The sequence below is a fragment of the Eucyclogobius newberryi genome, unplaced genomic scaffold (genome assembly GCF_026437365.1).
Source record: "Eucyclogobius newberryi isolate DKJ021-1_F unplaced genomic scaffold, fEucNew1.0.hap1 SCAF_4, whole genome shotgun sequence".
In the NCBI taxonomy this organism is placed as follows: Eukaryota; Metazoa; Chordata; class Actinopteri; order Gobiiformes; family Gobiidae; genus Eucyclogobius; species Eucyclogobius newberryi.
In genome coordinates, this window is record NW_027316056.1 from 26800519 (window position 1) to 26943018 (window position 142500).

A 142500-nucleotide genomic window follows, 5' to 3' on the forward strand; every position below is an offset into this window, starting at 1 on the left:
TCTAAGTGTCTTGGTATTAAGAGAGATTTGTTATAAAAGGATCTGACATTTAGCACAGCAAGTTTCAGACTAGTTTCAGTGGGACTGGGCTTTATCTTTTCACAGGGAATGTGAATCACATTTCTCAGATTGGGCCTGACTCGCATTTTGTTTTTCCATCTGTGTGATGATGTGACTACAGAAATAGCACTAGGGGGGGCTCTTTTTACATAGGGCCCCGGGTTGGTTTGATTTTTGATATGACAATAAGTCCCGGCAACGCTGAGACCCAGTGCATCCTAGCTATGGGAGATACCAGGTGAGAGGCGAGGGGGGATGGGTGGTGGGGCTTTTGTTGGTGTAGTCGGCTTGTGCAGGGAAGAGTTGATAAGTATTGACATAGCCCTTGCTATATTGGGCGTGAGTGGAGCCATCTTAATGCCTGATTTGATCAGACTTTCAAAATGGCTGGGAAGGCCCATGGGTGAGAGTGGAGATGAAAAGGAGAATGATGAATCTTTAGTGGGAGTAGATGTTGCAGGGGGAACCCAGGGCTGGTGTGAAGGCAGGGGCGATGACAGGGATGTTGTTGGGCTTGTCACAGATGAGTCCAAGGCCTTTGAAGATTGTTCCTTTGCTGGAGGCGGTGGAGGTGAATGTGGAGCAGCTGGAGCTGAATCCTTTGCTGGTGGTGGTGGAGCAGCTGCTGATGAATCCTTTGGTGGAGGCTGAGGTTGTGGTGCTTTTGATGTTGAAACATTGGCTTGGTCTCTGGCTGATGGAGCAGGAATTCTTCTCTCATTCCTCTCTTCTCTAACTATCTGCTCAGGACCCTGTCCAGGCCCAGTCCAATGCCTCAGAGTGTGGAGCAGGTTCTCTGTCAGCACCCTCACTCCACCTCTGCATAGGTGGGGGCCATTTCTCTTAAACAGGTCCTCTCGTTTCCAGAATAGATAGAAGTTCTCAATGTAGTGTAGTCCTCTCGGGGCACACTCTGTGGACAGCCATGTGTTCAACTGAAGAAGCCGGCTAAATTTTTTTATCCTCCTGTCGACGTTTGGAAGAGGTCCACTTATGAATGTTTTGATTTCCATTTTATCAAGCATGTCGAATAACTTCAAGAAGTCTTTTTTCAAAACTTCAGTCTGTTCCCGCCGCATGTCCACTGCACCCACGTGCACAATCAGCTGTTTAGCTCCTCCATGCTTAGCCATAATATTTGGAAGGAGTCACGTTATCTCAGAAACAGTGGCGCTTGGAAAAGAATGTGTGTTTATCTTTTCATGCGTCACGTGACTTATGGCGCCGTCTCCAACCAAAACAATCTGCGTGACCTTGGCTCTTGGCACAGACCCTCCTCGCTGTATTTTGGCCACGTCATCTTTCCTTTTTTCATTTAATTCCATCTCTGAAAGTGGTAAAAATCTGTTTGTGAGCTGTATTTTAGGTGACTTCACGTTATCTTTGTATCGTGTAGGCTTTGCTCCAAGTTTGTTCCAAGAAACAGCCTGGTCTTTCTGGTTTTTAGACAGTTTTGGAAACGACACAGAGTCACTGCGGTTTAGGTTGAAAGTAGCAGTTTTTCTTGTAAAAAGTGTGCTCTTCTTACCATCGGTTGACACAGGAATGGTATCGTGAAAAACTTTTTCAGATTCCAAAACAAATATCCGTGTTTTCAGCTCATTAATTTCTTGTTGATATTTCCGACAGCGTTCACAGTCTTTCTCCCTTCTTCTCCCGGACATGTCGCTGGCGTCAGATATGTCGTTAAAACTGGAAAATGTTCTTAAAATCCTTGGTTTACTTGAAAAAGTCTAGAGCAAAAATGTTTGGAAGACAAAAACTGATTAAAAAGCAAAATAAGTAAGGAAAGCAGCGATAGCAAGCGGAGCGAGCAAAAAAACATGTGCACTCTTCGGAAGCAGGTGGGTGCTATATAATATATAATATACATTTATCAAAGAAAACACACGTCCATAAATACGTGGAGCGGACTCAGCCACCGCACCTGTGGCTGAAGAAACTGTCCAGGAGACCATCCTGTTCAGCCTGTTTCTCTACTTGCTGCCTTGACATGTTGCATGTTTTAAAGTCTGTGCTTAGTAGTGTGTTAGCTAAAATAGTTAACATAAACATGTCATTTAAAGCTGGAAAATTCCCAACTGGAATTGACTTCACCAGGTTGAGACAGCCCCCCACCCCGGCAGTATTTAAATCTAGGCTAAATACTTTTTTATTTGACTGTTCATATGACTGAGATACTTTTATCTGTTTTTTACTGTGTTTTTATTTTTTTTGTGATTTAATACTGTATAGTGATTATGTGTTTAATGTTGTAAAGCACTTTTAATTGCATTTTTGTAGGACTTGTGCTCTACAAAAAACATTATGTTGATTGAATATTTTTTAATTATGGGATTTTTTTTATCTTTGAAAAAAAAAATCGGTGTATTACATGGTGCATGTATGTACTACAAGTGACATGGAAAATAAAATTCAGTTGACAAACGGGAAAAAACATAAGCAAACAAGAATAGATTTTTATTAGATTTATTAGCGGTTTTCACTGTATAGACAATGCCCGATGGTGAGCAGAGGCCAGTTGTAGGTTATATGTTGGACCCTTACCGCTATGCAAAAGAAAAAAAGGACGCAAAAAGTACTTTCATACTTCATACTCATTATTACATTTCCTTTATTTTAATGATAAGAAGACAGTGTACATTTTATCTGGTGATTCTGTGCTAAATTTGATAACTTGTGATCCATGATAAAACTGACCTAAGAATCTTGGGGTTGTTTTTGACAACACTTTTAAATTTGACAAACAAATTGACAGTGTGGTTAGAGCAAGTTTTTATCAAATACCTTTACATCTTAAGTAAAGCCTTTTTAAATTGCATCGACCTTTAAAGGACTATTCATGTTGCTCAAGAATAGACTATTGCAATGCACTTTATGTTGGTGTCTCCCAGTCGCCCTCAGCCACCTTCAACTCGTACAGAACGCTGCGGCGAGTTTTCTAACCAACACACCCAGACGTCAGCACATCACCCCAGTTCTTTTTGGACTCCATGATTTAAAAATGTACTTTTACTTAAATAGTTTTTAAAGCTAAATGGCCGGGCACCTCCTTATTTGGCCGAGCTTCTGTCTCCTCCAAACCCAAGCAGGGCTCTAAGGTCGACAAATCAGCTTCTGCTGGACGTCCCCAGAGCCATGACTCAAACACTGGGGTGATCGAGCCTTCTGTCGCTGGTCCCAGACTCTGGAACAAACTGCCCCCCGACATACGCCCCCCGACATGCGCACAGTCACAGATTTTAGCCTTTTTAAAACTAGGCTTTAAACTTATTTATTCAGACTGGCTTTTAACACTGTAATTTAGCGATACTTTGTTTTATACAGTTTGTTTTGACTTAGTTTTATGTTTCGTATTGCCTTGATTTTTATTGTGAAGCACTTTGGTCACTTTGAGTGTTGTAAAGGGCTGTATCAATAAAGGTTGCTTGATTGATTATGAAAGTAAAATTGGGGTCACCAAAAAAAACCTGAAAAAACAGCAGAATATTTTTGTTTGCTTGGTCTGTTAATTTTGGTCAAAGTCTATAGCAATAAATAACTTAAAAACTTAGATAACCTGTTCAAGTATACATTCAATGGAACTGTGGTAAAACAAACGAGGAAAAAAAGAATAAAAGACAAAGTATATAACAGTTTGAGGAAAATCTGTTTGTCTTTTTTATATTGATATTTTTCTTAGCCTAAGAGATCCTTCCTGGACTGACATGTTAAGAATGCATATAGCCATCATACTAATACAAATGTGGCAAGACGAGTGTTTTCGTATTGTTTTGATTAAATAAAAAAAAACAACGCCACTGGAGATTAATCCAGGAAAAAGAATTAAAGTAAAAGGACACAGGTAAATTCATTGAAAGAGGCAGTGCTGAATGAAGTTACATAATGTATTGTTGGTTCGCAGAGGTTTAACTGGTGGATTCACAGACTTTTCAGCCATTAGGTTCCTGCCCGACCCGCCCGGTACCAGCTACACAGAACTCCAGCTGGGGACATGACAACCTTGCAGCCGGCTCCACGGAGGACTCCGGTACCGTCAACCGGACAACACTAGAAATGAGGCGCAATGGAGGGTGGCAACATGCGACGTAGATGGATCAGATTATAAAAAATACATTTACTTGGCCCTTACGAGACAACAACCCACGCAACCTGACCGAACTTGACGGATATTATAATAGATCCATGGACGACAGCCGCAACGAACAGGAAGGCGGAAGTAGCAGACAAGGAGCGTAGGAGATACAACTGAGAATTTATAGCAGACATGTGCGCTATCTGCCGGCATGATGGGCACACTGCTACACTGAATACATTAAATAGTTGTGATTAAATGGTTGTTGTATTATTCTACAATACAAAAAGTTTTATTTGATCAGTTGAGGCCTTATGAAGTATCAATATCAATAATTTGTTAGTAAATTTCTCTTTATTGTCACACAGAAAAATCCAAATATTTGATGCAATATTATAGTATAGATATTTTCAGAACATTACAAAAATAATAGTGAAAGGTCGACAGCTTAAACATATCTTCTATGTACGCATTTTTTGTTATCCAGATAACAAATAATATTAATACTAATAACAATAGTGAGCTGTCAATATTTTATAATATATAGATCTATTGTTGAATTAAAGTGCAAAAGGTTGGATTATTTATTTTACTAAGACTTTATAAACAATTAAATGTAAAATTTTGCACACATAAAAAGAAAAAAAACAAAACAGAAGAAAGCAGTTTGGCACCATTTATCATTTAAACTATGAAAAATGTTTACCCCAGATTATTCCACCAAAGTCAAAGTTTAGATAAAAAACATGTCATTTGCATTTTAAGAAAAACAACAAGTAATAGAAGTAAAAGGTGTGTACATTTGGTCATAACAAAAAGCTATTCCTTCTCTGATTTGTGTCAATAATACATTTGGTTCCATGATAATTTATTTTACGTTACCTTTCAAAAAGTTTTTACATTCTAATTATCAACATATGGACAAAAATGTTAAACAATTTTGACAAAGCATTTGAAAGCACTTCTTTTACCATGTCACAGTGACAGTAAATTTCATTGTGCTCATTCTTTTTCCTTTGATGCCTGTGTTGATGCCTGAATCTGTGTGATAGCGAGAAGTATCAACGTCAGGATTGACATGGAGATCACTGTGGGTTGCGAACTGCCGGCTGATGATTCTGCAATAGTTGTAAAATCAAATGTTATTTCCAACAATAGCTTTTGATGCTGAACAATTAAAATACACTACTTACGTGCTGAGACACTGCCTGCTATAACATTCAAATTGGGGGAATTGGACAATGCACTGCTCAGTTGTGAAGTCGCATCGGTCGATGATGGAATAGAAGTTTTATTTTTCTACACAAGAGTCATATCAACAGCTACAGATCCACTCCTGTAATTATAATGCAGAGATTTATTTATTAAATTGATACATTCAAGTACATTCAGTTGAGAAAAAAAGTATGACTTACGCAAATGAATTTATAATTGCTCGTAAGAAACTTGAACCATAAAGCTTCTTACATGCTGAATTGACCTGCAAAAGTTAGATTTGTAAACAACATATTCAGATTCTGCACAAGGAATATATACTTGAAAAGACTGGATAATTATTGGATAGTGGCTTTTCTGCTTGTAATTTTCACATAAAATTGTTATGCTAAGTTTCTCAAGGAATGTTTACATCATTCAACACGGTGCTTGCTAAGGTCTTATATGCTGTCGATGAGGAGTCCAAGAGATCAGATGTAAAGGTTTGGTCAAGTTTGAAATTCAGGCTCTGTGTTCCTTCACTGGATGATGGAGAATCTGTCCCTACAGTTGTAGTGGAAGTAGCAGCGATGGTTGTGGTAGTTGTCGTAGTCGCTGCGGCAGTTGTAGTAGTCGCTGCGGCAGTTGTGGTAGTCGCTGCGGCAGTTGTGGTAGTCGCTGCGGCAGTCGTGGAAGTCGCTGCGGCAGTTGTGGTAGTCGCTGCGGCAGTTGTGGTAGTCGCTGCGGCAGTTGTGGTATTCGCTGCGGCAGTTGTTTCAGCAGTTGTGGTAGTCGCTGCGGCAGTTGTTTCAGCAGTTGTGGTAGTCGCTGGGGCAGTTGTCGCTGCGGCAGTTGTTGCAGCAGTTGTGGTAGTCGCTGGGGCAGTTGTCGCTGCGGCAGTTGTTGCAGCAGTTGCGGTTGTCGCTGCGGCAGTTGTTGCAGCAGTTGTGGTAGTCGCTGCAGCAGTTGTGGTAGTTGCTGCGGCAGTTGTGGTAGTCGCTGCGGCAGTTGTGGTAGTCGCTGCGGCAGTTGTGGTAGTTGCTGCGGCAGTTGTGGTAGTCGCTGTAGCAGTAGTTGATGTACTTGTTGATTCTAAAATATATTAGAACAGTCCAGAATTTGTAAATTTGAGCGTCTATGTATTTCTGCTAATCAGATAAATTCAAATGTTTTTTTAACTTACGTGCTGAGATGCTTCCTGAAACTACATTGATTTTGGTGGAACTACTCAGTTCTGTGCTTAGATCGGAAGTTGCAGTTCTTGCTATTGGAACAGAGCTTTGATTCGTGTACACAAGAGTCATATCAACAGCTACTGATCCCTTTCTGTAAGAGCAATGCAAAGTAATAAACAAAGCAAACTAACAAAGAAACAAAACAAAGATGCAAACAAAATATTTCAAAGCATCTTACGAGAAGGAATTGATAATGGATCTGTAAGTTGAGCCATACAACTTGCTGCATGCCGTATTCACCTGCAAGTTCAAAACTAAGGGTGTTAATAATGGGATTAGAATTGCAAATGTAACTACAGTAAGTACGTCAAATTGTCATACCTCATTAATTATAGTTGAAGCTAATGTCTGATATGTAGCAGAAGAAGCGTTAAGAAGATCTGATGAAAATGTTTCATTAAGTTTAAAGGTTAGGCCAAGTGTCCCTTCACTGGATGTTGCAGGATTGGTGGATGCAGTTACACTGGAAGATGTAGCCATTGCAGTGGTTGCATTTATTGGTGCTGGAGTAGTTGCGTTTGTTGAAGTTGGAGTAGTTGCGTTTGTTGGTGTTTGAGTAGTTTGTTGGCGTTGGAGTAGTTGCGTTTGTTGGCATTGGAATAGTTGCGTTTGTTGGCGTTGGAGTAGTTGCGTTTGTTGGCGTTGGAGTAGTTGCGTTTGTTTGGGTTGGTGTAGTTGTGTTTGTTGGTGTTGGAGTAGTTGCATTTGTTGGCGTTGGAGTAGTTGCGTTTGTTAAAGTTGGAGTAGTTGCGTTTATTGGCGTTGGAGTAGTTGCGTTTGTTGGCGTTGGAGTAGTTGCGTTTGTTGGGGTTGGTGTAGTTGCGTTTGTTGGCGTTGGAGTAGTTGCGTTTGTTGGGGTTGGTGTAGTTGTGTTTGTTGGTGTTGGAGTGGTTGCGTTTGTTGGCATTGGAGTAGTTGCGTTTGTTTCATTAAGTTTAAAGGTTAGGCCAAGTGTCCCTTCACTGGATGTTGCAGGATTGGTGGATGCAGTTACACTGGAAGATGTAGCCATTGCAGTGGTTGCATTTATTGGTGCTGGAGTAGTTGCGTTTGTTGAAGTTGGAGTAGTTGCGTTTGTTGGTGTTGGAGTAGTTGCGTTTGTTGAAGTTGGAGTAGTTGCGTTTGTTGGTGTTGGAGTAGTTTGTTGGCGTTGGAGTAGTTGCATTTGTTGAAGTTGGAGTAGTTGCGTTTGTTGAAGTTGGAGTAGTTGCGTTTTTTGGTGTTGGAGTAGTTTGTTGGCGTTGGAGTAGTTGCATTTGTTGGCGTTGGAGTAGTTGCGTTTGTTGGCGGAGGTGACGTCATGTTGGTTGGGGGAGGTGAAGTCAGGTTGGTTGGAGGAGGTGAAGTCATGTTGGTTGGGGGAGGTGACGTCATGTTGGTTGGGGGAGGTGACGTCATGCTGGTTGGAGGAGGTGACGTCATGTTGGTTGGGGGAGGTGACGTCATGTTGGTTGGAGGAGGTGATGTCATGTTGGTTGAAGGAGGTGACGTTATGTTGGTTGGGGGAGGTGACGTCATGTTGGTTGGAGGAGGTGTTGTCATGTTGGTTGGAGGAGGTGACGTCATGTTGGTTGGAGGAGGTGATGTCGTGTTGGTTGGAGGAGGTGACGTCATGTTGGTTGGGGGAGGTGAAGTCATGTTGGTTGGAGGAGGTGACGTCATGTTGGTTGGGGGAGGTGACGTCATGTTGGTTGGGGGAGGTGACGTCATGTTGGTTGGGGGAGGTGACGTCATGTTGGTTGGGGGAGGTGACGTCATGTTGGTTGGGGGAGGTGACGTCATGTTGGTTGGGGGAGGTGACGTCATGCTGGTTGGAGGAGGTGACGTCATGTTGGTTGGGGGAGGTGACGTCATGTTGGTTGGAGGAGGTGATGTCATGTTGGTTGAAGGAGGTGACGTTATGTTGGTTGGGGGAGGTGACGTCATGTTGGTTGGAGGAGGTGTTGTCATGTTGGTTGGAGGAAGTGACGTCATGTTGGTTGGGGGAGGTGAAGTCATGTTGGTTGGAGGAGGTGATGTCATGTTGGTTGGAAGAGTTGATGTCATGTTGGTTGTTGGAGGTGATGTCATGTTGGTTGGAGGAAGTGACGTCATGTTGGTTGGGGGAGGTGACGTCATGTTGGTTGGAGGAGGTGACGTCATGTTGGTTGGAGGTGATGTCATATTGGTTGGAGGTGATGTCATATTGGTTGGAAGAGGGGAGGTCATGTTGGTTGGAGGCAGTGATGTCATGTTGGTTGGAGGTGGTGATGTCATGTTGGTTGGAGGTGGTGATGTCATGTTGGTTGGAAGAGGGGAGGTCATGTTGGTTGGAGGAGGTGAGGTCATGTTAGTTGGAGGTGACGTCATATTGGTTGGAAGAGGGGAGGTCATGTTGGTTGGAGGAGGTGACGTCATGTTGGTTAGAGGAGATGAAGTCATGTTTTTTAAAAGTGGTGATGTAATGTTTGCTGATTGCGTTGTAGTAGCATTGGAGACTGGTGTTTGAGCTAAAAGAAGAGAGAATAAAAGAATAAAGTCTAAGATTTTCAAGTACAGTAGGTGGCACTACAGGCATTTTCCTTTCGTCTTCATCTTTAATTTCGGTTAAGTCCACTCTCTTAACAAACTACCATATAATCTTTCATCTTATAAACAATTGAATTAACATATATACAAGTAAAGGTGTTTTATTATTTGACAAACTCCAATGATATGTAACTTTAGAGGAAACTACATTTGCACCCTCTAAGATAACTATAACGGGTTTATGTCAATTATCTTTGGCAATTTTTACACGTACAATTTTGTATTTTCATACGACAACAAATAAAGAAAGGTATTTAAACATGAATCAACTACAACTTCAAGAGTGATTTAATAATATCTATAACTTTGAGTGAGTTACTGATGAGATATACCATTATAACATAGTTAAAAGCTCAAGTATATTTTACACGATTTCTCTCCTTTAAACGTTATCTAATTGATACCGCTTAATGTTTTCAAGTTGTTTCACTTGCAGTGTATCATCTTAACTGTGTGTCATTTTACCTGTTGTTGTTGTATTGTTTGCTGATGCCCCTATTATACCTGCATGGTACAAGAAATACATAAATAAATACATCTATAAAAAAAAGAAAAATATCTATATGGTGTTGTACATTACCTGCCAGCAGGACAATAAGTGCTAACGGTTTCATCTGCAAATAAAAGGGAATACATATTTTTCACAGGAAAAAAATATATATTTGAGCTATCTCAGACCACCTATATTTCAGTAGCATAAAAACAATTGCTTTATGGTTTTATGTACACTTTATTGTCCCCAGAAATGCGTCGGTCAATGCTGCTGCAACCTTTAGGAGCAGTGGGCACCTCAGTTCTGGTAGCAATCAGACTTTAGGGTTTGGTTGAAGTTAAGGTTAAGATTAAGATAATATACTTAATTATTCCCGTAGAGAATTTTGTCCTCTGCACCTGTCTTTCAATGTTGCTTAAGCAACCTGTCAGGAGCAGTGATCACTGCAGTACAGCAGAAAACTGAGTTCCAGGAGGAAACCCACCCAGCCACGGGAAGAAACATGCAAACTTCCTCCAGAAAGGCCCGCCGCCCCAACAACCTTCTTGCAGTGGGGACAGGGTGATAGCTCTGCCACAGTAGTAGTATCAATTTTTTGATCTGGTTTTACTTAGAATTACAAGCCTTTTATCAGGTGGTATTAGAGTGAAAAGTTTGAGAACCAAAGTATTCAAACACTTCAAGGCGAGGCCTCCCTTAGCTTCAAACTAAGTACATAGTTCGGATTCTCTAAGTAAGCAAGAAATTCTTTATGTCTAACTGAAAAGACTCACACACTCAATCATCTTGTATTAATTATCCCAAATTTAAAAAAAATTAAATACTTTATGAGGGGTTTCTTAAATTATATCTAAATTGCATTTAGGAAACTCTTGAAAACGTTTTCCATCAGTTTTGATTCTCTAATAATCGTAATAAAGTTAATAATAGTTGTAATACAAATATGAATAATGAATACAGTTAAATAGTTTTATTTACGACGGAGTATAAGGGCCAAATACAAATAAAAAAATTGCGTGACACTACGAGAATATATTAAAAAAATGTTTACATTAAAGTCATAATTTAAATAAAAGTCCTACATTTATGACTCTGTGGTGGCATCGGCCCTCCTGTATGGTGTGGCCTGCTGGAGCAGCAGCATCACAGAGAGGGAGAGGAAGAGGCTAGACAGAGTCATCAAGAAATCCAGCTCCGTCCTGGGCTGTGCTCTGGACTCGGTGCAGGAGGTAGGGGACAGGAGGGTCCTGGCTAGATTCACATCTATGCTGGACCATGAGTGTCACCCCCTGCAGGACACTCTCTCCGCTCTGGAGAGCAGCTTCAGTGAGAGACTGATCCACCCTCACTGTGTGAAGGAAAGGTTCCGTAGGTCTTTCCTTCCTGCTGCTGTCAGACTTTATAACAAAAACTGTTAGTACTGAACACTCGCAATACTGACCTAACCTAATACTGATGTGCAATTTTGTCATATGTGCAATTACTGTGAAATTCATGTGCAATCTATGTGCTGTCGTGACACATATTCATGTGCAATTACTGTCGGGATCACATGCAATGGTATTTATTTATTTATTTATTTGTCTATGGGAGTTTTTATTTATTTATAGGAGATCTTCTACTGAAAGTGTTTTTCAGACTTCCTATAAGTGATCTGTTCTTCTGTATCTACCTCTGTATCTACCTGCGTTGCACCAATGACATTTCCCCATGTGGGAGAATAAAGGAATATCTTATCTTATGAGAATAAAGTCGTAGTTTAGGGGCTGGGGTCAATTTCCCGATTCAAAGTGACGTGAGAAATTAACTTTGGCCCCCACGGCCAGGACACAAAACAATGGGCTTGGAACAAGCGATAGAAAATGAATGAATGAATAATAAGAATGCATTAGATTTATTTAGATTTTCATAGACACATTTCTTCTTTAAAGCAGCACCTGCATTACTCTACGGATACAGACAGTTAAAACCAAACTTTAGAACATTCTACATGGCAGATCCTCCACCTGAAACGTTACAAGTAAAGTTGGAGGAGAAATAAGCCCCTTCACAGCAAGAATGTTTTCTTTTCAAGCTTTTCTGGTAAACCACCTGTAATTAAGTAATTGCATTTATTGAAGTCTTTTTTTGGTCTGAAATCTTACACGGAGGGGCTTTTAGTAAACCGTTGAAGCATAAATAAAAGGCCTGTTTTATTTGAAAGTTTTGTTTATTTTCTTTGAAATTCCTGTTTAGTTTGAAATGATCAGCAAATTGTAACAAAAAACAAACATTTGTTAAAAACACACATATATATTAAGAATTGCACATGTATGTATAATCATATTCAATAATGTTTCTTTTTTGAGGCCATGTTACAGGATAACATTGATGTATATGTATATACATACATATATATATATATATATATATATATATATATATATATATATATATATATATATATATATATATGGGTAGATTATTGCAGATGACAATTGTCAACTCCTAGTATTATATTATTATTTTTCCATTACAAAAAGGTCCCATGAAATCTACAAAATTATTGGGGTCCTTACCTTCAGTTCAGAGTCCTAAAATGTATTTTCTCCGTATGTCAAAGATCCAGCACCTAATGTTTGAGAGCAAAATGAGAGTACTCCTCTGGTGAAAGGTTTTTGTAGTGTGGACCAGAAAATCTGGCTTTTCTAAAATGTACAGCCTTACTTGAACAACTTGTTTCCAAATTTGGAATGGGAACAACAGCACACAAGGGGTAGAAGCCAACCTATAGAAAGTATTTTTAAAATTTCAGATATGTAATCTTCTCTCTTAAGGTTACATGGTATGAGTATATCTTGATTTTAAACCACTACAACTGCTGTAACAGACTGATCCACCCACTTTCTGGAAAGAAGAGGTTTTGCAGGTCTTTCTTTCCTGCTGCTGTCAGACTTTACGATGAACATCGTTAGCCCTGAACATGTGTCATGCAGCTTGTGTTATGTTTGGGAGTGTCTACAGAGCCGCGGAACGCAGCCGAAACTGCATGGTTTTTTTTGTGCCGCGGCTCCTGAAACTGCTGGGCTATTTGACCGTGCCGGGTTAGACCGCGCCGGGTTAGGGTTAAGGTTAGGGTCAGTGTTAGGGTTAAGGTTAGGGTCAGGGTTAGGGTTAAGGTTAGGGTCAGGGTTAGGGTTAAGGTTAGGGTTAGGGTTAGGGTTAAGGTTAGGGTTAGCCATGAGGCTATATGGCCGTGCCGCGGCTACTGAAACTGCTGGGCTATTTGACCGCGCCGCGGCTCTGCAGCTACGGCCTTTATGTTTATGTGCAATACCGTGACATAATTTTCAGATATCCCTGGTCGGATAGTTTCTGTCCATATAACAGCCACTTACTGTAAATAAGTGTGGAATTTTATTTATATTTTTTGCTCTCAAGTATATTTTTGTAGGGGAATGGAGATGGACATTCCACGGCCAGATAACAGAAAATCTCTTTGAACATTGGGGGGTTTTCTTTCTCCCTCTCTCCCTCACCGCAGGGAGCCGCTGTGACTTTCGTGATAACAGACCTTTTCCCCATAGTCTTACAGGAGGACGCCCTGATGAAAACTATGTTTTATGTGATTATGCCATGAATGTTTGCCTGAATCAACTCCATACACCGCATGTTTCACCTTGTGTTACGTATTTTTCCACTGTTTAAGGTTTTATATTCCCAATGCTTTAACTCAAGTGCCCATCACAGGTGAAAGAAGATGTAAAATGTATCTACCTCAAGAAATAATGTGCACAAACTGACAAAAGTGTTTAATGTGTAAATGTTAAAACAGGGTTCAATGTTTTTGCCATTATTATTCACGTTACTCCAGTTTTATTTTCTCGGCCAGGAAAATGTTAAACAGGAAGTCGTCGCAGTAGCGCCCGCCCCTTTCGCTCCCAGCATGCACTGCGGGCTAGGTAACAAAAGGACGCTCCGAGCTAGGAACGTTCTCTTCTCTTCTCTTCTTGCTCTTTTTTTCCTTTTTGGTTAAGCTTTTGTCTCTCTTTGAAGCCGTCTCCACGGACGAGCCTTTTTACTTTTCCTTTCTCTCAACAAAGCGTCCGCCACGTGGGTCAACAAGGCTAGGCCAGCCTCTTCGCCCCCCTGAACTCTGAAAACACCTGGAAACACCTGGAACTAAGCTTAAGCGCTAAACCGGACAGAGACTTTCTTTTCTACTTCGCTTCTCCTATTTTTTAAGTAATCTACGCCGTTTACGTGGATCAGCGCTACGTTCTCATCTGACTAAAGGCCGCGTGAGGAGCTAACACGCCGCTAAAGCGTTCTACCGCTAAGGAACTCCCGGACATCGCCACCGCTACCGCCCCGCGTCACGGACATCGCGGCACGCCACTGCCTTCGCCCGCCACACCGCTCCACGCGACGCCTCGCGCCGCCGCCCCGCGTCACGGACATCGCGGCACGCCACTGCCTTCGCCCGCCACACCGCTCCACGCGACGCCTCGCGCCGCCGCCCCGCGTCACGGACATCGCGGCATGCCACTGCCTTCGCCCACCACACCGCTCTACGCCGCTGCCTCGCCACGGATCTCGTCCGCGGACAAGGACCAGGCGGACCGAGTTTCTACAAAATCGTAAGCCGAGTTCAGTGTGCGGTTCTTTTCTGGCGTGATTTGGGTAGAGCTCAGCTGTTCCTACTCCCCTCAGCTTCTCACTTTCCCTCTTTTTGATATAGATTAGCATATACATTTTTCATTATCACAGGCAAAACCCTGGTTTAACATTATCTGCATGAAATCTGCTGTTAAATCTGATATAACATTACCTGTGATTTACCTGTGTGCAATTTCTGCTCCGGTGCCCTTTTTGATTGCCCTTTTGATAAATAAACTACACGAAAGAGTTATTGACTATTGTTTGTTTGATTAGACTATGTGTAAGTCCCTGAATCGTGAAACACCCTTCAGACCTTTTAACGAGCGCGATTAAGGACCGTATCTTAGCTCTTTGGGTTTTACCTTGGTGCCCCGTCTTGTCTCGTTTCTGCTAAGAAATCTTCCTTAATCATAAACTGAATACCTGTAGTTTGAGACCCTACATTTTCCTTATCTGTTTTTTCTGTTCCTAGTCTGCGTTGCAACTCAGGGATTCACTGGGAGTTGCTATAAAATATATATCCAAGTGATGTTTATTTTAACAAAATACAGTGTGTATATATATATATATATATATATATATATATATATATATATATATATATATATATATATACACAATATCAATATATATATATATATATATATATATGATGGCTCTGAGAGAGGACCTGTTGTGGAAAAATATAATCTGGCCCTTTGCTTTCTTAATTAATTTGATGTAGTTCTACACACAAAGACACAGCTTGACACAACCCCTCCCCTCCTGGAGATTTACATGTCCCAGGCCAGGCCCCGTTTGGTTTCAAACTAGGACAAAGAGCAAGACATGTGAATTGAATCAATGCAAATGTTATCCACTGTCTCCCGAAACCCCTGGTTCTTTGGTCACTTTGTACCCGCGCTACCTGTCTGACCGATAACTTTCCGTGTGTGGGGTCATGTGACTGAGGTGTATAAATAAGGAGGACATGGGACAAAGGGGAGATTCTGATCATGCAATGTACCAGAGAGAGAGAAACGCCTCATTAAATCAGCTTGACATTGAGACAAAGCAACTCGCTTCCTGCCTTATTTTTGCCATTAGCACCACAGCAGTTACCATCACTGCGGCAGACATACAGGAAAGAGTCTCAGGTAGGAAAAACTGGACAGCACCGGGCCCTGACATGATACATTCATACTGGCTCAAGAAACTCACCTCACTCCACGAGCACCTAGCAGCCCAAATAAACACACTGCTAAGAGACGGGACGCACCCTGAATGGCTAACCGAAGGGCGTACGATCCAGATCGAGAAGGATCCGTCAAAGGGTACAGTCCCGTCCAACTATCGGCCAATAACCTGTCTCTCCACATGGAAGCTTCTGTCGGGCATAATGGCAGCTAAGATAAGTGGGCATATGGATCAATACATGAGCAGTGCTCAGAAGGGTATTGGCAAACATACCAGAGGTGCTGTCTGGTAAACAGAACAGTTGCACGGGACTGTAGAACCCGACACACCAACCTGAGCACTGCCTGGACTGATTACAAGAAAGCCTACGACTCAATGCCACATACTTGGATCATGGAATGCTTGGAATTGTACAACATCAATGGGGCTTTAAGCCTTCAAAGGGAACTCGATGAAGCTGTGGAAAACCACCCTTGAGGCCAAGTGGCAAGCAACTTGCACAAGTGACCATCAAATGTGGCATATACCAAGGTGATGCGCTTTCCCCACTGCTGTTCTGCATAGGTCTTAACCCCCTCAGCCAACAAGACTGGCTATGGATACCGACTCAGGAATGGGGCTACCATCAGTCACATCAAGCTGTATGCTAGAAGTGAGCGGGACATTGACTCCCTGATTCACACCACCAGGATCTACAGCTCAGATATCGGAATGTCATTTGGACTAGAGAAGTGTGGGCGGATGGTGACTAAGAGAGGGAAGGTAATCCACACAGAGGGGGTCTCACTCCCAGAAGGAACGATAGCAGACATTGAGGACAGTTACAAGTACCTGGGAATCCCACAGGCAAATGGCAACCTCAAAGAGGTAACAAGGAAAGCGGCTACGGCCAAATACCTACAACGAGTGAGGCAAGTCCTCAGAAGCCAGCTCAATTGCAAGAACAAATCCCGGGCAATAAAAAGCTACGCCCTGCCAGTGATCAGATACCCTGCAGGAATAATCAGTTGGCCAAAGGAGGAGATACAGACCACAGATGTTAAGACACGAAAGCTCCTGACCATGCATGGAGGGTTACATCCCAAATCTAGCACCCTGAGACTGTACAATAGCCATAAGGAAGGAGGCCGGGGAATAGTGAGCGTAAGAGCCACCATCCAGGACGAAACGTCCAGAATCAGAATCAGAATAAAGTTTATTGCCATTTGTCAATGAACAGGATTCATGGACATAGGAACTTGTCCTGGTGGTTTGGTGCAACACAAACATCAAACACTGAACAATGAATACAAAAACCAATGGACAATAAATAACTACCGGTAGGGATGCATACCTAAACCCACGTTCAGGTTCAAGTCCGGATTCGAATCCAGAGGTTTAGGTTCAGGTCCGGACCTAATGAGTCCGGCTGAACTCATGCCATTTTTGCATAATGTTATAACAGCATAACACAAGCTACTTGGCTCAATTAAGTTGAAGACACATGAACAAGGACGACTATCAAACACAAGGCTTAACTGCAGACTGAAATAAACTCAATTTATCTGGTTTATTCACTGTTTATTAACAGAAGTTACAACTTACAAATCACAAGCTGCTAGCTAACACACATTCATGTGTTTTACTTGAGGAACAACTTCCGAACAAGAGCAAGTTGAGTATTGGTATTGGAGCAGCTGTTTCAGCTGATACTATGTTTGTCAAGTGTATTACTGGTTTGACTGGGCTGTTCCCACACTTGAAGTTTAATGCCTTTAGATACATTTCCACTCTTTAATTTTGCAGATCCATTGGCATCAAAGTCATGTAAAAACCTTCAGAAACTAGCATAACAGTCAACTAGAACCACTATAAATCAATCGACCATATTTAACAACTGTAGAATACAAATACTATTACAAAATATAAGCTCCAATTAATGAATCCAGCAATTAAACAATATTACTTTGACTTAGTATTTACTTAGATGTATAAATATGTATCTGGCACATTAACCCACTGAAATAAACGCTACATCACACCACAACATAATACAGTTATTTTATTCATATTGTAGCAACCCTAGTCTCTAGTGCGCGTGCGTGCGGTCTCTGGGGCGGAGCTAAGAGCGGGCTCAGGAGACGAGGTGGTTTTTGATTTTCTCGTTCCATCGCCATGGTTACGGCCAACAATAACCAACTCTGTTCAAGAAATAAAGGTGACAACTTCGGTCTCTCGCGTCTTTAAACTCATTGCGCCGGCTTCAACTTCTGCCGCGGGGAAGACGCGTGCGGCGCTGATGGCTCCGGGCCCGCCATTGACAGCGATGTCAGTGTTTACGTCTTTTCTAGCGCAAATTTGCGATCTATGGAAGGTTTAAGATGGTTTAGATTCTAGAACGTAAAGGATATAGAATGTGAGAGGTAGATTTTTAATGAGTCCAGAACCGAATCACCGGGGTTTCGTTTTTTTGGACCTGAACCCGAAACGTTTTTTCAAGTCCGGATCCGGTCCTGCGGAGCGGTACGCATCCCTAACTACCGGGTATTAAAAATAGGTAAGTAGAGTTAAAAATAGACATGATATTTACATAAAATAAAGTATGTAGTGCAATAAAAAGTGAACAGTGAGTGCAGAATGCTTAGGAAGTGTTCATGAGTCCAACGGCAGAGGGAAAGACCTCCCATCACAACCTCCCTTGTGATGGGAGGTTCTGGTCCGGATGGACCGTAGCCTCCTGCCTGAGGGGAGTGGTTCGAATAGTCCGTGTGCCGGGTGAGAAAGGTCGGCTGTGATCCGACCTGCACGTCCCAGAGCCCTGGATAGGTGGGTGGTGAGGGTGGTGTCGTCCGCAAACTTGACTAGTTTTGGCATGCCTGGAGGTACAGCAGTTTGTGTACAGTGATCCCTCGTTTATCGCGGGGGTTACGTTCCAAGAAGAACCCGCGGGAGTCGAAATCCGCGAAGTAGAAACCTTTATTTTTTTACAGTTATTATACAATGAAATACTCCATAAAACATTGAAGCTCACACGCGCGCTGTCACCGGCCTCTCACACGCAGCGCCGCTCTAACCGGCGTGTCCCGCAGCTCACACACGCGCTCTCACCGGCCTCTCACACGCGCCGCTCTCACCTGCGTGTCCCGCAGCTCACACGCGCGCTCTCACCGGCCTCGCAAACTTCAATTTGGCAATCGGTTTTACGTACGTGTACAAATTATTGACACACAGGTAGAGAAGACGCGGAGAGACTGTTAAGCCAATCAAGTCAATCACCTATTGTTTTGTTTTGCTCTTTGGTCATTGCAGGTAAATGGTACAACGGAGTATAAGGGCCAATCCAAAATGTTTTTTAAATGTGGGACACTACGAGAATAAACTAATTTTGACATTAAAGTCCTAATTTTCAAGTCAAAGCCAGAAAAAAGTCCTACATTCACGAGAATAAACTCGTAATTTAACGAGAATAAACTCATAATTTAACAAGAACAAACTCATACATTAATGAGAATAAAGTTGTAGTTTAGGGGCCGGTGTCAATTTTCCCATTCAAAGTGACGTGAGAAGTTCATTTTCAGCACCATGGCCAGGACGCAAATGGCACTTGACTTGGATAAGTTAAAAGTTACTACAAATGCCCACAATAGATGTCGATCTATATAATGCGGGCCTTTTAGACATCACAAACAATCATTTCCCCGGTGCAGTGTCCCCATGTCCTTCCTGTGAAGCCGTGCGCACTGTGCAGCCAGTGCCTCACAGTTGGGAAATAATGACGTACTCCGGTGTTGGTGCACGTGTGTTGTTGGAGCTGCGCTCATGCCATGGCTATGAGCGCCATGGCATGGAAATTTAGGGGTAATAATGTGCTCTGATCAATAACATCAATTCAATAACAGGAAGTATGATTACATTAGTTATGCGCTCAAGTCTCTACACGGGCTTCCTGTGGTTCAGAGATTAGACTTTAAATCAGCTCTACTTATGTATAAGTCTCCATGGCCTAGCAGCGTAGACATCTCGAACATATTAGTGCCACCTCGGACTCTGAGGACCTCAGGGACTAGCCTCCTGCTGATGCCTAGTGTCAAGACCGGATGCAGGGAATCTGCATTCCAGAACTATGGGGCAAAAGTCTGGAATTGACTTCCCCAGGTTGAGACAGCCCCCCACCCCGGCGGTATTTAAATCTAGGCTAAATACTTTTTTATTTGGCTGTGCATATGACTGAGATACTTTTATCTGTTTTTTACTGTGTTTTTATTTATTTATTGTGATTTTATACTGTATAGTGATTATGTGTTTAATGTTGTAAAGCACTTTTAATTGCATTTTTGTAGGACTTGTGCTCTACAAAAAAACATTTAATTGATTGGTTGAATATTTTTTAATTGTGGGATTTTTTTTATCTTTAAAAAAAAAAAATCTGTGTACTACATGGTGCATGTATGTACTACAAGTGACATGGGAAATAATTCAGTTGACAAACGGGAATAAACATCAACAAAAACGAATAGATTTTGATTTATTAGCGGTTTTCACTGTATAGACAATGCCCGATGGTGAGCAGAGGCCAGTTGTAGGTTATATGTTGGACCCTTACCGCTATGCAAAAGAAAAAAAGGACGCAAAAAGTACTTTCATACTTCATACTCATTACTACATTTCCTTTATTTGAATTATAAGAAGACAGTGTACATTTTATTTGGTGATTCTGTGCTAAATTTGATAACTTGTCATGCAGATAAAACTGGCCGAAGAATCTTGGGGTTGTTTTTGACAACACTTTTAAATTTGACAAACAAATTGACAGTGTGGTTAGAGCAAGTTTTTATCAAATACCTTTACATCTTAAGTAAAGCCTTTTTAAATTGCATCGACCTTTAAAGGACTATTCATGTTGCTCAAGAATAGACTATTGCAATGCACTTTATGTTGGTGTCTCCCAGTCGCCCTCAGCCACCTTCAACTCGCACAGAACGCTGCGGCGAGTTTTCTAACCAACACACCCAGACGTCAGCACATCACCCCAGTTCTTTTTGGACTCCATGATTTAAAAATGTACTTTTACTTAAATAGTTTTTAAAGCTAAATGGCCGGGCACCTCCTTATTTGGCCGAGCTTCTGTCTCCTCCAAACCCAAGCAGGGCTCTAAGGTCGACAAATCAGCTTCTGCTGGACGTCCCCAGAGCCATGACTCAAACACTGGGGTGATCGAGCCTTCTGTCGCTGGTCCCAGACTCTGGAACAAACTGCCCCCCGACATACGCCCCCCGACATGCGCACAGTCACAGATTTTAGCCTTTTTAAAACTAGGCTTTAAACTTATTTATTCAGACTGGCTTTTAACACTCTGTAATTTAGTGATACTTTGTTTTATACAGTTTGTTTTGACTTAGTTTTATGTTTCGTATTGCCTTGATTTTTATTGTGAAGCACTTTGGTCACTTTGAGTGTTGTAAAGGGCTGTATCAATAAAGGTTGCTTGATTGATTATGAAAGTAAAATTGGGGTCACCAAAAAAAACCTGAAAAAACAGCAGAATATTTTTGTTTGCTTGGTCTGTTAATTTTGGTCAAAGTCTATAGCAATAAATAACTTAAAAACTTAGATAACCTGTTCAAGTGTACATTCAATGGAACTGTGGTAAAACAAACGAGGAAAAAAAGAATAAAAGACAAAGTATATAACAGTTTGAGGAAAATCTGTTTGTCTTTTTTATATTGATATTTTTCTTAGCCTAAGAGATCCTTCCTGGACTGACATGTTAAGAATGCATATAGCCATCATACTAATACAAATGTGGCAAGACGAGTGTTTTCGTATTGTTTTGATTAAATAAAAAAAAAACAACGCCACTGGAGATTAATCCAGGAAAAAGAATTAAAGTAAAAGGACACAGGTAAATTCATTGAAAGAGGCAGTGCTGAATGAAGTTACATAATGTATTGTTGGTTCGCAGAGGTTTAACTGGTGGATTCACAGACTTTTCAGCCATTAGGTTCCTGCCCGACCCGCCCGGTACCAGCTACACAGAACTCCAGCTGGGGACATGACAACCTTGCAGCCGGCTCCACGGAGGACTCCGGTACCGTCAACCGGACAACACTAGAAATGAGGCGCAATGGAGGGTGGCAACATGCGACGTAGATGGATCAGATTATAAAAAATACATTTACTTGGCCCTTACGAGACAACAACCCACGCAACCTGACCGAACTTGACGGATATTATAATAGATCCATGGACGACAGCCGCAACGAACAGGAAGTCGGAAGTAGCAGACAAGGAGCGTAGGAGATACAACTGAGAATTTATAGCAGACATGTGCGCTATCTGCCGGCATGATGGGCACACTGCTACACTGAATACATTAAATAGTTGTGATTAAATGGTTGTTGTATTATTCTACAATACAAAAAGTTTTATTTGATCAGTTGAGGCCTTATGAAGTATCAATATCAATAATTTGTTAGTAAATTTCTCTTTATTGTCACACAGAAAAATCCAAATATTTGATGCAATATTATAGTATAGATATTTTCAGAACATTACAAAAATAATAGTGAAAGGTCGACAGCTTAAACATATCTTCTATGTACACATTTTTTGTTATCCAGATAACAAATAATATTAATACTAATAACAATAGTGAGCTGTCAATATTTTATAATATATAGACCTATTGTTGAATTAAAGTGCAAAAGGTTGGATTATTTCTTTTACTAAGACTTTATAAACAATTAAATGTAAAATTTTGCACACATAAAAAGAAAAAGACAAAACAGAAGAAAGCAGTTTGGCACCATTAATCATTTGAACTATGAAAAATGTTTACCCCAGATTATTCCACCAAAGTCAAAGTAAGATTAAAAACATGTCATTTGCAGTTAAAAAAAAAACAACAAGTAAAAGAAGTAAAAGGTGTGTACATTTGGTCATAACAAAAAGCTATTCCTTCTCTGATTTGTGTCAATAATACATTTGGTTCCATGATAATTTATTTTACGTTACCATTCAAAAAGGTTTTACATTCTAATTATCAAAATATGGACAAAAAATGTTAAACAATTTTGACAAAGCATTTGAAAGCACTTCTTTTACCATGTCACAGTGACAGTAAATTTCATTGTGCTCATTCTTTTTCCTTTGATGCCAGACACTTGATTTAGGTCAGAATCTGTGTGATAGCGAGAAGTATCAACGTCAGGATTGACATGGAGATCACTGTGGGTTGCGAACTGCCGGCTGATGATTCTGCAATAGTTGTAAAATAAATTGTTATTTCCAACAATAGCTTTTAATGCTGAACAATTAAAATACACTACTTACGTGCTGAGACACTGCCTGCTATAACATTCAAATTGGGGGAATTGGACAATGCACTGCTCAGTTGTGAAGTCGCATCGGTTGATGATGGAATAGAAGTTTTATTTTTGTACACAAGAGTCATATCAACAGCTACAGATCCACTCCTGTAATTATAATGCAGAGATTTACTTATTAAATTGATACATTCAAGTACATTCAGTTGAGAAAAAAAGTATGACTTACGCAAATGAATTTATAATTGCTCGTAAGAAACTTGAACCATAAAGCTTCTTACATGCTGAATTGACCTGCAAAAGTTAGATTTGTAAACAACATATTCAGATTCTGCACAAGGAATATATATTTGAAAAGACTGGATAATTATTGGATAGTGGCTTTTCAGCTTATAATTTTCACACAAAATTGTTATGCTAAGTTTCTCAAGGAATGTTTACCTCATTCAACACGGTGCTTGCTAAGGTCTTATATGCTGTCGATGAGGAGTCCAAGAGATCAGATGTAAAGGTTTGGTCAAGTTTGAACTTCAGGCTCTGTGTTCCTTCACTGGATGATGGAGAATCTGTCCCTACAGTTGTAGTGGAAGTAGCAGCGGTGGTTGTGGTAGTTGTTGCAGCAGTTGTGGTAGTCGCTGCGGCAGTTGTGGTAGTCGCTGCGGCTGTTGTGGTAGTCGCTGCGGCAGTTGTGGTAGTCGCTGCGGCAGTTGTGGTAGTCGCTGCGGCAGTTGTGGTAGTCGCTGCGGCAGTTGTTGCAGCAGTTGTGGTAGTCGCTGGGGCAGTTGTGGTAGTCGCTGCGGCAGTTGTGGTAGTCGCTGCGGCAGTTGTGATAGTCGCTGGGGCAGTTGTCGCTGCGGCAGTTGTTGCAGCAGTTGTGGTAGTCGCTGCGGCAGTTGTGGTAGTCGCTGCGGCAGTTGTTTCAGCAGTTGTGGTAGTCGCTGGGGCAGTTGTGGTTGTCACTGCGGCAGTTGTGGTAGTCGCTGCAGCAGTTGTGGTAGTCGCTGCGGCAGTTGTGGTAGTCGCTGCGGCAGTTGTGGTAGTTGCTGCGGCAGTTGTGGTAGTCGCTGTAGCAGTAGTTGATGTACTTGTTGATTCTAAAATATATTCAGAAACATAAAGGTTTATTATTCAAACAGTCCAGAATTTGTAAATTTGAGCGTCTATGTATTTCTGCTAATCAGATAAATTCAAATGTTTTTTTAACTTACGTGCTGAGATGCTTCCTGAAACTACATTGATTTTGGTGGAACTACTCAGTTCTGTGCTTAGATCGGAAGTTGCAGTGCTTGCTATTGGAACAGAGCTTTGATCGGTGTACACAAGAGTCATATCAACAGCTACTGATCCCTTTCTGTAAGAGCAATGCAAAGTAATAAACAAAGCAAAATAACAAAGAAACAAAACAAAGATGCAAACAAAATATTTCAAAGCATCTTACGAGAAGGAATTGATAATGGATCGACTGTAAGTTAAGCCATACAACTTGCTGCATGCCGTATTCACCTGCAAATTCAAAACTAAGGGTGTTAATAATGGGATTAGAATTGCAAATTTAACTACAGTAAGTACGTCAAATTGTCATACCTCATTAATTACAGTTGAAGCTAATGTCTGATATGTAGCAGAAGAAGCGTTAAGAAGATCTGATGAAAATGTTTCATTAAGTTTAAAGGTTAGGCCAAGTGTCCCTTCACTGGATGTTGCAGGATTGGTGGATGCAATTACACTGGAAGATGTAGCCATTGCAGTGGTTGCATTTATTGGTGCTGGAGTAGTTGCGTTTGTTGGTGTTGGAGTAGTTGCGTTTGTTGGGGTTGGTGTAGTTGTGTTTGTTGGTGTTGGAGTAGTTGCGTTTGTTGGCGTTGGAGTAGTTGCGTTTGTTGGGGTTGGTATAGTTGTGTTTGTTGGCGTTGGAGTAGTTGCGTTTGTTGGGGTTGGTGTAGTTGCGTTTGTTGGTGTTGGAGTGGTTGCGTTTGTTGGCGTTGGAGTAGTTTCATTTGTTAAAGTTGGAGTAGTTGAGTTTGTTGGCGTTGGAGTAGTTGCATTTGTTAAAGTTGGAGTAGTTGCGTTTGTTAAAGTTGGAGTAGTTGCGTTTGTTGGTGTTGGAGTAGTTGCGTTTGTTGGTGTTGGAGTAGTTGCGTTTGTTGGCATTGGAGTAGTTGCGTTTGTTGGTGTTGGAGTAGTTGCGTTTGTTGGCGTTGGAGTAGTTGCGTTTGTTGGCGGAGGTGACGTCATGTTGGTTGGAGGAGGTGATGTCATGTTGGTTGGAGGAGGTGACGTCATGTTGGTTGGAGGAGGTGATGTCATGTTGGTTGGAGGAGGTGACGTCATGTTGGTTGGGGGAGGTGACGTCATTTTGGTTGGAGGAGGTGATGTCATGTTGGTTGGAGGAGGTGACGTCATGTTGGTTGGGGGAGGTGACGTCATTTTGGTTGGAGGAGGTGATGTCATGTTGGTTGGAGGAGGTGACGTAATGTTGGTTGGGGGAGGTGACGTCATGTTGGTTGGAGGAGGTGAAGTCATGTTGGTTGGAGGAGGTGACGTCATGTTGGTTGGAGGAGGTGACGTCATGTTGGTTGAAGGAGGTGACGTCATGTTGGTTGGAGGAGGTGACGTCATGTTGGTTGGAGGAGGTGACGTCATGTTGGTTGGAAGAGGTGACGTCATGTTGGTTGGAGGAGGTGACGTCATGTTGGTTGGAAGAGGTGATGTCATGTTGGTTGGTGAAGGTGATGTCATGTTGGTTGGAGGAGGTGACGTCATGTTGGTTGGAAGAGGTGATGTCATGTTGGTTGGTGAAGGTGATGTCATGTTGGTTGGAGGAGGTGACGTCATGTTGGTTGGGGGAGGTGACGTCATGTTGGTTGGAGGAGGTGACGTCATGTTGGTTGGAGGAGGTGACGTCATGTTGGTTGGAGGAGGTGACGTCATGTTGGTTGGAGGAGGTGACGTCATGTTGGGTGAAGGAGGTGACGTCATGTTGGTTGGGGGAGGTGACGTCATGTTGGTTGGAGGAGGTGACGTCATGTTGGTTGGAGGAGGTGACGTCATGTTGGTTGGAGGAGGTGACGTCATGCTGGTTGGAAGAGGTGATGTCATGTTGATTGGAGGAGGTGACGTCATGTTGGTTGGGGGAGGTGACGTCATGTTGGTTGGTGGAGGTGTTGTCATGTTGGTTGGGGGAGGTGTTGTCATGTTGGTTGGAGGAGGTGACGTCATGTTGGTTGGAAGAGGTGATGTCATGTTGGTTGGTGAAGGTGATGTCATGTTGGTTGGAGGAGGTGACGTCATGTTGGTTGGGGGAGGTGACGTCATGTTGGTTGGAGGAGGTGACGTCATGTTGGTTGGGGGAGGTGACGTCATGTTGGTTGGAGGAGGTGACGTCATGTTGGTTGGAGGAGGTGACGTCATGTTGGTTGGAGAAGGTGACGTCATGTTGGTTGGTGGAGGTGATGTCATGTTGGTTGGTGAAGGTGATGTCATGTTGGTTGGAGGAGGTGACGTCATGTTGGTTGGAGGAGGTGACGTCATGTTGGTTGGAGAAGGTGACGTCATGTTGGTTGGAGGAGGTGACGTCATGTTGGTTGGGGGAGGTGACGTCATGTTGGTTGGAGGAGGTGACGTCATGTTGGTTGGAGGAGGTGATGTCATGTTGGTTGGTGGAGGTGATGTCATCTTGGTTGGAAGAGGTGATGTCATGTTGGTTGGTGAAGGTGATGTCATGTTGGTTGGAGGAGGTGACGTCATGTTGGTTGGAGGAGGTGACGTCATGTTGGTTGGAGAAGGTGACGTCATGTTGGTTGGAGGAGGTGACGTCATGTTGGTTGGGGGAGGTGACGTCATGTTGGTTGGAGGAGGTGACGTCATGTTGGTTGGAGGAGGTGATGTCATGTTGGTTGGTGGAGGTGATGTCATGTTGGTTGGGGGAGGTGACGTCATGTTGGTTGGAGGAGGTGACGTCATGTTGGTTGGAGGAGGTGACGTCATGTTGGTTGAAATTGGTGTTGTAAAATTTACTGCTGTAAAAAAAAATTACAAACTTTTTATGAACTTTTTCCAATTGAAAAAATATTATTTGCTGGCTTTCTTACTGGTTGTCATAGAAGAAGTAACAGTAGTCGGGGCAGCTGTTGGCGTCTCCACAACTAAAAAATATACACTTGATTAAAATGTCACTTATAATCAAAAGACACCAGCCGAACAGGTACTCACCATTTGCAGAAATGCTCGAGGTATTCACGCTTAGGGAGAAGTTTGAATCTAACGTAGCTTTCACCAAAGTGTCGGAAACAGAGGTCACATTGGGAAATGTTTTCTTTTCATTAAAAATCAATTCAGTGTCTGCTTTCACTGATCCTTTACTGCAAATTAACATAAAATAAGACTTAATAGTGGAATATCTCTAATCATACAAATGTACTACAAATATACAAGTGGTCAAACATACCTGAAACCTTTAATAATTGTCCGATTAAAAGCAGAACCAAATTTTACTGAAAAAATGGCATCAAGCTGTAAATAAAAAGCTTATTAAAAATGACTGCGCATATAAAGAGTAAATTGCTAAATTTCCTTTCTTAAGTGCATGAAACAACAATACAATTTACATATGAGTCCTTACCGCCTTTGTGACTTTTTCTTCCAATGCCTTAAACTCAGGAGAGGATGTGTTTTCAAGGCTGGGGGTGAAGGTTTCCTGCATCTTGAATTCAAGTTTTATTGTTGGCTCCAGTTTAGGAGCTGCTGTTGTACTGGCTGATGTAGTTGTGGTGCTTTGGGTGGAAATGTTTGTTGGGGTAGGTGAGGTCATGTTGGTTGGTGGAGGTGAGGTCATGTTGGTTGGAGGTGGTGATGTCATGTTGGTTGGAGGTGGTGATGTCATGTTGGTTGGAGGAGGTGACGTCATGTTGGTTGGAGGAGGTGATGTCATGTTGGTTGGAGGAGGTGACGTCATATTGGTTGGAAGAGGGGAGGTCATGTTGGTTGGGGGAGGTGACGTCATGTTGGTTGGGGGAGGTGACGTCATGTTGGTTGGAGGAGGTGACGTCATGTTGGTTGGAGTTGGTGAGGTCATGTTGGTTGGAGGAGGTGAGGTCATGTTGGTTGGAGGAGGTGAAGTCATGTTGGTTGGGGGAGGTGACGTCATGTTGGTTGGAGGAGGTGACGTCATGTTGGTTGGGGGAGGTGACGTCATGTTGGTTGGAGGAGGTGACGTCATGTTGGTTGGGGGAGGTGACGTCATGTTGGTTGGAGGAGGTGACGTCATGTTGGGTGAAGGAGGTGACGTCATGTTGGTTGGGGGAGGTGACGTCATGTTGGTTGGAGGAGGTGACGTCATGTTGGTTGGAGGAGGTGACGTCATGTTGGTTGGAGGAGGTGACGTCATGCTGGTTGGAAGAGGTGATGTCATGTTGGTTGGAGGAGGTGACGTCATGTTGGTTGGGGGAGGTGACGTCATGTTGGTTGGTGGAGGTGTTGTCATGTTGGTTGGGGGAGGTGTTGTCATGTTGGTTGGGGGAGGTGAAGTCATGTTGGTTAGGGGAGGTGACGTCATGTTGGTTGGAGGAGGTGACGTCATGTTGGTTGGAGGAGGTGACGTCATGTTGGTTGGAAGAGGTGATGTCATGTTGGTTGGTGAAGGTGATGTCATGTTGGTTGGAGGAGGTGACGTCATGTTGGTTGGGGGAGGTGACGTCATGTTGGTTGGAGGAGGTGACGTCACGTTGGTTGGGGGAGGTGACGTCACGTTGGTTGGAGGAGGTGACGTCATGTTGGTTGGGGGAGGTGACGTCATGTTGGTTGGAGGAGGTGACGTCATGTTGGTTGGAGGAGGTGATGTCATGTTGGTTGGTGGAGGTAATGTCATGTTGGTTGGAGGAGGTGACGTCATGTTGGTTGGGGGAGGTGACGTCATGTTGGTTGGAGGAGGTGACGTCACGTTGGTTGGGGGAGGTGACGTCACGTTGGTTGGAGGAGGTGACGTCATGTTGGTTGGGGGAGGTGACGTCATGTTGGTTGGTGGAGGTGATGTCATGTTGGTTGGGGGAGGTGACGTCATGTTGGTTGGAGGAGGTGACGTCATGTTGGTTGGAGGAGGTGACGTAATGTTGGTTGGAGAAGGTGACGTCATGTTGGTTGGTGGAGGTGATGTCATGTTGGTTGGGGGAGGTGACGTCATGTTGGTTGGAGGAGGTGACGTCATGTTGGTTGGAGGAGGTGACGTCATGTTGGGTGAAGGAGGTGACGTCATGTTGGTTGGGGGAGGTGACGTCATGTTGGTTGGAGGAGGTGACGTCATGTTGGTTGGAGGAGGTGACGTCATGTTGGTTGGAGGAGGTGACGTCATGCTGGTTGGAAGAGGTGATGTCATGTTGGTTGGAGGAGGTGACGTCATGTTGGTTGGGGGAGGTGACGTCATGTTGGTTGGTGGAGGTGTTGTCATGTTGGTTGGGGGAGGTGTTGTCATGTTGGTTGGGGGAGGTGAAGTCATGTTGGTTGGAGGAGGTGACGTCATGTTGGTTGGGGGAGGTGACGTCATGTTGGTTGGTGGAGGTGTTGTCATGTTGGTTGGGGGAGGTGTTGTCATGTTGGTTGGGGGAGGTGAAGTCATGTTGGTTAGGGGAGGTGACGTCATGTTGGTTGGAGGAGGTGACGTCATGTTGGTTGGAGGAGGTGACGTCATGTTGGTTGGAAGAGGTGATGTCATGTTGGTTGGTGAAGGTGATGTCATGTTGGTTGGAGGAGGTGACGTCATGTTGGTTGGGGGAGGTGACGTCATGTTGGTTGGAGGAGGTGACGTCACGTTGGTTGGGGGAGGTGACGTCACGTTGGTTGGAGGAGGTGACGTCATGTTGGTTGGGGGAGGTGACGTCATGTTGGTTGGAGGAGGTGACGTCATGTTGGTTGGAGGAGGTGATGTCATGTTGGTTGGTGGAGGTAATGTCATGTTGGTTGGAGGAGGTGACGTCATGTTGGTTGGGGGAGGTGACGTCATGTTGGTTGGAGGAGGTGACGTCACGTTGGTTGGGGGAGGTGACGTCACGTTGGTTGGAGGAGGTGACGTCATGTTGGTTGGGGGAGGTGACGTCATGTTGGTTGGTGGAGGTGATGTCATGTTGGTTGGGGGAGGTGACGTCATGTTGGTTGGAGGAGGTGACGTCATGTTGGTTGGAGGAGGTGACGTAATGTTGGTTGGAGAAGGTGACGTCATGTTGGTTGGTGGAGGTGATGTCATGTTGGTTGGGGGAGGTGACGTCATGTTGGTTGGAGGAGGTGACGTCATGTTGGTTGGAGGAGGTGATGTCATGTTGGTTGGTGGAGGTGATGTCATGTTGGTTGGGGGAGGTGACGTCATGTTGGTTGGAGGAGGTGACGTCATGTTGGTTGGAGTTGGTGAGGTCATGTTGGTTGGAGGAGGTGAGGTCATGTTGGTTGGAGGAGGTGAAGTCATGTTGGTTGGAGGAGGTGACGTCATGTTGGTTGGAGGAGGTGACGTCATGCTGGTTGGAAGAGGTGATGTCATGTTGGTTGGGGGAGGTGACGTCATGTTGGTTGGAGGAGGTGACGTCATGTTGGTTGGAGGAGGTGACGTAATGTTGGTTGGAGAAGGTGACGTCATGTTGGTTGGTGGAGGTGATGTCATGTTGGTTGGGGGAGGTGACGTCATGTTGGTTGGAGGAGGTGACGTCATGTTGGTTGGAGGAGGTGACGTCATGTTGGGTGAAGGAGGTGACGTCATGTTGGTTGGGGGAGGTGACGTCATGTTGGTTGGAGGAGGTGACGTCATGTTGGTTGGAGGAGGTGACGTCATGTTGGTTGGAGGAGGTGACGTCATGCTGGTTGGAAGAGGTGATGTCATGTTGGTTGGAGGAGGTGACGTCATGTTGGTTGGGGGAGGTGACGTCATGTTGGTTGGTGGAGGTGTTGTCATGTTGGTTGGGGGAGGTGTTGTCATGTTGGTTGGGGGAGGTGAAGTCATGTTGGTTGGAGGAGGTGACGTCATGTTGGTTGGGGGAGGTGACGTCATGTTGGTTGGTGGAGGTGTTGTCATGTTGGTTGGGGGAGGTGTTGTCATGTTGGTTGGGGGAGGTGAAGTCATGTTGGTTAGGGGAGGTGACGTCATGTTGGTTGGAGGAGGTGACGTCATGTTGGTTGGAGGAGGTGACGTCATGTTGGTTGGAAGAGGTGATGTCATGTTGGTTGGTGAAGGTGATGTCATGTTGGTTGGAGGAGGTGACGTCATGTTGGTTGGGGGAGGTGACGTCATGTTGGTTGGAGGAGGTGACGTCACGTTGGTTGGGGGAGGTGACGTCACGTTGGTTGGAGGAGGTGACGTCATGTTGGTTGGGGGAGGTGACGTCATGTTGGTTGGAGGAGGTGACGTCATGTTGGTTGGAGGAGGTGATGTCATGTTGGTTGGTGGAGGTAATGTCATGTTGGTTGGAGGAGGTGACGTCATGTTGGTTGGGGGAGGTGACGTCATGTTGGTTGGAGGAGGTGACGTCATGTTGGTTGGAGGAGGTGACGTCATGTTGGTTGGAGGAGGTGACGTCATGCTGGTTGGAAGAGGTGATGTCATGTTGGTTGGAGGAGGTGACGTCATGTTGGTTGGGGGAGGTGACGTCATGTTGGTTGGTGGAGGTGTTGTCATGTTGGTTGGGGGAGGTGTTGTCATGTTGGTTGGGGGAGGTGAAGTCATGTTGGTTGGAGGAGGTGACGTCATGTTGGTTGGGGGAGGTGACGTCATGTTGGTTGGTGGAGGTGTTGTCATGTTGGTTGGGGGAGGTGTTGTCATGTTGGTTGGGGGAGGTGAAGTCATGTTGGTTAGGGGAGGTGACGTCATGTTGGTTGGAGGAGGTGACGTCATGTTGGTTGGAGGAGGTGACGTCATGTTGGTTGGAAGAGGTGATGTCATGTTGGTTGGTGAAGGTGATGTCATGTTGGTTGGAGGAGGTGACGTCATGTTGGTTGGGGGAGGTGACGTCATGTTGGTTGGAGGAGGTGACGTCACGTTGGTTGGGGGAGGTGACGTCACGTTGGTTGGAGGAGGTGACGTCATGTTGGTTGGGGGAGGTGACGTCATGTTGGTTGGAGGAGGTGATGTCATGTTGGTTGGTGGAGGTAATGTCATGTTGGTTGGAGGAGGTGACGTCATGTTGGTTGGGGGAGGTGACGTCATGTTGGTTGGAGGAGGTGACGTCACGTTGGTTGGGGGAGGTGACGTCACGTTGGTTGGAGGAGGTGACGTCATGTTGGTTGGGGGAGGTGACGTCATGTTGGTTGGTGGAGGTGATGTCATGTTGGTTGGGGGAGGTGACGTCATGTTGGTTGGAGGAGGTGACGTCATGTTGGTTGGAGGAGGTGACGTAATGTTGGTTGGAGAAGGTGACGTCATGTTGGTTGGTGGAGGTGATGTCATGTTGGTTGGGGGAGGTGACGTCATGTTGGTTGGAGGAGGTGACGTCATGTTGGTTGGAGGAGGTGATGTCATATTGGTTGGTGGAGGTGATGTCATGTTGGTTGGGGGAGGTGACGTCATGTTGGTTGGAGGAGGTGACGTCATGTTGGTTGGAGTTGGTGAGGTCATGTTGGTTGGAGGAGGTGACGTCATATTGGTTGGAAGAGGGGAGGTCATGTTGGTTGGAGGAGGTGAAGTCATGTTGGTTGGGGGAGGTGACGTCATGTTGGTTGGAGGAGGTGACGTCATGTTGGTTGGAGGAGGTGACGTCATGTCGGTTGGGGGAGGTGACGTCATGTTGGTTGGAGTTGGTGAGGTCACGTTGGTTGGAGGAGGTGAAGTCATGTTGTTTGGAGGAGGTGAAGTCATGTTGGTTGGGGGAGGTGACGTCATGTTGGTTGGAGGAGGTGACGTAATGTTGGTTGGGGGAGGTGACGTCATGTTTGTTGGAGGAGGTGACGTCATGTTGGTTGGAGGAGGTGATGTCATGTTGGTTGGTGGATGTGTTGTCATGTTGGTTGGAGGAGGTGACGTCATGTTGGTTGGGGGAGGTGACGTCATGTTGGTTGGAGGAGGTGACGTCATGTTGGTTGGAGGAGGTGACGTCATGTTGGTTGGAAGAGGTGACGTCATGTTGGTTGGTGGAGGTGATGTCATGTTGGTTGGAGGAGGTGACGTCATGTTGGTTGGAGGAGGTGACGTCATGTTGGTTGGTGGAGGTGATGTCATGCTGGTTGGAGGAGGTGACGACATGTTGGTTGGGGGAGGTGATGTCAGGTTGGTTGGAGGAGGTGACGTCATGTTGGTTGGAGGAGGTGACGTCATGTTGGTTGGGGGAGGTGACGTCATGTTGGTTGGAGGAGGTGACATCATGTTTGTTGGAGGAGGTGACGTCATGTTGGTTGGAGGAGGTGACGTCATGTTGGTTGGTGGAGGTGATGTCATGTTGGTTGGAGGAGGTGACGTCATGTTGGTTGGAGGAGGTGACGTCATGTTGGTTGGTGGAGGTGATGTCATGCTGGTTGGAGGAGGTGACGTCATGTTGGTTGGGGGAGGTGATGTCAGGTTGGTTGGAGGAGGTGACGTCATGTTGGTTGGAGGAGGTGATGTCAGGTTGGTTGGAGGAGGTGACGTCATGTTGGTTGGAGGAGGTGACGTCATGTTGGTTGGAGGAGGTGACGTTATGTTGGTTGGTGGAGGTGATGTCATGTTGGTAGGAGGTGGTGATGTCATGTTGGTTGGAGGTGATGTCATATTGGTTGGAAGAGGGGAGGTCATGTTGGTTGGAGGAGGTGACGTCATGTCGGTTGGGGGAGGTGACGTCATGTTGGTTGGAGTTGGTGATGTCATGTTGGTTGGAGGTGATGTCATATTGGTTGGAAGAGGCGAGGTCATGTTGGTTGGAGGAGGTGATGTCATATTGGTTGGAGGAGGTGACGTCATGTTGGTTGGAAGAGGGGAGGTCATGTTGGTTGGAGGAGGTGACGTCATATTAGTTGGAAGAGGGGAGGTCATGTTGTTTGGAGGAGGTGACGTCATATTGGTTGGAAGAGGGGAGGTCATGTTGGTTGGAGGAGGTGAAGTCATGTTGGTTGGGGGAGGTGACGTCATGTTGGTTGGAGGAGGTGACGTCATGTTGGTTGGAGGAGGTGACGTCATGTTGGTTGGAGGAGGTGACGTCATGTTGGTTGGAGGAGGTGATGTCATGTTGGTTGGTGGATGTGACGTCATGTTGGTTGGAGGCAGTGATGTCATGTTGGTTGGAGGTGGTGATGTCATGTTGGTTGGAGGTGGTGATGTCATGTTGGTTGGAGGTGGTGATGTCATGTCGGTTGGGGGAGGTGACGTCATGTTGGTTGGAGGAGGTGACGTCATGTTGGTTGGAGGAGGTGATGTCATGTTGGTTGGTGGATGTGTTGTCATGTTGGTTGGAGGAGGTGACGTCATGTTGGTTGGGGGAGGTGACGTCATGTTGGTTGGAGGAGGTGACGTCATGTTGGTTGGGGGAGGTGATGTCAGGTTGGTTGGAGGAGGTGACGTCATGTTGGTTGGAGGAGGTGATGTCAGGTTGGTTGGAGGAGGTGACGTCATGTTGGTTGGAGGCAGTGATGTCATGTTGGTTGGAGGTGGTGATGTCATGTTGGTTGGAGGTGGTGATGTCATGTTGGTTGGAGGTGGTGATGTCATGTTGGTTGGAGGAGGTGAGGTCATGTTAGTTGGAGGTGACGTCATATTGGTTGGAAGAGGGGAGGTCATGTTGGTTGGAGGAGGTGACGTCATGTTGGTTAGAGGAGATGAAGTCATGTTTTTTAAAAGTGGTGATGTAATGTTTGCTGATTGCGTTGTAGTAGCATTGGAGACTGGTGTTTGAGCTAAAAGAAGAGAGAATAAAAGAATAAAGTCTAAGATTTTCAAGTACAGTAGGTGGCACTACAGGCATTTTCTTTTCGTCTTCATCTTTAACTTCGGTTAAGTCCACTCTCTTAACAAACTACCATATAATCTTTCATCTTATAAACAATTGAATTAACATATATACAAGTAAAGGTGTTTTATTATTTGACAAACTCCAATGATATGTAACTTTAGAGGAAACTACATTTGCACCCTCTAAGATAACTATAACGGGTTTATGTCAATTATCTTTGGCAATTTTTACACGTACAATTTTGTATTTTCATACGACAACAAATAAAGAAAAGTATTTAAACATGAATCAACTACAACTTCAAGAGTGATTTAATAATATCTATAACTTTGAGTGAGTTACTGATGAGATATACCATTATAACATAGTTAAAAGCTCAAGTATATTTTACACGATTTCTCTCCTTTAAACGTTATCTAATTGATACCGCTTAATGTTTTCAAGTTGTTTCACTTGCAGTGTATCATCTTAACTGTGTGTCATTTTACCTGTTGTTGTTGTATTGTTTGCTGATGCCCCTATTATACCTGCATGGTACAAGAAATACATAAATAAATACATCTATAAAAAAAAGAAAAATATCTATATGGTGTTGTACATTACCTGCCAGCAGGACAATAAGTGCTAACGGTTTCATCTGCAAATAAAAGGGAATACATATTTTTCACAAGAAAAATATATATATTTGAGCTATCTCAGACCACCTATATTTCAGTAGCATAAAAACAATTGCTTTATGGTTTTATGTACACTTTATTGTCCCCAGAAATGCGTCGGTCAATGCTGCTGCAACCTTTAGGAGCAGTGGGCACCTCAGTTCTGGTAGCAATCAGACTTTAGGGTTTGGTTGAAGTTAAGGTTAAGATTAAGATAATATACTTAATTATTCCCGTAGAGAATTTTGTCCTCTGCACCTATCTTTCAATGTTGCTTAAGCAACCTGTCAGGAGCAGTGATCACTGCAGTACAGCAGAAAACTGAGTTCCAGGAGGAAACCCACCCAGCCACGGGAAGAAACATGCAAACTTCCTCCAGAAAGGCCCGCCGCCCCAACAACCTTCTTGCAGTGGGGACAGGGTGATAGCTCTGCCACAGTAAGGCAAGGCAAGTTTATTTGTAGAGCACATTTCATATACAAGGCAATTCAAAGTGCTTCACAGCAGGAAACATGCATTCAAATCACAAAGAAATTACAGAAACAGAAATACAATAAAATTAACTAAATTAAAAATTATCAATCCAACTGATTTTCTAAACTAATAAAATCACAAACAAAAGAGAAGAGTGCAAAGAAAAATCCTTTCAGTCATATGCGCAGCTAAACAAAACTTTTTTTAGCTTAGATTTGAACATTGTCAGAGTAGAAGCCTGTCTCACATCTTCAGGAAGAATGTTCCAGATTTTAGCAGCATGAAACTGAAACGCAGATTCCCCATGTTTTGTCCTGACTCTGGCACCAGCAGGAGGCCGGTCCCTGAGGTCCTCAGAGTCCGAGATGGTTCATATGGCACTAACATATCCAAGATGTACTTTGGTGCTAGGCCATGGAGAGACTTGTACACAAGCAGAGCTGCTTTAAAGTCTATTCTCTGAGCCACAGGGAGCCAGTGCAGAGACCTGAGAACAGGACTAATGTGCTCATACTTCCTGGTTCTGGTCAGGACCCGAGCAGCAGCGTTCTGGATGTACTGCAGCTGTTTTACAACTCGTTTGGAGAGGCCAGTGAGCAGGCCGTTACAGTAGTCTAATCTACTGGAGACAAACGCATGGATAAGTCTCTCTAAATCTGGTTTTGACACTATATTTTAGATTTTGGCAATGTTTTTTAGATGGTAAAAAGCTGCTGATGTTATTGATTTGACGTGGCTATTAAAGTTCAGTAGTAGTATCAATTTTTTGATCTGGTTTTACTTAGAATTACAAGCCTTTTATCAGGTGGTATTAGAGTGAAAAGTTTGAGAACCAAAGTATTCAAACACTTCAAGGCGAGGCCTGTGCAGAAGTTCTCCCTTAGCTTCAAACTAAGTACATAGTTCGGCTTCTCTAAGTAAGCAAGAAATTCTTTATGTCTAACTGAAAAGACTCACACACTCAGTCATCATGTATTAATTATTCCAAATTAAAAAAATGCAATACTTCAAGGCGTAATGGACGATTTTTCGGCGATCTGAGAACTCAGGCGGAAGTGCACTCCCCGTGCGGACTGATACAACACACACGTGCGTTTGTTTATTAGCACGACGGATCGCATCTCTCGTCTCCCGTAGATTTCCGTCTTCTTCTGAGTCATTGAACAGTCTTTCTCTGTCTTCATTTTTCCCCGTACACTGAGGGAACTATATTATGATAGATCAATGCGCTTAGACACGCGGAAACGTGCTGTTCTCCTGGGGACGAGCCGCACGCGGCTGCAGGTGAGCGCTAGGTGCGTTTTATGATTGATACGTGGCAGGACTAATTGGCAGTCCACGCCACGAGGAAGTAAGACTCAGATTTGGGCCAAAAAAATCGTTCATTCAACCTTTAATGAGGAGTTCCTTGTCTAATTGTCAATAAAATAAATTACGTCTAAATTGCATTCAGGAAACCCTCGAAAACTTTTTCCATCAGTTTTGATTGTCAAATCATAAAAATCATAATATAGTTAATAATAATACAACATCTGAATAATGAATATATAAATAATATATTATATGAATAGTATGATAACATAATATACAAGAATAATATCAATTATCAATTATAGCATTAAATTTGTTTAGATTTTCATAGACACATTTCTTCTTTAAAGCAGCACCTGCATTACTCTACGGATACAGACAGTTAAAACCAAACTTTAGAACATTCTACATGGCAGATCCTCCACCTGAAACGTTACAAGTAAAGTTGGAGGAGAAATAAGCCCCTTCACAGCAAGAATGTTCTCATTTATTGAAGTCTTTTTTTTGGTCTGAAATCTTACACGGAGGGGCTTTTAGTAAACCGTTGAAGCATAAATAAAAGCCCTGCATTATTTGAAAGTTTTGTTTATTTTCTTTGAAATTCCTGTTTAGTTTGAAATGATCAGCAAATTGTAACAAAAAACAAACATTTGTTAAAAACACACATATATATTAAAAATTGCACATATATGTGTAATCATATTCAATAATATTTCTGTTTTGAGGCCATGTTACAGGATAACATTGATGTATGATTGGGGGCAGATGAAAGGGGTCATTACCTTTGTCGAGTTCAGAGTCCTAAAATGTTCTTTTCAGTGCATGAGTATTTTCTCCGTATGTCAAAGATCCAGCACCTAATGTTTGAGAGCAAAATGAGAGTACTCCTCTGGTGAAAGGTTTTTGTAGTGTGGACCAGAAAATCTGGCTTTTTATAAAATGTACAGCCTTACTTGAATAACTGGTTTCCACATACGGAATAGGAATAACAGCACACAAAGGGTAGAAGCCAACCTAAAGAAAGTATTTCAGAAATTTCAGATAGGTATTCTTCTCTCTTAAGGTTGCGTACATGGTATGTTTCCATCAGACTGATCCACCCACTCTCTGTGAAGAAGAGGTTTTGCAGGTCTTTCTTTCCTGCTGCTGTCAGACTTTACAATGAACATGTCAGTATGTGTCATGCAGCTTTTATAATCATGTGTTATACAGTGACATAATTTACAGTCATCCCTGGTGTGATATTTTCTGTCCATATATCAGCCACTTACTGTAAATAAGTGTGTAATTTTATTTGTATTTTTTAGGTTTAAGTATAATTTTTTTCACAAATATAGTTTAAGTCAGAGTTGTTAAAACATATAACCGAGTGATGTACACTTGACGCGCCGGACTCATGTCCGTAGAATACACTCTGCAGCAGACGTGCGTCCGAGTCGTCCTGCACATGCTCAGTGGAAGAGTTGTGTTGTGCTGCTTTTATCGTGGTGTAAATGGATTTAAATGTTGAACCATGGCTTTGGTTTATTAACTTTACAAAGTCAGCGGCTATAGGCGCCAGCCGAGGCAACCTGCCGGGGGCCCGCGTGAGCAGGTCCTGCAGGTCCCGACGGGGGCCCGCGTAAGCAGGTCCCGACGGGCGCCGTAGTTGGGGAGATCCGCAAGAAGGGCCCGGCGCGCGTCTTTATTCCCAGTTTTAGGAATCTACAAACTTTTCTGGTTCTTTTCAACGCCCTGGCAGTGGCAATAAGCTTTAGTTTTGTGTTTGATAATTGTTTGTTTAAATAATTGTTTAAGTTAAAATGTACACAATGTATTTAGTTGTATTTAACTGATTAAGTGTTTGTTTGCACAACTAATGTTATGGCGCTTTAGTGTCAAGTTCTAAGAATGTACAAACTGTACTGAAGTGTTTTCTGGTTCAGGGACATTTAGTACTAGACCGAGCCAAGGTCCTCTGGGACTTCCAGATACAGACAGACAGAATGGTACTGGCGAACCAACCTGGAACGTGAAGGTATCGGTGGGGCCCGTAGTGATCGGAGCACTTGGGGCAGTGACCCCCAAACTGGAGGGATGGCTTGGGCAGATCCAAGGAAAAGCATCAGACATCAGAAAAGTGCAGTGCAGGAACAGCAAAGATACTGCGCAGAACTCTCAAGCTCCCAGGCCTCTGGTAGAGGACCCGAGCTTGAAGGGGGATAAATAGAGACCACCCGTGGAGGTTTTTTTGAAATTATATATACATAAAGTACAGAGGTACATGGTAACATCCGGAAAAAGGAACATGCGAAACTAGAGGAATACATGTAGAAATAAAAGGGAGGGGCCTTGTTGTGATTAAATATTTGTTAAAAATTATAACGTGATTAAAATAATTTAACATCTATATTCATTATTATTTATTAATGTGATTATGTAGTCACATGTTAGTAAGTTAAATATTTAGTTTTTTCTATTTCTTTGATCAGATGTTGTGATATAAACATAATAGTTATGAATCACAACCATATATGGGCTATGTGTGTAATTAATAGGGGGGATTAATATGTTTTTCTTCTACCCACTCGATTTGAGAAATGTGCTTTTCTGTCATTTAGTGTATATAAGATTATGTAAATTATGTAATATTTTCCTTCGCACAAATCTAAAATGAACCAAATCCAACAATCAATCAAAAAAAGGTAGTAACCCTCCGACCCTTGGTTGCCCCAGAAATTCTGTCCATAAAAACAATGAACAGAAACAGTGACAGCTCTGGACTTTTAGTTCATAGAAGACATGGGATATAAAGGAAAAAGTTAAATTCAGTTTCATCATAAAATCTTGTCAAGATGTCAATTGGCCAGTCGGAAGGTGCCAACTTCACATATGAAGTTTTCTTTATTGTTCAGAAGCCCCTTGGAATACACACATTCTATTACACCTCTCATCAGTTACTATTTACTGTTGTAGAACATAGGTAAAGCAGGTAAAGCAAAAAATGTCCATGGAGACAAGCTGGCCGACCCTCTATCGTAAAATGTATACAGTGAACCTTTGTTATGCTCAAAATAAATTATGAAAACAAAATATTGGATTCATCTTTGGAATTAAAGGCATATTTTTTACAGCTACAAGTTGAAACAGACAATGCTTATTTGATTGCCTAAATTAAACAAGAATTACACAAAACAAACACATTGTGTGGTAAATAGATTATACAAGGCATTTCTTTCTCCTCTTGGAAAGCTGGTCGAACAGTTAGAGGAGGTTGAAAGCCACAGGGACCATGTGTGTCTTGTTCCTCTCAATGCTCTGAAAGGTAAAACGGTGTTGCAAAGACTCTCCTCTGTACAGCCCTTTGTGCTAGTGTTTACTGCTCTCTATTTTACTGCAAAAGTGAACTGAGACACCCCCTCATCCATTCACTCACATCCATGCATTCAGGCACATAAGTATGTGCACTTCATTGTACAAATTGTGTAGATTTAATGGAAATTTTGATCTTGTTGAGTTAGGATGTTTTTCAATACAAATATGATTCATATAACTTAATACTAAATTTGATTACTGAAATTGAATTGTTATAGAATATAACAAATTGTCAAAATTGAGTTATATTCTTGTTTCGGGTAGGTAACTTATATATAGCTATAGAGTTTGACGCAAGTTTGGAAGATTGTACGAGGAAAAATATTTTTCTATTTCACTTGGTGTGCTTTCTGCCTAAACCAATCAGAACATGGGATGGTTCAAATTGGCCAATCACATTAAATAAGTCTGCATTCTTAAGTCTTAAGTCTTGTCCCCCTCCCCTGATCTGCTGTGTGTGTTTGTCTCCACCTGCCTGGGTGTGTTTTGCAGAGCTGGCTACCATCAGGAATCACTAAAAGTACAACAGGCTTGTCATTGCAGCTGCTTCTTGACAGTTTATTTGTTGCTTCTTGTAAAAGTTAGCAACATGTTTGACTCCAGATATTGAAATTTTTTTTGAATTTCAACTCATACCTAACTTTAATCCAGAACCCACCTGTTTACCTGTCTACTCACAACTTGCCTGCCTGTTACTTACAAGCTCATCTATGTCCGTCCATTCCGTAACTCTATTCAACTTCTTTCGGAAACCCATCTGGGCTCCGCCATATGACGTAATCCTTCTTCTGATAGTATTTGCAAACATAGGGCTGCCGACCTCGAGAGAAAATAAATACAGACCAAAAAAACATTTTCAGGCCGCCTAGGCAATCGGTGCATTGTTGACTTGTTGGTGAACATTGTATATTTTACACAAATTAATCTACTTTATAGCATATTAGTGGCAAGACTTTGTTCCCCATTTAAGCCAATAGTGTTCCCGCTCGACAGGAAGTGCAATTACATTGTGGGTGGGGTGGAATAAGTCCATCTTCAATAAATCCACTTGAATCTTTTGATTTTATTGTCTGCTTTTTCGATCCTATAACTACATCATGACTGCGTTGGAAATCATGACAATTGCTTTGGAATGTGGACATTCCATCTTTTAAAAAGGGCATTTCAGACTTAATATCAGATAAATCTTTCTGTTAGGAAATGTGCCATTATGCATGACAAACAAATTAAAGTGTAAGTTTTAATCTAACTTTTCGTACATTTTGTGCACGTAAAATGCAGTTCAAGCGTTTAAATACAAGCTATTTGTTTCCAAGATTTAAGAGTTTTTTTCTGGAAAACATAACAAATGTTTGGTACACTTTTGAAAATATAAAAATTGAAATATAAATTGCCAATATTAAAAAAAAAAAAACAGCTTTTATAAGGCTAATCTAAAAATGTTAAAATTCCAGGTTTTGTGATGTAAAACATTAGACTAAATAGAAGATAAACAATTTCAGAACTTTTTCCACCTTTTAAAATTATCTATAATCTGTATGATTCAATTGGTTTTCTTTTAAAATCCTTTGGGGGGATGGGAGTAAAAATGTAAAAACTAAAATTATGTGTGATAAAATGTGAATATATGATTATATTTCTGTGATGTATTTTATCTGCATAATAGTGATATTTTATCTGCATCATTAGTCTAAGAGAAGAACGGGTGTGTGACAAACTGCATTTGTTTGTGAAGGTATCATAAAGATGGGCCAAAGAATGTTGCCCCAGGGGAGGAGTTGCACCCCCCCTTGCAGGCTTTATCTCTACGGAAAAATACCAAGTGCCTTGATGTGAGGCTGACCAATGAGAAATGTGACCCGCCTATTCCAGAATATCTAATAAAACCAACCAGCATGGGAAAAGACGAGGTGAGACGCGGGGGTGAGACGCAGGAGGGTCACGTAAGCTGCTTACCACAGCTTGCGTGATCAGTCCCCGCGTTTTCTCTCATGCATGCCATACAAATGTCTGATGTTTCTGTGTCGTTTCATATTCTAGGTTGAATTGTGTTCTCGATGTGTTACGGAATAGCATCGGTGTATGTCTAATTCCATGACATTATGTGATTGCATACGTGTGCACACCCTCTTATAATTGGGAATGTGATTGGTTGTATCTGAACACAATCACATTCAAACTCATGTTAATTAGGAGTCATACACACCTTCCAATATTTAAGTTGCCTCTGATTAACCCTGAATAAAGTTCAGCTTTTCTAGTAGGCTTTTCCTGACATTCTCTCAGTCACATCTGGAACGAGATGTTTTTCTTGGCATTTGCTCAAGCCAGTTTGGGGGTCACTGCCCCAAGTGCTTCGATCACTACGGGCACCACCAATACCTTCACGTTCCAGGCCTTCTTCAGCTCCTCTCTGATATGGCCTTGGTATTTCTCTAGTTTCTCGTGTTCCATGGCACTGCAATGTCCACTACCACGGCTTTCCTCTGCCCCTTGTCGACCACCACTATGTCCGGTTGGTTCGTCATTACCATTTTAAAGTTTCTGTACTCTATGCCAGCCACTTGGTCATTGCGCTCCATGTATGCTGTCCCTGCCAGCATCTTGCACCCTGCAGTTATGTGCGGGATTGTCTCAGGGCCCCCTTTGCACAGCCTACACCTTGGGTCTTGTCTGGTGTGTTAGATCTGGGCTTTTATTGATCTTGTGTTCAGGGCCTGCTTCTGTGCTGCCATGATCAGGGCCTCTGTGCTGTCCCTCAGACCGGCTCTTTCAAGCCATTGGTAGGATTTTATGATATCAGCTAAATCAGTTATGATCCGGTGGTACATCCCATGAAGGGGCTTGTTCTCCCACGATGGTCCCTCCAGCATCTCATCATCCTCTGTTCCCCAGTGTCTGAGACATTCACTGAGCACGTCATATGTAGGAGCCTTGTCCTTGATGTACTTATGGATCTTGGAGGTTTCGTCCTGGATAGTGTCTCTCACGCTCACTAGTTCCGCTCCTCCTTCCTTACGGTTAGTGTACAGTCTCAGGGTTCTGGATTTGGGATGTAACCCTCCATGCATGGTTAGGAGCTTTTGTGTCTTAACATCTGTGATCTGGATATCCTACTTTGGCCAACTGATTATTCCTGCAGGGTATTGGTATCACTGACAGGGTGTAGCTATTTATTGCCCGGAACTTGTTCTTACCATTGAGAGTTGGCTTATGAGGACTTGCCTCACTCGTTGTAGGTATTTGGCCGTAGCCGCTTTCCTTGTTACCTCTTAGGGTTAGGGTTAGAGATTCCCAGGTTCTTGTAACTGTTCTCAATGTCCCCCCTCTGTGTGTGGACTACCTTCCGAACACACTTCTCTAGTCCGAATGACATTCTGATATATGCGCTGTAGATCTTGGTGATCTTAGCATACAGCTTGATGTCATCCATGTAGAGGAGGTGACTGATGGTAGCCGTGTTCCTGAGTCGGTATCCATAGCCAGTCTTGTTGATTATTTGGCTGAGGGGGTTTAGACCTATGCAGAACAGCAGTGGGGACAGCGCATCACCTTGGTATATGCCACATCTGACTTGCGCAAGTGGCTTGCCATTGGCCTCAAGGGATTGTAATCTGGATTGTAATCAATCCTGGCAGTGCTCAGGCTGGTGTGTCGGGTTGTACAGTCCTTTTCTGTCTACTAGGAGCTGATGTTTTGCACCTCTGGTATTTTAGCTGATGCCTTTCTGAGCAGTGCTCATGTATTGATCCATGTGCCCACTTATCTTAGCAGCCATTATTCTTGGTGGGTTCCGTCCCTTAGCAGTGTGTTAATTTGGGTTGCCAGCCGCTCATGGAGTGAGGTGAGTTTCTTAAGCCAGTATGCATGTATCATGTCAGGGCCCGGTGCAGTCCAGTTATTCATGCCTGAGAGTCTTTCCTGTATGTCTGCCACAGTGATGTTGACTGGTTTCTGCTCAGGGATGTTGCTGTTGTCCTTTCTCAGAGCCATCAACAACTATGCATCTCGGTTGTGGGATGCTTCCATCTCCCATATGCCTTTCCAGTACTGTTCAGTTTCCAGCCTTGGTGGGTCAGCTCTGTTGTTATTACCCTGCCATTGAGCATACACTTTTGCCGGTTGAGACGAGAACAACCTGTTTATTCGCCTGGCTCCATTCTCTCCCGTGTACCTCTTTAGGTGGCTGGCCAAGGCTTGGAGCCTTTATTTGGCATTTTCGAGTGCTTCAGGTTGTAACTCTTGGGTACTTGCTTTCGCATTGCACCTTTCTGCTTCAGATAGTTGGCTCACCTCTCACCTTGTTCGGCCGGGCGACGTCTGAGCCGTCATGTCTTTCATTTACTTTGCTCTCATCACAGCGCGAAGGCTCTCATTACTAAATCTCAGGGCTGCATTCAACACTGTTGATCACGGGATCCTTCTACAGAGATTAGATGACTGGTACGGCCTTAAATTGGTTGAATTCCTACCTTGAAAACAGAAACTACTTTGTTGAGATTGGTGACTGGGTCAAACCTTGGACTCTTTTTTTTCAATCTTTACATGCTGCTGTTGGGACAGTTAATACAAAACAATGGTGTGTCCTATCACAATTATTCAGATGACGATCTATGTCTCACTGGTGGCATGTGAATTTGGACCAGTTTATTAACTCTGTCACTGCATTCAACATATCAGCAAGTGGATGCAAAACAACTTTCTCCAGCTGAAGTCAGACAAGAAAGTGTGTAATTGTGTTTGGCCCACAGAAACAAAAAAAAGTGTTAGCAATCACCAATTTTCCATTTGAAACATTGCCAAAAAATTTAAACTATGGTGTCTAAACCAGACATGAAGAGACTTTTCCATGCATCTGTCTCCAATAGACTACACTACTGTAACGGCCTGCTCACTGGCCTCTCCAAATGCGCTGTAAAACCTGTTAATCCAGAACGCTAATTCTCAGGTCTTGAATAGACCCAGGAAGTATGAGCACATTAGTCCTGCACTCAAGTCTCTTCATGGGCTTCCTGTGGCTCATAGAATAGACTTTAAAGCAACTCTACTTATGTATAAGGTTCCATGGCCTAGCAGCATAGTACATCTTGGACATGTTAGTGCCATACGAGCCACCTCGGACTCAGAGGACCTCAGGGACTAGTCTTCTGCTAATGCCTAGTGTCAAGACTATGGGGCAAAAGTCTGGAATAGATTTCCTGAATTTTCTGTTTTTTATTGTGTTTTATTTATTTATTTACTGTGATTTTATACAGAATAGTGTAATTTATGTTTTTAATGTTGTAAAGCACTTTGAATAGCATTTTTGTAGGAATTGTTCACTACAAATAATATTGTATTGATTGGTTGATTGAATAGTTCCGTTCCAGTACAAATCTGCCATTTTTATCTGTTTGTTCAAAACGCTGCTATTCTGCTTAAGGTCAATATGGCCACTGCCCCCCTATGTTTGCCCCTGTATGAGGAATAGTATAGTCTGGTTCAGATGCCATTGTATAAACAATGTTGAAATTATTCTTGCAAATCTGCTTTTGTTAGACAGCTCTCAGAATCAGAATTTAGAAAAGGTTTATTGCCATTGTCAATGAACAGAATTCACATAGGAACTTGCTTTGGCGATTCGGTGCAACATAAAACAATAAACAGTGATAAAACAACCTATATAAGTCAAAAAGAGAAACAATTAAAATGTGCTATAGGATTAAAATAAAAAGGCTATAATATTAAAACAATTTAAATAGGCATAGGTACACAAAATGTACAGTTGAATTTACATGTAGTGCAAGTGAACAGTACATTGGGTGATTACGGTAAATTATGGTTAAAGTGACAGTGTTTAAGAAGTGTTCATAAGTCCAACGGCAGAGGGAAAGAAACTGTTCTTGTGGCAGGAGGTTTTGGTCCGGATGGACCGTAGCCTCCTGCCTGGGTTGGTGGCATGATTTTTTAGAAGGCCTTGAAACTATGTCTGATGGCTAAAAGTAGAAAATAAAGCATAGGGTCATAAACCCACTCCTCATTCTTAAATATATAATTGCCATGAATTATTAATTGTATTCTTTATTTATTTGGGAGAAAAAAAGAGTCTTATTTTTAAGTGTAAAATATGTATTTATTTTATATTTATTTTACATCAGACTCACAAGTCATTGATTGGTACAGGTTAATTTAATTGTGTATAGCCTGTGCTGTAGTAAAATTATACTACATCCAATAAAAGAAGTGCCAATGATTTAATATGGAAAAAACTGCAAAACTGTAACAGCACATATTTTACCTCATTATATTGATAAACATCATCATGCTGTTATGCTGTTAACACAATAATAACACATCAGACCTGGAGCTAAACATCTGCCAAGAGATGTGTAAGATGCAGAAAAATGAATGTCAAAATAGTCATGGGAAGTACTGTGTGATGGAGACTTATTCCAGAGGATTCTGAAATTAGAAGAAATGTTGTTAAATTATTAACAACTTGGAAGTTGTAGAATTGTGTAAAATATGTTTGAATTTTTTTTTTGTACATACGTGCATCAACACTGCCTGGAAGGACATCCAAAACAGAGGAATTGTTCAGTTCTGTTTCCAACTGTTCAATAACTGTTGCTATTGGTGGTTTTGCAGCTGCATTTTGGAACACAAGGGTAGAATTGGCCACCACAGAGCCACTCCTGCAATCATGATAGAAAATAATTACCATAATTATATTATATTTAATTTCTCTGTCAAGAGAGACCTAAGTCAAACCCCAAAATGTTAATTAAATTAGTTTACCTAAATGAATTTACAAGGGAGCGACTGAAGCCATTTCCAAAATTCTTTTTGCCAATTCTGTTGAGCTAGAATATAAGAATGTAAAAAAATATCAATGCACACATGATGCAAGGAATGCAGTCATTTAATTTCTATAGGACAAATAGTAGATTTCTTTTTACCTCGCCCCTGCATTTACTGGCCAAAGCTTGATGCTCCCCTGTAGTTGGATCTGATAAGGCTGGAGTGAAATCCTGGTTCAGAGAAAACTGCACAAAGATGATTGATTCGCTGTCAACTGGAGGATTGGTGGATGCAGTTGAACTTGTTTGAGGGCTCATTGTGGTGGTTGTTGGTCCAGTTGTTGTAGTGGTTGTTGGTCCAGTTATTGTAGTGGTTGTTGTTCCAGTTGTTGTAGTGGTTGGAGGTCCAGTTGTTGTGGTAGTTGGAGGTCCAGTTGTTGTGGTGGTTGGAGGTCCAATTGTTGTGGTGGTTGGAGGTCCTGTTGTTGTGGTGGTTGGAGGTCCAGTTGTTGTGGTGGTTGGAGGTCCTTTTGTTGTGGTGGTCGTTGGTCCAGTTGCTGTGGTGATTGGAGGTCCAGTTGCTGTAGTGGTTGGAGGTCCAGTTGTTGTGGTGGTTGGAGGTCCAGTTGTTGTGGTGGTTGGAGGTCCAGTTGTTGTGGTGGTTGGAGGTCCAGTTGTTGTAGTGGTTGGGGGTCCTGTTGTTGTAGTGGTTGGAGGTCCTGTTGGTGTGGTGGTTGGAGGTCCAGTTGTTGTGGTGGTTGGAGGTCCTGTTGTTGTAGTGGTTGGGGGTCCTGCTGTTGTGGTGGTTGGAGGTCCAGTTGTTTTAGTGGTTGGGGGTCCTGTTGTTGTGGTGGTTGAAGGTCCTGTTGTTGTGGTGGTTGGAGGTCCAGTTGTTGTGGTGGTTGGAGGTCCTTTTGTTGTGGTGGTCGTTGGTCCAGTTGCTGTGGTGATTGGAGGTCCAGTTGCTGTAGTGGTTGGAGGTCCAGTTGTTGTGGTGGTTGGAGGTCCAGTTGTTGTGGTGGTTGGAGGTCCAGTTGTTGTGGTGGTTGGAGGTCCAGTTGTTGTAGTGGTTGGGGGTCCTGTTGTTGTAGTGGTTGGAGGTCCTGTTGGTGTGGTGGTTGGAGGTCCAGTTGTTGTGGTGGTTGGAGGTCCTGTTGTTGTAGTGGTTGGGGGTCCTGCTGTTGTGGTGGTTGGAGGTCCAGTTGTTTTAGTGGTTGGGGGTCCTGTTGTTGTAGTGGTTGGAGGTCCTGTTGGTGTGGTGGTTGGAGGTCCAGTTGTTGTGGTGGTTGGAGGTCCAGTTGTTGTAGTGGTTGGGAGTCCTGTTGTTGTAGTGGTTGGAGGTCCTGTTGGTGTGGTGGTTGGAGGTCCAGTTGTTGTGGTGGTTGGAGGTCCTGTTGTTGTAGTGGTTGGGGGTCCTGCTGTTGTGGTGGTTGGAGGTCCAGTTGTTTTAGTGGTTGGGGGTCCTGTTGTTGTAGTGGTTGGAGGTCCTGTTGGTGTGGTGGTTGGAGGTCCAGTTGTTGTGGTGGTTGGAGGTCCTGTTGTTGTAGTGGTTGGGGGTCCTGTTGTTGTAGTGGTTGGAGGTCCTGTTGTTGTGGTGGTTGGAGGTCCAGTTGTTGTGGTGCTTGGAGGTCCTGTTGTTGTAGTGCTTGGAGGTCCTTTTGTTGTGGTGGTTGTTGGTCCAGTTGTTGTAGCGGTTGGGGGTCCTGTTGTAGTAATTATTGGTCTAGTTGTGGTGGTTGTAGGTTGCATTGTTGTAGTTGGAGGTCCTGTTGTAGTGGGTGGAAGGACTGCTAGAAAAAGAAAGAGGGCACAGTTAGTGTCTTTTTCCCTATTAATTACCTTTTCCTAATTAAAATTACATTATTCACCCCTTTTTTATGTCTATAAACGTAAAGGGCCACAATAATAATCCAGACGTTAGGCACAAAGCCTTTTGTTCTTTTTTGAATTTTTTTTATGTCATTATTTCTGCAACTCATCTTTATACTTCCTTTTATTATTCTATACTTTTCTATTTTTCATTTCTTTATGTTTTCTTTTTAATTAAATTTAGTTTACTTATTCTTATTCTTTATTTTCCTACTTGTCATTCTTTTCTTTTTTTTAATTAAACTTAGTTTTCTTTTTAATCTTTATTATTACCTTTCATTCTTTTATGTTTTTCTTAAATTGTTGTTTTGTTATTTTTTTTTTTTTTATTATTGTGATTACCTTTTTATCATCCCCATATTTCTCGTGTTTTGTTTAATTTTTTGATCATTTCATTTTTCATATTTTATTTTGATTAGTATTATGTTTATTTTTAAATTTTTTGTTGCTACATTTTTGTCTCGAGCCTTCCAGAATGGAATGGCCGAGACATTGTTCTTGCCATGGTTTCTTATTATTATTGTTTTGCATGGTAAAATTTTGCCACAGCTCGGGGATTTTTGACCCCCTGAATATTGTATTATCCCACATGGGGTCATAGGTCACACATGGGGACATAGACGCGATCGGCTCGGCCCGAACTCCAATAAAATGGAGGTTGCGAGAACGCCCGTCGCAACAGTGTCGACTAGTTAAAAAAAGAAAAATCATGAAACGCTTAATCTTTGGCCTAGGCACATGAAACTAGTGACAGTGACCTTTGACCTCTGACCTTTGAGGAGTAAGACGCACCTGGAAGCATCGCTCTATGATAAACAGGAAGTCAGCCATGTTGAATCAAAGTGGCACCGCCACGCTTGACTTTTGTTTTTCAAAATCGTACTTGTCCTAGGTTTTTTGTCCGATCAAGCTCAAAACAACACCTTTTGCATCTAGAGACATTGAAATTTAATAAAAATCCAAAAGAATGTCGATATTCTTTACGGTCTCTGCGTAACACGCCCCCAAAGAGGCTTCATTTTCACTCACTAATGCGTTTTTATGGTCTGATTGGAAATAAATACCCATGTAAAGAATTTACTCTATAGCGCCCCCTACCCATTGTGTGAAAATCTCAACATTGTCTGATTTGTTTGAAAGTCATGGTTTAGATTCTCCTCGAGACGCAATGAAAAGAGTGCATTGCAGACAATGAAATTTCCCCATGTGGGACAATAAAGGAATATCTTATCTTATATTGTGTATTTTCACAATTGGCCAGCAGAGGCGCAATGAATGCTTTCACTTCCTCTTCTGCTTTTATTTTGATGGGACATTTCCTCTCGTGTCGCATTAGAATTATTATTCGTTAGACTTTATTCTTTAGACTTAATTCTTTTGACTTTATTCTTTAGACTTTATTCTTTCTGCCACAACTCGAGAGGGAGGGAGAGAGAGGGGGGGGAGGGAGATTGTAGGATTTTTGACGCATTTCCACTCTGTAGCCCGGGTCATTTTGTAGTCTCACTCCATTTTTGTAGTTCCTCCTCTTTATTTTCCTGCCTCTGGACAGGCGGGAAGGCGGTCGCACGGGAAGGCGGTCGCGCAGGAGGTGAGAGCCATCATCGCCGCTGCCGCGGCTTTAATTATGTTTTGTTTTTGTTTCATTTTATTTTGTTTTGTTCAATTCATCATTTCATCTTTATTTTCATATTTATATCAGTATTATAATTATTTTTTAATTGCTACATTTTTATCTTTTGCTTTTGTTTCATTTCATTTGTTTTGTTTAATTTTGTTATCATTTCTTTATTGACCCTACACCTGAGCACCGACTGTAAGATGGACTTAAACAAATTTATTTTTGTTCTTCAGAACATTAGTCTGATGATGGTTTATTGATGTATTGACACCCTACTCTGTATTTCCTTTTTAATGCATGATTAATTAAGTAAACTGAGTTACTTGTAATCATGAGAGGGGTCTGTTGAGGGAGAAAATACCAGGCTCGACAGTTATATGTAAACTGGCCTTTTTTGCTCTCGATGTGCTGACACCCTGTTGTGCCCTGATCAAAGACCCTCTCACTAATCGAGAGAATGAGCCCGGGAGTCCAGGACGAGATCTAGCGATTTAAACACCTAGCCTTTTGGACATTTCACCGTCCTCTGTCTACTCGTCAGATTGCCAGGATGGGTATGCAATCAGCTACCACGGTTCTTTTGTCTTTGAGTCTGTAATTTTCCATTTGAGTTAGAAACTACGGGTATCCAGGATAGGCCATTGTCCTCTTAAGTTGTCAGGCGGTCAGAATGTAAATGTAACCAATAACCTTTGTTTATTCTTGTACCTAGCATTTGTCTCTGTAACTTTTCGTGCTATGTGGGTCATGTGACCACCTGGCTGACCTGTAAACTATATAATGAACGCTAGTCCCTGGGTGGGGACACACTCAAGTCTAGGAAGGGAAAGTGATGCTGGGATCAGGGACATATTAATTCAGATTGTGCACTGAATTAAACCATTCACGATTGAGATAAGACAACTCTGTTCTATTGTTTTACTTTATTCTTGATAACCATTGCAAGAGATTTTTTTTCATAACAAGGACATGGTTTATTCTTTTCAAATAGTTTTCATTAAAATGGTCCTTTATATTATATTAAAAATATTGTATGTAATAACTATGTATAGTATATTAAATATGTAAAGAATAAATTTGATAGATACAATCCAAACACATACATACCTTTTGCCGATATGCTGGTTGTATTAACAGAAAAGTTAAAGCCGTTGGTGTTTACTGCTTCAACCAATGCTGATGACACTTCAGAGACATTTGGCTGTGTAGTGGTATTCTCATTGAATATTACATCAAAATCTACCACAGTGGACCCTCGTCTGAAAAAGAGACATTTTCCACATTATTTACAGTATCATTTGAATAAAAATGTAAAATGTACCAACATACCTGACATCTTTAAGTTTGGTCTTTTTAAAACGTGGACCAAACTTATTCTTATAAACCTTATCAAGCTTGAAAAAAAAAAAAAAACATATTGTACAAACAGGTAATTGAATGGATGTATTTATTTGGAGTGTGTCAATAATCGAGCATGGCTTACCTCTCTTGTTATTTTTTCTTCAAATTTCTTAAAAGCTGCTGATGTTTTGTTTTTAAATTCTTCGTCAAAGGGTTCCTCAATTTTCATCACCACTTCAACAGTTGGTTCGACCGGTGGGATAACTGTTGCTTTGGTTGGTGTAGTTGTGGGATGTTCTGTTGTAGTAGTTTTTGGAGGTGTTGTTGTAGTAGTTGTTGGGGGTCCCGTTGTAGTGGTTGTTGGTCCAGTGGTTATAGTGGTTGGGGGTCCCGTTGTAGTGGTTGTTGGCCCAGTTGTTGTAGTGGTTGTTGGCCCAGTTGTTGTAGTGGTTGGGGGTCCCGTTGTAGTGGTTGTTGGTCCAGTTGTTGTGGTGGTTGGTGGTCCAGTAGTTGTAGTGGTTGGGGGTTCCGTTGTAGTGGTTGTTGGTCCAGTTGTTGTAGTGGTTGTTGGCCCAGATGTTGTACTGGTTGGGGGTCCCGTTGTAGTGTTTTTTGGTCCAGTTGTTGTGGTGGTTGGTGGTCCAGTAGTTGTTGTGGTTGGGGGTCCCGTTGTAGTGGTTGTTGGTCCAGATGTTGTAGTGGTTGGGGGTCCTGTTGTGGTGGTTGTTGGTCCAGTTGTTGTAGTGGTTGGGGGTCCTGTTGTCGTGGTTGTTGGTCCAGTTGTAGTGGTTGTGGGTCCAGTTGTTGTAGTTGTTGGGGGTCCCGTTGTAGTGGTTGTTGGTCTAGTTGTTGTAGTGGTTGGGGGTCCCGTAGTGGTGGTCGTTGGTCCAGTTGTTGTAGTGGTTGGGGGTGCCGTTGTAGTGGTTGTTGGTCCAGTTGTTGTAGTGGGTGTTGGTCCAGTTGTTGTAGTGGTTGGGGGTCCCATTGTGGTTGTTGGTCCAGTTGTTGTAGTGGTTGGCGGTCCCGTTGTAGTGGTTGTTGGTCCAGTTGTTGTAGTGGTTGTTGGTCCAGTTGTTGTAGTGGTTGTTGGTCCAGTTGTTGTAGTGGTTGTTGGTCCAGTTGTTGTAGTGGTTGGGGGTCCCATTGTGGTTGTTGGTCCAGTTGTTGTAGTGGTTGGCGGTCCCGTTGTAGTGGTTGTTGGTCCAGTTGTTGTAGTGGTTGTTGGTCCAGTTGTTGTAGTGGTTGTTGGTCCAGTTGTTGTAGTGGTTGGGGGTGCCGTTGTAGTGGTTGTTGGTCCAGTTGTTGTAGTGGTTGGGGGAACCGTTGTAGTGGTTGTTGGTCCAGTTGTTGTGGTGGTTGGTGGTCCAGTAGTTGTAGAGGTTGGGGGTTCCGTTGTAGTGGTTGTTTGTCCAGTAGTCGTTGTGGTTGGGGGTCCCGTTGTAGTGGTTGTTGGTCCAGATGTTGTAGTGGTTGGGGGTCCTGTTGTGGTGGTTGTTGGTCCAGTTGTTGTAGTGGTTGGAGGTCCCGTTGTTGTGGTTGTTGGTCCAGATGTTGTAGTGGTTGGGGGTCCTGTTGTGGTGGTTGTTGGTCCAGTTGTTGTAGTGGTTGGGGGTCCTGTTGTCGTGGTTGTTGGTCCAGTTATAGTGGTTGTGGGTCCAGTTGTTGTAGTTGTTGGGGGTCCTGTTTTGGTGGTTGTTTGTCCAGTTATAGTGGTTGTTGGTCGAGTTGTTGTGGTGGTTGGTGGTCCAGATGTTGTAGTGGTTGTTGGTCCAGTTGTTGTAGTGGTTTGAGTTCCCGTTGTAGTAGTTGTTTGTCCAGTTGTTGTATTGGTTGGGGGTCCTGTTGTCGTGGTTGTTGGTCCAGTTGTTGTAGTGGTTGGGGGTCCCGTTGTAGTGGTTGTTGGTCCAGTTGTTGAAGTGGTTGTTGGTCCAGATGTTGTAGTGGTTGGGGGTCCTGTTGTGGTGGTTGTTGGTCCAGTTGTTGTAGTGGTTGGGGGTCCCGTTGTAGTGGTTGTTGGTCCAGTTGTTGTGGTGGTTGGTGGTCCAGATGTTGTAGTGGTTTGGGGTCCCGTTGTAGTGGTTGTTGGTCCAGTTGTTGTAGTGGTTGTTGGTCCAGATGTTGTAGTGGTTGGGGGTCCTGTTGTGGTGGTTGTTTGTCCAGTTGTTGTAGTGGTTGTTGGTCCAGTTGATGTAGTTGTTGGGGGTCCCGTTGAAGTGGTTGTTGGTTCAGTTGTAGTAGTGGTTTGGGGTCCTGATGTAGTGGTTGTTGGTCCAGATGTTGTAGTGGTTTGGGGCCCTGTTGTCGTGGTTGTTGGTCCAGTTGTTGTAGTGGTTGTTGGTCCAGTTGTTGTAGTGGTTGTTGGTCTACTTGTTTTAGTGGTTGTTGGTCCAGTTGTTGTAGTGGTTGTTGGTCCAGTTGTTGTAGTGGTTGTTGGTCCAGTTGTTGTAGTGGTTGTTGGTCCAGATGTTGTAGTGGTTGTTGGTCCATTTGTAGTAGTGGTTGGGGGTCCCGTTGTAGTAGTTGTTGGCCCAGTTGTTGTGGTGGTTGGTGGTCCAGTAGTTGTAGTGGTTGGGGGTTCCGTTGTAGTGGTTGTTGGTCCAGTTGTTGTAGTGGTTGGTGGTCCAGTTGTTTTTGTGGTTGGGGTTCCCGTTGTTGTGGTTGTTGGTCCAGTTGTAGTGGTTCTTGGTCCAGTTGTTGTGGTGGTTGGTGGTCCAGTAGTTGTAGTGGTTGGGGGTTCCGTTGTAGTGGTTGTTGGTCCAGTTGTTGTAGTGGTTGGTCGTCCAGTTGTTTTTGTGGTTGGGGTTCCCGTTGTTGTGGTTGTTGGTCCAGATGTTGTAGTGGTTGGGGGTCCTGTTGTGGTGGTTGTTAGTCCTGTTGTTGTAGTGGTTGGGGGTCCTGTTGTCGTGGTTGTTGGTCCAGTTGTAGTGGTTGTTGGTCCAGTTGTTGTTGTTGTTGGGGGTCCCGTTGTAGTGGTTGTTGGTCCAGTTGTTGTGATGGTTGGGGGTCCTGTTGTGGTGGTTGTTGGTCCTGTTGTAGTGGTTGTTGGTCCAGTTGTTGTGGTGTTTGGTGGTCCAGATCTTGTAGTGGTTGGGGGTCCCGTTGTAGTGGTTGTTGGCCCAGTTGTTGTAGTGGTTGGGGGTCCCGTTGTAGTGGTTTTTGGTCCAGTTGTTGTGGTGGTTGGTGGTCCAGTAGTTGTTGTGGTTGGGGGTCCCGTTGTAGTGGTTGTTGGTCCAGATGTTGTATTGGTTGGGGGTCCTGTTGTGGTGGTTGTTGGTCCAGTTGTTGTAGTGGTTGGGGGTCCTGTTGTCGTGGTTGTTGGTCCAGTTGTAGTGGTTGTGGGTCCAGTTTTTGTAGTTGTTGGGGGTCCCGTTGTAGTGGTTGTTGGTCCAGTTGTTGTAGTGGTTTGGGGTGCCGTTGTAGTGGTTGTTGGTCCAGTTGTTGTAGCGCTTGGGGGTCCCGTAGTGGTGGTTGTTGGTCCAGATGTTGTAGTGGTTGGGGGTCCCGTTGTAGTAGTTGTTGGTCCAGTTGTTGTGGTGGTTGGTGGTCCAGTAGTTGTAGTGGTTTGGGGTTCCGTTGTAGTGGTTGTTGGTCCAGTTGTTGTAGTGGTTGGGGGTCCCGTTGTAGTGGTTGTTGGTTCAGTTGTAGTGGTTGTTGGTCCAGTTGTTGTAGTTGTTGGGGGTCCCGTTGTAGTGGTTGTTGGTCCTTTTGTTGTGGTGGTTGGTGGTCCAGTAGTTTTAGTGGGTGGGGTTCCTGTTGTTGTGGTTGTTTGTCCAGATGTTGTAGTGGTTGGGGGTCCTGTTGTGGTGGTTGTTGGTCCAGTTGTTGTAGTGGTTGGGGGTCCTGTTGTCGTGGTTGTTGGTCCAGTTGTAGTGGTTGTTGGTCGAGTTGTTGTAGTTGTTGGGTGTCCCGTTGTAGTGGTTGTTGGTCCAGTTGTTGTAATGGTTTGGGGTCCTGTTTTGGTGGTTGTTGGTCCCGTTGTAGTGGTTGTTGGTCCAGCTGTTGTGGTGGTTGGTGGTCCAGATGTTGTAGTGGTTGGGGGTCCCGTTGTAGTGGTTGTTGGCCCAGTTGTTGTAGTGGTTGGGGGTTCCGTTGTAGTGGTTGTTGGTCCAGTTGTTGTAGTGGTTGGGGGTCCCGTAGTGGTGGTTGTTGGTCCAGTTGTTGTAGTGGTTGGGGGTGCCGTTATAGTGGTTGTTGGTCCAGTTGTTGTAGTGGGTGTTGGTCCAGTTGTTGTAGTGGTTGGGGGTCCCGTTGTGGTTGTTGGTCCAGTTGTTGTAGTGGTTGGCGGCCCCGTTGTAGTGGTTGTTGGTCCAGTTGTTGTAGTGGTTGTTGGTCCAGTTGTTGTAGTGGTTGTTGGTCCAGTTGTTGTAGTGGTTGTTGGTCCAGTTGTTGTAGTGGTTGGGGGTGCCGTTGTAGTGGTTGTTGGTCCAGTTGTTGTAGTGGTTGGGGGTGCCGTTGTAGTGGTTGTTGGTCCAGTTGTTGTGGTGGTTGGTGGTCCAGTAGTTGTAGTGGTTGGTGGTTCCGTTGTAGTGGTTGTTTGTCCAGTTGTTGTAGTGGTTGGGGGTCCCGTTGTAGTGGTTGTTGGTCCAGTTGTTGTGGTGGTTGGTGGTCCAGTAGTTGTTGTGGTTGGGGTTCCCGTTGTAGTGGTTGTTGGTCCAGATGTTGTAGTAGTTGGGGGTCCTGTTGTGAGTGTTTTTGGTCCAGTTGTTGTAGTGGTTGGGAGTCCTGTTGTAGTGGTTGTTGGTCCAGTTGTAGTGGTTGTGGGTCCAGTTGTTGTAGTTGTTGGGGGTCCCGTTGTAGTAGTTGTTGGTCCAGTTTTTGTAGTGGTTTGGGGTGCCGTTGTAGTGGTTGTTGGTCCAGTTGTTGTAGTGGTTGGGGGTCCCGTAGTGGTGGTTGTTGGTCCAGATGTTGTAGTGGTTGGGGGTCCCGTTGTAGTAGTTGTTGGTCCAGTTGTTGTGGTGGTGGTTGGTGGTCCAGTAGTTGTAGTGGTTGTGGGTTCCGTTGTAGTGGTTGTTGGTCCAGTTGTTGTAGTGGTTGGGGGTCCCGTTGTAGGTGTTGGGGGTCCAGTTGTAGTGGTTGTTGGTCCAGTTGTTGTAGTTTTTGGGGGTCCCGTTGTAGTAGTTGTTGGTCCAGTTGTTGTGGTGGTTGGTGGTCCAGTAGTTGTAGTCGTTGGGGGTTCCGTTCTAGTGGTTGTTGGTCCAGTTGTTGTAGTTTTTGGGGGTCCTGTTGTGGTGATTGTTGGTCCAGTTGTAGTGGTTGTGGGTCCAGTTGTTGTGGTGGTGGGTGGTCCAGTAGTTGTAGTGGTTGGGGGTTCCGTTGTAGTGGTTGTTGGTCCAGTTGTTGTAGTGGTTGGGGGTCCCGTTGTAGTGGTTGTTGGTCCAGTTGTTGTGATGGTTGGTGGTCCAGTTGTTTTTGTGGTTGGGGTTCCCGTTGTTGTGGTTTTTGGTCCAGATGTTGTAGTGGTTGGGGGTCCTGTTGTGGTGGTTGTTGGTCCAGTTGTTGTAGTGGTTGGGGGTCCTGTTGTGGTGGTTGTTGGTCCAGTTGTAGTGGTTGTTGGTCGAGTTGTTGTAGTTGTTGGGGGTCCATTTGTAGTGGTTGTTGGTCCAGTTGTTGTAGTGGTTGGGGGTCCTGTTGTGGTGGTTGTTGGTCCTGTTGTAGTGGTTGTTGGTCCAGTTGTTGTGGTGGTTGGTGGTCCAGATGTTGTAGTTGTTGGGGGTCCCGTTGTAGTGGTTTTTGGTCCAGTTGTTGTGGTGGTTGGTGGTCCAGTAGTTGTAGTGGTTGGGGGTTCCGTTGTAGTGGTTGTTGGTCCAGTTGTTGTAGTGGTTGGGGGTCTTGTTGTAGTGGTTGTTGGTTCAGTTGTAGTGGTTGTTGGTCCAGTTGTTGTAGTTGTTGGGGGTCCCGTTGTAGTGGTTGTTGGTCCAGCTGTTGTTGTGGTTGTTGGTCCAGATGTTGTAGTTGTTGGGAGTCCTGTTGTGGTGGTTGTTGGTCCAGTTGTTGTAGTGGTTGGGGGTCCTGTTGTCGTGGTTGTTGGTCCAGTTGTAGTGGTTGTTGGTCGAGTTGTTGTAGTTGTTGGGGGTCCCGTTGTAGTGGTTGTTGGTCCAGTTGTTGTGGTGGTTGGTGGTCCAGATGTTTTAGTGGTTGGGGGTCCCGTTGTAGTGGTTGTTGGCCCAGTTGTTGTAGTGGTTGGGGGTCCCGCTGTAGTGGTTTTTGGTCCAGTTGTTGTTGTGGTTGGTGGTCCAGTAGTTGTTGTGGATGGGGGTCCCGTTGTAGTGGTTGTTGGTCCAGATGTTGTAGTGGTTGGGGGTCCTGTTGTGGTGGTTGTTGGTCCAGTTGTTGTAGTGGTTGGGGGTCCTGTTGTCGTGGTTGTTGGTCCAGTTGTAGTGGTTGTGGGTCCAGTTGTTGTAGTTGTTGGGGGTCCCGTTGTAGTGGTTGTTGGTCCAGTTGTTGTAGTGGTTGGGGGTGCCGTTGTAGTGGTTGTTGGTCCAGTTGTTGTAGTGGTTGGGGGTCCCGTAGTGGTGGTTGTTGGTCCAGTTGTTGTAGTGGTTGGGGGTGCCGTTGTAGTCGTTGTTGGTCCAGTTGTTGTAGTGGTTGTTGGTCCAGTTGTTGTAGTGGTTGTTGGTCCAGTTGTTGTAGTGGTTGTTGGTCCAGTTGTTGTAGTGGTTGGGGGTGTCGTTGTAGTGGTTGTTGGTCCAGTTGTTGTAGTTGCTGGGGGAACCGTTGTAGTGGTTTTTGGTCCAGTTGTTGTGGTGGTTGGTGGTCCAGTAGTTGTAGTGGTTGGGGGTTCCGTTGTAGTGGTTGTTTGTCCAGTTGTTGTAGTGGTTGGGGGTCCCGTTGTAGTGGTTGTTGGTCCAGTTGTTGTGGTGGTTGGTGGTCCAGTAGTTGTTGTGGTTGGGGTTCCCGTTGTAGTGGTTGTCGGTCCAGATGTTGTAGTGGTTGGGGTTCCTGTTGTGGTGGTTGTTGGTCCAGTTGTTGTAGTGGTTGGGGGTCCCGTTGTTGTGGTTGTTGGTCCAGATGTTGTAGTGGTTGGGGGTTCTGTTGTGGTGGTTGTTGGTCCAGTTGTTGTAGTGGTTGGGGGTCCTGTTGTCGTGGTTGTTGGTCCAGTTGTAGTGGTTGTGGGTCCAGTTGTTGTAGTTGTTGGGGGTCCAGATGTTGTAGTGGTTGGGGGTCCCGTTGTAGTGGTTGTTTGCCCAGTTGTTGTAGTGGTTGTTGGTCCAGTTGTTGTAGTGGTTTGAGGTCCCGTTGTAGTAGTTGTTTGTCCAGTTGTTGTAGTGGTTGGGGGTCCCGTTGTAGTGGTTGTTGGTCCAGTTGTTGCAGTGTTTTTTGGTCCAGATGTTGTAGTGGTTGGGGGTCCTGTTGTGGTGGTTGTTGGTCCAGTTGTTGTAGTGGTTGGGGGTCCTGTTGTGGTGGTTGTTGGTCCAGTTGTAGTGGTTTTTGGTCCAGTTGTAGTTGTTGGGGTTCCCGTTGTAGTGGTTGTTGGTCCAATTGTTGTAGTGGTTGGGGGTTCTGTTGTGGTGGTTGTTGGTCCAGTTGTAGTGGTTATTGGTCCAGTTGTTGTAGTTGTTGGGGTTCCCGTTGTAGTGGTTGTTGGTCTAGATGTTGTAGTGGTTGGGGGTCCCGTTGTTGTGGTTGTTGGCCCAGTTGTAGTAGTGGTTGGGGTTCCCGTTGTAGTGGTTGGGGGTCCAGATGTTGTAGGTGTTGGGGGTCCTGTTGTGTTGGTTGTTTGTGGCTCTGTGGTAGTAGTTGTGGAAGGGTCTATCGTTGTCGCTGTTGTTGTGGATCAGAATAAAAAAGGGGTTTATTGCTATTATCAATGAACTGGATTCAAAAACTAGGAATTTGCTTTAGCATTAAAGGTTGAATGGACGATTTTTTTGGCCAAAATCTGAGTCTCATTTCCTCGTGGCGTGGACTGCCAATTAGTCCTGCCACGTATCAATCATAAAACGCACCTACCGCTCACCTGCAGCCGCGTGCGGCTCGTCCCCAGGAGAGCAGCACTTTCCGCGTGTCGAAGCGCATTGATAATCATGATCATAATATAGTTCCCTCAGTGTACGGGACAAAATGAAGACGGAGAAAGACAGTTTGAGCTGACTCAGAAGAAGACGGAAATTTACGGGAGACGAGAGATGTGATGCGATCCGTTGTGCTAATAAACAAACACACGTGTGTGTTATATCAGTCCGCACGGGGGAGTGCGCATGCGCACTTCCTGAGTTCTCAAATCGCCGAAAAATCGTCCATTACACCTTTAAGGTGCAACATACAACAATGAAAAATAATAGTAGCAAAATATATCAAGAAGGGCATGCATAAACATTTTGAATTTACAAATATAATAAGATTGAATTGGTCTGAATATATACACAATTTACAGAATACTGCAAAAAGAAAAAAAATATTGGCTTGAATAATATTTAAAGTGGCATGGTGGGTGGGGGCTCCGTTGTATTTGTTGGCATACCATGACTTCCTGATACCATCAGTCCTGTGACACAATAACACACAAAAAAGTCAAATCACCAACCCAGCACAAACTTTAAACTATATTACCTCAGTAATTTGAAAACATATTTACCTATCAGAAGCAGGAAAATAGGTGGTTTCATCTTGCCTCTCCTAAAAACAGTCATAAAAACATAATTACATTTACAGTTTTACTTACTTCTACTTACTTTAGATTAGTCATGACCCTTAAGGGATTTACAACCCTTTGGCATTTACAAAAGAGCTTAAGTTTACAAAAATGTAAAGTAGCAGTGTATAATTATGTGGCATGGCGAGCGGTTTGTAGGCTGAAATAAAACAATTCATAATTAATACATTTACAAATTGCTACATCGCCACCACAGAAATTTAACCTATATATATATATATATATATATATATATATATATATGGGATTCTGACGAGGCTGCATATTATGTGTTTCAGGGGTGTCCAATCTTTTTTCACCGATGGCCGCATTTTGAAATTTTGCATTTGACATTTCGATGAGCCTCCACCTCTTTATTAAGACTTGGAGCATTAATATTAGGTTGATATAACATCAAAAACATTACAATTTTACAGTAAAATATAAATCCAACGGATTTGACAGACCCGACTAAGCTTAGCCAACATCTGGGAACTCTGCAAACCAAAGATTAACAGGACAGGCTATTGTCAGCAGGATCTGCCCAATGGGCAAGGCTTATGCAGCACAGATTAGGATAAATATTTAAATGATCAGACTAGATTTGTAGATTGAGAATGACTTTTGTATGAGAGTAGAAATATCTTGTTTTCCAAAAACAGTGTCCAGATGACTACAACTGAATCTTTTTCTACGAAGGAACTGTAAGAGTGACTGTCTGGACGTAACATCTGAGTGGTGCAGAATTTCGACATAAAGCTTTTGTCACTTACAGTGGGAAGAGTAACCAAAACTTTTACTCAAGTAAGACTACTGTTTCTTCAATGAAAATAGTACACAAGTAGAGCTTAAAGTAAACGCTCAAAAAGTTACTCAATATGTATAATTTCTTGAAAACGTTTCTTAAGTAACTGAGTTCATGTAAGTGAGTACTACCAACCACTGTAAATATGACAAACACACAACTAATGTCACAATTGTCTTAATCAGTCTTGGGAATCCACCTGGGATGCTGCAAGGGGACAGCAAGTGTTTATCTGGTGAACCTGGTGGCACATTGTGAATTCAGATTGCTGATAAATAGCTAATTGTTACGGTATGTTGTACCTCTCTATAGGTGGGTTTATAGCTACAAAAAATACAAAGCCCAAATCTATATACATGATGACAAAAAACAACAATTCCCCTCCGAATTTGGCCCCTGAAGCAATGTACTCTACAACCTCCAATTATTGCAAAAGAATAATAAACACATATCTCAGTGAAATGTTTTGTATATGTTGTATATTCTATATTTTTATAATTTATTCCAGGCTGATGTATTTTATTATTTTAATTTGTTGGGCAACAACCTTTTTGGTTAGGGTTTATTCACAGCAAACCAGCCACAGTCATTTGGCAGATTATTTAATTTGTTGTTATTCCATCCGTCACAATCAGCAGTAGGCACAATTTCATAATTTCAGTGGGCACAAAAGCCAATTATTCTTATAAAATCAGTATGAATTAATGACATGTTTAAGCTCATCTAGAGATATTCCATGGATACTAGAGATATCCATATTATAGTTAAATAGTAGGTTAAGATTGGGAATCTATATTTATTTAAAAAGAAAAAAAAAAAATCCTTCCAAGCTTTGGTCCTCTAGAGGCCTGAGCTTCTGTGCAGTGTTTGTGCTGTTCCTGCACTGTTTTTCATGGGGTCTGCCTCTAAACCTAATAGATTCTTGCTGACATATGTTATAAATTAATGCAGACAAAATAACTATGATCACTATTTCATGTAATAAAAGTCTGATAATTGACTTACCAATCGTACGTTGGCTTATGGTGTAATTTACTTCAGTTGTTAGTCCTTTGCGAGATGACCGCATACACTCTTGAAGTTTAATGACTGGCATCAGCTTATCACTTCAGTTTTGTGACGAGGGATCAGATATTCATAAAACACATAAAACATGCATAACAGGCAGAACTTGATTCAAGTACCAAATAAGAGCCTCCCAGGTTAGATTCTCTGTTTGAGCCAATGAAGTAATCGTGGAGAGATGTGGGCTGACCATGAAAAAGGAAGCTAAACATATTTATGACAAGCCTTGATCTGTCAAAACGGATTAAGATGTTTGATTAGTACAAATATAAATAAATAAAGATACAATACAGTGACAAGATTTACTAGTATCAATACGCAAAATCTTCCCAAATGAAGATATTTCCCCCACATCTAGATGTGTCTCTAAATGCATGTTTCCGTTGAGCAGCCCAGTGTCACACACATTTCCTGACCCCTACAACCATCCAAACTGAGGATTTTATTACAAATTCAATCTCTTCTTTGTCATTGGGGCTTGTAATCTTAATATGTAGGGAATTCAGATTTTTTTTTGGTGTGATCATTAATTAATACATTTTCTACCGCTTGTTCCCGTTAGGGGTCGCGGGTGACTTTGGGCCTTAGGTGGGGCACTCCCTGGATAGGAGCCAGCTCGGCACAGGGTTTTTTTGTGTGAAAATTGTGTAAATCGTCGTATATGGGTAAAAACATAAAATGTATAGCTTAGTTTCAGAATAAATGCTTATCTTCATGGTTTTCTGCTCAAGGAACCGGAACCAAACATATAGATTGAATTGCTTTCTTCTATACATTTTCTGTTTTAACATAGGGATTTGGAGCCTGTGAATTGAAACACTTTTTTCACTATTCAAACAGATTCCTAATTTTTAGTCCTGACTCCAGGACTGAGGCCGGTGAGGTTGTTAGTTCAACAAGTAAATGTGCCAGAGTCAGTCAGGCAAGCTCATTTTCATCTGTAGTCCCATTGATAATGACCGTTAGTTCAAAATAATACAAACTCCCATACGTTCTATTTTTGTTCTTTTATTGTTTGGCTGTATTTTGTATTCATTTTTATTATACAGGTTTTTAAATGTATCATTTATAAAATAATGTTTGAGGGGAACATAGGGGGAACGGGGGGGGGGGGGGGGGGGGGGGGGGACATGGGGGTGGGCTGGTGCCACTTAATTAGTATTCATAACATTAATTTGTTCATGTAAATGCAAGAGTGATCTGATCTTCATCCACGCAGGGGGCGTATTTTATTTTTTTATCAAATAGATATTTATATTGTATAAAATGTACATTTTTATTTATATTTGAGAATTTAAGTCTAAAACACACCTTCCTCTGTCAATGTTACAATAAGGATTTCACACCATTTCTTTGCACATTGTGTCCATTACGATAAAAATGCAGTATAATCAAAATCTCCCAAATTTAACATTTCTGCCGTTTGCGCAGATAAAGTCCGAATTGTGTCAAATTAGAATCAGTTGTTAAACTCTTTGCCCTAAACCTACTTGAAGTGAAATAAATTAATTTGGAGCCACAGCGCCCCCTACAGATTTTATATGGAGGTTAAATATTTAGTTTTGCGAAATTATATGAAATTTGACACACAACTCAATTTTGGCATCCCCATCAAAAAAGTCAATGCGACCCATGTCATAATTGTTATGGCTTTGCCGTAACGATGACCGAAACCTTCCATGTTATTCCAATGGGGAAATCGCCAGAACATGTTTACACTTTAGACTTTCACAAACTCCTCTTAGGGCGTTAGCCCTATTAACCTGAAATTTGGTGAGACTCATCTTCAGGGGTGGACCATCAAAAGTTATCCACATTTTTATTCCAAGAGTCACGGTGTCTGTGCGGCAAAGCCGCATATTTTGCCAAGAATTCAAAATAAAATTGCTTTTTGATGGTAAAACAAAGGGGAGAAGATGTGACAGCGTCACAGATTCAGCAGTAGGCGTAATAAAAGGACAATTGGGGCGCGTTAGCGCCCCCTCCTCTCGCGGCGTGGCGGCGGCGTGGCGAGGGCCGATCATTGCCGCTTGTGGCTATATTTAGGCCCGAGCCCCAGCAGGGCGGAGGGCCTATTGCTCCCGCAACGCTGCCGAAGGCAGCGTTGCAACTGTCCGCATGTTTGGTACTGCCCGCATGTTTGGTACCCCGTCGCCCCTGGCAAGTACAGTGAACTAGCCCATGCCGAAGGCATGGATCATGCATACTTACTCCTGCTATGACAGAAATAGTCAAGAATGAGTGAATGGGCTACGCCCATTCACTCATTCGTGACAACAGCAGCGCGAAGCGCTGCATTCCTCCAAAAACCCTCCTGGCATCGTCCCGTACGCGAAAATCCATGCCGCAGGCTTGGGCCATACTTGTATCTGCTCAAATCAATGGAAGTCTATGGGGAGTGAGCGGGGCATCCCGACGGAATAGGGAGTGACGAGCGCGTAAGCGCTCGTAATGATGATTCCACCCCATGACAGCATGGGGAAGGCTTAGAGCTTTAAAACGATGTATAATTTGTTGTTTTAGTGGAAACGGCTATATTGTTTTTGCTAAAAATATTATTATTATTATTATTATTTTTCTCGTTCTTCATCGCTTTGAACTCTAATTTGCCCCCCTGAACATGCTCAAAAACTCACCAAACTTTGCCCAAAATTCAGAATCGGCGAAAAATTTGATATTTTCTGGGCCATTTTTTTTTTCCTTAAAAAATGGCGCGACAGCGCCACCGACAAAAGTCAAAATACATTGCGCCTATGGGAGACGCCCCGGCGTAAAGCTACGAAATTCGGGACACGCATTCCTCTCGTGAGGACAAAAAAAAAATATTATTGTGGCCACGCCCCCAGACTTACCCTATGGCCGCCATCTTCCTTTGAAAATGAAAGAAAGCTGAGTTAGCCATTTTGTTCACGTCAAACTTTGACGAACTCCTCCTAGGGCGTTTGGCCCACCGACTTCAAAATCGGTGTACGTCCTCTGGACAAGTGGGGCATCTAAAGTTATCCAATTTTTTGAGATACCTTTTACGGTCTGTGTGCGGCGCAGCCGCAAAGTTGGACAACTTATTTTGGAATATTGCAGATCTAAAAATTGCTCCCATTTGATAAAAAACAAGTCCGATTAGGACCAAATTTGAATCAGTTGTTAAACTTTCTAGTTTGGACCAGTTTAGGCTGACAAAATTGAAATGGCCACGATAGCGCCCCCTACAGAGTGACCTTTAAATTAACATTGAAGGTCAAAAATTAGTTTTATCAAAATTTTCTAAACTTTACCCAAAATTCTATTTTGGCGTCGCGATCAAAAAAGCCAATCAGACAAATGCCTTAATTTTTACGGCGTAGTCGTAGCGATGACAGAAAGCTCCCATGTTATCCCTATGGGAAAACCGCTAAATCTCTCGAATATCCACATTTTTCTGTTTCACACTTTAACGAACTCCTCCTAGTGCGTTTTGCCCACCGACCTCAAAATCGGTGTACGTCCTCTAGACAAGTGGGGCATCTAAAGTTATCCAAATTTTAAGGATAGCTTTTACGGTCTCTGTGCGACGGAGCCGCAAACGTTTCCCAGAATTCTGACTATTTGGCCTTCAGAGTGGCCTATAAACAATAGAGTTTTTCCAAATGACATGATATTTTGAACAAAATTCTAATTTGCCATCCTGATCATAAAAGTATGAGAGCCAAAGTCATATTTTGTACGTCGTAACCGTAGCGATGACAGAAACATCCCATGTTATCCTCATGGGAAAATCGTAGAATCGCTCAAATCACCACATTTTTACGCTTCACACTTTAACGAACTCCTCCTAGGGCGATTGTCCGATCAAGTTCATATTTGGAGAATATCATCTACACAAGCGGGGCATCAAAACTTATCCAGATTTTGATTCTAAGTGCTACGGTCTCTGTGTGGCGGACCCGCAAATATATGTCAGAAATGGGAAAACAGCGAAATCTCTGAAATGTTCACATTTACGCTTCACACTTTAACAAACTCCTCTGTGGGCAATAGCTCGATCAAGCTCATATTTGGGGAAAATCATCTAACCAAGCGGGGCATCAAAAATTATCCATATTTTTATTCCAAGTGTCACGGTCTTTGTGCGGCGGACCCGCACATTTGACCGAAACTTGTGTTCATTTGCACTGGATTGGCCATGTCCAACGTGTCCCCGTCTGTCAAGTTCTTTTTTAATTCAACACAATAAGGGCTCCATCTTTATCAAGTCGAAAGCGCAGAGTCGGAAGGCCGGCGGCCCGCGAGGGCCGTTGGATGCCGCTTGCGGCTTTAATTTTTTATTGTTCTTCTTCAGCGCTTTGATCTCTAATTTGACCCCCTGAACATGCTCAAAAACTCACCAAACTTTGCCCAAAATTCAGAATCGGCGAAAAATTTTATTTTTTCTGGGCCATTTTTTTTTTCGTTAAAAAATGGCGCGACAGCGCCACCGACAAAAGTCAAAATACATTGCGCCTATGGGAGACGCCCCGAGGTCAACTTTGGCGTAAAGCTACGAAATTCGGGACACGCATTCCTCTCTTGAGGACAAAAAAAAAAAATCATTGTGGCCACGCCACCAGACTTACCCTATGGCCGCCATCTTCCTTTGAAAATGAAAACACGCTGTGTTAGCCATTTTGTTCACGTCAAACTTTGACGAACTCCTCCTAGGGCGTTTTGCCCACCGACTTCAAAATCGGCGTACGTCCTCTGGACAAGTGGGGCATCTAAAGTTATCCAATTTTTTTAGATACCTTTTACGGTCTGTGTGCGGCGCAGCCGCAAAGTTGGACAACTTATTTTGGGATATTGCAGATCTAAAAATTGCTCCCATTTGATCAAAACAAGTCCGATTAGGACCAAATTTGAATCAGTTGTTCAACTTTCTAGTTTGGACCAGTTTATGATGAAAAAATTTAAATGGGCGCGATAGCGCCCCCTACAGAGTGACCTTTAAATTAACATTGAAGGTCAAAAATTAGTTTTACCAAAATTTTCTAAACTTTACCCAAAATTCTATTTTGGCTTCCCGATCAAAAAAGCCAATCAGACAAATGCCTTAATTTTTACGGCGTAGTCGTAGCGATGACAGAAACCTCCCATGTTATCCCTATGGGAAAACCGCAAAATCTCTCAAATTACCACATTTTTCTGTTTTACACTTTAACAAACTCCTCCTAGTGCGTTTTGCCCACCAACTTCTAAATCGGTGTACGTCCTCTAGACAAGTGGGGCATCTAAAGTTATCCAAATTTTAAGGATAACTTTTACGGTTTCTGTGCGACGGAGCCGCAAACGTTTCCCAGAATTCTGAATATTTGGCCTTCAGAGTGGCCTATAAACAAAAAGAGTTTTTCCAAATGACATGATATTTTGCACCAAATTCTAATTTGCCATCCTGATCATACAAGTATGAGAGCCAAAGTCATATTTTGTACGGGGTAACCGTAGCGATGACAGAAACATCCCATGTTATCCTTATGGGAAAATCGCGAAATCGCTCAAATCACCACATTTTTACGCTTCACACTTTAACAAACTCCTCCTAGGGCGATTGCCCGATCAAGTTCATATTTGGGGGAAATCATCTACACAAGGGAAGCATCAAAAGTTAGTCATATTTTGATTTTTAAGTGGTACGGTCTCTGTGTGGCGGACCCGCAAATATATGTCAGAAATGGGAAAACAGCGAAATCTCTAAAATGACCACATTTTTACGCTTCACACTTTAACAAACTCCTCCTAGGGCGATTGTCTGATCAAGTTCATATTTGGGGAGAATCATCTACACAAGCGGGGCATCAAAAGTTAGTCATATTTTGATTTTAAGTGGTACGGTCTCTGTGCCGTGGAGCTGCAAATACATGTCACAAATGGGAAAAACGCCAAATCCTTGAAATGTTCACATTTACGCTTCACACTTTAACAAACTCCTCTGTGGGCAATAGCTCGATCAAGCTTTACTTTGGGAAATATCATCTACTCAAGCGCGGCATCAAAAGTTATCCATATTTATATTCTAAGTGCTACGGTCTCTGTGCGGCGGCGCAGCAAATTTGACTGACACTTGTGTTGATTTGCACTGGATTGGCCATGTCCAATGTGTCGCCGTCTGTCAAGTTCTTTTTTAATTCAACACACAATAAGGGCGCCATCTTTATCAAGTCGAAAGCGCAGAGTCGGAAGGCCGGCGGCCCGCGAGGGCCGTTGGATGCCGCTTGCGGCTTTAATTCTTATTTACTTTTCTTATTTAGAGCAGGGGTTCCCAAACATTTCACGCCAGGACCCTCATAATTTCAATTTTGATTCAATTTCAATTCAATTTATTTTTGTAACGCCCAAAATCGCAACAACATCCGTGAAAAACGGATTAAACAATGTCCGTGGGAAAATTATCATGAAACTTGTTTTTCTACTCAGGACCTCAAACTTAAATTAAATCGATGTCTGTAATAGTTTCAAGTTTTAAAACATTTATTTGTATTTATTTTTGTAGTTTATTGTCTTATATTTTGAAATCATCTCGCGACCCCCACTTTGGGAACCACTGAGTCAGAGCACTACAAATGCAGGTTTGTCACATAGTCAACAGTATGTTTGAAATATACAATTGCTGCTGTTGCCCTTTCCCGTCTTTTATTGGCAGAGGTTTTGCTTGTATTTCAGATGTTAAAACAGAACTGTGAAACGGCAGAACAAAACGGGTAAACAAAGACATTTGCCATGATTACTGGTAAAAAAATAAATGTTTACACTAATCAGCTAAATTGAGTACCTTTACATTGTTTTCATACCGTATTGGCTAGCAGTCATCTGGACAGTGTTTTAAAAATCAAGACGTTTAAATCACTGTCAAATGTCAGCTTTTATCTATGCCTCATGATGATACAAAACAGTGTGCAGTGTTAATCCTTTATTTGGGGCAACCTGCACTTGGCATATGTCAGATACAGACACATTAGGGTTGAACCACGCTGCTGTAACAGTCGTTTCATGTAGTACAACAAAGACGCTGACGACACTCAGATCTATGTTTCACTGTCGCCAGGTGAATATGGACCAGTGGATTCACTCTGTCACTGCATCCGACAGAACAGTGTGTGGATGCAAAACAACTTTCTCCAGCTGAACTCAGACAAGACTGAAATAATCGTTTTTGGCCCACAGAAACAAAGAGAAAGTGTTAGCGGTCACCTCCAGAGTCTCGCTTTAAAACCTACAAACCAAGTTAGAAATCTGGGGGTAATAATGGACTCAGACTTGAATTTTAATAGCCACTTTTAACAGCCACATCAAATCAATAACATCAGCAGCTTTTTACCATCTAATAAACATTGCCAAAATCAAAAATTATACTTATTAGACTACTGTAACGGCCTGCTCACGAGCCTCTCTAAACGAGCTGTAAAACAGCTGTAGTACATCCAGAACGCTGCTGCTCGGGTCCTGACTAGAACCAGGAAGTATGATCACATTAGTCCTGTTCTCAGGTCTCTGCACTGGCTCCTGTGGCTCAGAGAATAGACTTTAAAGCAGCTCTGCTTGTGTACAAGTCTCTCCATGGCCTAGCACCAAAGTACATCTTGGGCATGTTAGTGCCATATGAACCAACTCTGACTCTGAGGACCTCAGGGACCGGCCTCCTGCTGGTGTCAGAGTCAGGACAAAACATGGGGAATCTGCGTTTCAGTTTTATGCAGCTACAATTTGGAACAATCTTCCTGAAGATGTGAGACAGGCTTCTACTCTGACAATGTTCAAATCTAAGTTAAAAACAGTTTTGTTTAGCTGTGCATATGACTGAAAGGATTTTTCTTTGCACTCTTCTCTTTTGTTTGCGATTTCATTAGTTTAGACAATCAGTTGGATTGATTTATAAGGGAGTTGGACTCCGAAACACGTTGGACGTGTAATAGTACGTACCATCAGTTGGACTGATTTAAAAAGGATTTAAAAAGGAGTTGGACTCCGAAAACACGTTACCCTTTGTGGCTAGGTGTTTTTTTATTTAATTTTTTATTTAGTTAATTTTATTGTATTTCTGTTTCTGTGATTTCTTTGTGATTTTAATGCATTTTTCCTGCTGTGTGAAGCACTTTGAATTGCCTTGTGTATGAAATGTGCTCTACAAATAAACTTGCCTTGCCTTGCCTCTACTTATGTATAAGTTTCCATGGCCTAGCAGCATAGTACATCTTGGACATGTTAATATCATACGAGCCACCTCAGACTCTGAGGACCTCAGGGACTGGCCTCCTGCTGATGCCTAGTGTCAAGACCAGTTGCAGGGAATCTGCAGTTTTCTGGTTTTTAATGTGTTTTATTTATTTATTGTAATTTTATACGGAATAGTGTATTTTATGTTTTTAACGTTGTAAAGCACTTTGAATAGCATTTTTGTAGGAATTGTGCTCTAAAAATAAAATTATTTTGATTGGTTGATTGAATAGTTCCGTTGATTGAATAGTTCCGTTCCAGTACAAATCTACCATTTTAATCTGTTTGTTCAAAACGCTGCTATTCTACTTAAGGTCAATATGGCCACTGCCCCCCTATGTTTGCCCCTGTATGAGGAATAGTATAGTCTGGTTCAGATGCCATTGTATAAACAATGTTGAAATTATTCTTGCAAATCTGCTTTTGTTAGACAGCTCTCAGATTCAGAATTTAGAAAAGGTTTATTGCCATTGTCAATGAACAGAATTCACAAAGGAACTTGCTTTGGCGATTCGGTGCAACATAAAACAATAAACAATGATAAAACAACCTATATAAGTCAAAAAGAGAAACAATTAAAATGTGCTATAGGATTAAAATAAAAAGGCTATAATATTAAAACAATTTAAATAGGCATAGGTACACAAAATGTACAGTTGAATTTACATGTAGTGCAAGTGAACAGTACATTGGGTGATTACGGTAAATTATGGTTAAAGTGACAGTGTTTAAGAAGTGTTCATAAGTCCAACGGCAGAGGGAAAGAAACTGTTCTTGTGGCAGGAGGTTTTGGTCCGGATGGACCGTAGCCTCCTGCCTGGGTTGGTGGCTCGAATAGTCCATGTCCAGGATGAGAAGGGTCGGCTGTGATGATATCAAGTCTCCCCAGGTAATAAAGACAAATAAACCGCAGCCCAAGCCAGACACACCCAAGCTAGGTGGCCATCATCCTGGAAGTCCCGGCATAAATAATTGTCTTTTTTTTGGTTTGATGACATGATTTTTTAGAAGGCCTTGAAACTATGTCTGATGGCTAAAAGTAGAAAATAAAGCATGGGGTCATAAACTCACTCCTCATTCTTAAATATATAATTGCCATGAATTAGGTGAATAATTGTATTCTTTATTTATTTGGGAGAAAAAAAAGAGTTTTATTTTTAAGTGTAAAATATGTATTTATTTTATATTTATTTTACATCAAACTCACAAGTCATTGATTGGTACAGGTCAATTTAATTGTGTATAGCCTGTGCTATAGTAAAATTTAGAGAACACTACTGCCAATTAAAGAAGTGCCAATGATTTATGTGAAAAAAAACTGCAAAACTGTAACAGCACATATTTTACCTCATTATATTGATAAACATCATCATGCTGTTATAACACAATAATAACACATCAGACCTGGAGCTAAACATCTGTCAAGAGATGTGTAAGATGCAGAAAAATGAATGTCAAAATAGTCATGGGAAGTACTGTGTGATGGAGACTTATTCCAGAGGATTCTGAAATTAGAAGAAATGTTGTTAAATTATTAACAACTTGGCAGTTGTACAATTGTGTAAAATATGTTTAGTACGTACGTGCATCAACACTGCCTGGAAGGACATCCAAAACAGAGGAATTGTTCAGTTCTGCTTCCAACTGTTCAATAGCTGTTGCTATTGGTGGTCTTGCAGCTGCATTTTGGAACACAAGGGTAGAATTGGCCACCACAGAGCCACTCCTGCAATCATGATAGAAAATAATTACCATAATTATATTATATTTAATTTCCCTGTCAAGAGAGAACTAAGTCAAACCCCAAAATGTTAATTAAATTAGTTTACCTAAATGAATTTACAAGGGAGCGACTGAAGCCATTTCCAAAATTCTTTTTGCCAATTCTGTTGAGCTAGAATATAAGAATGTAAAAAAATATCAATGCACACATGATGCAAGGAATGCAGTCATTTAATTTCTATAGGACAAATAGTAGATTTCTTTTTACCTCGCCCCTGCATTTACTGGCCAAAGCTTGATGCTCCCCTGTAGTTGAATCTGATAAGGCTGGAGTGAAATCCTGGTTCAGAGAAAACTGCACAAAGATGATAGATTCGCTGTCAGCTGGAGGATTGGTGGATGCAGTTGAACTTGTTTGAGGGCTCATTGTGGTGGTTGTTGGTCCAGTTGTTGTAGTGGTTGTTGTTCCAGTTGTTGTAGTGGTTGGGGGTCCAGTTGTTGTGGTGGTTTGAGGTCCTGTTGTTGTGGTGGTTGGAGGTCCTTTTGTTGTGGTGGTTGGAGGTCCTGTTGTTGTGGTGGTTGGAGGTCCTGTTGTTGTGGTGGTTGGAGGTCCAGTTGTTGTAGCGGTTGATGGTCCTGTTGTTGTGGTGGTTGGAGGTCCTGTTGTTGTGGTGGTTGGAGGTCCAGTTGTTGTAGCGGTTGATGGTCCTGTTGTTGTGGTGGTTAATGGTCCTGTTGTTGTGGTGGTTGGAGGTCCTGTTGTTGTGGTGGTTGGAGGTCCTGTTGTTGTGGTGGTTGGAGGTCCTGTTGTTGTGGTGGTTGGAGGTCCTGTTGTTGTGGTGGTTGGAGGTCCTGTTGTTGTGGTGGTTTGAGGTCCTGTTGTTGTGGTGGTTGGAGGTCCTTTTGTTGTGGTGGTTGGAGGTCCTGTTGTTGTGGTGGTTGGAGGTCCTGTTGTTGTGGTGGTTGGAGGTCCAGTTGTTGTAGCGGTTGATGGTCCTGTTGTTGTGGTGGTTGGAGGTCCTGTTGTTGTGGTGGTTGGAGGTCCAGTTGTTGTAGCGGTTGATGGTCCTGTTGTTGTGGTGGTTAATGGTCCTGTTGTTGTGGTGGTTGGAGGTCCTGTTGTTGTGGTGGTTGGAGGTCCTGTTGTTGTGGTGGTTAATGGTCCTGTTGTTGTGGTGGTTGGAGGTCCTGTTGGTGTGGTGGTTGGAGGTCCTGTTGTTGTGGTGGTTGGAGGTCCTGTTGTTGTGGTGGTTGGAGGTCCTGTTGTTGTGGTGGTTGGAGGTCCAGTTGTTGTAGCGGTTGATGGTCCTGTTGTTGTGGTGCTTGGAGGTCCTGTTGTTGTGGTGCTTGGAGGTCCTTTTGTTGTGGTGGTTGGGGGTCCTGTTGTAGTAATTATTGGTCTAGTTGTGGTGGTTGTAGGTTGCATTGTTGTAGTTGGAGGTCCTGTTGTAGTGGGTGGAAGGACTGCTAGAAAAAGAAAGAGGGCACAGTTAGTGTCTTTTTCCCTATTAATTACCTTTTCCTAATTAAAATTACATTATTCAACCCTTTTTATGTCTATAAACGTAAAGGGCCACAATAATAATCCAGACGTTAGGCACAAAGCCTTTTGTTCTTTTTTGAATTTTTTTTATGTCATTATTTCTGCAACTCATCTTTATACTTCCTTTTATTATTCTATACTTTTCTATTTTTCATTTCTTTATGTTTTCTTTTTAATTAAATTTAGTTTACTTCTTCTTATTCTTTATTTTCCTACTTGTCATTCTTTCTTTTTTTTTAATTAAACTTAGTAGTCTTTTTTAATCTTTATTATTACCTTTCATTCTTTTATGTTTTTCTTAAATTGTTGTTTTGTTATTTCATTTTTTTATTATTGTGATTACCTTTTTATCATCCATTATTTCTCGTGTTTTTTTTTTTATTTTTTGATCATTTCATTTTTCATATTTTTATTTTGATTAGTATTATGTTTATTTTTAAATTTTTTGTTGCTACATTTTTGTCTCGAGCCTTCCAGAATGGAATGGCCGAGACATTGTTCTTGCCATGGTTTCTTATTATTATTGTTTTGCATGGTAAAATTTTGCCACAGCTCGGGGATTTTTGACCCCCTGAATATTGTATTATCCCACATGGGGTCATAGGTCACACATGGGGACATAGACGCGATCAGCTCGGCCCGAACTCCAATAAAATGGAGGTTGCGAGAACGCCCGTCGCAACAGTGCGGACTAGTTAAAAAAAGAAAAATCATGAAACGCTTAATCTTTGGCCTAGGCACATGAAACTAGTGACAGTGACCTTTGACCTCTGACCTTTGAGGAGTAAGACGCACCTGGAAGCATCGCTCTATGATAAACAGGAAGTCAGCCATGTCGAATCAAAGTGGCACCGCCATGCTTGACTTTTGTTTTTCAAAATCGTACTTGTCCTAGGTTTTTTGTCCGATCAAGCTCAAAACAACACCTTTTGCATCTAGAGACATTGAAATTTAATAAAAATCCAAAAGAATGTTGATATTCTTTACGGTCTCTGCGTAACACGCCCCCAAAAAGGCTTCATTTTCACTCACTAATGCGTTTTTATGGTCTGATTGGAAATAAATACCCATGTAAAGAATTTACTCTATAGCGCCCCCTACCCATTGTGTGAAAATCTCAACATTGTCTGATTTGTTTGAAACTCATGGTTTATATTCTCCTCGAGACGCAATGAAAAGAGTGCATTGCAGACAATGAAATTTCCCCATGTGGGACAATAAAGGAATATCTTATCTTATATTGTGTATTTTCACAATTGGCCAGCAGAGGCGCAATGAATGCTTTCACTTCCTCTTCTGCTTTTATTTTGATGGGACATTTCCTCTCGTGTCGCATTAGAATTATTATTCGTTAGACTTTATTCTTTAGACTTAATTCTTTTGACTTTATTCTTAAGACTTTATTATTTCTGCCACAACTCGAGAGGGAGGGAGAGAGAGGGGGGGAGGGAGATTGTAGGACCTCCTCATCCCCCACCGCCCCTCCCGAGCTCTCCGATCCTCCTCCTCTCTCACCCTGACTGCACCAACATCCCGACTCAAAACTTTTGGCGACAGAGCATTCTCCCGAACAGCACCCCGACTCTGGAACTCCCTCTCCCAACCTGTCCGCCACTCTCCCTCACTCACAACATTCAAATCCCGCCTAAAAACATACCTCTTCACCCAAGCCTATGACCTCCCCTACCCCTAGCCTCCTCTACCCCATTGCCTACTCTTCTACCCCCTGTTACATCCCCATCTTTTTCTCTCTACTTCTTCTGTCTTGTTCATTTTATCTGTATATTAATGTGTATTGTACGTGTTGTCCCCCCCTGTCTGTAAATACCCCCCCCCCTTTTTTATTATGTTCAGCGTCTTTGGGTCACTGAAAAGCGCTATATAAATAAAAGTTATTATTATTATTATTATTATTATTATTATTATTATTATTATTTTTGATGCATTTCCACTCTGTAGCCCGGGTCATTTTGTAGTCTCACTCCATTTTTGTAGTTCCTCCTCTTTATTTTCCTGCCTCTGGACAGGCGGGAAGGCGGTCGCACGGGAAGGCGGTCGCGCAGGAGGTGAGAGCCATCATCGCCGCTACCGCGGCTTTAATTATGTTTTGTTTTTGTTTCATTTTATTTGTTTTGTTCAATTTATCATTTCATCTTTAGTTTCATATTTATATCAGTATTATAATTATTTTTTAATTGCTACATTTTTATCTTTTGCTTTTGTTTCATTTCATTTGTTTTGTTTAATTTTGTTATCATTTCTTTATTGACCCTACACCTGAGCACCGACTGTAAGATGGACTTAAACAAATTTATTTTTGTTCTTCAGAACATTAGTCTGATGATGGTTTATTGATGTATTGACACCCTACTCTGTATTTCCTTTTTAATGCATGATTAATTAAGTAAACTGAGTTACTTGTAATCATGAGAGGGGTCTGTTGAGGGAGAAAATACCAGGCTCGACAGTTATATGTAAACTGGCCTTTTTTGCTCTCGATGTGCTGACACCCTGTTGTGCCCTGATCAAAGACCCTCTCACTAATCGAGAGAATGAGCCCGGGAGTCCAGGACGAGATCTTGCGATTTAAACACGTGGCCTTTTGGACATTTCACCGTCCTCTGTCTACTCGTCAGATTGCCAGGATGGGTATGCAATCAGCTACCACGGTTCTTTTGTCTTTGAGTCTGTAATTTTCCATTTGAGTTAGAAACTACGGGTATCCAGGATAGGCCATTGTCCTCTTAAGTTGTCAGGCGGTCAGAATGTAAATGTAACCAATAACCTTTGTTTATTCTTGTACCTAGCATTTGTCTCTGTAACTTTTCGTGCTATGTGGGTCATGTGACCACCTGGCTGACCTGTAAACTATATAATGAACGCTAGTCCCTGGGTGGGGACACACTCAAGACTAGGAAGGGAAAGTGATGCTGGGATCAGGGACATATTAATTCAGATTGTGCACTGAATTAAACCATTCACGATTGAGATAAGAAAACTCTGTTCTATTGTTTTACTTTATTCTTGATAACCCTTGCAAGAGATTTTTTTCATAACAAGGACATGGTTTATTCTTTTCAAATAGTTTTCATTAAAATGGTCCTTTATATTATATTAAAAAATATTGTATGTAATAACTATTTATAGTATAATAAATATGTAAAGAATAAATTTGATAGATACAATCCAAACACATACATACCTTTTGCCGATATGCTGGTTGTATTAACAGAAAAGTTAAAGCCGTTGGTGTTTACTGCTTCAACCAATGCTGATGACACTTCAGAGACATTTGGCTGTGTAGTGGTATTCTCATTGAATATTACATCAAAATCTACCACAGTGGACCCTCGTCTGAAAAAGAGACATTTTCCACATTATTTACAGTATCATTTGAATAAAAATGTAAAATGTACCAACATACCTGACATCTTTAAGTTTGGTCTTTTTAAAACGTGGACCAAACTTATTCTTATAAACCTTATCAAGCTTGAAAAAAAAAAAAAAAAACATATTGTACAAACAGGTAATTGAATGGATGTATTTATTTGGAGTGTGTCAATAATCGAGCATGGCTTACCTCTCTTGTTATTTTTTCTTCAAATTTCTTAAAAGCTGCTGATGTTTTGTTTTTAAATTCTTCGTCAAAGGGTTCCTCAATTTTCATCACCACTTCAACAGTTGGTTCGACCGGTGGGATAACTGTTGCTTTGGTTGGTGTAGTTGTGGGATGTTCTGTTGTAGTAGTTTTTGGAGGTGTTGTAGTAGTAGTTGTTGGGGGTCCCGTTGTAGTGGTTGTTGGTCCAGTTGTTGTAGTGGTTGGGGGTCCAGTTGTTGTAGTGGTTGTTGGTCCAGTTGTTGTGGTAGTTGGTGGTCCAGTAGTTGTAGTGGTTGTGGGTCCAGATGTTGTAGTGGTTGTTGGTCCAGATGTTGTAGTGGTTGTTGGTCCAGTTGTTGTAGTGGTTGGAGGTCCCGTTGTAGTGGTTGTTGGTCCAGTTGTTATAGTGGTTGGAGGTCCCGTTGTAGTGGTTGGGGGTCCAGTTGTAGTGGTTGTTGGTCCAGTTGATGTAGTTGTTGGGGGTCCCGTTGTAGTGGTTGTTGGTTCAGTTGTAGTAGTGGTTGGGGGTCCTGTTGTAGTGGTTGTTGGTCCAGATGTTGTAGTGGTTTGGGGTCCTGTTGTCGTGGTTGTTGGTCCAGTTGTTGTAGTGGTTGTTGGTCCAGTTGTTGTAGTGGTTGGGGGTCCAGTTGTTGTAGTGGTTGTTGGTCCAGATGTTGCAGTGGTTGGGGGTCCCCTTGTAGTGGTTGTTGGTCTAGATGTTGTAGTGGTTGTTGGTCCAGTTGTTGTAGTGGTTGTTGGTCCAGTTGTTGTAGCGGTTGTTGGTCCAGTTGTTGTAGTGGTTGTTGGTCCAGTTATTGTAGTGGTTGTTGGTCCAGTTGTTGTAGTGGTTGTTGGTCCAGATGTTGTAGTGGTTGTTGGTCCAGTTGTAGTAGTGGTTGGGGGTCCAGTTGTAGTGGTTGTTGGTCCAGTTGTTGCAGTGGTTGGGGGTCCCGTTGCAGTGGTTGTTGGTCCAGTTGTAGTGGTTGTTGGTCCAGTCGTTGTAGTTGTTGGGGGTCCCGTTGTAGTGGTTGTTGGTCCAGTTGTTGTAGTGGTTGGGGGTCCTGTTGTGGTGGTTGTTGGTCCAGTTGTAGTGGTTGTTGGTCTAGTTGTTGTGGTGGTTGGTGGTCCAGTAGTTGTAGTGGTTGGGGGTTCCGTTGTAGTGGTTGTTGGTCCAGTTGTTGTAGTGGTTGGGGGTCCCGTTGTAGTGGTTGTTGGTCCAGTTGTTGCAGTGGTTGGGGGTCCCGTTGCAGTGGTTGTTGGTCCAGTTGTAGTGGTTGTTGGTCCAGTCATTGTAGTTGTTGGGGGTCCCGTTGTAGTGGTTGTTGGTCCAGTTGTTGTAGTGGTTGGGGGTCCTGTTGTGGTGGTTGTTGGTCCAGTATTAGTGGTTGTTGGTCTAGTTGTTGTGGTGGTTGGTGGTCCAGTAGTTGTAGTGGTTGGGGGTTCCGTTGTAGTGGTTGTTGGTCCAGTTGTTGTAGTGGTTGGGGGTCCTGTTGTGGTGGTTGTTGGTCCAGTTGTAGTGGTTGTTGGTCTAGTTGTTGTGGTGGTTGGTGGTCCAGTAGTTGTAGTGGTTGGGGGTTCCGTTGTAGTGGTTGTTGGTCCAGTTGTTGTAGTGGTTGGAGGTCCTGTTGTCGTGGTTGTTGGTCCAGTTGTAGTGGTTGTTGGTCGAGTTGTTGTAGTTGTTGGGGGTCCCGTTGTAGTGGTTGTTGGTCCAGTGGTTGTATTGGTTGGGGGTCCTGTTGTGGTGGTTGTTGGTCCAGTTGTAGTGGTTGTTGGTCCAGTTATTGTGGTGGTTGTTGGTCCAGATGTTGTAGTGGTTGGAGGTCCCGTTGTAGTGGTTGTTGGTCCAGTTGTTATAGTGGTTGGGGGTCGCGTTGTAGTGGTTGTTGGTCCAGTTGTTGTGGTGGTTGGTGGTCCAGATGTTGTAGTGGTTGGGGGTCCCGTTGTAGTGGTTGTTGGCCCAGTTGTTGCAGTGGTTGTTGGTCCAGTTGTTGTAGTGGTTGGAGGTCCCGTTGTAGTGGTTGTTGGTCCAGTTGTTGTAGTGGTTGGGGGTCGCGTTGTAGTGGTTGTTGGTCCAGTTGTTGTGATGGTTGGTGGTCCAGATGTTGTAGTGGTTGGGGGTCCCGTTGTAGTGGTTGTTGACCCAGTTGTTGCAGTGGTTGTTGGTCCAGATGTTGTAGTGGTTGGGGGTCCTGTTGTGGTGGTTGTTGGTCCAGTTGTTGTAGTGGTTGGGGGTCCCGTTGTTGTGGTTGTTGGTCCAGGTGTTGTAGTGGTTGGGGGTCCCGTTGTGGTGGCTGTTGGTCCAGTTTTAATGGTTGTTGGTCCAGTTGTAGTGGTTATTGGTCCAGTTGTTGTGGTGGTTGGTGGTCCAGTAGTTGTAGTGTTTGGGGGTTCTGTTGTGGTGGTTGTTGGTCCAGTTGTTGTAGTGGTTGGGGGTCCTGTTGTGGTGGTTGTTGGTCCAGTTGTTGTAGTGGTTGGGGGTCCCGTTGTTGTGGTTGTTGGTCCAGGTGTTGTAGTGGTTGGGGGTCCCGTTGTGGTGGCTGTTGGTCCAGTTTTAGTGGTTGTTGGTCCAGTTGTAGTGGTTGTTGGTCCAGTTGTTGTGGTGGTTGGTGGTCCAGTAGTTGTAGTGGTAGGGGGTTCTGTTGTAGTGGTTGTTGGTCCAGTTGTTGTAGTGGTTGGGGTTCCCGTCGTTGTGGTTGTTGGTCCAGTTGTTGTAGTGGTTTGGGGTCCTGTTGTCGTGGTTGTTGGTCCAGTTGTAGTGGTTGTTGGTCCAGTTGTTGTGGTGGTTGGTGGTCCAGATGTTGTAGTGGTTGGGGGTTCAGATGTTGTAGTGGTTGGGGGTCCTGTTGTAGTGGTTGTTGGCCCAGTTGTTTTAGTGGTTGTTGGTCCAGTTGTTGTAGTGGTTGGAGGTCCCGTTGTAGTGGTTGTTGGTCCAGTTGTCGTAGTGGTTGGGGGTCCCTTTGTAGTGGTTGTTGGTCCAGTTGTTGTGGTGGTTGGTGGTCCAGATGTTGTAGTGGTTGGGGGTCCCGTTGTAGTGGTTGCTGGCCCAGTTGTTGTAGTGGTTGTTGGTCCAGATGTTGTAGTGGTTGGGGGTCCTGTTGTGGTGGTTGTTGGCCCAGTTGTTGCAGTGGTTGTTGGTCCAGTTGTTGTAGTGGTTGGAGGTCCCGTTGTAGTGGTTGTTGGTCCAGTTGTTGTAGTGGTTGGGGGTCGCGTTGTAATGGTTGTTGGTCCAGTTGTTGTGGTGGTTGGTTGTCCAGATGTTGTAGTTGTTGGGGGTCCTGTTGTGGTGGTTGTTGGTCCAGTTGTTGTAGTGGTTGGGGGTCCCGTTGTTGTGGTTGTTGGTCCAGGTGTTGTTGTGGTTGGGGGTCCCGTTGTGGTGGCTGTTGGTCCAGTTTTAATGGTTGTTGGTCCAGTTGTAGTGATTACTGGTCCAGTTGTTGTGGTGGTTGGTGGTCCAGTAGTTGTAGTGTTTGGGGGCTCAGTTGTGGTGGTTGTTGGTCCAGTTGTTGTAGTGGTTGGGGGTCCTGTTGTGGTGGTTGTTGGTCCAGTTGTTGTAGTGGTTGGGGGTCCCGTTGTTGTGGTTGTTGGTCCAGGTGTTGTAGTGGTTGGGGGTCCCGTTGTGGTGGCTGTTGGTCCAGTTTTAGTGGTTGTTGGTCCAGTTGTAGTGGTTGTTGGTCCAGTTGTTGTGGTGGTTGGTGGTCCAGTAGTTGTAGTGGTAGGGGGTCCCGTTGTGGTGGCTGTTGGTCCAGTTTTAGTGGTTGTTGGTCCAGTTGTAGTGGTTGTTGGTCCAGTTGTTGTGGTGGTTGGTGGTCCAGTAGTTGTAGTGGTTGGGGGATCTGTTGTAGTGGTTGTTGGTCCAGTTGTTGTAGTGGTTGGGGTTCCCGTCGTTGTGGTTGTTGGTCCAGTTGTTGTAGTGGTTGGGGGTCCTGTTGTCGTGGTTGTTGGTCCAGTTTTAGTGGTTGTTGGTCCAGTTGTTGTGGTGGTTGGTGGTCCAGATGTTGTAGTGGTTGGGGGTTCAGATGTTGTAGTGGTTGGGGGTCCCGTTGTAGTGGTTGTTGGCCCAGTTGTTTTAGTGGTTGTTGGTCCAGTTGTTGTAGTGGTTGGAGGTCCCGTTGTAGTGGTTGTTGGTCCAGTTGTTGTAGTGGTTGGGGGTCCCTTTGTAGTGGTTGTTGGTCCAGTTGTTGTGGTGGTTGGTGGTCCAGATGTTGTAGTGGTTGGAGGTCCCGTTGTAGTGGTTGTTGGTCCAGTTGTTGTAGTGGTTGTTGGTCCAGATGTTGTAGTGGTTGGGGGTCCTGTTGTGGTGGTTGTTGGTCCAGTTGTTGTAGTGGTTGGGGCTCCCGTTGTTGTGGTTGTTGGTCCAGGTGTTGTAGATGTTGGGGGTCCTGTTGTGGTGGTTGTTGGTCCAGTTGTAGTGGTTTTTGGTCCAGTTGTAGTGGTGGTTGGTGGTCCAGATGTTGTAGTGGTTGGGGGTTCAGATGTTGTAGTGGTTGGGGGTCCCGTTGTAGTGGTTGTTGGCCCAGTTGTTGTAGTGGTTGTTGGTCCAGTTGTTGTAGTGGTTGGGGGTCCCTTTGTAGTGGTTGTTGGTCCAGTTGTTGTGGTGGTTGGTGGTCCAGATGTTGTAGTGGTTGGGGGTCCTGTTGTGGTGGTTGTTGGTCCAGTTGTTGTAGTTGTTGGGGGTCCCGTTGTAATGGTTGTTGGTCCAGTTGTTGTAGTGGTTGAGGGTCCTGTTGTGGTGGTTGTTGGTCCAGTTGTAGTGGTTTTTGGTCCAGTTGTAGTGGTGGTTGGTGGTCCAGATGTTGTAGTGGTTGGGGGTTCAGATGTTGTAGTGGTTGGGGGTCCCGTTGTAGTGGTTGTTGGCCCAGTTGTTGTAGTGGTTGTTGGTCCAGTTGTTGTAGTGGTTGGGGGTCCCTTTGTAGTGGTTGTTGGTCCAGTTGTTGTGGTGGTTGGTGGTCCAGATGTTGTAGTGGTTGGGGGTCCTGTTGTGGTGGTTGTTGGTCCAGTTGTTGTAGTGGTTGGGGGTTCCGTTGTTGTGGTTGTTGGTCCAGGTGTTGTAGATGTTGGGGGTCCTGTTGTGGTGGCTGTTGGTCCAGTTTTAGTGGTTGTTGGTCCAGTTGTAGTGGTTGGGGTTCCCGTTGTAGTGGTTGTTGGTCCAGATGTTGTAGTGGTTGAGGGTCCCGTTGTAGTGGTTGTTGGTCCAATTGATGTAGTGGTTGGGTGTCCTGTTGTGGTGGTTGTTGGTCCAGTTGTAGTGGTTATTGGTCCAGTTGTTGTAGTTGTTGGGGTTCCCGTTGTAGTGGTTGTTTGTCCAGATGTTGTAGTGGTTGGGAGTCCCGTTGTAGTGGTTGTTGGCCCAGTTGTAGTAGTGGTTGGGGCTCCCGTTGTTGTGGTTGTTGGTCCAGGTGTTGTAGATGTTGGGGGTCCTGTTGTGGTGGTTGTTGGTTGAGTTGTTGTAGTTGTTGGGGGTCCCGTTGTAATGGTTGTTGGTCCAGTTGTTGTAGTGGTTGAGGGTCCTGTTGTGGTGGTTGTTGGTCCAGTTGTAGTGGTTATTGGTCCAGTTGTTGTAGTTGTTGGGGTTCCCGTTGTAGTGGTTGTTGATCCAGATGTTGTAGGTGTTGGGGGTCCCGTTGTAGTGGTTGTTGGCCCAGTTGTAGTAGTGGTTGGGGTTCCCGTTGTAGTGGTTGTTGGTCCAGATGTTGTAGTGGTTGGGGGTCCTGTTGTGGTGGTTGTTTGTGGCTCTGTAGTAGTAGTTGTGGAAGGTTCTATCGTTGTCGCTGTTGTTGTGGATCAGAATAAAAAAGGGGTTTATTGCTATTATCAATGAACTGGATTCAAAAACTAGGAATTTGCTTAGCATTAAAGGTTGAATGGACGATTTTTTTGGCCCAAATCTATGTCTCATTTCCTCGTGGCGTGGACTGCCAATTAGTTCTGCCAAGTATCAATGATAAAACGCACCTACCGCTCACCTGCAGCCGCGTGCGGCTCGTCCCCATGAGAGCAGCACTTTCCGCGTGTCAAAACGCATTGTTCTATCATAATATAGTTTCCTCATTGTACGGGACAAAATGAAGACGGAGAAAGACAGTTCGAGCTGACGCAGAAGAAGACGGAAATGTACGGGAGACGAGAGATGTGATGCGATCCGTTGTGCTAATAAACAAACGTACGTGTGTGTTGTATCAGTCCGCACGGGGGAGTGCACTTCCGCCTGAGTTCTCAAATCGCCGAAAAATCGTCCATTACACCTTCAAGGTGCAACATACAACAATGAAAAATAATAGTAGCAAAATATATCAAGAAGGGCATGCATAAACATTTTGAATTTACAAATATAATAAGATTGAATTGGTCTGAATATATACACAATTTACAGAATACTGCAAAAAAAAAAAAAAACATTGGCTTGAATAATATTTAAAGTGGCATGGTGGGTAGGGGCTCCGTTGTATTTGTTGGCATACCATGACTTCCTGATACCATCAGTCCTGTGACACAATAACACACAAAAAGTCAAATCACCAACCCAGCACAAACTTTAAACTATATTACCTCAGTAATTTGAAAACATATTTACCTATCAGAAGCAGGAAAATAGGTGGTTTCATTTTGCCTCTCCTAAAAACAGTCATAAAAACATAATTACATTTACAGTTACAATTTGCACTGCGATACTTTGGATTAGTCATGACCCTTAAGGGATTTACAACCCTTTGGCATTTACAAAAGAGCTTAAGTTTACAAAAATGTAAAGTAGCAGTGTATAATTATGTGGCATGGCGAGCGGTTTGTAGGCTGAAATAAAACAATTCATAATTAATACATTTACAAGTTGCTACATCGCCACCACAGAAATTTAACCTTGGAGGTTAAATAGATATACATCATATATATATATATATATATATATATATATATATATATATATATATATATATACAGGGTTCAGATTAAGGATTTTCACTTGTATAGCGGTGCTGCTACACAATCCGCAATTTTTTTCAAATTTGTATAGCAATTTGATAATTGCATAGCAAAACACAAAAGTGACTAACAATCAATATTTTCCATTGATATAACAAGATTATTTATTTCAAATGTATTTGTAAATATTCTATTTTTTAAAAAAAACTCTTAACAAATGAACTTTTGAACACTTATTTTTTTTCTAAATAAAATAGAAAACTTGCAAATAAAATTATTAGTTGAACAATTTAATTAACGCCAAGTCAGATGGAAGTGTGTCATGCTGTTATTGACGATCGATTGACAAGTGATCAGTGCTTTTAGGCGCTTTGGTTCTACAATTGAACACACATTTTTGCATCGCAAAAACTGCGATACAAAAGCACTTTTTTCTGAAGAATGCATCGCATTTGAGAGAAATTGCGTCGCATTTTGCAATGCGATACCGCTTATTCTGAACCCTGATATATATATATATATATATAGTGTTGGGATGAACTAGTTCAGTTCATAGTTCACACATTTTAAAATGAACTAGTTCAGTTCATAGTTCATAATTCAAAATTTTGAACTAAGTTCACAGCTCTAGTTCAGGTCTTTTTTTTCAATATTATGCTATAATGTTCCTAAATTATTTCCACAGCCCATATACAACCACAGGCAGCAATTATTGTATTAGTTTAATGCTGAAACTATGTGTCAGATTTCATCTTCATATCCAATTTTTAATCCTTACCCAACCAGGATTTACATTCACATTGAAGGGACAGCCTTTCCACAGAGGCAAAGTTTGCACAGAAATGTTAGATTGTTCTCATTCTCTCCGACCTTATATAAAACTCACGTAACTGGTCGTAGGGTGACTCTTTGCTTCTCTATTGCTGTCGCTGCTTTTGGTTTTGATGCGCATGCGCAGTGCGGTGCAACACGCAAAATCTCTATCTGCGCTATCGGCCTCTTAACTTTGGAGCGCTCACACTTGCCAGACATAGGCTCTTTTTGGGCAACATAACGGTGTGTTTTTCACCTGAAAGTCTCTAGAAATCAGACACTTTATTGAACGAAATTAAAAAGAACGAACGTGCCATTCACAGACACCAGAAAGAACGCGTTCACATTATATCGTTATTATCATTCATTATTCATATTATCACATCATTATCGTTCGTCGGCAGTAATACGTTCACCAGAATTATGAACGCGTTCATGAACTTTCGTTCAATGAACACGTTCATCAGGCACAACACTGTATATATATATATATATATATATATATATATATATATATATATATATATATATATATATATATATATATATATATATATATATATATATAAAAACAAGGCTCAAGGCTTATGACAAGGCTCCTTGTCTGAAGTGGCTGAAGTGGCTGATATCACAAAATCCAACCAATGGTTAGAAAGAGCCGGTCTGATGGACCGCACAGAGGCCCTGATCATGGCAGCACAGGAGCAGGCCCTGAACACCAGATCAATAGAGGCCCAGATCTACCACACCAGACAAGACCCAAGGTGCAGGCTGTGCAAAGGGGGCCCTGAGACCATCCTGCACAGCGCCATCACCAGGTGGCTGGCATAGAGTACAGAAACATCTGTGCAGAGTACGGGCTGCAGACCCCAAGGACAAAGTGGGAAACACCTCCAAATGTGGCGGAGAACGAGCGAGCCAAGGTCCTCAGGGACTACCGGATACAGACGGACCGCACGATGGTGGCGAACCAACCGGACATAGTGGTGGTTGACAAGGTGCAGAAGAAAGCTGTGGTGGTGGACATTGCGGTGCCATGGGATGGTAACATCCGAAGCAAAGAACACGAGAAACTAGAGAAATACCAAGGCCTCAGAGAGGAGCTGAAGAAGGCCTGGAACGTGAAGGTATCGGTGGGGCCCGTAGTGATCGGAGCACTTGGGGCAGTGACCCCCAAACTGGAGGAGTGGCTTGAGCAGATTCCAGGAAGGAAGTCAGAGATCTCGGTCCAGAAAAGTGCAGTGCTAGGAACAGCAAAGATACTGCACAGAGCCCTCAAGCTCCCAGGCCAAAAAAAGGGACCACCCGCGGAGGGTGAGGTAAGAGGTTTCTTTTTTAAATATATGATATATATGTATTTATATATATATATATATATATATATATATATATATATATATATATATATATATAGAGAGAGAGAGAGAGAGAGAGAGAGAGAGAGAGAGAGAGAGAGAGAGAAGGATACGTAGATGTGGCCGCCCACTGTCCCTTAAATTAGATTGTAGCTACATTTTTCTAACAATCTGTTGGTGAGATGTATTTATCACTTATACTGGGACAAAAAAACATAACCTGGCCAGCCAGATAACTTCTGACGAGACTACATATATGTGTTTCAGGGGTGTCCAATCTTTTTTCACCGAGGGCCGCATTTTGAAATTTTGCATTTGACATTTCGATGAGCCTCCACCTCTTTAATAAGATTTGGAGCATTAATATTAGGTTGGTATAACATCAAAAACATTAAAATTTTACAGTAAAAAAATATGAATCCAACGGATTCAACAGACCAGACTAATCTTACCCAACATCTGGGAACTCTGCAAACCAAAGATTAACAGGACAGGCTATTGTCAGCCGGATCTGCCCAATGGGCAGGCTTATGCAGCCCAAATTAGCCCAAAAAAGTGGCGCCGCCGCGTTTTTTTTCTAAAATCGTAATTGTCCTCGGGTTTTTTTTCCGATCGAGCTCAAAACAACACATTTTGCATCTAAAGACATTGAAATTTAATAATATTCAAAAAATATGATGAAAAAATGATATTCCTTACGGTCTCTGCGTAACACGCCCTCAAAAAAAGGCTTAATTTCCTGTTTTTTCAAGGACAAGTTACGCTTAATGGAATTGATCTACGGAGCTCATATTTCACTCACTAATGTGTTTTTATGGTCTGATTGGAAATAATTAATACCATGTAACAAATTGACTCTATCGCGCCCCCTACCCATTGTGTGAAAAACTTAACATTGTCTGATTTGTTGGAAACTCATGGGTTATATTCTCCTCGAGACGCCATGAAAAAAAGTGCATAAGTGCAAGTGCAGATATTGTGTATTTTCACAATTAGCCAGCAGGGGCGCAATTAATGCCTTCACTTCCTCTTTTATTTTGATGTAACATTTCCTCTTGTGCCGTGGTCTTAGCATTAGTGTTAGCATCAGCATTAGCGGCGGGTCTCTGTTGCAAGGTGACGGAAGTACAGGGAGGAGGGGGTCATAAGAATAAAGTCTAAAGAATAAAGTCTAAAGAATAAAGTCTAAGAGGATGCAGTGTCGGGGGCAATCGCGATCAAAACACGGTCGCGCGGGAAGGCGGTCACGCAGGTGGCGAGAGCCATCATCGCCGCTACCGCGGCTTTAATTTATAATTTATTCCTGGCTAATGTATTTTTTTCATTATTTTTATTTGTTGGACAACAACCTTTTTGGTTAGGGTTTATTCACAGCAAACCAGCCACAGTCATTTGGCAGATCATTTAATTTGTTGTTATTCCATCCGTCACAATCAGCAGTAGGCACAATTTCATAATTTCAGTGGGCACAAAAGCCAATATTCTTATAAAATCAGTATGAATTAATGACATGTTTAAGCTCATCTAGAGATATTCCATGGATACTAGAGATATCCATATTATAGTTAAATAGTAGGTCAAGATTGGGAATTTATATATATATATATATATTTTTAAAAACATTTCCCTTTCCTGCTTCCGAAGAGTGCACACGCTTTTTTGCTCGCTCCGCTTGCTATTGCTGCTTTCCTTATTTATTTTGCTTTTTAATCGGTTTTTGTCTTCCAAACATTTTTGCTTTAGACTTTTTCAAGTAAACCAAGGATTTTAAGAACATTTTTCCAGTTTTAACGACATATCTGACGCCAGCGACATGTCCGGGAGAAGAAGGGAAAAAGACTGTGAACGCTATCGGAAATATCAACAAGAAATTAATGAGCTGAAAACACGGATATTTGTTTTGGAATCTGAAAAAGTTCTTCACGATACCATTCCTGTGTCAACCGATGGTAAGAAGAGCACACTTTTTACAAGAAAAACTGCTACTTTCAACCTAAACCGCAGTGACTCTGTGTCGTTTCCAAAACTGTCTAAAAACCAGAAAGACCAGGCTGTTTCTTGGAACAAACTTGGAGCAAAGCCTAAACGATACAAAGATAACGTGAAGTCACCTAAAATACAGCTCACAAACAGATATTTACCACTTTCAGAGATGGAATTAAATGAAAAAAGGAAAGATGACGTGGCCAAAATACAGCGAGGAGGATCTGTGCCAGGAGCCAAGGTCACGCAGATTGTTTTGGTTGGGGACGGCGCGATAAGTCACGTGACGCATGAAAAGATAAACACACATTCTTTTCCAAGCGCCACTGTTTCTGAGATAACGTCACTCCTTCCAAATATTATGGCTAAGCATGGAGGAGCTAAACAGCTGATTGTGCACGTGGGTGCAGTGGACATGCGGCGGGAACAGACTGAAGTTTTGAAAAAAGACTTCTTGAAGTTATTCGACGTGCTTGATAAAATGGAAATCAAAACATTCATAAGTGGACCTCTTCCAAACATCGACAGGAGGATAAACAAGTTTAGCCGGCTTCTTCAGCTGAACACATGGATGTCCAAAGAGTGTTCTCCGAGAGGACTACACTACATTGAGAACTTCTATCTATTCTGGAAACGAGAGGACCTGTTTAAGAGAAATGGCCCCCACCTATGCAGAGGTGGAGTAAGGGTGCTGACAGAGAACCTGCTCCACGCTCTGAGGCATTGGACTGGGCCTGGACAGGGTCCTGAGCAGATAGTTAGAGAAGAGGAATGAGAGAAGAATTCCTGCTCCATCAGCCAGAGACCGAGCCAATGTTTCAACATCAAAAGCACCACAACCTCAGCCTCCACCAAAGGATTCATCAGCAGCTGCTCCACCACCACCAGCAAAGGATTCAGCTCCAGCTGCTCCACATTCACCTCCACCGCCTCCAGCAAAGGAACAATCTTCAAAGGCCTTGGACCCATCTGTGACAAGCCCAACAACATCCCTGTCATCGCCCCTGCCTTCACACCAGCCCTGGGTTCCCCCTGCAACATCTACTCCCACTAAAGATTCATCATTCTTCTTCTCATCTCCACTCTCACCCATGGGCCTTCCCAGCCATTTTGAAAGTCTGATCAAATCAGGCATTAAGATGGTTCCACTCACGCCCAATATAGCAAGGGCTATGTCAATACTTATCAACTCTTCCCTGCACAAGCCGACTACACCAACAAAAGCCCCACCACCCATCCAACCTCACCTTTCACCTGGTATCTCCCATAGCTAGGATGCACTGGGTCTCAGCATTGCCGGGACTTATTGTCACATTAAAAATCAAACCAACCCGGGGCCCTATGTAAAAAGAGCCCCCCCTAGTGCTATTTCTGTAGTCACATCATCACACAGATGGAAAAACAAAATGCGAGTCAGGCCCAATCTGAGAAATGTGTTTCATATTCCCTGTGAAAAGATAAAGCCCAGTCCCACTGAAACTAGTCTGAAACTTGCTGTGCTAAATGTCAGATCCTTATGTAACAAATCTCTCTTAATTAATAATTTTATTTCTTCTTAAAATCTTGATTTTATGTTTTTAACTGAAACATGGCTTGACAAAAACACAGGAAATGTAGTTCTGATAGAATCTGCTCCACCCAACTTTAAGTTTGAATCTGAAACACGAGAAAACAAAAAAGGGGGTGGAGTCTGTGCTGTCTTTAGAGATGAAATAATTACCCGCAGGTTGTCTTTTGGGGTGTTTTCATCATTTGAGTATGTATCCTTTAAAATGGAGCTAAAACAGTCTCCATCCATTCTCTTCATTGTTTTATACAAGCCTCCCCAGCACTGCCAAAGTTTTATTGATGATTTTACTGAGATGCTTTCAGTCATATGCACAGACTTTGATGGTTTGGTCATTACAGGTGATTTCAATGTGCATGTTGATAATATTTGTGACAGAAATGCTAAAGAGCTTGATGCTGTCCTTGAAACCTTCAGTCTTACTCAGCATGTGAGAGGCCCCACCCACAGCAAAGGACACACTCTAGATCTCATAATTACAAAGGGGGTAAATATTTCAAATGTTAATGTGATCGATGTTGCTCTGTCTGATCATTTCTGTGTCTTCTTTGACCTGTCTGTTTCTCCCAAACCTCCGGTTGGTCCTGCAGTTGTTCAGAGGAGACACATAAGTGATGGCACAGGTGCACTGTTTATGGAAATGATAAACTTTGAAAATGTCTCATGTTCTAATGTAAATGATTTGTTGAACTCTGTTACATCTAGTGTTTTGAATGTTCTGGACACCATCGCCCCTATAAAGGCTAAAATGGTTAAAAATAAGCAGAAGGCGCCGTGGAGAAATGATGATTCGGTCAGGGCACAGAAAAGGGAGTGCCGCAGGGCCGAACGGAAATGGCGCAAGTCAAAGCTCCAGGTTCAAAAAGAGATTTACAAAGAGAAGCTGAACATGTACAACCTAATCTTACGTAGAACTAGGGAAATATATTTTTCTGAAATTATTGGAAGCTGCAGTAACAACTCGCGTGTCCTGTTTGCCACAGTAAACAGATTAACAAACCCTCCAGCTCAGCTGCCGTTATAACTCATTTCCACATCCAAGTGTAATGAGTTTGCATTATTCTTTAATGACAAAGTTCAGGGCATTAAAAATGCTATAAATCCCACAATGCAAAAAATTACCCTAAAACCACCAAGACACTTAGAGCTGACTCAATTTGCACCAGTAACTGACAAAGCTCTCCAGGAGATCATCACCAGTCTGAGTTCATCTGCATGCTGCCTCGATGTGTTACTCACCAGATTTCTAAAGTCTGTGCTGAACAGTTTGTTAGCACCATTCACTCACATAGTTAACATGTCGCTTCAATCTGGAACATTCCCAATGTCTTTGAAAACTGCGGTCATAAAGCCTCTCCTAAAGAAGAGCAGTATTGATGCTGCAGTACTGAGTCATTACCGGCCCATCTCTAATCTGCCATTTTGGGGCAAAGTCCTTGAAAAGGTTGTTTACCAACAGCGCACAGATTTCCTCTTAATAAACAACTCATTTGATGTTTTTCAGTCAGGTTTTAGACCTCATCACAGCACTGAGACTGCTCTTGTCAAGGTGACAAATGACATCTGCCTGAACACTGACACGGGCAAAGCTTCAGTCTTAATTCTGTTAGATCTGAGTGCTGCTTTCGACACTGTAGATCATGGGATCCTCTTATAGAGACTAGAGGACTGGGTGGGCATCACTGGCACTGCCCTAAACTGGTTAAGGTCCTATCTGGAAGACAGGAAGTACTTTGTTGAAATTGGTAGCTGTGTCTCAGACCACATGACCCTGACCTGTGGAGTGCCCCAAGGGTCAGTCCTGGGTCCCCTTCTGTTCAACCTCTACATGCTGCCGTTAGGTCAGTTGATACGCAGTGAAAATGTGTCCTATCACAATTATGCAGACGACACTCAGATCTATGTTTCACTGTCGGCAGGTGACTATGGACCAGTAGATTCACTCTGTCACTGCATCCAACAGATCAGTTTGTGGATGCAAAACAACTTTCTCCAGCTGAACTCAAGACAAGACTGAAATAATCGTTTTTGGCCCACAGAAACAAAGAGAAAGTGTTAGCGGTCACCTCCAGAGTCTCGCTCTAAAACCTACAAACCAAATTAGAAATCTGGGGGTAATAATGGACTCAGACTTGAACTTTAATAGCCACGTCAAATCAATAACATCAGCAGCTTTTTACCATCTAAAAAACATTGCCAAAATCAAAAACATAGTGTCAAAACCAGATTTAGAGAGACTTATCCATGCGTTTGTCTCCAGTAGATTAGACTACTGTAACGGCCTGCTCACTGGCCTCTCCAAACGAGTTGTAAAACAGCTGCAGTACATCCAGAACGCTGCTGCTCGGGTCCTGACTAGAACCAGGAAGTACCATCACATTAGGCCTGTTCTCAGGTCTCTGCACTGGCTCCCTGTGGCTCAGAGAATAGACTTTAAAGCAGCTCTGCTTGTGCACAAGTCTCTCCATGACCTAGCACCAAAGTACATCTTTGACGTGTTAGTGCCATATGAACCATCTCGGACTCTGAGGACCTCAGGGACCGGCCTCCTGCTGGTGCCCAGAGTCAGGACAAAACATGGGGAATCTGCATTTCAGTTTTATGCAGCTAAAATCTGGAACAGTCTTCCTGAAGATGTGAGACAGGCTTCTACTCTGACAATGTTCAAATCTAAGCTAAAAACAGTTTTGTTTAGCTGCGCATATGACTGCAATGATTTTTTCTTTGCACTCTTCTCTTTTGTTTGTGATTTTATTAGTTTAGACAATCAGTTGGATTGATAATTTTTAATTATGTTAATTTTATTGTATTTCTGTTTCTGTAATTTCTTTGTGATTTGAAAGCATTTTTCCTGCTGTGAAGCACTTTGAATTGCCTTGTGTATGAAATGTGCTCTACAAATAAACTTGCCTTGCCTTGCCTTCCAAGCTTTGCTCCTCTAGAGGCCTGAGCTTCTGTGCAGTGTTTGTGCTGTTCCTGCACTGTTTTTCATGGGGTCTGCCTCTAAACCTAATAGATTCTTGCTGACATATGTTATAAATTAATGCAGACAAAATAACTATGATCACTATTTCATGTAATAAAAGTCTGATAATTGACTTACCAATCGTACGTTGGCTTATGGTGTAATTTACTTCAGTTGTTAGTCCTTTGCGAGATGACCGCATACACTCTTGAAGTTTAATGACTGGCATCAGCTTATCACTTCGGTTTTGTGACGAGGGATCAGATATTCATTAAACACATAAAACTTGCATAACAGGCAGAACTTGATTCAAGTACCAAATAAGAGCCTCCCAGGTTAGATTCTCTGTTTGAGCCAATGAAGTAATCGTGGAGAGATGTGGGCTGACCATGAAAAAGGAAGCTAAACATATTTATGACAAACCTTGATCTGTCAAAACTGATTAAGATGTTTGATTAGTAGAAATATAAATGAATGACAAGATTTACTAGTATCAATATTCTCTAATTTCACACAATTTTAGTTTTGTGAAAGTATTGAAAGAGTATTGATTGCAAAATCTTCCCAAATGAAGATATTTCCCCCACATCTAGATGTGTCTCTAAATGCATGTTTCCGTTGAGCAGCCCAGTGTCACACACATTTCCTGACCCCTACAACCATCCAAACTGAGGATTTTATTACAAATTCCATCTCTTCTTTGTCATTGGGGCTTGTAATCTTAATATGTAGGGAATTCAGATTTTTTTGGTGTGATCATTAATTAATTTTCTACCGCTTGTTCCCGTTAGAGGTTCAACATGTAAATGTAAGTAAGTAAGTCAGTAAAATGTATTTGTATAGTACCTTTCACAGACAGAAGTCACAAAGTGCTTCACAAAACACAGAATAAACAATAAAAACACAAAAACGTACAGTAAGCAATAAATATACAACAATAAACAGTCAAATCAGTCCGTGAAAACAAAAGCAATAACTGAGTCCAGTGACCGTAGGGAGAGCGGAAGATCGTTCCAGAGTCTGGGCGCAACAGCCTGGAAGTCTTCTTTGGTCCGAAAACAGGTGCGAGGAACCAACAACAGTTTCTGGTCCAAGGACCTTAGTGAGCGAGAGGGAGTGTACGGTGTGATCAGATCGCTGATGTACAGAGGGACCTGACCATTTAAAGCTCTAAAAGTCAGAACTAGAATTTTAAACTGTATCCAGTACGAGACCAGCAGCCAGTGAAGGGCTTTTAGAATGGGTGAAATGTGGGCCCTTCTATTTGTGCGAGTTAAGATCCTCGCTGCAGAGTTCTGGACCAGCTGCAGACAAGAGAGTTCCTTCATGTTTAGACAGGAAAACAAGCTATTACAATAGTCTAAAAGTGAAGACACGTTGTGAATGAGTCAGTCAGGCAGGCTCATTTTCATCTGTAGTCCCATTGATGATGATCGTTAGTTCAAAATAATACAAACTCCCAAATGTTCTATTCTTGTTCTTTTATTGTTTGGCTGTATTTTGTATTTATTTTTATTATACAGGTTTTTAAATGTATAATTAATAAACAACACAGACAATTGAACAAGCAGGAAACAAACAATGTTTGAGGGGAACATGGGGGAACATGGGGGGAACATAGGGTGGGCGGGTGCCACTTAATTGGTATTCACAGATGCAACATTAATTGTGTCCATTACAATTACAATGCAGTATATTAAAACTTTTTGTATTTATTTTTACCAGTGCACATTACTTAGCAATGGCTGTTCTAATTAAGTTCATTAAGTTTAGTTTTATGTATTGTTTCTCTAGGACCACAACCCCAGCTACGATGCAGTGTTTAATGGCATGCAAGAAACCTGAACAACACAAATGTACAGAAATGGATGCAGTTTTGGGGCTCCTGGCGATGAGAGCTGTCGGCTCCCGGGCCTCAGCAGAACCACCTCCTCATCAACGCGGGGAAGACCAAGGAGACGGTGGTGGACTTCTGCAGATGCCACCCCACTGCCCCCTCACCAGTGAACATCCAGGGACGGAATATTGAGAGAGTGGACTCATACAAGTACCTGGGTGTTCATCTGAACCACAAACTGGACTGGACTCATAACACAGATGCACTGTACAGGAAGAGCCAGAGTCGGCTCTACCTCCTGAGGAGACTCAGGTCTTTTGGAGTGACAGGGCCACTCCTGAAGACCTTCTACGACTCTGTGGTGGCATCAGCTCCTGTACGGTGTGGCCTCATAACTATTATGATAATTTTAATGAATACAATGAGCTTCCATAAACCTTTTCTGATTCTGAAACTTCCTCAAGACCTTAAAGCTAAAAAAAAAAAAACGATTTCTATAATGTCAAGTTTTAAAACATTTTAAATTAAGTATATTTTTATGTATTTCAGTAGTTTAGAATTATCTGTCCCAATTTCACCAAAGCTGACATTACATACAGCGTCATAATTTTAAACATATTTTGAAATCATCTCGCGACCCCCACTTTGGGAACCACTGAGTCAGAGCACTACAAATGCAGGTTTGTCACATAGTCAACAGTATGTTTGAAATATACAATTGCTGCTGTTGCCCTTTCCCGTCTTTTATTGACAGAGGTTTTGCTTGTATTTCAGATGTTAAAACAGAACTGTGAAACGGCAGAACAAAACGGGTAAACAAAGACATTTGCCATGATTACTGGTAAAAAAATAAATGTTTACACTAATCAGCTAAATTGAGTACCTTTACATTGTTTTCATACCGTATTGGCTAGCAGTCATCTGGACAGTGTTTTAAAAATCAAGACGTTTAAATCACTGTCAAATGTCAGCTTTTATCTATGCCTCATGATACAAAACAGTGTGCAGTGTTAATCCTTTATTTGGGGCAACCTGCACTTGGCATATGTCAGATACAGACACATTAGGGTTGAACCACGCTGCTGTAACAGTCTTTTCATGTACAACAAAGACGCTGAAGAGTTTTGCCATGATAAACTCTGTACTCTTATGTACTGATAATACAAATATAGTTCAAGATGGTGAAGATGTAAACAAAATCTAGGTGTGAGCGCATTGTAAAAGGAGTGTGACATTCTTCATGCATAAGCCACCTTCAGACATGGCTGACACAAGCACGCATCATGCAGGATGTGCATGATCAGACGAAGACAACCAGTTACCTTTCAGGGATTTAAATCTAGACATTTTACCAATAACAGGAAAAACAAGATACCTTTTTAATCAGATTTTTTTTATGACATTCATGATGGAGTACAACAAAATACAAAATATATTATTGCTAACTTAAGTGAAACTTAAGTCGGCAGAATGAGCCAAAAAGCCATGACAAAGAGTTACACAGCAGTGTCTCAGCGTGTTTTATTACATTGTTTAGATTTGGAAAAAGGTCAAATGTTAATAGTTTTCTTGGATAAAAAATGTCGAAGTGAGATTTTGGAGACCTGTCAAAGTCACATGATCATGTTCATATTGAGCACAACCTAACGTGGGGGAAATCCCCTGTGTGGACCTCCTCTGCCTCTGAACCCTCCCCTATCACCGCGGAAATTTGGACGGTTTCTTTCTCTTCCTCGGTCTCCACCTCGGCCAGAGTTTGGTCCTCCACGACCTCCTCTGGGGGCCCCACCACCTCGATCTGACTTGAGTTTGGCAGGAGGAGATTTAGGTCGCAGACGTTCAATTTCCTCCGTACAACCTGAAAGGTTGGAGCTGGGCAAAGAAAAGTATGATGCATAAGCCTCCGGATTGAAGTTACTGTTTGTGAGAGTTGGCCCCACTGTTAACCAGCCTGAAACACAAAAGGATGGAAAATTGAAGCAGACAACCTGACAGTGGGCTTCCAGTATATAAAAGGAGGGGGGTTTGACCTGGTCTTATAGTAGAGTCTCTTCCAAACAAATGTAATCTCCTACGTCCCAAACAGAAATGCTCAATGATATGAAAGATCTCCACTGGTTTCTCTACATTTCCCATCTCAGGCTCCTCTGTGATGATCAAGTCGATGTCAACATTGGCATGAATGAAATCCCCATCAGTGCTCCGACGCACCGTACCTTTGATTCCCATCAGGCAGTGCTCCTAAAAAGACACTATTTTTTACTATGGATGGTACTTTTCTACTGCATTACTATGAGATACAACAAATTGTTCCATATGCGAGTAAAATCAGCAAAATGTTTTTGTATATCATACTTTTGTCCTTTGGAAAACTGCTTTGGGGTCCAGTGCCTTTGTTTTGCCTGGGTTGTTCTTGTTTGTCTTTATCCAACAGATATCTTCACACCGTCTAAAGCCCCACTTTCTCAAACACTGAAAGGTAAGGAACAATACGTTATAGATTAAGTGAAGCATTGAAATTCCTTGCATTCTTCTGACGTACACAGGTCTTTTGTGATGTAGTTAAAAATAAGCAGACGCACCAGGGCACAAAGGACATAATGCTCTTTTTCTATATCCGACTACAAAGTACAATAACAAGTGTATATGTAGCAACAGCTTGGGCGTGAATGCATTGGATGGTTGCCTGGATACCTCTGACATGGTTTTCATCGCTATGATCTTTCACTGTTATCAGATCTACACAGAAGCTAATTCCTGAGAGAGTGCGTCTCTTAAAAACAGTAAAGACAAAACAATTGACTTAAGAGACGCTGAGAAAATCACCATGTACCAACTGGCAAAGAATTAGAACTTAATAATCAATATAAGTACGGTATATATAATTATGTAAAGGCAAGTTACCATTCTACCAAGATCTAATCCTTCCCCAGAGCCACACCACAGAAAGACAAAGGAGCGAAGAGCCGATATCTCTTCTATCTCTAACTTCATGATCTAAAAAAACAAAAAAACGTTATGAAACATTGATAAAATGGCACAAAATAAATAAAGGTTATGCAAGAAAGCGTACATCATCCCACGTCCAAAAGCGCTCCGTGTGGCTGATGCCAGATTCTCTGTAATATTCTTCTAAAGGAGGTTCGAGCAGGATGACATCGAATTTGCATTTCAAGTCTTGCAAATCAAAGGTCTCTGGGTCAGACTGGAGGTACCTGCACAAAGACACACACACGCCTCAGAGATAAATCAATGACCAGAGGAGTTCCACACAACGTGCAGCTGTCGTACATTGGTGGAGTGTTGGTGGTGGAAATGAGCTCGTCTTTAAGTCGAATCAGCTCGCGCAGTTTAGGGTACTCTTCAAACCGATCCGCCAAGCCTGCAACAAACAAACAAACAAACCATTCCATACAGGCCGGCACACACATTATGGAATATATTCTGTTGGACGGACTCACCTACGTCCCTGATAAAGTTTTGTGGCCTGTGTCCCGTGTCCACAAAGTGCTGACAGTAGTCATTGTGAGGGTTTAAGCTTTGTGTTCCCTAAAATATAATAAGATACAAAGGAGGACATCCATCATGTAAAAGCACAAAAATACATGTACATAATGCTTATCCAGGTCTTTCAGAGTGACCCTCGTGCACCCTTAAGTAATGAAAAATGAAATACTAAATATTATATCTTTGGAGTGAGTGGGCAAATATCTCCTCAAAATATAATCTCTGAACAGCTGAAACACATGTGACATGAATAATAAATATAGTCAAATATGTTGAGACTGCATCAGGGAAATATTGTTTTCTTTGACCAAGATGTTTGTTCATATTTGATTATTCATTAGGTAATTTAGCTCATTTACACCAAGCTGGCCATACTTTTTATTCATTATTACTGTGAACAAAAAGATTCAAAGTGATTATGATTTACAGCTTTATAAGAGAATCTTATCACTTGCATTGGCCCATAATTAACCTGGATTTTCCATAGCCATGGACTAAGATGACCATGAATAATATTAATGATTACAAATCAGAGACTACACTTCAATTATTTGAATGAATTTGTAATACAAGTTTCCAAACCTTAAGAAAAGTACTCGAGTCCTTGTACACTTCCTCATATGGGTTGCTTTCATCGGGTGGCTGAATTTCCAATTCTTCCTAAAACAATTCAACAAACAATCTACATGTAAAACTACTAAAGTAGAGTTTGCATTATATTCAATTAGTGCCACTTGGTATCCACACAGTGATAAAATATAGCATGTATTCACACAATTATGATTTCAATTCATGTGAACCTGCATATATTTAGGAGCCATGTAGTTCCCTTTGTAAACGTAAAATATACTGTAAACGAAATTGAATCCTTCAGCTAAACATGGCTGTGTTTGACTACATAAAAATACAATTTGTCTGGTATTTGGGTTCGTTTCAGTTTTCTTATATCAAATCAAGTTATTTAGTAGGCCAACTTTTTGCTCTTCCACATCTTCCTCAGTGTCATCAGCCTCTGTCAGTGTCTTCCTCTTTGAAGACGAGCTTGAACTGTCAAACGAAGCCCTGTAAACATCAAGTGCATGAGTCACATATGAACAACAGAGAAATGTGTTAACACAAACTAAATTGTAGGTTATGTAAAGAGATATTCTTGTAATTTACAACCTTCTTACAGCGCGTTTTAAATATTTTCCATATCCCAGTTCAGACCAAATGTACGTAAATACATTGTTGTTGTCATGTCCAAAGTCATAGTAACGCGTTTGTGGTGAGGATAATTTAGAGTGCATGTATAGCAGCGCTCTGAAACCTTTCCCCTGTGAGAACTTATTTCAGAAAATAAAACAAAAATGGATAAACTAGAGCCACTAGAGTCACAACTTGGGGCCTAAACATCTGGCACTCGGGTGGAAGAAGACATAAAAACAATCATGATGAACTCTGGAGCACTGCAACAGCACAAGGGCCATTCCAAATGTTTGAATATGCGGTCCCTACGAGAATAAAGTCATAACATGTAAGTCGGAACGTTATGAGAATAAAGTGGAAACCAGGAAAAGTTTAAAATTGACAAGAATAAAGTCGTATTAAAAATAAAGACATAATTTTACTTAATATAAAGTCCACGTTCAAACATAAAAATAATCCCAGTCAGATTCAGATAAGAAATCACTTTAGCCACAACACAGAATGGGCTTGGACGAGTATAACGTTCAGTTCACACAAACTTTATATTCTGAGAGTCTCTTAATGTCAGCATATAATTTTATTTGAAATCACCCTTATACTCCATCACAGTGCATGAAGTTAAAGGTACACTGGTTGAAGCACCAGGTTGACGCGTTTGTGCTTTGGAATCCAAATTAGAAAAGGTTTATTGCCATTGTCAGTAAACAAATTCAAAGGCTAGGAACTTGCTTTGATGATTCAGTGCAACATTGCCTGGAACGTTCCACAGTATGGAATAAAATGTCTCCATCTGGCAATCCATACTATGACTGTACGGCTGGGCAATATGGTGATAAAAGTGAGCTCATTCATGTGCAGCTCTATGCGCACTCTCTTTTCCTCCCCCACACTTGTCTAGTGTGTGAGAGAGTGGACTTTCAGAAGAAGCAGATGACTTTAGTTAGTTAGACAATATAAAAAGATAGTTTACAAGAATCATGATATAATTGAAATTAAGATGTGGCTTCAAGAACATTGGGATATTAATTCTTTGTTACCACGTGGTCGTAGATTAGTTCAGATCAATGTCAAATTTCTTCCAAGAAGTGTCAAATTTTGTCCTGTTTTGGGCATTTATTTCAGAATAGATAGTGGCTCAAATGAATCAAGTTCCAAGACCAGATCTGACCTACAACTTGACCTGGAGGCATCACCTGTGCCGTCCCCATGGATATGCTAAGTTTAATCCCATACTGTGGAACATTGCAAAGTAAAACCATGCGTGTGGCGTATCCTCACCAAAAAAGTGACATAGTGCATCTTTAACATTTGCCAGGGAATATACTGTACAATGATACTATTATGTGATACAAGTAGACAAAGTCTTTGTGGACTTAAATATTGTCCTTGATGTAGAAGTCCAAGCAAATAGTATGTCAAGTGGAGCTTGTATTTGGGGGGACTTTAGACATTCACCTGCATGTTTCTCTCGTCTCCTCTATTTCCTTTTGTTCATCTTTGCTATTGAGAACAGCTCCAATCGCGTCTGCACTTTTTGCACCAAGCTGTGAACACAAAGTGGGTGGGTCTTATTACAAATGGCTTTTATTTAATATTTGCACATAATCCCGTTTGGGGTGATAAAACAGAGCACGTTTTTGGCACGGATTGAAGCGTGATGTGTGTGCACTTGCCTGTTGGGCTAAAAGAGACCGCCTACGTTTCTGTTTTTCACGGATTTCCTGCAGCCTACTGTTCATGTTTGCGTCTACACAGCGCAAAAACCCCGGGTTTACTTATCGTTTCGACCACAATAGCGCTTGAGCTGTGCGGCTGTTGCTAATGCGGTGGTCGGATTAAAAGAAAATATGTCAACCGCTAAAAAGAGTTAGCATGGGTACGCTTGATATGTGCGCGGGGACAGCGGGAGAGCGCCACGAACAGCCTTTTTCATTGTCCTTGTGGCGCTAAAAAGGCGACGCGGTGTTGTTTCTGAAGCGCCTCTGCAATTGGGCGCGTCCAGATGACATCACTGGTTTCGAGTCGACGTTTAATGACGCATGTATTTGTGAGAGAGAGCGAGCCGCTAAACACGATCATAACCTTAACCTGATTGTTAAAAATAAACATTTGCTAGTCAAAGTGCAAAGTGTTGTGGGGGGCAAAAATAAATACATTATATTTATTTATACGTTTAGTTTAGTTTTTTATGTTTAGTTTTACGTAACAAGTTAATCATTATTGAAGTTAAATGACTATTCTGATTTTCAGCTTTTAAATTCAAAAATTGTGATTGTAATGATAATTACTCACAGTCTAGCTTTGTCGGCCAATCCAATGTTTTGTTTTGTTTTTCATAGTAGGCTTGTAAAAAAGATACAACCAACAATTTATAAAGTCTATGCCACACGTGCAATAATGAAAGTAGAAGTATTTTCAATTCAGTAATACATAATATGTATATAATAACACATAATGTTTTTAGTGTGCTGCTTGTTTTGACAAATACAGCTTCTAGCAATAATATTTAGCTTTTAATATTAATTGTATCGTCCCTTTTCTTGGGTTGGTAAATAAAAAAAAAAAAACATTTTCATTTGATTCTAATAAATCCTAATAAATGTTGAACTGTACAGAAAGATATCCATGTGTAATCTCAATGTTGAAAAGCAGAGGGTCCAATATTGTAATCCTCCCCATTTCACCTGCATATCATTATGTGCACGAGGAAGCCCATTAGTTGCATGGATGGAAGGTAACTACAAATAGGCTACTCATGTTTATGTAACAGTGTTAAGTAGATGTCACTTCAGTTTTTCAACTGCCCACGGTTAATAAATATGCTGGTGAACAAGTCATACCGGAAATATTTGTAACTGTCAAGATGCTAGATAAATTGAGCTGGTAATGTTTCTGTAATGACACTCGTGAGAGTGTTTTCTGCCTGTGATAGTAATCTATATGTGATAGTATTACTTACTGCAATGAGGAGTGAATTATTCCGTTTGAAGAGACTGTTGCACACAGGAAGAATACTTTGAAAATATATTTAGTTATCCCACATGGGGAAATTTCATTGGTGCAACGCAGGTAGATACAGAGGTAGATAGAGAAGAACAGATCTTGTAACATATTCTGTTACTTGGTCTAATCAGAGTATTGTATTTTGAATACTTTCACATTGAGTTATATTGTGAAAACACAACATAGGTCAAAAACAACTTTTTGTTATTTATAGAATAAAGAGAACCTTTATCATTCATTAGAGAAGGACAAATAGCACATGCACTCACTATAAGACCTGTGTTTTCTATTTTTCTCACTAACTCGGTGCAGCTCAATGCCTACAAAATGTATTCATCAGATTTTAGGAAAGTAACTGCATTTTGAACACCACCAAAAGAAAGAGTTACTGTACTGAAATACAGTCACTCAAAATGCGTTTTCCGAATACACTACATTACATTTTTGGTTTAGTTACCTCCCAACACTGGCTCCTATCAACAATTAAAAGTCCCAGCATGTACCTCCTTTCTCCCCCATGTTCTCTCAGTCCAGGATCAGAAGGATGAGGATGTTGAGGATGAACTCCTTTCTTCAGACACTTCTCTGGAGTCATGGTCAATGGACTTAATGACTACTGGCCACTGATGTCAGTTGGTCAGTCAAATGAGGTCACCGCACCCTTTCTGCCCTCCTGGTCAATAGAATTCATCCTTCAGTATCTTCTCCTCGGGAACCTATATTCCATGCTCCAGTTCAACAACTCTGGGTTTATCACCTCTAACCCTAACACTTGCATAAGTTAACAGAACATAGGCCGTGTGATTTGTTCACTGATAACTATTGCTTCTCTGATTGTTATGGCTTGTTTTTTTTCCCCACCAACTCCCTCCTCCCCTCAAAGATTCTGCATGAAAACCCTGTAAAGCTGTTATTGGGGGTCTATAGTGGGCAAGTGCAGTGTGCCGTCTGTGACTGCAGCTGAGCCGGGACACAGTGTTTCATTGATCCCGTCTCAGCTCTATTCCCACGCCAGGACACGAGCCTGCGCGGGCACTTGAAGCCGCTCGTTTGCTGTCAATATTTGGGCTCTAGAGCTACAGAACGCTAACATGAATTGGATATTTTTGGCTTCAACGTTGATACTTTTTCTGGCAAATAGCGGTCCGTGTTTGTGCGGCGTGCCTTCCTTCATCCCTCAGCCGTTCACTGTGTGCGCTCAGAGCCGCGCGAAAGACGCTCTTTATCGGGGCGCCATAGACGTGACGGAGTCCGGAGCGCGGTGCATTAACTGGACCGAGGTGGTCGGCTTTACGGACCGGCATCCAGAGAAGGGCTTAGGAGAACACAACTATTGCCGGAACCCAGACAGCAGGATCCGACCATGGTGCTTTTTCAGGAGCCATAAAGGCAGAGTGGACTGGGGATACTGCGACTGTAAACAAGGTTTGGTCACATCATCTTTTACTACATGTGTTTGACATATTTGTCAGGCGCACCTTCTGTTTTCCTGGCTGTGACATAATTCACATCTGTAACGCATGTTTTCCCGTAAGTGCGCGTTTTATAGCTTACAAATGAAAGGCTTCAAATAAGGCAGTGTTCGTGCTGATGCCATTAAATATGCCCTGTGTTTTGGAAAGTCTAAAGAACTCTTATGTTGCGCCGCTCACTCATTGTTGTTTAGAAACATGCCGGAATCTTCAGTGATTGTATCTGGCCCATTCCAGGCTCTGTGCGTCTGCAGGGAGGCTCTAAACTGGATGGCCGAGTGGAAGTGTATATTTCTGGTGCGTGGGGCTCCATTTGTAGCTATGACTGGGGACAAGAAGATGCTTCTGTGGTTTGCAGACAGCTGGGCAAAGGGTAAGAGAGTATGTGCACTGCATTTGTCTCAAGACTTTCATGTGTGGTGCAAATGAGAAAGTATATACACTTTTTGAATGTTTTTCTCTGTTTTGACCCTGCTATTCCAAAGCAGCCCTTTCCTCTTGGCCCACATTAGCATAGTCCAATATACCCTTCTTAATATGTAGCCTAGACTGATTTGTGGAGTTCAGACTATGACAACAACTTAAACCCTTGGAATGCCCCTGGGGTGTTCTGTGTGTCTGGTGCATGTGTTGAAACAAATATCAGAACTGACACGTGCGTTGATATGCATGTCTCTGTGCATATTCAAACAAGAATGACAGGGCACATGTTCTCCATGACAGCTGGTGGCAATGCATTTAAATTTGATTGATTCTAGTGAAAGGTTTGAGTCAAAGCGTGAATTGATTTATATTATTGGCCTATGCACTCAAATTCCCATAGGTTGGTGTACTCCCTCATTTGTCCAGGGGTAGTGGTCAAAGTAGTAATTCATAATTACTAATTGTAGATAAAGTGTCAAAGGTCATCATCAAGACATTTCAATCAGTAAATTATGCTAATGATGCCTATATAATGTTATGACTGCATCACTTGTATTGTATAATGTAACACTACTACAACATAAACCTCAAAGTGCATGTGGCTCACTTCAATGAGAGCATTTTCCTGCACTGCTCTTGCATCCTGGAACTCCTTTCGAGTGGATTTGAGTTTGGGAAAACTGGTCTCACTTAGGGGTTTTCACTCCATAAAAAGAAAATAAACTCTTGTAAATTCTTGTATAAAATAAATGTTATTTTTCCAGTATCATTTTATACTTTTTTTGTTCATTAATTTATCTCCAAGTAATTTATAATGTCTGCTGAAGGCTTTCAGGCGTTGCCCATGAAGTTCCCTTGTCCGGTCCCAACCTGGCCAAAATCCATTATAGGTCAGTCCATTGCCATGGAGATGAGCTGGACCTTCTCCAGTGTCCCAGGACTCATTGGAATGGAGGAAAGTGCAAAATGGCTGCAGGAGTTACATGTATACAACAAAAAGGTATGGAAAAAATATTACACTCAACCAAAAAAATAAATTAATACAATTAAAAATACTTTAATTAAAACGAGTACACATATATATATATATATATATATATATATATATATATATATATATATATATATATATATATCATTGATATATATGTATTTATGTATGAATATGTATTATTTATTTATATGTATTACGTATTTATTTATTTATAACAAGTCACAGTCCCTGTGCGGTTGGTTGGAGGCCATTTAGTGTCTGAAGGCACAGTGGAAGTTCTTCACGCTGGTCAGTGGGGCTCTATCTGCGATGACCAATGGGATGACAGCGACGCAGAGGTGGTGTGCCGACAACTTGGGCTGAGGTGAAGCAGATTTTATTGTTGGGTCTCAGATTACATCACAACATTATATTAGGACAATAATATCCAATACAGATGGTGGCAACTAAAATTAAACGTTTGGTCATGTCATGGCAGAGTACAATGTAATCTGTAATGAAAATCAAAATCTGGCTCTTGCCCCCAATCTGACAGAATGTAGGTATAACCCGACGACACCCAATAAATGCACACACAGACGGGCACGCGCACACACACGCACGCACGCACACACACAGACGACTGCATGTGGGTGTTCAGCATTCTTTCTATCTCTGTCTCTGTCTCTTCAAGTATGACAAGTATTCTCTCCAATTCGCAGAGTGAACAGGGCAAGCCATAAAGAACATCTGGGTGTCACACACTGAATCAGCTCCTTTGTTTGAATTGTAGGGCCACAGAGATCTGCATATTCACAAATATTTGACTTGTCATTTGTTCCTGTGTGGTCTAGAAACATATATTCGATATATCTAAAGTAAAACAATAATGAAGGAAAATGCCTTGATGAATCCAGCATAAGTTCTAATGAGCCTTCTTTTGAACAGTGGGGTGGCCAGAGCGTGGGGCCAGGCACGTTTTGGGAAAAGTACAGGCCCTGTGTGGCTGGATGAGGTTCAGTGCACTGGTAATGAGCTGACTCTACAGCAGTGTCCAAAAAGCGCCTGGGGAGAACATAACTGTGTGCACTTAGAAGATGCTGGTGTCTCCTGCACACCCCTCACAGGTGAGACATCTAGTCAAGACACACTGAATATCTTATTGCTGAAAAAGTGGGAATGTGTTTGTAAAAACCCTGCTTACAGTTCAGAATCCCAAAACAGTAGATGGTTGAAACAGGTATTTAGGGGTATTTTAATACATTTATATAATTTGAATATTTGCGACAATACAAATGTAGAAATCTTGCCCTGCTAATAAATCCACATCATGTATCTGCCTCTAGCATCAAGGGTAAATTTGTATTGTTTGTCCGCTTTATTTCCAGATGGCATTGTTCGCCTGGCCGGAGGTGCTGGGAGATTTGAGGGTCGATTAGAAGTGTTCTATCGTGGCCAATGGGGAACAGTGTGCAACAACGGATGGACGGACTCTAACACACAAGTAGTGTGTCGACAACTTGGTTACAGGTAAATGCTACTGTAAAAGTCTGCTTTCAGAGAGACCAGAGCCAAGCTTCATCATGGCTTTTTTAGATTAAAGTCTAGTTGTTTTACAGATTTGGAGTTACCGTCACTTCTCGAGGGCTTGACACAAATACTATCCCACGTTTTGGGACAGGGTCAGGCCCCATTCTGTTAGATGATGTCAGCTGTACTGGGAAAGAGCCCAGTCTAATGCTATGCAACAAACACGAGTGGCTACGTCATGACTGCACTCACCATGAAGACGTCAGCATCGCCTGCAACCCAGAGCGCAATGGAGAAAACTTTCCATCAAGTAAGACACATTTATTTAGTCAAGACACATGTTTATTCCCCTGAAAACATAATTCATTATTAAATAGTAGGATTAGCTGCCTCTTATGACTGCAGTTCTGAACATTTGGATTTGTTGAGTACACATGCCCTTTCCCCAGCTATTTTTAAACCAAGACACCAGTAAAGTCGTGTGCGTATGTAGACGCGGTCCAATAGGTAATAGTTCTGATTTTGTCCTCTAACACCAACATTATAGAAGGTATATATTATGACTACTATACATATACTATACCCTAGTATATCCATCACATGTTGGTCATAGTCTGTCACTGAATTATCAGCACAGTCAGTACATTTATGCATGACCATATTTCTAGTATGACCTACTACTGTGTATGAGATGGGACTCAGTTATTTTTGTTTATAAAAGGCAAGTAAAGGGGGCATTTCCTGTATTAACCACATTCATGTTGAAATAAACATTCCCACAATCTACTTACAGACTAATCCTTTAGCTATCATTTTGTTATTCAACTGTATAATAGCTCTTTGTTATGAAACAATAAAAAATAAAAAAAATACATTGTATCATGGCCATAAAATAATCGGAAACTATGTGGAATCTCTTTCTGTTTAAACGGTGAACAATTGACAATGAATTCTCAGTCTTTTTGCGCGTAGAATCATATTACATTCATGCGTTTGGCTGCATATACCTGGGAAGTTCCGCAAAAAGTTCCTATTAACTCTCATAACTTGGGGATGTTTTTGTAGGCTTGCGATAAGTGAGAAAGGGGCATGTGGAAAAACAGTGGCAGTTTGAACTGAAGAGTTTCAGGTTCTGTCATGTGAAATGTCAGGTGACTGAGCTGTTTTCGTCGTTGTAAACTTGAGAACATAAGAGCATGAGAGCGTAACATGAGAATAACAGAGCATCAAGTTTTGTGAGTAAAATCTCCAGTATTTGTAATGCTTGTGTGTGAATGTTACCAGGAATGCAAGTACGACTGGTGGGGGGAGAAAGCCAAGGGGAAGGCCGGGTTGAGGTGTACCTGTCTGGCCAGTGGGGAACAATCTGTGACGATGGATGGAGTGACCATGACGCAGAAGTTGTGTGTCGTCAGTTGGGCTTCAGGTACAGTACTCAATGTCAACATAAATGTACAAAAGTTATCAAAAAACACACAGAACTTCCATGTCATTACAACATATTACATTGGTGGCATTCAAGTTAAAGCTATTTAAAACACATAATTTAGTTGATAGAGCAGACAGACAAGGGCTTACATCAGTTTTTTCTTTTATGTACAACAATTCCAAAAGTTGGAACAAAGCTACGAGTTAAGAACAAAAATGGGTCGTACCACTTGAGTCTCTGAATACAATCAATAAATTGCTCTTTAAATATATTTCTTTGTGAAGAATGTTGCTGACGCTGTATTTTTAATAACTTCAACTTGTGTTTCTTAGTTAAGATTTCATTTCAAAATGTGTTCTAGACCAGTAATCAACATCTCTGTCAATAATAGTGTTTTACTTAACCCGAGCCAAGATAAACATGACATGAATGTGCTGGTCCCAAAGGCAAATGACACATTCACAGTGACCGTTTTGTGAAATACCTCATCTGATCCATTCATTATCCCTTCCATCTGAAACCCCAGCATGTTTTACAAACAATGACTCGAAGATGACCAAAGAAAGCCAGTGAAACTAAAACAGACTTTATTCTTACGTCATTCTCAAGCTAGAATATTTACATAGTCGCCCACTTTACTCAGAGACATCTGTGAGTCAATGTGAGCCACATCTGGAGTGCATGAACGTCTTAAGCAAAGAAGAGCATGTCTGAGGTGTGCAAAAGCCACGTTAAGATATCACTCACAGGGTGAAGTGAAAAGACATTACACAGACATTGAGCGCCAAAGCGTGAGAGATGAGGCAGTGCTGACAAAAATCAATATACACTCTCATTGTGTCGCAGACTCTGACATTTCACTTCATTTCAAAATCACTCAAACTCAACATTTTACTGTGAAAAATAAATAAATAAATAAATAATATATATAAATATATATATACCTGACAAATGAAACACTGTGGTTGTGGTTTATTGCACTGAGTGATGTTGGTTTGCTTGTTACATGAAAGACCTCTGTGGGAGGGACAGTCTCAGAGTAACATAAGTCTCAATTTAAAAACATAAGGCTCCCTGTGGATTGTCAGGAAATACAATAACTCTTGTCAAGTCCTTCAGGGCAAACTTTTTCTTGTCAGATCAGTGTCTAGTCCCATCCATCATATTGCATATGTCACAAGACAAACATTTATAAGACCAAGGAAAAAGCTTTATACTCAATGCAAGTTTTGAAACCACTTTTATAGGTTTTATACTTAGCCACAAGGCACATTGATCATTGTATTCCGGCTGTCCTTTGTATTATTATTACCTGCTCAAATGAATCTCATTCAAATATTTAGATATGCTGCTTTGTTGGTCACAACCAAATTTAAGGCAAAGGGAAATGGTTCCATACGGTTTGGTTTTAGTTTGACCTGGTTTGCCTCAAAGTCGGAAGATGTCAAACAAATTTCGAAATACATAAGTCACTTCTGTATCCTGGTGGTTCTCATGTTCCCTTCTGTTTATTCACCAGTGGAGTGGCAAAGGCGCGTGTGATGGCTTATTTTGGAGAAGGGACCGGCCCCATCCACGTGGACAATGTGAAGTGCAGCGGAGACGAGCGCTCACTCGCAGACTGCATCAAACAGACCCCAGGGACACATAACTGTCGCCACAGCGAGGATGCTGGGGTCATTTGCAACTACGGGACCCTGCAGCAGGCCTATAAAGAGGTCAAAGGTCAGCCTTGTTGAGGTTTCAAAAATAATCATTGTTACTTTATTAGAAGCTTAAGTCACGCAGGTCCCTTACTATTAGGCCTACTGCTGTTGTTGTTGTGCATCCTCAACGTATGTGTTTTATGCCATACTGTTCAAATAAAACAATAAAAAGGAGAAGAAAAAGAGAGAAAGAAAGATAAATACATAGAAAGAGATAGATACAGAGAAAGGGACTTTTGACTTTACACTCACATTTAATGACAGCTCATTTAAAAAAACAACACAACAATTCAGTCAAACAACAGCCCCTCCCTCACGACACACAGCGCTCTCCTCACGGCACACAGCGCTCTCCTCGCTGCACACAGCGTTCTCCTCACTGCACACAGCGCTCTCCTCACTGCACACAGCGCTCTCCTCACTGCACACAGCGCTCTCCTCACGGCACACTGCGCTCTCCTCACGGCACACTGCGCTCTACTCACGGCACACAGCGCTCTCCTCACGGCACACAGCGCTCTCCTCACGGCACACTGCGCTCTCCTCACGGCACACAGCGCTCTCCTCACGGCACACAGCGCTTTCCTCACGGCACACAGAGCTCTCCTCACGGCACACAGCGCTCTCCTCACGGCACACAGCGCTCTCCTCACGGCACACAGCGCTCTCCTCACTGCACACAGCGCTCTCCTCACGGCACACAGCGCTCTCCTCACTGCACACAGCGCTCTCCTCACGGCACACAGCGCTCTCCTCACGGCACACAGCGCTCTCCTCACGGCACACAGCGCTCTCCTCACGGCACACAGCGCTCTCCTCACGGCACACAGCGCTCTCCTCACTGCACACAGCGCTCTCCTCACGGCACACAGCGCTCTCCTCACGGCACACAGCGCTCTCCTCACTGCACACAGCGCTCTCCTCACGGCACACAGCGCTCTCCTCACGGCACACAGCGCTCTCCTCACTGCACACAGCGCTCTCCTCACGGCACACAGCGCTCTCCTCACTGCACACAGCGCTCTCCTCACGGCACACAGCGCTCTCCTCACGGCACACAGCGCTCTCCTCACTGCACACAGCGCTCTCCTCACAGCACACAGCGCTCTCCTCACTGCACACAGCGCTCTCCTCACGGCACACAGCGCTCTCCTCACGGCACACAGCACGGCACACAGCGCTCTCCTCACTGCACACAGCGCTCTCCTCACTGCACACGGCGCTCTCCTCACGGCACACAGGGTTCGATTCCCGGACCAGACCAACATCACATGATCTCTCTGGGTGGAGTCTGCATGTCCTCCCCGTGTTACCGTGGGTTCTCTCCGGGTTCTCTGGCTTCCTCTCACCGTCCAAAGACATGCATGTGTTAGGTAGAATTGGCACCTCTAAATTGGCCCTATGGACAGGTGTTGAAAATCAGCATATTCTGCTATACACTTAAAACATTGCATCTGGTTTGTCCAATGTAAATGCTATGTCCTCACGGCACACACACTCTCTCAAACTCTTCTAGCGCCCCCACCAGTGTGCTGCTGTGCACTGCTGTGTCATAAAGTTTCCCTTTCCCTACAGCGTAGTTGCCCCGTGATGATCATATCAGCACAATATGATTCATACTTTTTGGTACGGTAATACCTCATTTGGTTGCTTATTACTTAATAAAATAAAATAAATAGTAACGGGCCATACAAGTAATCCTATGGCAAGTATTTAGAAATCGGTTCGATATCCGAAACCGATCAAAAATTTACTAAATACGATAAGATAAAAGGTAAAAAGTGTTGTTCAAGGACACTAGGAGAATAGAAAAACAAGACAAATAACTTTAAAATAGTCTTGAATCTAGCATTTACAATACAACGCAAACACATTAAGTGGTTATGATCGAGGACAGAATAAGTGCAGATTAACAAAACTATTTCTCAAGTAAAGTGAAGTATTTCAAAGTAAAAGCTTTTGAGAATACTATTTCTTCAATGGACTCTTTCAGATGCCTCAGTCGGTATCGATATATCGGTTGGCTTTGATCCACCCGCCGCTTCACTTTACACAGCTTGACTCTTCACCTTTTGCAGGGACCACAACGTTTTAACCTCTTTCCATCACACGGACGATTTAGCCAGCATTTTAATCTGCATGTATCTCCTCAACCAAAGATGATGCACTGTCAGCCGTGCGGGGAAGTGTTGTATGTGTAATAAAAACGCTTCCAAACTGTGTGAAAAATGAACGAGAAACCCAACTCCACGTGACAAAAAGGGTCTCGGAGCGGCCCCAGCGTGCACGCCGTATGTCCAGATGGTGAAATGAACAAAGCTGTGTTATTACTTCACCCTGTCTGTCACACACGCCGGCGCAGGCTCATATCTGTTACTTGCACATGTGTTTTTGTGCTAAACGCACTCAGTCGCCGTCCCACGTTTCCACACATGGCATGAAGTAGTATTAGGTCTGATGAGACGGATGGAACTTAAACTTCAGGCAGAGGCTTTTTCCTTTTTCCTTTCATAAGTGAATACCCCACAAACGCACCTCCATGTACCACAATGCACGGTATAACAATTGTCCCTCTCCTTCTGTCTCGGTCAGATCCTGTCAGCTCAATTTGCGGTCTGAAGCTCATACATACACGCCAACGCCGAATTATTGGAGGAGAGAACTCTTTGAGGTAAGCCATGGGAATAATAACACACAAAGACAAACCAGTCTGAGGCGTTAAAATAAGACACAAAAGCCGCATTTACATTTGTAGTGTAACATTTTGTAAACACTTTGTATATTGTAGAATTTATGGCCACAGCAAAACCTTTCCCAAAGACATTTTCTGTCACTACAAACAATAATTGCGGTGCTTTTCTTTTGTATTACTTGTTTATTTTTACTACTTGCACTATTAAACTTGTCTTTGTATCAGGTGTCTGATGTTTGTACAAGTATTACTTGTTTATTTTTACTACTTGCACTATTAAACTATTCTTTGTGTGAGTTTGTTTATCCAAGGCTAATCTAATAAATCCAATTGCAGTCAGTCATCGCTGTTACTCCACCTTATTTGCGTCTGTTATGTAACACTGTATGTGTAACACTGGCTTTGCTTGTTTGCATTTAAGGGGGGGCTGGCCATGGCAGGCCGCAATCCGTTTGCGAGGGTCTCGTGGCGACGGGCGCTTGGTTTGTGGAGCAACTCTAATTGATACGTGCTGGGTTCTTACGTCTGCGCATTGCTTCAAAAGGTCAGACGCACACCAATCTAAAACTGAGGCCATGTACACGCATGTGGGAAAGTGCTGATTATGAACCGGTCAATCAGCGTGCGATTTGGCCGTAGATATGGTGCAGCTGGAAGGAAATGTTTTTCTCTTGTAGATGTTAAGGGTCCACACAGTTACATGATGCATACAGCAGACATCTCAAACAAAAAATGACGAATATTCTGGACTGGTCTCTATGTCTAGTTTACATGGTAAATTTAATGATTTCTACTAGATTCATGATATTATTCATAAATATACCGATACCCAACATCTTTAAACCTTTCTTAAGGTGCCTAAACTGCTAGACATCTTCATGGGATTTTTTGTATTACAGCCAGGTCATAAAAAAATAACTTGACGCCTTGTCTGTCATCAAAATACTTGTCTTTGTATGATCTATTCTTAAGCTATGACTACCTCAAAAGGAATCTGAATGCATGAGAGTCCGAACATCTTGCACAACAGATAAGAAACCTTTGTTTATGGATCATGCAATCTTTGTAACAGGAACTGAGGTCCCTGGGAACAGTAACGAGTGAATATATTATAGTATATTATATCATATTTTATCATATTTTATTATATTATATCATATTTTATCATATTATATTATATCATATTTTATTATATTATAGACCCTCTAAAATAGGATATGCCATCAGAATATGACACATTTTGGAATGGGGGCAACTGAAGACAAAATGAAATAAACCATGGTACACATTCAGTGATGACATCAGACCCTAATGTTAAATCTTTAATGAATCTAAAACATTGTAACGTGTAAACTATTCTGTATGTATTTGTCCAACATCCAAACTTTTTTAAGAATAAAAAAATAATAAATACAATTCTAAATGTCTGTATACCAGGCCCTGATTTCACTGTGTGAGTGGTTGTCATTTGCAAAAAACATATTTATATTCTGTGGTTAATCCTTCTTTCTCTATTGAAATCACATTATCCTCCACTTCTTTGCCTCAAATTGCCTCCATTGTGGAATTTGAAATGTCTATAACTTATTGAAATGAGTTAATCTTGATTTAAGGCACTTGTCAGTTCATTGTCTATCTGGATTAGTGACAATGTACATAGTTACATTCTCTTCTTCTCTCTGACGATAATTCATGTCAGTCGTCACATGCCACAGTCTCAAATCTATTTTTATCTTTTGGCCTGCACTTCAGTTCCTTTTAACATATCTGAAGACATAACAATGTGGTTCAAGTGTCTAATAACCTCCTCTTTCTATTGTTGGATGTTTATTATGTCCTGGCAGAATGGATGAGTCACTTTCCGCATGTCACAGGTTTTAAAAGTCACTGAAAACCCAGGTGACTGTGATCGCTCTTAGTTTTTGCTTTTACAATGATAATGAATAATTCCACACCGATCGCTCCAATAAAACTATCAGAATTACTTTTATTCATCCCCAAGTGGAAAAACATGTTATCACAAAAGTTCGGAAAAGTTGTGAATCCTTCCATTTCTCCTCTGACTATTTCAAATTTGATAAGAAAGCTTTGAATGGAAACACATGTAATCAAATGCAAACAAACACATATACAAACGTTAAGGGAAAAGTGTTGAAGAATGCAATTATCTCTTATTTTTCACATTGATATTTCTATGTCGATGTACAGGTACGGAAACAGCACAAAGGAGTACAAAGTACGTGTGGGAGATTACCACACTCTTGTCCCTGAGGAGTACGAGGAGGAGTACGGCGTAGATCAGATAGTTCTTCATCCCAGCTACCACGCGACCAGCAACGACTATGACATAGCCCTGGTCCGCCTGTCACCCGGGGCAATGGGCCACGCGCCGGGCGAGTGCGTTTCTTTTAACCGCCATGTCCTCCCGGCCTGTCTGCCCCACCGAAAGGAGAGAGTGCTCAAACAGGCCACCAACTGTCACATCACCGGCTGGGGAGACACAGGTACGACAGCGCTGGCACCGAGATGGGCACAGCATCAGTCTCACCATGTTAAAACCATGTGCCATTGTGAATTTAAGAGCATACGACTCATTTGTCTTAATCCTAGTTTTGATTATAATATTTAAAAAAAAACCTTGCCTAACTTTCTGTACTTTTTTATTTAGCTGAGGTTTATAATGTACTTCCTGGTTGGACGCAGAAGTAATTCCAATGTAGTATACATGTTACCTAGCAACCATACTGTCAACAAGGGCCAAAGCTTGTTTAGTTTGATAGTAATTATTTTACATGTACAAATATATTATATTATTAAACTCAACTTTTCCTATCTAGGTATTAGGCCTAATAGCCCACCAGATTAAATAATTAAGATAACAACAGCTCTCAGCTAAATGAGTATCTTCTGGAAAATCAAAATAGTTTGCAGATTTATGAATGTTTGTTTGCTTTTTGTTTTGATTGACAGCAAACACCAGTATGTCAAAGAATACAATGCACTTCCTGATACCAGTTATTGTTTTTGGCAATGGTCAGTCTGGGAATTTTTATTATCGGTGCATATTTATTTTGGCGTGTCTTGCCTCATAGTTTATGTTTTTCTAATTACATTTTTTTATTGCAAATACTTTGCTTTGGGGGACAATGATTTAGGTGAGGGTTTGTTTGCATTGTTTTTCAGTAGAATTTGTCACTGTTGCTGGACTGGATGTTGTTTACTATAGGTTACCATGGTGATGATCTCTTTAGCCTTTATTAATACCTCATCGGGTGAAAAGCCACCTAGTATATGTGATATTTGAATGACTTTTGCTAATTCAAAGGCTCAATTAACTTTTACATCAAATCAACTTTATTTCTATAGTAGGTTTCAAACAGCCACCAGCTTAACAAAGCACTGATCAACATGAGGAGAAACAAACAACGAAAAACAAAACAGTGTTCACACCAAAACATACTAAATATATACTAAATATGTCATGGTGTCTGTCTTTCGCTAAATGTGGTCAAATGCCAGCGAGGAAAAGTACGTTTTGAGCTGGGATTTAAAGTGCTCAAGTGACTGTGCAGCTCTAATGAACGGAAGAGATCATATTTAGTTCTGAATTGTTATGCCAAAGGTAATTGTCACACTGGGACCCACGGATACACAAAATTACACCCAAAATGCAGAGACAATTCACGCACAGGGAACACATTTTTCTTGTTCATATATTATTTTAAGCAAATAACAGTATTGTCCTTTATTTGTACTTAAAATGGACTTTTTATTTTTTTATTTTTACTAAATCTGACAAGCTTTGCCCCTTGTTTATAGTAAGGTTAGTATATAAGTTATTGAAATACACATTTGCTGCCTATGTCCAATTAGGAAGTTGGAAGGAACTATACGCTTCAAATCTATATTGTTAAATGAGAAAATAAGATGTACGATTGTCTATAAATATAGTTACCATAGACCCATTTTATGCAGTTTCCTGCTGAGATATGATTCATATAATAATAAGGAGTTACAGGAATAAGGCTTTTTACCTTACGGGGAACTCTGAATCACCTTCAATGAGCGTTGAGAGATTTTGACAGTGATAACAATGTAAAAAATCCAGTTTATGACGCAGTGAAAAATCTCCCCTGTTCAGTTCAAGGCTTGCTGGGAGTTTCACAACGCCTTTGGGGGATTGGTAGGTACAGACAGGCAGAACACAATGTTTGTAACTGCGCTGCACTGATTGTCGTGCAAAACCATTTCGACATGTTTGAAAAAGGCCTCACATTTCTTACATTCATATAGTAGATATAGAGTAGGGTTAGGGCTATAATAGAGGTTAGGTGGACAGCGGTAAAAGGCAATAACGATACAGCAATAATAATAAGAGTAGTACTGTTAAGTATTGAGACCACTAGTTGTAGCAGTAACATTGCATTTTTTTATGTGTGCTTGAAGTATTGTCCTCTCAAGTAAATGTTCACCTCAAAATTATAGCTCATGGAGATTAGATATTGAGAAATTGTCTGTTTGTTTCCATTTTACATTGTAGACATCCTTAAGATAAGATAAGATAAAATAAGATAATCCTTTATTGTCCCACATGGGGAAATTTCATTGTTGCAACGCAGGTAGATACAGAGGAAAAGGACAGATCACTTATAGGAAGTTTGAAAAACACTCTCAGTAGAAGATCTCTTATAAACAAAAACTCCCATAGACAAAACCTCAGTACCATAAAACAGTATTCTAGTGACATAAACACTCATGTACAAAAGATATCAAACGTTGTTCTTGCTTTTTCTCCAGGGCGTTCATACTCCAAGACTCTGCAGCAGGCCGCTTTGGAGCTGCTCCCCCGTCGACACTGCCAGCTGCACTTCCACAGCGCCTTCACCAGCCGCATGCTCTGCGCAGGGACCCTTCACACAGACAAGCGTGTGGACAGTTGCCGTGGAGACAGCGGGGGGCCGTTGGTGTGCGAGCGGCCAGGAGGGGGATGGGTGGTTTATGGGGTCACGTCCTGGGGTCTGGCCTGCAGGACTCAATATTCACCAGGCGTCTACACCAAAGTGTCGGCCTTCAGCTCTTGGATACACAAGACCATTGGACAGTCCGACAGGAGAAGGTAAAGGAGAGAATCCGTCCAAACTCTCTTTTTTACAGTGGTGGACTTGTTTTTATATGAAAATGAAGCATGTTTTGCTCAATGGCAGCACTTATGTTACTTATTAATTTAATTGTATTGTGTTTTGTTTTCTCATTGTACTGTATAGCCCCTCTTTTGTAATATGTTTGATGATTTTTGCGATGTAAGTGATGGTTAAATGTTTAAAGGGACCACAGTGTATTACAGTACAGTGTTTGCTTCTGATATACTAACTTTACAAGATTCCTTTACAGGTCTTAACTACAACTCAGGTGTGCTACTGTGTGTTTGCAGTTAATGACAAAGGAAAAACAGTGTTGAAATGGAGCACAATGTCTTATGTAACAGGTATTAATGGTTTGTTGTTTTATGGTCCATATTTCAGGAAAATACTTTTGAGACAATCTGAAATACTTGAATAAAGCCAGCTCTTTGCGTTATTTGTATATTGACTTCAGACCTTTATTGTCTAAGTGGTTATTGTCCCTGCTGTTGATTTTCACCAATAATGCATGTTTTGGGTTCAGGGGGAAACCCAGAAATAAGTGCAAACTCAGAATGCCCCAGGAGGCCTTAGAATTTAACCTGCAACCTTCTTGTTGTGAGGCAGGAGTGCAGGCCACGGTGTTCAGAGTGGTAAAACCACCTTTTGTTCTGGAAAATCATGTGTTGCACCAGAAGGGCCTGAGGCATGAAGGGCATGCTTGAAATATTTCTAATAAACAGAAGTATGTCCCGCTTTCTGCTTTTTCAGTGTCCTGTGTAAGGGCGTCATCTCATGGTCGCCTTCTTGCCTTGTCTGTTGTAAAAATACCTAAAGCATTTTTAGTTTACAACAATTTTTAGGTTGAGCTTGTTTTCAGTAATGTATAAAAGCAGGCCAAAATGTCAAGATAAGTGACACAAAGTAAGTGAAAAACCTGTGAAAACATGTGGTAAATGTGGTACAGCTGTTCAATGATTTCATTCCAATCATTATTAGAAATTAAAATGTGGAACAATTGAAGAAAAAGCCCAGGTTACATTAGCATTCATTAGAAAAGAGGAAGAGACACCGTTATGCTGTCAGATATAGTTTTTATTATTTCATTTTGGTTTCTGTGTTTCACACTTAGGTGTTTGCATTCAAATTGATGCAAAACAATGTAGGCCACTGGTTTGAAAAAGGAACAAACTTTGCAAAGAAAAATTAAAACAAATGCTGACTTGATTACTTTAGAAACCTGGAATTATGGGTCTTTTGCCAACCAACACAGGTGTAGCTGCGACTCAGAACTTAAAAGCCCTCGCGCTCAGCTGTAGTTTTAGAACCCTCCGCGGTTGTCACGAGCCACATATCTTTGGTTCAGTGACTCATTTAGTTTTCTACAAAAGCCTCAGGCGACATCTGTGAGGGTAAACACAACCAGAAGACTACCAGAGAGGATCTGAAAAAACAATGAGAAAATAACAGCATGAACTCACCCTGAGCCTGTGCATCTGGACCCTTTAGTCCTTGTGGAGGAACTTAAAAAGGAGAACACAAAGTCGTCGTGCTTTGTCGTGTGGAGAAACATAGAACAGAACTTAGTGCAAAGTTATCTCAAACAAGGGAACCACGCACAGCTGACCAGCGCTGTCCTGGCGTCATAAATTAAAAGTGGAATAAAATAAAATAACTCTGCTGCAGATTTTGGAGCGTATAACAAAAGCTCCATGCACCTCCTGTCCTCTCTTTTGTTAGAGTCCATCTTAAGAGGTAAACACTGTAAGCACTTCAAACTGTCATCAGCCCAACTCTTTTAGGAGTCCTCTGTCTCATGCGAATGGGACTTCTCCACGGCAGCAGCTTCCACATGGTCCAAGGCACAATACGCCCCCGTCTCCACCTAAGCTTCAGTCTCCAGGCTGGAGACGATGTATTCCAAGATAGCGTCCCACATTTGATCTTTTAGCCTTGCTTCATAGACGCAAATGTTATCTAACCTTGAGAAAAGAGTTCAAGCAAGAAAAAGTGGGACGGGAAAGCAGGGGGGGAAAGAAAAATGTATTACATTCTATTCTATTGATTCAACATCAGATGGCTGGATTTGCTTTGTGACTTGTTCAGTCAAAAACCTTTCAACACTAAACAGAAGATCAAGATTAAAAGGTCATGAAGACTAACGTTACCAGCAAGATGAATTGTCATGATTTTTGTGAGTTCACAAACTCTTGATAATTCATCTCATTTGCTGTACCAGTGGTAAACTGACCACTCACATGGCATTTAGGGACTGGGACCAATCACAGAGCAGCATTGTGGTTTGGGCAGAAGTCAAAACAAACACGTCTGCCTATTTTAGCAGAAATACAGACTATTTTGTTTTTCAGAAATGTGCACACAACAGCACTTTGTACCTGTAGTGCACACACCTGTTGTTGTGTTCTTGAGCAAGACACTTCAGCCACATTTCCTCCAGTGTGTGTATGAAAGAGAGTGTGTTTGTGAGACAATGGATGGAAATGTGTTTACAGCGTGTGTATCATATTTGTTCATTACAATGCACTGCCTCAACCAAATAAACACATACTAACAACAACAACAACAACAACAACATGTGGCATAAAATTGCTGATTAGAAAAAGTGATATGTTCTGCATGTGTTAAGTTGGTTGTTTAAGTTTATTCTTGCTGCTTTATTTTGTGTACTGCTGTGAATGATTACCTTAATAATAGAGGATGATTAGGAAACCAACAGTGTACCATACAGTGTAGGGAAGAATACTCTGATTTTACTGAGTTACAGAATACTGAATACCTGCATTAAAATGTACTTTGTAACATATTCTGTTACGTGGCCCAATGTAGTCTGAATACTAGCACTTTCACGTTGAGTTGCACTATATTTAAGTGTTAAAATGTGACGGAGAAACAGCTTTGCACAGTTTGTTTGGCATTTATTTATTACTAATTGGAGAATGAAAACATTGCAGATGCAGGCAACCCAGGTTTTCTTTTATTTCTAATCAAAGATCCTGCAGTTGCATGAAGTGCTATATCCTGAACACCACCAAATGAAAGGGAAACTATTTACTATACACTTACTTAAAACGTGTATTCTGAATATGTATTTTAGTATTTAGTTACTTCCCAACACTGCATATGTGCTTGTGAATAAGTGAATAGTGCTGACCTTCTGCAGCTCCTCCCTCAGCCAGGACGGCAGAGGCTGTCCGAGGCGGTGAAGCAGCTTGGACAGTTCCACATTGTGCTCCCTGTAGTATCGAGACAGATACACACGAGCCTGCACACACACGCACGCACACACACACGCACGCACACACACACGCACGCACACGCGCGCACGCACACACGCACGCACACGCGCGCACGCACACACGCACGCACACACACGCACGCACGCACACACACGCACGCGCACACACACGCACGCACACACACGCACGCACACACGCACACACACACATGCACGCACACACACGCACGCGCGCACACACACACATGCACGCACACACGCACGCACACGCACGCAGACGCACACACGCAAACGCGCACACGCACACACACACACAAACACGCATACACGCACACGCACGCACGCACACACACACACGCACGCATACACGCACACGCACACACACACACACGCACACATGCACAAACACGCATACGCACGCACGCACGCACACACACACACACACACACACATGCAAGATAAAACAAGATTAAGATGTACAACTTTTGGACCCAACAATTCATACCAAAAATGATAATATTCAAATTGATTCTAACTCTTTCTGTATTGAGTTATTTAGGCCCCTCCCCCTGAGCTGACATCACATAGTCATGAACATAAAATAAATAAATATAATAAAATAAATATAAAATAAATATGTCCTCAGGATGTTCAAAAGTCCTGAATGGAGACGACTGAAGGTACATTTAAGACAGCTGAGCTAATTGCTAACAATGTACGGGATAATTTGAATTTCCAGTACCACTATTTAAAAAAGAATGACAAATATTAGGTTCTAGTTATTATTAGTATTATTAGTATTAGCATACAATAATAATTGTATGCCTTTTAATGATTTTAAAACACTGGTCACGGACTACCACATGCACTTGTTTAATATCATTATATCTCATTGTATGTATAAATGTGTATTTATGTATGGTTCATTTTATTGAATGTTTTATTTGTGTTTCAGTATCCTGTGTTTGTGTGTTGTTCACTTCATGTTGTGTTGTAACAAGGACCCATGAAAAGAGAACGTTGGGTTTTCCCTGTATAAATAAATCAAATGAAATGAAAGATAATCTGTGGTAAAGTAAACAGTGTTGGGAGTGACTTATTCACTAGAGCTTAGTTGAACGCTGGAGTACACGCCCATTATTCTGAATAGTTAATAAATTTACCATAAGTCATGCTTGTGTGTACTGTAACTTTCTTCTGCAAGTAAACGTTACAGCTTGAACAAAGAGCACATTGACAAAAAGTGGAAAAACCTGTCGACATTAGTTATGTTGTCAGAAAACCAAGATGGTCGCCGCGTTGGGAAGTTACCCACTTCTATTGTTGGGGTTTTGCCTTTTAAGAAGTTTAAACAACTCAGTTTAAACAACACATTTAAACGTATTTAATTAAGCATAAAAGCACATATTTGGTTAATTCATGTAATAATTGCAGTAGTTTGATGACGAGCTGTCGATTTTGACTCTGCTCAGTGTGTATACAAATCTATCATTAAGTTAACAAATGACCATAACTGCACTTACATTGTCTAATAGTTTAATGCACTAAATTCCACAAAGCAAGATAAAGAGTACATTGTAAGCATTCTACAAATTCTTGTTAAAAAGGTTTTAAAACTTAAAAAAAGGTATTACATGTAGGAAGAAGTGTCTAAATGATAAGCCTGTTTTAAAACTCCTTACAAACTTAATCAATGACATAGAGTTTAATTTGCTGATCAAGATAAGATAAGATAATCCTTAAGAACATTCACATGGTAAAAAGCATGCCTGTCATTCAAATCATTCTTCATATAATCTTGTGGATTTAATTAAGTATCAAGTAAGACAATAATTACAGGCTTAATTGCCCTGAAAATATGGACTCACCAGTTTTAACTTAACATTAAAATCTGTGCTTGTTTTTATAAGTCAGTTGGTCTGATAAAGAGTCATTGTTGGACAAAAGAGAGGTAAAAACTATTAACTATATCTATTAATAGTTATAGTTAATAGTTATAATTAATAAAAAACAAATCATAATAGTGGAATGGTTGTAAACAGATTTAAATGATGTGACCTACAAATACAAAGTTACGTCTCATTAACATGTAACCTGTAATTTCCCACAATTATAATAATGACATATTTAATTACGTATGATGGATTTAGGACTACATACTGGCACACCCAACCAGACCAGTTCAGATCAGATACTGGCAAATGTGTGATCAGACAGGGAAAGATGAAGAGCCTTTTGTGTGACTCCATGTGTGATTTCTGATGCAGTCCAATCCCGCCGAGACAACGATTTATGGATTACATCGCCCCCTTGTGGCTGCTATGTCAGTAAGTCATTTTCTTGTTGATCGACACTTTGTCTTTGGAAATATTACAACAAACTCCGGGCCACGGCGGGCTGTCCTTTCTCTTCCGTCATTATTCTCAAGACCCATGCGGTACATACCTCAGGCTCCATTGGTGGATACTTTCGACCTTTGCTCTTCCCCAAACATTTGGTCTTGCCACCTTCAAGAAGCTGGCACCAGAACCCTTTCTGAGGGTCGAACCTGGGGGCACAAGAGATTACAATATGCTGACAATAGGAACATCTCACGCAAAGAACACCTGAAAGACTGCCAATTCACTAATACAATATAACTATCTTAAAGGAAGTTGTGATGATGATAACGAAAGATGCATCCCAACTTATCTGCAGATGTATCGACCTTACTTATCACCTTATTTGATTGCAAGCAACATGCGTTTTCTTGTAAGCTCAACGACTGATTTTTTTTTTTTTTTTCTTCACCTGTCAGAAAGTCGACGAACAGGAATCAGGCTCGGAGGAAATGGAACGTTGAGCAAGACAGATCGCAGTATGTTAAACCCACATGAAGCTTTCTTATCTCTGTTATTTCAAACATTTAATCTCACACAGATCTATAAAAGTACATCACATGTTCCTGCTCATTCACATTCTGAACGGAGCTTCCTCTACCACATTTACAGGCTGGTTTATGGACGTTTCTGATGAACTGCCACATTTATGATTATTATTACAAAACCTCTGCCATTGTTTGTTGTAATATTCTCATTTTTAACTTTAGCATTCCTTGAAATCAAAACATTCTTAAGTGTAGAGACATTAAGACACAAGCTAATAAATGAATAACCTCTTGAGTTTGGCAGAACGTTAAGTGGTCTGACCAAATATACTGACAGATTCAAATGTATGCACTGAACATTTTACACTAAAGTGTTTTGAAGACTTTCTGAAATGCCACTTATTTCTTGCCATCGGCCATTTTAGTCGTTAATTGCCACTCATCGCAGGGAGAGAGATTAGAGGTGAAAATATTGTTCTTTATCTGTATGCATGAGGGCTTTAATAAAGAACAAGTTAAGTGGATCCCTGCCAGGACAGCGCAGAGAAAGGAAAAGAGGATTAAATAAATGGGCTGTAGATTTGAGTATCTGTCAGCCCACTGCCATGTCGCCAGAATTAGGAGAGAAAGAAAAGATTAGGCTTTTGTGTCACTCGGCCTTTAGCCAACGCACACACCCTCATTATAATGTCAAGACGAGCGTGTGTGCAGATGTATTGGTATGCGTGTCTGGACGTCCCTGTCTGGAGGCGGTGAAGGCTCAGGAGCAGATTGCTGTGTGACGAGAGGAGCTCCACAAATAAACACTTTACCTCTCGTCTCAGCTCCACTTAAAGGTCACGGGTAAAGGGACCGAAGAGAGAGCCAACTCGACCAAAGACGCACAGACAATATATAAACTTTATCATAGCTCCATTCCATTAAAGTCGTCAATTTTCAAATAAATGTTGGTGTTCACTGTTGAAATATTTGGCTCATTTCCAACTGTTACTTTATACTGTCACAATTTACCAGAAGAGAAAGTAAATACCTAATTTATGTTATGTATTAATAATGTTTTATGAGACTTTTGTGTATATATGTTCATGTCGATTAGAAAAGTAGTGAAATGTTTTGAGTGAGAGACCGAGCCCCAGATCATACAGAAGAGAGAAAAAATGTATACCAGTATTTATTTTTTTTTACTACATTTCTGTTATTGAGTAGTAGTAATATGGTAATTGAAATTCCAGACTAAAACACACATTTATTCTCTATACATCGAAACTGATCAATGTGCTCACATATTTTTGTTTCAGTAAAAAAGTACTATTCACTATTAATAATGTAGTATTTACACTAACACATAACATATAACCTAACCCTAACACATATAAACTAAATGACATGAATCCTCCATGGTGAGATTGCAGCTTTTTAAAAACATTGTCCAGATGAATGCCATTGAAACATTTTATAATTCCCCTTCTTTTGTATTTTGTGAAATGTTTCTCAAAATGTGCCATTAAAACTGTATCCAATGCAGTTAAAACAAATCCATTATATCATCATTAAACTATAAATGTATGACCTTTCTAGTTACAGTACTTCCCTCAGAACCTAAAAGCTGTGGCGATAACATAAAACCAGAGGCCATTAGAAGTGTGACTCTCACCACTAGATGTCAGTGTTCACACAGGTTTAACCCTGATAACTCACGTGAGAGCCTGGGAGTAGTTTAAGTGAGGAGTCACCCCCAAAAACTTCTGAACTTCATCCATTACAGACGCTGGGTCGGATCTGAGCTGGTGACCATCGACGATCATCACCTAAACACAAGATTTTAAGAACATTTAGAACATTTACTAGATGTACACGATCAATAAATGTGGAAATGTATGTCAGTCATTATTCAGGCTTTTGTCTCAGTTGATAGACCTAACTTCAGGCGCACACGAGTCGAACATATGAGAGATGCATCAATCCACATGTTTGTGTTGGAGAAAGATACTTTGGAAACAAACATAACTAAAAAGTATTTCATAAATAAACGTTCAAGCATTGCGAGACAAATCAGGCTAACAATAAGATTTACATTCATTTAGTCTGTAAACCCCCAACACTCTATTCTCTATAGTAGTATTCAACTATGGGGTGTGCTTTTCTTTTTGTTACTTTTTTTTCTCACAACTTTATGTAACTAAATGTAACATGCAGCTAATAAGTCACTTAGGTTTCTCCTGCTCCTCCATGTATAACATTTATAATTCAGCAGAAGATAGTGCAGTGTTGGATGTGAGCATGTGGACTCACCTGGCTGGCGGGATAGTAGGTGAGCCACCTCTCCAGGTGCATGGAGTACTGCCCCGGGAGCAGACAGCGGTTCTGTAGAGAACGCAGCTCAGCAGGAGAGCTAGCTTTAGCACTGATGACATCATAAAAGCTAAACTTCAGGGCAGCGTGGTCTTCGTGGGCTCTCTGGTGCTTCAGACGCAGGGAATAAAACAGAACCCTTACCAAACCAGGAAGGACTATGTGGTCTTTATGTCTGCTCTAATGACAAACTTGTGTTTAATAACATTCGGATGTATACCTTATTTTAACATTTATAAAATGGATAGATCTGCCCCATTAAATACACATAGCATGAAATCCCACTCAAATCGAATCAATAGAGAAGTGGAGCAGAACGTGATGCAGTGGAGGGCGCACACGTGTGATGGTGTCTACTCTACCTGGTACCAGCTGTAGGCCCTGTCAGACGGGTTGATGAGTAGAGTAATGATCTTGGCCTTGGGCAGTAGTGCAGCAGCTCTTCGTGGGGTGTCCTCTGAAGGGAAGTAGTTAGCACTTTTCTCAAAGAGAAAGTCTGTGCTAACGTTAGAGGGCACAGGGAAAAATTCCATGTACCTGGAGCACAGCAAAGAAGCAGAAGAGGAAGTATAAGCCTGCAGTGCTGACACCCATCAGGGATAAACATAATATCAATCAGCTCGGCACACATGCTGTAATTACACTCTCTCAAAGTCAGGTACAATTTCAAAAGTCAAAGACTTCAAGTGCCTATAACAGCATCATTCTGGTTTTGCACTGCCATCTCCAAGATGCAGTGTCATTTAAACAGTGGTTAATAAAGAATCCTCAGTCGTTTCTGGATGACTTTGGGAAATAACAGCTGTCTCTGTCAGTAAGTAACCCTTTTATGGGTCAATTTAGGCAGCCAGATGTCTGTTGGCTTCTGGATGCCGACTGCAAAGGATCATTTTCAAGACGATGACAAACTATTCAGAACTGCTTAATGTATTGTTAAGTCTGCTGAATTAATTTCAAAGCGCTTTAACTTTTCACTGCAGCAGGTGAACAGTGGCTGACGTCTTACCAGTCGATGCCCTTGTGGTAGTTGTTGGTGTTGAAGAACTGGACCTCCTCGTAGGTCTTTGGACTGGGGAAGTTACTGGAGATGGAGGGGTGCATGAGGAGGAAGAGATAAAGTGCTGTCGTCCCTGGAAGAAAGGGCATAATTCAAAGGTGGCTCGTTAATTCAGCTCAGCAGAGAGCAGAGCGCCGTGTGTGTGAGAGCTGTCAGCCACTGATCCATACCACCATTTTTTCCTTTGCACCAGATTTATATCTTGCTGAGAACACGCAGTGTGAGCGCGTGCCTGTGTGTGCAGACCTCGCCATAAAATGATTCAAAACTCTTTGACACCAATCCGCACTGGGGCTCTGGTCATGCCCTCTGCCTCACCCTCAGCAGCTCACTTACCCTCACACTTATTCACACATCCTGCTCCTCTGCCCTTGTCCACTATCCAATTTTCAAACACAGAGATTGCACTGTGAAAAATCGTCAGTATAATTATACATCAGTGTCATCAGCCAATACTACTCTCTGAAAACACAAGAAGGTAGCTGTGGTGATTATTACCAGTTCTTTGTATTTCTCAGACAGAGAGAACAAAGAGACATTGGGGTGAGCGGGGCTTTATTTCAAGGCTTCTAAAGTACAGATAGGTATGTGGGTGGAAAGGGGAGAGCGGCCTGACTCCTTTGTCTCTGCCTGACAAAACCAAAGCACATAGGCTATTAAATGAATGGGCTCCAAAGTGGACGCTCCCCACCTGCACACACAAAAGCCCCACGCATGTACCGTGTGTGTGAGTGTGTGTGTGTGTGTGTGTGTGCGAGCCGGTTCTACCTGTCTTCTGAGGCCCCACCACCATGAACTTGGGCAATCTGTCACAGGTTTTCTCTTTGGACCAGATGTCTTTATGCCGCTTGTCGTCACACGGGTTCTGGCGGCGCACAGATGACGACTTTTAAACACACTCGAGCAGCAGAGCAAACAGGCGACATAATGGGAGCCCGTGTCATTACAAAAGTCGGAGCACAACGGGGGCAAACGCACCTGCCACAGCGGGTTCCTTTGTTCGGGGAAGAGCTGGAAGTACTTGTGAGCGAGCTGCAGGGGAGGCAGGGTGTGCAGCTGCAGGTTGGTCCACGAGCGCAGGAAGGAGGCCAGGTGGACGAAGGTGTACAGGCCCAGGCGGTCGTTGCCGTAGTTGGACAGGTGCGTCATGAATATACTTATCTACGAAACAAGAGCAGAGACGAGAACACGCGTGACTCATTTGGGACGTGCGTATGACTTTCTCGTATCATTTGCCAACACCAGACAATGTCAAAAACAAGCAAAAACAGTTAAATGGTCATATTTATATAGCGCTTTTCTACCGTCATTTACATCAAGGAACCAGTCACATATTCACACACACATTCACACAAACCTTCACACAAACCTTCACACACACACACACACACACACACACACCTTCACACACACACACACACACACAACACACACAACACACACACACACACAACACACACACACATAACACACACACACAACACACACAACACACACACACATAACACACACACACACAACACACACAACACACACACATAACACACACACACACACAACACACACAACACACACACATAACACACACACAACACACACACATAACACACACACACACAACACACACACACACACACCTTCACACACACACACACACACACACACACAACACACACAACACACACACACAAACACACACACACATAACACACACACACAACACACACAACACACACACATAACACACACACACACACACACACATAACACACACACATAACACACACACACACAACACACACAACACACACACATAACACACACACACAACACACACAACACACACACATAACACACACACACACACACACACCTATTCACATACACATTCACATACACATTCACACACACATTCACACACCAGATGTACGCAGACACTGGGGGCGAGTTGGGTTAAGCGTCTTGCCCAAGGACACAACGGCAGTATTCACATGAGGCAGCTGCGCCCGTGGATCTGACCGCTCAGATCTGAGTTGAGCTGCTGAACCAACAAATAAAATGCACAACGTAAAGAACAACTCACCGACATCAGAAGATAATAATAATCAGAAACTCTATGAACAGTCCAGCACTTTGAAATGACAAACGTGTGCAGTTACTCGTCACACAAGTTTGGATTTGGAGTATGATATTGATCCGGACAGTAGCTTTTTTCTTTGCTTCTATGGATAAAAATACCTGTGTGTAGTGGTACTATGCAGATGAAATGCACAACCAACTCAACAAACGTGGCGAGCGCTCAGTTATTCATGAAGTCTATAGGCAAACTTCATCATATAAGGAACTATATACATCAACTCACACCATCTGTTAATCTAACTGTAATATCTGTGTCAGGAGAAGGAGATGAACTTTAAGTTGAATGACTTTATATACGTGAATCGAAAAAAAATAATGTGGGGTAGCATTATTTGTCGACACAAATCAAAACTTTTATATTGTTGAAAATGAGCTAGAATATATAACAATCGAGGTTCACAGAGAAAATGATACAAATATATTCATTACAGAATGCCAGGCTCCTGTATTGACCTGTTCAGTGAGAAAATAAAATTATAGTAGTGTGTGAGACTTCAATAATGATTTACTCAATCCAAAAAGCATAAAATGACTGAGAATTTTATTAACACAATTTGCAGGTTGAATTTATACCCCGAGATTACTCGACCCACTCGAATAACATCTCACAGCGCAACTTTAATTGACAAAATTCTGAGCAATACAAAGATGCAATGAGTGGACTATTAATAAGATAAGATAAGATAATCCTTTATTGTCCCACATAAGTGATAATTTACAGTATTTTCTCTCAGCAGGAGCAGTCAGATTATTCAAGAATAAGAACATCTTTAAATGCCTTAAAAGGTGACTTAAACTGCACTGAAAAGGGAGGAAGTATCTAACAAGAGAAACGTGAAGAATATTTCAAAGGTTGTACAATAGAAATTGTCCCATAAGGTAAAACAATCACTTTAAAACAAAAAGGAAACTCCTGGATTACTACGCGGCAACAAAATGAAAAAAAAAAAAAAAAAAAAAAGCAATACAGACAACGTATTAAGTCAAGAACTAAATAAACAACAAGTTAACACGTATTATAAGAGCAGCAAAGAAAGAATACTATGGAAAATATCAAATCATGTTATAAATAATGATGTTAAGCAGGCAAGATACCTCAGGGATTTCACTGTGGAAGATAAAGAGAATGATGATGTGAGGGATGTGGCTAATGTTGGGGGTGAAAACACAGAAAATGGTGGGAAATTATTGAAAATAGAGATGACTTCATGATCTAAGCTCAATGTTCCTTAATAATGTAATTTTCATCATCAGTTCACAAACTACAGACCTGTTTTTTTACTTCCACAATTCTCCAAAATACTGGAAAAACTGTTCATTGTTAATCTTCATTCATTGTTACCATATACACAAAAATAAATATTTTGTGAAAGTCAATATGGTTTCAGATCAAAAAACAGCCTCACTATTATTATTAGATTCTATAGAAGAAATTACAAATACATTAGATGACAAATTGCATACAATTGGAATATTCCAAGATTTTCAGAAAGCATTTGACACCATTATCCATGACATCTGAAGAACAAAGTTGGAAAGATATGGAACAAGATAATGTGCAATGGCTGAAGCCATTGCGAGTGTCTGCGCCTTCCCGCGCGACCGCCTTCCCGCCCGTCCATGTTTTCTGCTGCGTTTTGCGGCATACCAACAACGCTCAGTAATTCACAGTTGATGATTGCGTAGTTTGCGACTCAAATAGATGTTTGTCCTGACAAATTGCAAGATCGTGCTGAACGCAGACCTGAGCAGGGAGAAAGAGAGAGAGCCTCTGTGACCCGGCTGCACCCCCTCCTCCCTGTACCTCCGCTAATGAGGCGCTAATGCTAACGCTAATCTGCATTAGTGTTAATTAGCATTAGCATTTGCGTTAGCAATTTACTTTTGCAAATACTTCAAAAAGTACAAGATGTACAAATGTCAAAAGCAATAGCCCCCCTAAGACGGTGAAAGCGATTGTAAAGAGGTGAAACTTGTTGATATATGCAATATGGAAAAATAAAAGGGGATTCAAGAACATAGTGTCTGCTTTATGACGCAGACACTCAATTAAGAGTTACCCTGTCATTGGACATGTTTGGACATTTCTTGTGGTGTCCCACAGGGGGCAGTGTTAATTTATATAAATAAATGAATTTTATTTGCTGATGACACCAATGTTTTTTGTTCAGGGAATAATCTAAAGTTATTGGTGCAGGAAATAAATGTGGAACTGAAGAAAATAAAAAAAATGGTTTGACAGAAATAAATTCTTATTACATTTGGGGAAAGAGGTTGGGAATGGGGGAAATAATGATCAAATTCAAGTTTAGTTGGATGGAAAAAATATTGAAAAAGGAATTAAATTAAATTTCATCACACATCATGTTCAGAGTAAAGTAAAGTCCCGCACACACCGCGGCGTCAAATTCGTGCCCGACGCAGAAGTTAGACTCTCTGATTGGCTGCTGCGCCGCATCTGCCGCAGAAAGTTGAACAAAGCTGAACATGTGGCGCCGGTCTCTTTGGACGCCTCGGGCGCGCGCTCAGAGCTTACATAGACTTTGAATGTAAACTGGATGCTTTGGACGCTGTGGTCTGTAACACCCTTTAAGTATATCAGTTATAAATAGAGCAAAGCGGCTTCTAAATCTAAAAGCGTTATGTACATGTATGTCTATTTAACACTATATTTTGCACTAGTTCTGCCATATTTTACTTACTGTGCAAAGTGTGGGGTAAAAAAGATAATACAGCATTAGAGCCAAATTTCATCTGGCCAAAAAGCAATATGCATAATACATGGAGTGGGCTATAGGGACCATACCAGGCCACTTTTTGAATATTCTAAATGATTAAAATTGAAAGATATTGTGGACATAAGGACATTACAAATTGTATTTAAGGCAAAAAACATAAATCATATTTTTTAAAGGGAAGGAGAGTATAACTTAAGAGGAAGGTGTAATTTTAAAGTTAAAGGGGTGAAAATAGTCTGGCCTCTGGGAACATGTACAGCTGTTGGACTGTGGAGGCTGAAGTAACAGGCTCGATCATCATGAGGCCAGTGGTCCCACTGAGGAGCGTCAGAGGTCTGCATGTGCCATGAGCCAGTGCAGCAGCCTCAGGACAGCTACAGGCCTTTGTGACTTTAGGCTTTATGTAACTAAGAAGGCCCAAAGTCACTGGGATAGGCTCCAGTCACTCCGAATGGGAACAAGCGGTAGAACATGAATGAATGAACTCAAGGAATGTCTAATATAAAACAATTTATGAAAGGATTCAAATAAATCACTTTTGAAAAGTATAAGAACAAGATTATGACATTTTGTTATTAACTGCTTTTTGTCTTTGTTCTCTATATATATATATATATATATATATATATATATATATATTGGACATAATAAAGGAAGCTGTATATTTTAGTTTTAAAGGCAATTACATGTTTTGCTACATTTAATTACTGCTGACAATGTTGATCATTGTAAATACTCATGATTTTTCTTGATTTCTTGATTGTTTTTTCTACATGCTCAAGAGAAAAAAAATAAAAATAAATAAAGTTGAGTCAAGCAGGGATTAAATGTGACGTGCACAGACCAGCAGGTGCGGATTGGCTCAAAGTGTATGTTTGTCGTGAGCGAGAAAGAAGACTTCTGTGTCCTCTGTAAACCTGCCACACACTACACGAGTCTTCAAAGGAATGTGACAAAAAGCAAAGACCACAAACATGAGGAGAATCTTATAAGATTTGTATGATCTCGTTAAATCATGTTGTTTTTTTCTCACTAACACTAAACTATGATATCGTTACATCCCAAAATGTAACATAGATACATTTGTGTCAGAAGACCAAGTCTTATTTAACCCCTATCCCATTTTTTACATAATTAATGAACATAGGCATAAACATAGAGAGCTCTTAACAAGGGGAAAAAATATATGTAAAATATAAGTTAATGATTTTTGGTTTAAATCTATACATACATAGAATAATTGAACATGTCTTAAGATCATTGTCCAGAGAGTTCCTCTGCTTTACACCAGCAAATGAAATACACATTTGTTTAAGTGTCGTTCTTGCAGTTTAAAATCAAAGTTCCTTCTGCCACTCTCACTATTCACAGCAAAATATTTTGCAGATGGAAACAAATAATGTTGTGCTTTGTGCATAAGTAATACAAGGTTTGTAAAACAATTAAAATACTTTATAAATAATTCAAACGTGTGCTCGTTTAGAGCGGTCTGTGTCATATTCACTCTTTTTTGTAATATAACTAAAGGCATTAAATTAGGATTGTAGGAATTACCCCAGATTTCTAGCCAATTAAAAAATATGGCAAAATCAGCGACTATAGAATTCTCATTGCTTTATAATCTAATAATTATCATTATTAAATTATAATTTAACAAATATTTAACTTTGCTCATGACAGCAAGGTTTCACCAACTTTCTTTTTTATGTATAAAGCATAAAAAGCATTTTATGTGGCCATTTTAACCTCTCGTCAATGATAACCCCCAGGAATCGAAATTCAGAAACTCAGAACATTTTTGAGTAGTATAAACAACATAAACTTGATTTTAGTTAAATTTTGTGAAAGTTTGTTTGTATTAAACTTTTCAAATGGTACTGATAAATGTTTTTAAACAGTTGCTGACTTCAAATGTCCATGGCCCTTTTAAGAGAGTCAGGATCACTAGGAGAATAAGACCTCAGCCTGCCACACACTATTGGCCCTTATCACGGGAGAAGAATAAGCTGAAGATAACAAGCCTCACAACTGTGAGGAGAGAGCCAGAATAACAAACCAAACTTAATCAACATTAAACCTACTAAAAGCACATACTGAATTCAAAACACTGATTTAAATATAAATCTACATTTAAATCCTATGAAGGTCTTCAAGTTATTCACATGAATGTGTGAATTATTCAATCAAAAATGTATTGTATTAGATTGTGGGCAAAACAAGCAAATTCGGATAAAATTGAATACTCTGAAACATGAATAACTTCCAAAATCACAGATACTGACATATATTTGGACAATTATAATATATTCTGCCATGATGGACCCAGTAAAGGAGGTGGAGTAGCAATATCTATTAAATCTTGTTTTACTGCATCTGTAAATACCAAAGTCTCCAAGTCAAAGAGTTTTAAATGTATAGCCCTTGAGGTGAGTTTGGGTAAATATAATACTATAATAGCAGTTTACCTTCATTTCCACTTTTGATCATTCTGAATTACTTGGTTTCGAGGACATAAACATCGATTGGTTGTCCAAATCTTCTTAAAAAAACAACTGTAATGAATTTAAACCTCACACAACGTATTACTGCTCTCACACTGAGACCCTAACGACCCACTTAAATCATCTTAAGCAACAAGCCTCAGTACTACCAATGTAGTGGTGTCTTTCCTCTTGATTTTAATGACCACATTATCATTGATGAACATTAAAATAGCAGGGTTGAAAATCAGAATAATCCCTGGTTCTGTCTAGACATCGCAGCATTATCTGGAGAATGTGACAAAGCCTGGGCAGAAGCCACGGCAACCAAATCAGCAGCAGATTGGAAGCAGTTTGGGCATAAGCTCAATAAATGTTTCTACTGTCCGTAAAGCCAAAGCATCTTACTACGTCAATACTCTGAATCACAGGGCAATTCTGCAACATTTTGGCCAATGGTTAAATCCTTATTGCAATCCTACTCCCTCTTTATCAAATTAAATTATTAAGATTCTATTAAAAAAAGAAACAATATATTTGCGATGCTGCTGCTCCATCTGTTGTTGTTGCCCCAATACATGAGGACAGAACCGATCATCAAATATTTTCCCTCAAGCCTTTTACACATTATGAAGTATGAATATGTTGCTCTCTATATCAATAGATCCAAAAAAGTCCACCGGAGCTGACACCCTGGAACCAAGGTTGCTATTCTTATCAGCCCCACTAATAGTAAATCGTTTTTAATGTTTTTAATCTCACAATTCATAGTTTACATACTGCTGACAACTTTCTAAATAACTGGCGACACATTTTAACACCTCTGATTCGATATGCTTGTCAATAAAGACTCCAACTGTATGATTTGTGTTATCTATTTCTGTGATAATGTCTTCAGCTCTTTTCATTTCATTTCAATGCTCAGGCTGCAGAAGGATTACTTCTAAACCCAAACTGATTGTCATGTAATCGGGAATATTTCACAATAAAATGAGCAAACTTTTCAACAACTGATTTCTCCAGAACTTTGGAACATAGTAATTTAGCATCTATAGTCACGTTATGTTAATCATCCAAGCCCCTACAACGCAAATGTTCATGTTCTACACAAAATTGAACTAATCTAACACATCTAACACTGTTGCCATTCTTTTTTCTTGTGTGTGTGTGTGTGTGTGTGTGTGCGTTCATTTAGTTTTGAAAGAACTGTATATTCTTCTTATTACTACAAAAAGCCTATGGGACCACAGATGCTAACTACAAAATTAGCATGCGTTCTACGTTTACATGCTGAACTAATTCACGCCTGTCAGTCAATGCGCACTATCCCTCATTAAATAAAATAATAACAAAAAAACAAAAGCCAAAGATATAGAAGGGCGTTTCTCTTATATTGCTGAAGTCAGAATCTCATTTCCCCAGACCCCGTGTTACTGAAGGACTGAGTAAATCTAATTACTTTGTTGTGACTGCAGCAAAGAGAAAACAGATTATTTCTCCGTGATGAACCGAAGAGGATAATGTGTCCAGTGCCATCAAACTGCGCCGAGAAGGTTTTTGTTAAGAAAGATTATACAACTTTTAAAGTGTTTCGGTCTGGAGCATTAGACAAACGAGAGATAAACTTTGATTGATGCTAAGTGAAGTCGAGGAAAGTGCCAAAATACTCGGAGCGCTTGGATAATGACAGAAACCCGATGACAAAGCTCGCTCACAATGTCACAAGACGTACCACAACAACAAATACAAAATACTACATTACTGCTCAGTGTTGACACCATACGCAAATAACATGGACTTTATACTCAATACAGATTTGGATGATAATAAACTTTTCAATGGTAAAAATGGTATTTGTTGCATTAATATTACTTATGTCAGTTCTAATGGAGATCAAGGAGATTGTAAAATTATTCAGGAAAGTTAACTTTGTCCTATTTATGTGACTTTTTTCAGTATCTAGTTTTGTTACTATATTATCAATTAGTATCTTTGTTTATTTTGTGACAACCCTACTACTCTAAATATAATACTACCAGTAAAACCACTATAGCAGCTATATCGCTTCAAATATTCAATTTCTTTTTCTCTTTTAAACAACCTCAAAAGATTGCTGTTAGAAGTGGGCAATACATTACAACTGAAAGAATATCGTGAATGTTTAAATGAAGGAAGTAAAATCGAAAAAAAGTAAAAAGAAAGCAACACATTGAGTATATAATTAACAGTGGAAGTAGTAAACAGTGGAAGTGAAATTTTGATATTTGTCTAAAGCCAAAAAAAAAAAAGTACAAAAAATATCTACACAGAAGTATCTACTAAAAATAACAAAACAAAATGCACGTTAAGAGTAAAAAGTAAAAGTATTTCGGACTGATTTTTCGCTAAAGCGTTAAATGTGGTGATTTTGATAAATAATTGTGCTGATCTTTGGTCCACAGTGGCAATACAGCCTTAATTTCCTTGTGAATTGTATGTATATATTTTTGTTGACTCAAAGCTGAGGCTCAAAACCTTTCAGCAGAATGAATGTGATAAATATATCCCCACAAAACACATGAAAAGTACTAGTTCAAACATGTAGTGGAGCAGAAAGTACAGATACCTGCTCTCAAATGTAGTGCAGAGTATCCAGTTTAAACCAAAGACACCTATTGAGTTAACTTAAGTACAGTGCTGTTACTTTTCTTCTTTGTTATTCATTATCACTGAAATAATTACAAGAGCTATCCAATAATATAAATAAAGAATATAAAACGTGTGATGTAAACTTTCAATTATAAGGCTTACATGTCATTGTAAGGTAAAACACTTACATTGACATTTGTCTGGTAATTGAACTTCAACAAACACATTTAAAGACCTGCTTCCACACATTTCTGTTGGATTGACAGAATGCACTTTGAATATCGCCATCGGGATAGTCCAAATGTCACCCACCCCTACGTCCAGTCGCCATCAAAATGCACGCTGCAACTTTCGCCAAAGAAAGATTACATCTGCCAAGTTGTGCGCGGCTGCAGAAAACTCCCAGAGGTCACTGGGAGAAGGCAGAGGCGCGCAGTGAGACACCAGTCAGACGCCAGAGAGCCTCCATGACCGTTAATGTGTGTGGGGAACGGAGAGGCAGCGGTGATAATGTGTTATTCCAGGCTATCTATCCACGCCTCAGTGCTTTTATGGGCTGATCAAAGCGACAAGCAAAGATAGCAGCTACACAGACAAGCGCGCAGCCTCCTTTTTGTGATTGGCGGATGGGGGAAGAGAGGGGATAAGACACCAGCAGCCATTAAGGTATGAATTATTTGGCTGCTCCGAGCACGTGTGAATTCTGTATTTGTGGAACGGGCCTCCTGGTGTGAATAACAACACTCGCACACACACACATGCGCCGCGAATTAGCTGGTGACAGGGAGGCTGCCGGGGGGATGCTGAAGGTTGCCGTAGATACAAAGAGACACAGTGTTGGGGGAGTTTGATGGATCAGCGTCCGGCCGACCTGGAACGCCGTTCGGAATACTGATGGTTTTTACCGAAAAAGTGACATGTGAGAAAGAGAGATGTGGAGCGTCAGCGAGAGAGGGAGCGAGTGGGAGGATGGAGCAAGTGTATATATGTCACAAAGGGCCTTTCTTCATGTATCGCCGAGCACGGCAGCAGCATCCTTCACGCCTGCCAGTGTGTGAGATGTCTTGTTACCGTTCCTCTTGTTAGGCAAACTAGGAACCAGCAATATGTCGTTTTAAATATCTGTATTTTTGCTTTTTTTTTTTTTAACAAACTAATTACCGGTACTAGAAATAGCAATTAGGCTAATAATATGGTTGCATTCTGTTCTTATTTTTGTCATTTATTAAGATTTTTAAGGAGGATAGGGTCATTTGAGAACTTAATACATTTGTGAACCTTGCAGTGGATTTTTTAATCTAAATATGGTATTGGCAGATATCGTGATAAACTAGTGTAATCGGCCCAAGCAGCAAATATCAGATATTGGCATGGGCTTGAAAAAATCCATATTTGCATTAGTAACGCACTGCTAGATCTTGTTTATTTCAATGGTGAATCAATTATTTATCCAGCAATCAAAGATCTTTACAGAATCCAAAACTAATAACCACATGTTGCGATACTCTTAAGCAGTGTTGGGTAGCATTACTTTTAAAGGTATGTGTTATGTTACTGCGCTACTGTGTTATAAAAGTGAAAAAGTAAAACGCCTCAGAGTACTCTTGTGTTAGTAATAATTAACATTATTGTATAACCTTTCCCTTTGCGTTGTTCTTTCACGCACAGCAAAACAGAGGTAAAACCTGACGTGAGTCCTTAATTGGTCTGGAACATTCTCCTCTGAACACGAGGCGGCCATTACTTATATTGTTCAATTGAATGCATAGAATGAATAGAAATGAAGGATCTGTGATTTCTGTCATTTCTTTGTGATTGTAATGTATTTTCTTCCTGTTGTGTGACGCACTTTGAATTGCCTTGTGTATGAATTGTGCTCTACAAATAAACTTGCCTTGCCTTAGCTTACTGTTTTATAACATGCAAAAACAAAAAAAAATATCACTAAAACAAAATTAGTGGATTGACAAGAGACCTAGAGCACCACTGTCGTTCATTTAAATCAAACTCACCACATCGCTGCTACCCAACATTTACTCCTCTGACACAAAATAGTGGTTATGAAGAAGGAGAAGGAGTTTTTCAAAATGTGCACATGAAAGTTTAGTTCTCTGAGGACAAGAGTCATTAGTGGCACAATGCGCACGCTCACAACACACCGAGCTCTGGGACTGCGGTGAGGAGATGAGACCGGCAAAACCAAAGCTCTTTAAGTCTCTTTCAAGTTAGACATGCAGTTTATAGATAATGACTCTCTCGATCAATGCAACTTTTTAGTCCTGGTTTGACCCTGATGTGGTCAAGAGTCTTTCAATCTTTCAAAGTTGTGCTTGAAAAGTTGTTGTTCTTTTGGGTCCTCAATTGCTCGTCTCCAACTGGTCCAAAATGCTGCTGCCCGTCTTTTAACTGGAACAAGAAAATATGAGCACATTTCGCCTATTTTAGCTTCACTCCACTGGCTGCCCGTTCATTTTAGGATTCATTTTAAAACTCTTTTATTTACTTTTAAAGCCTTAAATGGTCTTGCCCCTCCTTACCTCTCCGAGCTGCTACACCCCTACACTCCCAGCCGTTCCCTCAGGTCAGCTGACCAGCTACTCCTGGCAGTGCCACGGGCTAGGCTAAAGGTCAGAGGTGAACGAGCCTTTGCAGTGGCAGCTCCAAAACTGTGGAACAAACTGCCACTCCTCATAAGAAAAGCCTCCTCACTGCCTCTTTTTAAACCGCTTCTTAAAACCATCTGTGTTCTCTGGCTTTTAACTCCATGTAGTGTGTTGATTGTATGTTTTATATGTGTTGGGAGGGCAGCACCTTTTATTTATTTTGTTTTGTTTATTTTTATTCCATTGATTTTAGTGTGTTTGTTTGATTTCATTTTCTATTTGATTTTGTTTTTATATCTTATTTTATTACTTTTATCCTATTTTTGCCTGTCTTTTACCTTGCACTTTGGAACCCTCTGGTTGTATAAATCGTGCAATATAAATAAAGTAGATTGGATTGGATTGAGAACCTTGAAGGTGGAAAAGTGCTAAATAAATACACTGTGATAATTATAATACTTTGCGCTCAAACTTCCGCGTGGATGTACAGTGCGCACAAGCTATGGCTTTGTGAGCAATAAGTATAGGCCAAAAGCCATGCATTTGAGCACTACTTTACTGTTAAGTTCAAAGCATTATCTACATATGTGAAGGTTTTGTTCCCACATACTCTTATAGTCAGAGTTCCACGTACTGTTTTATAAATGAGACCAAGGTCCAACCTCATGAGGCATGAGTGCCACTCAGCCACCATGCCACCCCGATTTATGTGGGACATCAAAGTCCCTTCAAAGGCCGTTTTCTCCAAAGGCATAGGGACATAAAGCTAGCACCAACACACACCAAACTTTACTCAAATCAAATCAAATCAATTTATTTTTGTAAGGCCCAAAATCACAACAACAGTTGCCTCTGACTATCTTGTACCTAACAAGATCTCCATGGAGTTTACATACCTAATTCCAAGCCTGGTTTATTTAAGTTTTAACAACATTCTACTTACATTTTTTACCCTATTTTTTGGCAAACATTCTAGTTTACTCAAACACTAAATAAGCTGTATACACCATCCTGTCTGTAATTATTTTTGTAATTAATACGTCAACAAAATGAAGCAAGAAATCTCCTCCTGGCTTTGTCTGTTTTTCAGATTTATGTCCCAAATATGTGCAATTTTGCCAATTGACACATGAACTGCCTTATTTATATAACAAAATTCAAATCAAATGACATGATGAAAACGTTGTAATAATCTTTTTTTTTTAAACTTTTGTACAAGTGAACAACAGAGATAGATATGGCAGAAAGTTATATCTTTTGCTATTCCCCTGCAGTGTCTTAAAAGCTAAATCTATAAGTTGTATGTAAATTAGAACAGGTTAAAGGTGGTATGGACGATTTTTTTCAGCAAATTTTTTTAGCGCTCACCTGCAGCCGCGTCAGGCTCGTCCCCACGTTTCCGCGTGCCTAAGCGCATGGATCTATCATAATATAGTTCCCTCAGTGTACGGGGCAAAATGAAGACGGAGAAAGACAGTTCGAGCTGACGCAGAAGTGGACAGAAATTTACGGGAGACGAGCGATGCGATGCGCTCCGTTGTGCTAATAAACAAACGCACGTGTGTGTTGTATCAGTCCGCACGGGGGAGTGCGCATGCGCACTTCCGCCTGCGTTCCCAAATCGCCGAAAAATCGTCCATACCGCCTTTAATATGTAAAGTATATGTATAGAATATACAGTCTCTTCAAGAGTCCTTTCCAGTGTTTTTTTCATAAGCCGGTGCCTTATTTAAAAAAAAATAAACACAAAAAATTCTGCTCAAAGGCTTTATCTGACTATAAAACGTCGTAGCATGAATGAGGGAGAGAGGTGGCATAGACACTCGGCAAAATGTCTCCATCCCAACATCGGAGACTATGAAAAAGAGTTACACTAAAGCCTCGTTAGAAAACATTAACACATGAAGGACTGTTTTGTGTAGATTGTTACCGTGCAGGATTAGCCCTTAAATTAGCCTACGTGCTAATAACCTCGTAATAAAAATGTCTTATTCTAGACATTAAAGCACCAAAAAACATAGGGTTTGACAAGAAAATGTAGTTTTGTTTCACCAATCATCACACATTTCACAGTAATAAGTGATAAAGTGGAGGTTAAAGTTGATAATCATTACTCGTTGACAACTGTAACAAACATGTAAATAACAATTCTGTCTTTGCGTTGGAAAAAATGTCAGTTTTTTTCATGCTGTTCCATTAAAATGAACACGATAGAGTGTAAACACAAGCACCAGGCTGCATGTGCCGCTGTTCTAAACAAGGAAGAGTCTATACCC

The 142500-nt window shown here is 41.7% G+C and overlaps 6 protein-coding genes and 5 long non-coding RNA genes across 13 annotated transcripts in view; 1 reads left to right on the forward strand and 10 right to left on the reverse strand.

Moving 5' to 3' along the window:
* Positions 1-4955: 4955 nt before the first annotated feature.
* Positions 4956-5967, reverse strand: LOC140377187 (uncharacterized). 2 transcript variants are annotated; one of them, XR_011930099.1, is made up of 4 exons: positions 5763-5967; positions 5551-5615; positions 5329-5471; positions 4956-5253 (listed from the first exon to the last, which is right to left on the reverse strand). It is a non-coding gene; the product is annotated as an uncharacterized lncRNA (long non-coding RNA). The 2 variants fall into 2 exon arrangements; XR_011930098.1 differs by lacking the exon at positions 5763-5967 and having other exon boundaries at positions 5551-5683.
* Positions 5968-6138: 171 nt separating this feature from the next.
* On the reverse strand, positions 6139-25029 carry LOC140378006 (uncharacterized). Its single transcript, XM_072463635.1, has 12 exons — positions 24331-25029; positions 24185-24249; positions 23955-24097; positions 23188-23840; positions 22976-23040; positions 22754-22896; positions 22593-22678; positions 6886-7122; positions 6743-6804; positions 6513-6655; positions 6253-6421; positions 6139-6220 (listed from the first exon to the last, which is right to left on the reverse strand). The coding sequence occupies exons 1-12, from the start codon at positions 25027-25029 to the stop codon at positions 6139-6141; spliced, it is 2547 nt and encodes an 848-aa protein (XP_072319736.1).
* A 1810-nt stretch (positions 25030-26839) lies between these two features.
* LOC140378007 (uncharacterized) lies at positions 26840-34713 on the reverse strand. Its single transcript, XM_072463636.1, has 5 exons — positions 34699-34713; positions 27368-28133; positions 27194-27258; positions 26959-27107; positions 26840-26891 (listed from the first exon to the last, which is right to left on the reverse strand). The coding sequence occupies exons 1-2, from the start codon at positions 34711-34713 to the stop codon at positions 27480-27482; spliced, it is 669 nt and encodes a 222-aa protein (XP_072319737.1). The 3' UTR covers positions 26840-26891; positions 26959-27107; positions 27194-27258; positions 27368-27479.
* Positions 34714-35113: 400 nt separating this feature from the next.
* On the reverse strand, positions 35114-37967 carry LOC140377185 (uncharacterized). The gene is made up of 3 exons (XR_011930097.1): positions 37855-37967; positions 35235-35268; positions 35114-35158 (listed from the first exon to the last, which is right to left on the reverse strand). It is a non-coding gene; the product is annotated as an uncharacterized lncRNA (long non-coding RNA).
* A 9943-nt stretch (positions 37968-47910) lies between these two features.
* On the reverse strand, positions 47911-78656 carry LOC140378008 (uncharacterized; the record flags this gene model as incomplete). Its single annotated transcript, XM_072463637.1, has 5 exons — positions 47911-48995; positions 52385-52617; positions 54292-54666; positions 56305-56510; positions 77649-78656. Coding segments are annotated over 5 exons (2907 nt in total), but the record flags the coding sequence as incomplete, so codon positions are not given.
* On the reverse strand, positions 51795-52234 carry LOC140377189 (uncharacterized). Its single transcript, XR_011930101.1, has 3 exons — positions 52179-52234; positions 52025-52089; positions 51795-51954 (listed from the first exon to the last, which is right to left on the reverse strand). It is a non-coding gene; the product is annotated as an uncharacterized lncRNA (long non-coding RNA).
* On the reverse strand, positions 60457-62547 carry LOC140377190 (uncharacterized). The gene is made up of 3 exons (XR_011930102.1): positions 62479-62547; positions 60612-60652; positions 60457-60521 (listed from the first exon to the last, which is right to left on the reverse strand). It is a non-coding gene; the product is annotated as an uncharacterized lncRNA (long non-coding RNA).
* LOC140377188 (uncharacterized) lies at positions 77221-77647 on the reverse strand. The gene is made up of 3 exons (XR_011930100.1): positions 77607-77647; positions 77451-77515; positions 77221-77380 (listed from the first exon to the last, which is right to left on the reverse strand). It is a non-coding gene; the product is annotated as an uncharacterized lncRNA (long non-coding RNA).
* A 17761-nt stretch (positions 78657-96417) lies between the features above and the next one.
* On the reverse strand, positions 96418-101616 carry mettl14 (methyltransferase 14, N6-adenosine-methyltransferase non-catalytic subunit). The gene is made up of 11 exons (XM_072463365.1): positions 101431-101616; positions 101213-101301; positions 99544-99631; positions 99152-99229; positions 98524-98611; positions 98354-98444; positions 98136-98277; positions 97967-98059; positions 97418-97534; positions 97093-97303; positions 96418-97013 (listed from the first exon to the last, which is right to left on the reverse strand). Exons 1-11 carry the CDS (start codon positions 101494-101496, stop codon positions 96706-96708), a joined length of 1371 nt encoding a protein of 456 aa, XP_072319466.1. The 5' UTR covers positions 101497-101616; the 3' UTR covers positions 96418-96705.
* Positions 101617-103678: 2062 nt separating this feature from the next.
* Positions 103679-118472, forward strand: prss12 (serine protease 12). Its single transcript, XM_072462303.1, has 13 exons — positions 103679-104185; positions 104470-104605; positions 105483-105655; positions 105863-106013; positions 106577-106755; positions 107017-107158; positions 107248-107468; positions 108443-108584; positions 110107-110312; positions 112886-112964; positions 113407-113529; positions 115194-115489; positions 117783-118472. The coding sequence occupies exons 1-13, from the start codon at positions 103852-103854 to the stop codon at positions 118103-118105; spliced, it is 2505 nt and encodes an 834-aa protein (XP_072318404.1). The 5' UTR covers positions 103679-103851; the 3' UTR covers positions 118106-118472.
* Positions 118473-119179: 707 nt separating this feature from the next.
* Positions 119180-142500, reverse strand: part of ndst3 (N-deacetylase/N-sulfotransferase (heparan glucosaminyl) 3) — a 70338-nt gene continuing 47017 nt past the window's right edge. Inside the window, exons 7-15 of one of the 2 annotated variants that reach the window (XM_072462301.1) lie at positions 128615-128797; positions 128405-128501; positions 127586-127709; positions 126942-127116; positions 126520-126690; positions 125926-126035; positions 123807-123909; positions 121278-121388; positions 119180-120082 (exon numbers count right to left, since the gene is read on the reverse strand). In XM_072462301.1, coding sequence (XP_072318402.1) covers positions 120053-120082; positions 121278-121388; positions 123807-123909; positions 125926-126035; positions 126520-126690; positions 126942-127116; positions 127586-127709; positions 128405-128501; positions 128615-128797 — 1104 coding nt within the window. In that variant the 3' untranslated portion in view covers positions 119180-120052. Of the gene's footprint in view, positions 120088-121277; positions 121389-123806; positions 123910-125925; positions 126036-126519; positions 126691-126941; positions 127117-127585; positions 127710-128404; positions 128502-128614; positions 128798-142500 lie in introns of both variants that reach the window. The other variant, XM_072462302.1, reaches the window with a different exon arrangement.

What these genes read in the sequence shown, in the direction of transcription:
- LOC140378006 (XM_072463635.1), bottom strand. Translation starts at nt 25,029, where the DNA reads ATGACGTCACCTCCTCCAACCAACATGACATCACCTCCTCCAACCAAC. An exon ending in AGCAGGCAGTGTCTCAGCAC is followed by an intron (nt 22,679 to 22,753) that starts GTAAGTAGTGTA and finishes CAACTATTGCAG; the next exon opens with AATCATCAGCCGGCAGTTCG. An exon ending in GCTGCAACAACTGCCGCAGC is followed by an intron (nt 6,221 to 6,252) that starts GACAACCGCAAC and finishes CAACTGCCGCAG; the next exon opens with CGACAACTGCCCCAGCGACT.
- mettl14 (XM_072463365.1), bottom strand. Translation starts at nt 101,496, where the DNA reads ATGAACAGTAGGCTGCAGGAAATCCGTGAAAAACAGAAACGTAGGCGG. An exon ending in GAGACGAGAGAAACATGCAG is followed by an intron (nt 99,632 to 101,212) that starts GTGAATGTCTAA and finishes TGATGTTTACAG; the next exon opens with GGCTTCGTTTGACAGTTCAA. An exon ending in AAGATGTGGAAGAGCAAAAA is followed by an intron (nt 99,230 to 99,543) that starts GTTGGCCTACTA and finishes GAATTGTTTTAG; the next exon opens with GAAGAATTGGAAATTCAGCC.
- prss12 (XM_072462303.1), top strand. Translation starts at nt 103,852, where the DNA reads ATGAATTGGATATTTTTGGCTTCAACGTTGATACTTTTTCTGGCAAAT. An exon ending in TACATGTATACAACAAAAAG is followed by an intron (nt 105,656 to 105,862) that starts GTATGGAAAAAA and finishes TTATTTATTTAT; the next exon opens with AACAAGTCACAGTCCCTGTG. An exon ending in TGCCGACAACTTGGGCTGAG is followed by an intron (nt 106,014 to 106,576) that starts GTGAAGCAGATT and finishes TCTTTTGAACAG; the next exon opens with TGGGGTGGCCAGAGCGTGGG.